This window comes from Aulonocara sp. 'chitande type north' Nkhata Bay, linkage group LG1 (assembly GCF_057382095.1).
Source record: "Aulonocara sp. 'chitande type north' Nkhata Bay isolate Kocher_YH1m ecotype deep benthic linkage group LG1, A_spYH_male_GT1.1, whole genome shotgun sequence".
Taxonomy (NCBI): domain Eukaryota; kingdom Metazoa; phylum Chordata; class Actinopteri; order Cichliformes; family Cichlidae; genus Aulonocara; species Aulonocara sp. 'chitande type north' Nkhata Bay.
Window position 1 is genome coordinate 9,893,179 of NC_141344.1, and position 121,896 is coordinate 10,015,074.

At 39.4% G+C, this 121,896-nt stretch overlaps 3 protein-coding genes and 2 long non-coding RNA genes across 15 annotated transcripts; 1 reads left to right on the top strand and 4 right to left on the bottom strand.

The window, feature by feature from the left end:
- Positions 1-18,317: 18,317 nt before the first annotated feature.
- LOC147338680 (uncharacterized) lies at positions 18,318-19,204 on the bottom strand. Its single transcript, XR_015130193.1, has 3 exons — positions 18,637-19,204; positions 18,509-18,546; positions 18,318-18,429 (listed from the first exon to the last, which is right to left on the bottom strand). It is a non-coding gene; the product is annotated as an uncharacterized LOC147338680 (long non-coding RNA).
- A 1,278-nt stretch (positions 19,205-20,482) lies between these two features.
- On the bottom strand, positions 20,483-29,431 carry LOC147338681 (retinoblastoma-like protein 2). 4 transcript variants are annotated; one of them, XM_086262906.1, is made up of 16 exons: positions 29,234-29,431; positions 28,476-28,644; positions 26,985-27,284; positions 26,316-26,443; positions 25,744-25,850; positions 25,469-25,572; positions 25,145-25,297; positions 24,883-25,047; positions 24,686-24,743; positions 24,476-24,585; positions 24,220-24,396; positions 23,563-23,634; positions 23,190-23,250; positions 22,547-22,707; positions 22,271-22,435; positions 20,483-22,098 (listed from the first exon to the last, which is right to left on the bottom strand). In XM_086262906.1, the coding sequence occupies exons 4-16, from the start codon at positions 26,387-26,389 to the stop codon at positions 21,898-21,900; spliced, it is 1,608 nt and encodes a 535-aa protein (XP_086119032.1). In that variant the 5' UTR covers positions 26,390-26,443; positions 26,985-27,284; positions 28,476-28,644; positions 29,234-29,431; the 3' UTR covers positions 20,483-21,897. The 4 variants fall into 4 exon arrangements, with proteins under 4 accessions (XP_086119032.1, XP_086118961.1, XP_086119070.1 ...); XM_086262835.1 differs by having other exon boundaries at positions 27,077-27,284; positions 29,234-29,430; XM_086262944.1 differs by having other exon boundaries at positions 24,476-24,582; positions 27,077-27,284; positions 29,234-29,427.
- LOC147338682 (uncharacterized) lies at positions 27,072-29,642 on the top strand. Its single transcript, XR_015124942.1, has 3 exons — positions 27,072-27,292; positions 28,459-28,527; positions 29,318-29,642. It is a non-coding gene; the product is annotated as an uncharacterized LOC147338682 (long non-coding RNA).
- A 487-nt stretch (positions 29,643-30,129) lies between these two features.
- chd9 (chromodomain helicase DNA binding protein 9) lies at positions 30,130-102,669 on the bottom strand. 5 transcript variants are annotated; one of them, XM_086263371.1, is made up of 39 exons: positions 102,426-102,669; positions 97,961-99,608; positions 72,861-73,273; positions 63,519-63,624; positions 60,114-60,260; positions 58,840-58,908; positions 58,572-58,627; positions 57,852-57,969; positions 57,418-57,504; positions 57,041-57,178; positions 55,978-56,099; positions 53,524-53,767; positions 51,562-51,738; positions 51,308-51,451; positions 49,683-49,938; positions 49,207-49,417; positions 47,998-48,193; positions 47,491-47,673; positions 46,363-46,548; positions 46,049-46,159; positions 45,718-45,917; positions 45,207-45,406; positions 44,950-45,109; positions 42,290-42,379; positions 41,174-41,277; positions 40,740-40,857; positions 40,545-40,602; positions 40,265-40,313; positions 39,874-40,123; positions 39,258-39,463; positions 37,963-38,835; positions 37,641-37,810; positions 37,323-37,502; positions 36,167-36,341; positions 35,438-35,586; positions 34,989-35,219; positions 34,641-34,790; positions 34,396-34,500; positions 30,130-34,029 (listed from the first exon to the last, which is right to left on the bottom strand). In XM_086263371.1, the coding sequence occupies exons 2-39, from the start codon at positions 99,497-99,499 to the stop codon at positions 33,028-33,030; spliced, it is 8,973 nt and encodes a 2,990-aa protein (XP_086119497.1). In that variant the 5' UTR covers positions 99,500-99,608; positions 102,426-102,669; the 3' UTR covers positions 30,130-33,027. The 5 variants fall into 5 exon arrangements, with proteins under 5 accessions (XP_086119497.1, XP_086119333.1, XP_086119417.1 ...); XM_086263207.1 differs by having other exon boundaries at positions 37,272-37,502; XM_086263291.1 differs by lacking the exon at positions 102,426-102,669 and adding an exon at positions 101,648-101,789 and having other exon boundaries at positions 37,272-37,502.
- Positions 102,670-103,084: 415 nt separating this feature from the next.
- On the bottom strand, positions 103,085-109,703 carry aktip (akt interacting protein). 4 transcript variants are annotated; one of them, XM_086263884.1, is made up of 10 exons: positions 109,557-109,703; positions 108,703-108,828; positions 107,137-107,348; positions 106,886-106,950; positions 106,677-106,777; positions 106,388-106,476; positions 105,133-105,231; positions 104,782-104,889; positions 104,590-104,650; positions 103,085-104,476 (listed from the first exon to the last, which is right to left on the bottom strand). In XM_086263884.1, the coding sequence occupies exons 2-10, from the start codon at positions 108,748-108,750 to the stop codon at positions 104,369-104,371; spliced, it is 891 nt and encodes a 296-aa protein (XP_086120010.1). In that variant the 5' UTR covers positions 108,751-108,828; positions 109,557-109,703; the 3' UTR covers positions 103,085-104,368. The 4 variants fall into 4 exon arrangements, with proteins under 4 accessions (XP_086120010.1, XP_086119863.1, XP_086119940.1 ...); XM_086263737.1 differs by having other exon boundaries at positions 108,703-108,824; positions 109,460-109,655; XM_086263814.1 differs by having other exon boundaries at positions 109,359-109,655.
- Between the last annotated feature and the right edge of the window lie 12,193 nt (positions 109,704-121,896).

A 121,896-nucleotide genomic window follows, 5' to 3' on the forward strand; every position in this document is an offset into this window, starting at 1 on the left:
GGACAGCAGTTACATAAATTACATAACTCTTCCAGCAAAACCCTGGCATCCAGAGTTCTGTTTGTGGTTTGGTTTATTCAGCAGAAGCATTTTGTTGAGAACATGCAAAAACTGTGAAAATAAACAAGCTGGAGCTCACTGTGGATTATTTCCATTCATTTAAACCAGACCTTGATCGTTCCCCACCCCTTACAAGGAGTTTTACTTACAAAATGTAATAATTAGAGGGCAACAACACAGTTCATGACATATTTGCCTTATAGTTAATAGTTTTGGTAACACAAAGACAGTTATTTTTATATTAAGATAAGTTCCTTGCAGCCTCTCCACAGGATGCAATGTGAAACTTGAAGGTTAATAGTTTTGATTATCTGTTAAGACAAACAATATAAGCTGTTTATAGGCTATTTACAATATGGTGCAAAAGTCTTGAGGCACCTTATTTCTTAATAGTTTGCTTCCAATGAGCCAAATGTTCTATATACTTTTCAAAATGGTCTCAAAAATAGTAATAAAAGTCCAGTCCCTGTACCTGACACATAACACCATTTGAGAAACATAAAAAAGTATTTTTGCACCTGCTATTACCCTGAAATCTAGAATATATGGCGTATAATATGGAACCAGCTGTCTGTTTTATCTTTTCCTCTCCCAATATGCACCATGACCAATGTGACATTTGCAAATCCATTTCTGGACCTCCACTAGAGCCTATGTTTTTACCTAGTGTGGACTAGTTACATCCAAATTGCATTTGTCTAGAACGACGACCCAGAAAAACCAAGGTGCTGCTAAGGCATGCCATCAAGTACGGCAACCTTGTCTCAAATATCCCACTTTGTCTAAGTATCAGCCGGGCAGGAGGTTTAGCTGTGCACCTACTAAAGCTACGAAATCTAGCACATCTGGTGTGTAATATGCCCAATAAAAAGTGTAAAACAAAGGAAGTGGCAGAAGGGTAGGATAGAATAGTATCTGAAAGCCATTGTTTTACGAAATAGAAAAAATCCAGCAAAGACCTGACACAGGACATGAAAGGTGCATCGGACCCAATACTCACAGAAGGGTCTCAGTGTAAAGTTGCTGTCAAGAAGCCAGAGAAACAGTTAGAAAAGGCTGATGTATTATAGGTGCCAAATTACACAAAAACTGGACAAAAAATTAGTGGCAACATGTCTAATGTAGTGATGAATCCAATTTTGAGATTTTTGGTTCAGATCTTCATCAATACATACAAAGGAGGTCAGTAGAGAGGTACAACAGTAAGTGCTACAGTCATTTCTAAAATCTGGTGAAGGCTCTATGAAATAATGAACTATAAATTATAATATGAACACAGAAAACTGCTAACAGATTTTGACCCACCAAGGGAGATAAAAAAGAAGAGCTTTAGAATGTCCTTCAAGAAGCCTGGTGAGCTATTTCTGAACACTACTTAAAGAAATTACAAGAAAATTGGCCTAAAAGAGTTCAGGCTGTGTTAAAGAATAAAAGTGATCCAAATATACTGCATTTCCATGTCTGTCCACACATGTTCCAAAAAACGCTGCACCTGTTTTCCATTTTCCTACCAAAATATAAAGAAATGAGGGTTGGCTCAAGAATTTGTACACTAACATATACTAGATTCAGAATGTAGATGTACTGTACGTGTGATATTGATATTGTTTATGCTGTGTATATTCCTCTATTCCACTTTTATAGAAACAACTCCATAGGTTAATTCTTACTTTGTTGTCTGTCTTACTGTGGTTCTTTATATTACCACAGCTTCTTGGCTATGAAGGGAAATACTTGAGATGGGGGTTTTTTTTCAGTGTGGAGTGAACCCAAAGAGAAACCCTACAAATGACACAGCCGCAGCCTCAGCAGATCTCTGGCCAATGGATACAATCTGTGACGCGCAGAGCTTTTGCTGGTGTAATGTGCAAACATTACTGTTTGAGCTGATCTGGCTTTAGCCTGCACTAGTCTCTCTGCCTCTCCAAACTTGGAGAGCAGCACCCAAAGCTGTGTGCAGTTACACGTCTCTAATCCTGTAATTACTGGCCCATCAGCGCCTAGTAAAACCATAATTGGAACCAGCTGTCTATTTGTTTTGTCTTTTCCTCTCCCAGTATGCACCATGACCAATCTGACATTTGTAAATGCATCTCTGGACCTCCAGTAGAGCCTATGTTTTTACCAAGTGTGGACCAGTTAGGTCCAAATTGCATTTGTCTAGAACGACAAGCCAGAAAAAAGAAGGTGCTGCTAAGGCATGCCATCAAGTACAGCAACCTTGTCTCAAATATCCCACGATTCCACTAAGTACCACCAAGGCAGGAGGTTATATATATATATATATATTAGGGGTGCAACGATACACAAAATTCACGGTTCGGTTCGGTTCGATACTTTGGTGTCACGGTTCGATATTTTTTCGATACAAAAAATGTTCATGCATTTTTAATTTGTCATTTATTAAAATTATAAATATATATTTTAACTCAAAAGTACAGTTTTTAAATTTAACCCTAACCCTTGTGCGTGTTTTTTATTTTGACAGCGAATGCGCACCTGCGGACCACTTATGTGCAGCCCTGGTTATTTAGCTCGTCATATTGCAGCCACAGAAATTCTTTTGTCCATGAAACCATAAAGCTGCACTTTCTTTTTGCCTTATAGTCTGATTTGTCATAACTTCTCCGTTTTGTGGTAAGCTTTTCTTTGGCTGTCACTTCTTCACCCTGACCTGTCTTATTTGGCTCAGCAGAACTAAAATATATATCTGTCTGTGAAGGTTCTCAGTCATCCAGGTCATCGTAGTCAAATATAAACCTCTCACATGTTTAAGCTTGCTGCGGGAGATTTCACTTGTCATGTTTGCATAGTAAGCTAACGATTAATAAGACGATGTCAGAGGAATTGGTGCACAAATTATCATCACTCACAGATCAGTGCTGTCGCTCTCTATACACAGTTCGCACGATTGCAAAGTGAAAGCAAAAAAACAAGCGCAAATTCAAACGCGACTTCAATATGTCACATATTGACAGTGGCTCACCGATGCCAATGACATAATTACCCAGCTACATTTCTGAAAGAATGCAAAAGCATTGACATATATTTTTCCTACAATAGCCCGACGGGCAGGGCAGAGATAGATTTTGGTAGCCGGACTGAAAAAATCGCTAGCTCCGGGACGTCGGGCTAGCGATATTGCGAGCCCTGTATCTGATTGAGGAATCACTCATCTTTGGAAAAGAGAGTTTATTACAGAGAAATGGCTCTTTCCAAAATAAAAGCGATACTATCCGCTTCTTCTGGGCTATATTCTCAGCAGCATAAGGAGAATCATGTGCTAACAGCTGTCTAAATGACTCGGCTAAAGTTAGTAGCATGCTTGCTGTTTTTGTCTGCTTCCACTTGTCTTTGCACTAGGATGATGTCGGCGTAAATGTGCAGTCATATTCGTTGTGTTCCCACTAGTGCTTTCAGGTTAATCTCGTTGAAATGACCTTAACGCCACAACACGGCAAATCTCCGTTAACGAGCTACCGCCGATTGCTCCGTGCATGGGGCTAGACGGCCAACACGTTAACGAGCTAACTGCGCTAGCACACTAGTTCACACCAATGTAACTGAGCATTGCATGGCACATCCAACATACTGTTTTACTTTAGTCCATGACTCGCTTACCTTCAGGGTCATACTTCACATGAAAACCAAAATAATTCCAAACGCCAGAACTGAATGAGGGTGGGGGAGGTGCCCTGCGCTCTTCCTTCTGACTATGCTGTCTGTGTTGAGCGCTCAGTGGATCTCCGCTGGACAGTGCAGCCTAGGCGGTGTAGTCGAACACAGATTCACTGAGCGCTCAACACAGACAGCATCGTCAGAAGGAAAATTGATAAAATAAATTACAAATGTTGTATTGTTCGATACATATGCGTACCGAACCGAAAGCACTGTATCGAACGGTTCAATATCGATACGAATATCGTTGCACCCCTAATATATATATATATATATATATATATATATATATATATATATATATATATATATATATATATATATATACATAAATAAAAAGGATACTCAAACATAAACTGACAGGCAACCAGAAGATAAGGCCGAATGAGACAGTTGTATTTATGTAAGCATTTCCCAGAAGCAGCTGTGTCCTTGAAAAAAATAAACACCTTGGTTCAAGAAATGTTTTCTGCTTTCATAATAGGTTATTTCAACCCTGTTGACCTACAGAAGCAAAAATCTAAATAACTCTGTAAAATAACTCTGTACTGACAATAAAAACATAACTGTGAAAACACGGACAAATCTTCATAGTTTCATCAGTTGACACGTTAGCTACGTAGACTGACACCACCCAGTTATATGCACATGCATATGGTTACTATTGCTAGAATGCACTATAATAATTTGAGTACAAGTGAGGCAATAAGAACTTGGGCATTTCCTCTAATCTGTCATTCATTTGATAACTGCTGCTGCATATGCCCTTAGTTTTATTTGCTTGGCTAATATTTAAAGGCGCTCTGTGGTGTTTCCTTGTACTGTAAAAGTACAAAAGTTAAAGTGCAAAGCATTGCAGAAGGAACACCTCCAACTCTGAAAATTGGAGAATGGCAAAAGCAGACTCTTTTATAAACCTCTGCTGCTGTTGTGTGTGTCAAGCACAGAAAAAAAGAAAAAAAGAAAAAACATTTCTATCTGCAAACATTATTCATTGGGTGAATAAAAACAAACTGATACAAGTTTATTTTCTCACAAATAGTAAGCCTTATACACAAGTTTTAAAAAAAAATCAAAGCACATACTTGATATTTTGGTGCTCATTCCCTGTGCATAGATAAGTGTTTACTACTCCAGAGAAGATGTTCCTCACAGCTATTCTAACCTTCATTTTCATTCAATTTTCCTGGTGAAGGTCATTGTTTGCTTTCCCCCCCTCTGTATACATTACATTTCACAGTCTATTGCTTCATTCTCATCTAATGACTTGCAGGCTCCACTGTCTGATTTGCCAAAAATGAAAGTAGTCATGACAGACTAAATGACTTCAATTCTACTCGGGAGTAGAACTACATACCCTCAATGAAAACCACGCACTTGATAAATAGTGAATAGAGAAGCAGACAGAGCTATCAAGAAGTACAGTCATGATGCAATAAAGCTGAACCACAAAAAAGACACGATTAAAGTTGTTTATGCAATACAAAAAAGGAAATGGTTATTTTATTTTGAATTGTGCTTTTAAAAAATTGCATTTCGTCAGACTCTGCGTGATTATAAAAGCCGCCTGTGCGATGTTGTCTTTTAATAGTGCAACTGTTTTGTATTTGTGAATTTCATTTGGAACAAACATAAGGCACGAAACAATTCAGCTTGGACATATTTATTAGAGTTTATTCCTGATGATTAGAAGGATAAGAGGATAACCTGCTATCTAAAATAAATGAATGAACCAAACTGTATTCCAAAGAGTTTGGATGACCTTAGCAATTATTGACACCACTTGATATGCTGTGTAACACTGATGTCTGATAATAGTACTGCTTATCTATGTTATCTCAAATTAGATAATAACCTTAGCATATAGAGTTTACAGATTTTGTTCATAGTGTTCAATAGAGTACCTTAAGCCAGCATCGCCTTTGGGCTCAAATTTAAAATGCTACAAATGCTGTAACAACACAGGATAATTTAATAGGTTTCTGACTGCCAGTCCCCAGGAGCCAACACGAGACAGGAGGGGAAAAAGCAGCTATTCTAATATGCGCTTGGCTCTCTCTTCCTTGCAACTAGCTCTGATAGGAATGATGGTTTTTATATGTATCTCTTTCTGAGTGGAGGCAGATGTTCCGCATTCTCCAGCAGTGCTCCGTTCCAGGGGGAAATCAGGGAAAACTACGCACTATAAAATTAAACCACTGACACTTCACCGGCCCTGAAACCAAACAGGGCCTGCAGCATCGGCAAGCTGGAGCGAATCCATCATTTCTCATTTTTAGAGGGTTCCATCTGCGCTTACTTTCATTAACACTAGCTATATCTGCAGTGAGTTGCTTTATAAAAGATAAACACTGCGATACTTATTCGTCAGGTCCCATTGTGTCCTGCATGAAAAAATTTAGGAACACCACATATAAACAGGTACAAAAGCTAACATTATCTGATTTTATTATGTGCAAAACATCAGTAATTATTTACATCATTGTGTGCCACAGTGAGATTGACTCTGTCCTAACAAAGAGACAGCCTGTTCAAAATATGTGTTTCAGTCTGAATAAGATATTTTTGGCTCAGGATGGTACAGATGGTAGGGCTGATTTCCTGGATGAGTCATTAGAGCTTTATTGTTAAGTCCATTTTCCAGAAATGATTTGTTGCTTTTTCAAACTAGGAACTAAAAATCTACTAGTTAGCAAATGCACTTGAATACTGCACACACACTGGTGTGCAAATGTTTTTGCCCATAAATGTAAATTGGGGATGCTTTTAAAAATGATGGCGTGAATTGTTTTTAATCAGGATTGATTCAGTATAAAGCGGTAAACAAGGGACAAAAGTCTCACGCGTGCGGTTTTTTAAAGTAGCTGGCAGGTAGATTGTTGTAAACACCTAACATCTGCTTTACAGAAAAGAAATAGAAGTCAAAAAGCTGACATGGTAAAACAGTTTTGGTGGACGCAAATTTGTGAGTTCTTTGATTATTGGAGGGGCTACAGTTAGAAATTCACTGATATTAAGAGATTTCCTTTCTATAGAAATGACTACAACCTCCCATAAATAATGTTGTGTTAAATATGGTTCTCCAGACTGTGGGCTGGTTCTCATAAATATAGTAAAGGGGAACTGTTCTGTTGATTGAGGCTGTTTCAGATACTTGTGCCTCTTTATCTAAACTTAGTCTGATTTGATAATGTTGATAACAGATAATAGATCATGACCACATTATCGGAGAACTCCATGTTCTTCTTGTGGCTAAACTGTCTAGTACAAAATGACTCACAGTATGTTTTTGGTCATTACCATGCTGCAGAAGAAATCTTACACATGCAGTTTTTCATGTATATTTGTTACTGTTGCTCTGTTTAGTAAAATGTTTATTCATACTGCATGAGAATAAAAATAATAATAAAATGAAAGTGAAAGCAAAATGTAATTGGAAAGAAAGGATAAACATTGGATGCTTAGAACAAAATCAAAAGATGCTGTAGCCTGTAGCTTGATGCACTCTACAGTATCTCTGCATGTTCCATTTGAAGTCAAGAGTTCAGAGAATTTTCAACTTGTAGCAGCTTCACAAACCCTGATTTAACAGTCCAAGAGGGCGCCAGCATGCACAAAGATTAGTAAAACTGCACTGCTACTTTTATGTATTTGTGATTTGCTCCACTGGCCAGACTCTGTATATGAATGTGTTGCAGCAGTGTTATAAAGTGCAAGAAAACAAGCACTGAGCTGCATTGGTAGTGATGCGTGAATGGCTCTACCTCCTAAGGAGCAAAACAAATGCTGTTTTTCTTTGTTTTTTCCACTTTATGACAAAAACACAACTCAACTCACAAGTGACATCACTCCCAGCTCCAACATCCCACTTCTGCAGTATGGAATTCAGCACCTGACCAGTTTGATCTCCCTAAGCTTAATTGATGGCGTTAATAAAATGTATAAAATCAGTGTATTTACTTTCCAACACAGATTTAGTATAAGATCCTCATACAGCCCATTTTAATTATAGTAACTCTATTAATTTCTTTCTATTTTTTTGAGTGAGTCCATTGTAACTATTTAGCCTTTAAAGTTGCCTCCACTAGTAGCCAATGACACCCAGTTGAACCTGGATAAGAGGATTAGGCCTCAAGCATTATGGAAATGGTAAAGATCAAAAGAGAACCAGCAATGGTCAGGCTGTTCATGCAGGTAGACTGGTGGAACAAAGCCTTTTTAATTACCCTTTTAATTGCCCCTTTAACAGCATGAATTAGCATTTTAATGATGGGTGTGTAATTAGGGTGGAAAAGGCTACAAGAGCTGCAGGCTGCTAATAATGCCTCTCAGCTCAGAGATCACAGCAACAGGAGACAAGAGCAGCTGCACCTGAGTGCCAACACACACTGCATCACACAGCAAACAATGAACAGATGCTACATACAAACACCCACACACACACACACATATTAGAGCTTTCTGCACACACAGATATATGGATTCATATATACAAAAGTTTAGCAGTCACTGGGGTGAACAATTAATGGACATCCAGAAATGAAGAGAACTCAGTAACAAACATTTTCTCACACACGACTGCTTGCCAACTCTACAAACGCCTGATTAAATCATTAAAATAATTACACATCATCAGTCACTACCCCAAACCTGGCAGTTTCTTGTTTGTGTTACATTGTAGTTCTATATTGGGAGCAATGATCATGTTATCTACAACATACAATAACAGACGCACTTGCAAACAGACCACTTAAATACACAGACTCATACGCGCACATTTCGAGCACGTAGCCTATCAGTGCACGACTTACAGAGGATAGCTTTGAGGACCTTGGCAATTACACTATTAACTACAACCTCCCGAGCTTCCCCACTCTCATGTTGAGATGGAAACGATGGTAAAGGATGAGAGTAGTTTTGCTAAAGGCTTTCCAGCTAATTAAAAGACTAACGTTGCTTCCAAATGACCATTAGGATGCATTTGGCTTGTATGCAAAAAAGGCAGAGATGTACATCTCATCGTAACATCGAAACGCAAGTTGAAAGCAGGCACCATCAAACTTGCCAGTGTGTGTATGCGTGTGTGTGTGTGTGTGTGTGTGTGTGTGTGTATTATTTGTTTCAACAGAAACCTTTACCTGTGTTTACACGCAATGCAAATTGTTCAGCAATCTAATTTATTTACATATGAACAATAACTTAAATCTGCCTGTAGGAGACACAATGCAGGCAGTAATTATGTGACATAATGACGATGTTTGAAAAACAACAGCAGCCACATATCTGATTATACTCTAGGAAGAATATCTGCAGTGCAATAATGGAGGTAGCTACCTAGAAGCTCATTGTAAATTCAAAGTATTCTTTTTCTTTTCCACATAATGAAATATAAATGTGCTCCCTCTCATTGACCCTAGATTTGTATTTTATGAGAATCTTTGCTGCTAGTATTTACATTTAGACACTAATGCCATGTTTGTTTGCTTGCAGCTTTTTATTATGTGAAACTTGTAATCAGCCGCAGTCTGAAACCTGCCATTCTTTTCACTTGTCTTATTTGATTGCAGCATCTTTTTACAAGCAAGTAAGTTTTATTTAGCACTGCAATAGGATTATTTAACCAGCACTTTGGTCTATCATGACCATCTTTGTGTAGTTTTGTTTCTGAGGAAGAGAGAAGGGGTTATTATGCTCTGGACGTTTGTCCTAATTATTTTTCCCACAGATGAGGTTGCATTCCTCATGACCCAATCACGGAGAGGGGATAGCTTGTTATTAACGATCTGAAGACAAACAAACATGCTGACTAAATGGCATCCATTCAAAATAACCTTTTTCTTTTTTTTTCTTTTTTATTTGGCTGTCCTCGCAATGATAAAATTCAAACAAACAAATGTAGAAACACAGCGAGCAAAACAAATAAGAGAATAATCTTAATATTTTTAGCATGAGACTTTCAGCTTTGGAACAATGGAACAGATTTTTCTCTTTTCCCTTGAGGCATGCAGGACTGTGGCATGATGACACAGCGGGCAATAATGCCATTAGCAGACTATTACTGTTATTTGATGTGCATGAAGCAGCCCTTCTACAGATGGTTTAGTAATGTTCAGGGTATTAGGCCTGTTGTCATGGTGAACACAAAGGCTCCAGCAAACTGTCGGGGAAAATTATTGAGATAATAAGCCTTTCTTGTCCTAATGGATTTGTTTCCAGTGATGTTAAATGTTGAACACACATAAGTGTGACAAGCCAAAAACACAAGCCAAACAGACAAATACAAACATTCAGTTGTATTTGCTTTATTATCCTTTTGATATATGGCATACATTAAATATGTAGGATTTCTCAAGTATCCCCATTCCTTTTCTCCCCTTTTGTGGTGCTTGGAAGTCAGTTGCAACGTTAGAACGAGGCCCATTCTGTTAGAAGTCATGTATACTCCACAGACATGTCAGATGATAATGAACATGAGAGCTTGTGAGTGGGGGTCTGTAGTTAAAGACTCAATAGCGGATGGAGTGTTGGATGAATATATTGGCTGTGATATCTGTTTGGTTTTTTTCACAGATATTTGTGGTCAACTTCCTTCAGCTCTGTAAATAACTATCTTGTATGTAAAAGCATATGCTAATGGAAAATGTAGTATGATTTAAATTGTCTTAACCAGCCCATCAAATACTGCTATTAAAGCTGCTGGATTCAGAGATACAAACAAGATGTCCTTTGGTGTCCCTTTATGCAGCGGCTCATGGTCTCACTCCCAACCTTTTACATGTAGCCACTCATTGTTTTCAATTTTAATACATTTGATACTATTAATCGGAACTTTTATATTTTTGATCCAAATCGTGATTTTTTTTTTTAAGTAATTTTGTTAAAATGTGGAATGAGTATCCAGCATACATCTTTAGTGACTTTAAAAAACAAGAATTGGGTGCACAAGTTTGAATTTATTTTGAATTTTCTCTAATTCACACAGGATCAAAATGATTGATGTGGGCTGAAATATACAAGCATATATGTATTTTTAAAAAGGTTCCCCACTTTCCCTGCGGGTGGTCTTCAGACCAATTTGTCTTATACTAACTAAGGGGAACTACCAGTTGTAGGTAAATGATTTTGGCCTCGTCAAGCTAAAAGATGTTGCAGAGCCTTTGGCACCAGTTAATAAAAGATTTAGTGAGTATATGTGTTTATTTGAGCCTAAATCTAAACTTTTGATTCTGTGTCGATTAGAGAAAATTCAAAATAAATTCAAACTTGCACCCAATTCTTGTTTCATTGAAGTCATTGTAGATGTATGCTGTACAATCAATCCAGTCTGAGTGAGAAACACATTAAAAACACCAAAATACCATGACATTACTCATGGGCAGGCATTCACACCTCTGATGAGTCATCATACTCTAGATCCTTTTGGGTTCCTGGATGAGTACAATTACAAATCAATGAATTTTTTTTGTCTTGTCTTTTTTTTTTTCTCAGTGATTGAGGGTGGCTAACAGCATCGTCAGCATGACCTTGGTTTGTTAAGAAAGGAAAGGCAGTTAGAAAGGCAGTTAAAGTAAACTGGCCTTGTTATCTGAGCTTCTGCAGGCCCCGCTACCATCCTTGCAGTTTACTTTTTGGTACTTTGATTACAAACTCTTTCTGTTTAAGCTAAAATATCCAACCCATAAAAATGAAACAGAATCAATATAGTATGCGGTTAATATTTACATTCATGAACAACACAAAGCAATAACATGTACAGAATAATCACCAGTGGTATTAAAATCTGTTTAGACAACTCACAAAGCCTATATAGTGACACGCGTTTGCTTTTACACACTTTTTCTTATCAAATTTGATATTTCAGAGAGCTCACTTGTCCACAGTCACAATAGGAAGAGCTGATTCTGCTGAAGGTCACCCTGACATCAGAGCTGAATGAATGACATTTAGAGTACAATTTCCTATTTTTCACCATTTTCTTTGAAAGGAGTTATGCTACGTGAACAGACCATGCATGCGTCCACAGAGCCATACTCGCACACAACCATACAGAAGCCTTTCAGCTGCCGCTAAGCTATTGTATTCTACTACAGTGAGTTACATTAATGACTTGTCCTGTCCCCCGGCCACTTCCTTCCCATCAGATCCCATCAGAATTAAAATATAGACTGATGATTCAAAATGTATTTAAAATTTGAAAATGAATTGATGGTCAAACACTGAAATAGAATATACTCAAAATAAAGTTCTTAGGGAAACACTCTAAAATATTTCTTAAGAGCCTTTGGTTCTCTTCTTAATCCCCAGAAGAATCAAGAAGTACATTAGACATTATTTCAAAAGATTATGTATTATATAAACATTCTCTTTTTGCTTATATAAATTTCCAGAATTATAGCTGGTACTTTTGCTTCTGTTATTAGAAGCTGGTATTTACTTTCTAACCCTGTTGCAAAAGGACATGTCTCTTTGTGCTCCTTTCCAGGATAATCAAGTCATCCTTGTTCACATGCCTCCCTATATCTTTCCCCCAGCACCTTGACCTTTATCTTCAGCTAAATCTTATTTGCCTTCAAGACTTTATAGGGTTTCCCAGTCATTCATAATCTATTTGCAGTGTCCTACAGACTTTTCATTGCTATGACATTTGACAAAAAACTTAATGGTAAGATATTTCAGTCCCTGTATTTGTTCACCGTTGACTTTTAGTGATTTATTTTGGAAACATTGAGTGCATATGTTGTGAGATGCTTTCCTCGGGTTATGTTTTCCACAGTTTAAGGAAATTTTAGATATATATTTCATCAATCATTTATATTTATGAAGGCAGAGGAAGAAATAAGAAAAAATATTTTTTTAATATGTTACTGTTTACTGTCAAGTTTCAACAGAATGCAACGCACTACATAAAAAAACTGTAGAATTACAATTATTAAGTGTCACAAAATATCGAATATAGTTTATGTACAAAGTATATTTATAATCATGTAAATAATATATAAAAATCTTGGACCTTGAAATTTCTTTCTACACATTTTTTAGGATATTTAGATGCTCATATTTCCAAACTGAAAGTACCCTGGGGAATACCAACACGACTCTGATTTGCTGTCAAATCCACAGAAATAGCTGAATTCTTACCATAAACAGCTTCTAATAAGATCTGGACAATATTATCGACAGCATTTGGAACTGCTAAATGATATGTGCATTCTAAAGTTTAGTACCATGGATACTGTTTGGTGGTATTATGCACAGTTTCCATTGACAAGAAAAGAAGAGCATAGAGCAGCAGGAATAGGAGAAAAATAGTTCCCAAATAGACATTTCACAGAACTGCAAACAGTGCACACAATGATTCAATGGCTTGTAGAATGACCTTTAACAGCGTTAACTTGAAGTTGATGCTTTCTGTATAAATTTATCAATTTCTTACACTGTTGTGGGTGAATTCAATTGAGGTTTGCAGGGATTTATTTAGGCACAGCTCTGTTGAGGTCAAATACAGCATTTAGTCATTCTGTTGTCGATTTGCTACTGTGCTTGGAATCTCTGTCCTGTTGCATGACCCAAAGTTGACCAATCTTTAGCCGTTGGACAGATGGCCTGACATTTGACTCTACAGTGCTCTGGTGTACAGAAGAGTTCATGGTCGACTCAATGACTGCAAGGTGCCCAGGTCCTTGCAGTCATTGCAGCAAAATAAGCTCAAATCATTACCCTCTCCACCACTGTGCTTGAGAGTTGGTATGAAGGCTTTGTGTTGATATGGTATGTTTGGATTTCACCAAATATTTCCACTTTGGTCTCGTCTGTCCAAAGGCTGTTGTTTTAAAGGTCTTAAGTTTTGTTCAGATGCAATCATTTTATTTTTTTCTCCTGGCAACCATTCTAAACAGGCCATACTTGTTCAGTCTTTTTCTAATTATACTATCATTAACAGTGATATTTAACATACTAGCATGCTAGGTTTTTGTAGTTTCTTTGACCATTGCAACCTTGGGTTAAATTCACTGGGAAGTCCACTCCTGGGAAGATTGGCTGTGCCGAATGGTTTCCGCTCGTGAATAATCTTTCGCACAGTAAAATAATGAACTTTAAATAGTTTGGAAATGGCCTTACAACACTTCCCAGATTGGTGGGGAGCAACAGTTGCTTTTTAAAGATCATTACTGATGTCCGTCCTCCTTGGCATTGTGTTAAAACCCCCCTGACTGCTCCAGACCTACAAACTGCCAAAACGTCTGATATAGAGGTGGTCACACTTACTGATGATCAGTTAATTACGTGCATTTGAGTAACAGCACCTGGCTCCTCTTAATTCCTGTGAAAGAAAATTAGCAAAATGGATGAAGACTGACCTCCAAGATCATGACATAATACTTTACCAGGTTTTGCATCATTTGTCACATAAAGTAGATTTAATGAAAGAAGACAGAAGGAGAGCCCAAATTCAAAGTCTAGTTGCTCTTGCAGGACCCAAAACCTGCAGCGAAAAGAAAACAAAAATGGATGAGAAGAAAATGTTGGACTTTTCTGAAGCTGTTTGTTGTGGAATTCCAATTTAGTTCCACTTTGTTTCTAAATAGTGTGCTCTTCGCTGAGCAGAAGGGTGCCATGGAATTTGAGACAACCATATCTTAGTATTTAAAAAAAAAAAAACAACTGCAGAAAATGTTGTAAATGAACTGTTAATTTAATGTGTCAGCTCTTCAAATATACTCATTTCCCCATTAAAAAACAACAAAAATGTTTTTAAAAATATAAGGTGATGGAAGCAAGTCCATATCCAAATGGAGCTGTTACAGGAATTAAAATTTGCAGGTGTGATAATGTTTGTGTTGTGAGACAATGGCATGTTTGACAGCCCACTTTTGCATCCTTTAAACAAGCACCACCAACTCATGAGTGTCAGATGACATACATGCGATTTTGTGTGCATTTATGTACCTTGAAATATTTACTTGCATCCTTGGTGTGCATTTGCCACAAAAGGTTTGAAAACCGATAGAATGGGGGTTTGCTACCAAACATTTGGGTTTAAAACCACATTATTTCTCTATAAAATAACATGTTTCTCAACAACTCTTCTTTTGTCCTTTAGAGCCGATGGACTCAGGACCTCATTTATGATCTGCTTCTAATACCTGCAATCGGTAGCTATGGTGCAAGCTTCCTTGATATCTTCCTTAATGTGGTTTCTCACGTTGTCTTTAACGCCGACTTTTGCAACTTCTGTTAGGCTGGTCTTTTGCACCACGGGAGCTTGGGATCACGGGTATCGGCCCGTGATCCCAAGTACTTAAATTTGTGAACCTGAGCCTTGAGATGATGGTTGTTGTGATTTGACACTGCATAAATAAAACTGAATAGAATAGAAGTGAATTGGACTTTAGCCTGTATGAGTATGCATGAGTTCATAGTGATTCCAAAAGAGGTGTCTGTGTCTGTGAATATTGAACTATCACCAGCAAACATCAAATGAGTTAGGAAGCCATCTTCCCCAAAATTGGACTCCAGTGTTCAATTTTTCTCCTTTATAAGAGGTTTGGAGAATAGTTTATGAGTCACCTTTACTAGTTTAAACATATTTGAGAGAAAATAGTTTTTGGTTTTTTTGTATTTAAGTGGAAGTGTAATAGTAATATTTGCCTCATCTGTAAGAGATGTCATAGTTTGATATAACCAACACAGTGATATATTGGCTAAAGAACCTGAGAGGACTTGTGCTTTGATATGATAATATGCACTACCTCGTTTAGATGTGTTGAACCAAAGATTCAAGCACAGTAAAAAACAAAAACAAACAACAAAAGCACTTCTTTAAGATTCCTGATTTAAACATCCTTGTTTACGTCTGGTATCACATAATGAGGCACTCTGACATCCTAAATGTATAAATTCATCTACCGCCACGTTTAATGCCTTGAAATGCAGTTGATTGATTCAAAAACTATGTTGGCATTATTTCTGAGCGTTTTCCCAACTTTAGTTTTAGTTCCCAAACTTTTACAATTCATGGTTGCAGCTTTTTCTCTTCACACTTGTTTCTGTGGGCATTATCAAGCGGAGCAATTTGGGACACACGAACAGATAGATGTCAGACCCGGAGACTTCTAGCTTTATTATACTTGGAGAAAAATTATTGTTTTGGTTTTTTTGTGTATGCCAAATGTACCAGTGTTGGGGGTCTATATTACGTCTTCAAATATAGATTAAACCAAAAACGTGTTATATTTCTGATATGAAGTCAAAGTGGGTTGCTCATTGAGAAAGTCTTAGCTATTTTTATACAATCAGCTGTTTACGAACCAGCACTCCAAAGGCCTCTGGGATCAGATGGTAGTGACAAGTTCTTAACAATGTTTTTTTCTCTTTTTTTTTGAAAACACAAAATAAAGAAAGCCATAGCCCTCTAAACAACCAGAAACATGTTCTTGCACCACACTGTGAATAGGATGGTCTCTGTAGCCTGCAGTTGTGAGGGTGGAGGAGGAGGAGGAGGAGGGTGCAGGCTGGTTGGAATCAGTGACATTCTTCAAGGCCAGTGTAAGATTAAAGACCAGGGCTGTCGTGCCTCTGATCATATATTCACAAAAGATACCCTGTGAAGAACACATCTTTAAAGAGAGGCTGGCTGAAAATAACACCACTACTTGTGAATATTTGTGGCAGGGTATTATACATATCATATAAATGGTCTATTACTGAGTAAGGCGCTTACAAACCAAATACTTTTTGTAACTTGCCCTTCTCATTTTTTCGCCCTCTCGTTTGGCACAGTTGTGTGAGCAGCTGCCTCCAGTGGCATGAGTTTGTCCTCTGTGATTTTTTTATGTGTGTAAAAATCACAGATCCTAGATTTGGATTTAACTGAAAGACTTTGCAGTCTCTCTAGCTCTATTTTTTCTGATCGCAATACCTCCAACATCCTAGCATTGTGGCATTGAGCTTAAAGAGCACTGATTAAAAAAAGCTAACAGCCTTGGGCACAGTGTGCAACCACAAGCATTTATGCAGAAATGAAAAATGTCAATAGTGCTTCCTTCCATAATATTGCCTATTTCTCCAGCACATAACACTGGCCTGTGACTCATGAACATAAATTCAGTGCACATAGTATACTAAACCGAGTAATGATTAATATAACTTTCATCTTGGGTTTGCTTCACTTGGTGTGGCCTTGAGCTTTTTTACAGTCATGGCATAGTGGAAAAATGTAATGGCTTGCTATTCTGCATGTCCTTCAAATAAAATATTTCCATAATGGATTCTCATTGGTAGATATATATACATAGACTGCACCATAAGCTTTGCCCTCTTTGTATCTTTCACAAGAGAGTTAATCAAAAACTCTGCTTGATCTCACAGCCCCTGGAAAGCAACAGCAAATGGCTGTTGAGAAGTATTAATATAATAATCAAGCGTTTCAGGTTGCTCTTAATTCAATTGTCTCTCTTAACATTTCCCAGCTATGTCAATCAATGTGCCTGCCTTGTCTTTAAAGCAACAGAGGAGTTATCCATTCCGGCACCATTAAAACATCAATGTCTCATTTCTGCTAAATGGCAGAGGAAAGATAATTGGCATGTGTGCATGCATATTAATTAACTGATAATGAGACGATAAGGCCCCCTCTTTATCTGCAGGTGTGGAGCCACTAATCAATTGGCAGTGAAATGGGGTAAAAATGCGCTTCTTTTATCCCACTACTGAAATTAAAAACCTATTTAGTACCACGTTTTCCAACAAAGTGCTTTTCATTTATCTTCTCCGGCGCATTATTCAATCACACTTTCCATTTGTATAATGGTAATATTTTCATGTAATTTCCCACTGCCTCTGAGATGGGTATTTTTGATATGGCTTTGTAAAATGGCTATTCCATTCCAGCTCCATTCACTGGTAATAAACTTACAACCTATATTTCAGATTAAATGTCTTCAGCAAATGGAACCAGCCTCAGACGTCTCACAGCAGCGGGGGAAGATCGCTCCTGCTCCCTGGTGGCGGCAAAGGGAACTGTTTCCCCTGTCTCTATGCCCCCTGGTGGCAAGGAACATAAAGTTCTGGAAGGTCTTCTCAATCCAGCTCTTGGCAGCAGTTTGTTATTTGTTGTATAAAGACTGTCCAAATGAACACCGGTAGCAGCCCTCTCATATGCAGAGCATCCCATCTAGCTGAGAGCTGCAAGGTACACAGAGCTAGCACATAAGTCGACTGTCTTAAAGAGTTGCTGCTTTAGCCTACAGCAGTATTGGAAGCATTTAAAAGAGAGTGTTGTAACTATCAGCTCTGACCAGAGGTGTGTGAGTGCAAGTAAAGAGGAGAAGAGAATGAAAATAAATGATTGTGAAAAAACAAAGCAAGGTACGCCGCAGGAAACGACGCCTAAAAAAGAACATAAAGGCAACAGAGGTTCAAGACAACACAATGTAATACTCCAAACGATATATTTATCACAAAATAGTTTCTAGACTTTGACAATAGGAGTCGGATTTCTAGAGAAGTGTGCGTATTTGATTATGTGTGCCTGGCCCAGATGACAGACGTTGATGGACAGTAGTGCAGCGTCGCCTCATCCTGCTTACAGGTCCTCCTTCACCCTCGGACAGGCCAATCTGTGCACACACCAACACAGACACCACAGAACGCTTCTCAGTCACCATGCAGCCCATTTGTCACGTCAAACTGCTTCAGAAAGACACGGCGGTCAAGTTACAGAGGTAATTGTATCAAAGTGACCCCTATGCAATGGTCATAGATTGCTTACTTTACAGAGAGGTGCTGTATCCTTGTTCATTGATAGAACTAAAAGGAGAATGAAAGGACATAGTCAGGTAATAACTAAAAATCTTAAAGGCAGATTATGAATAACATTTAAAGAAAAAATGTTCTTACAAGAAGAAGAGTTAGGTTCGGTGTAAAGGTGGCGCTCAGCTGGAACTCTTCGTTTTTTCATCTTTTTCTTTTGTTCCATTCGTTTCCTCTGCAGGCGCCTGCTTGGTGGAAGTGGCAGTTTTCGGCCTGTCCTCTGGCTTTTCAGAAGGGTCAACCACTGTGGCCCCCCTACTTGTGTTGCAGCCCATGATTTTTCAAAATTTGAGAGTGTGCAGCGTGTCGTTCAGCTGATGGTTGTCCACAGGAGTATGAAGTGTCAAAATCCTGGTCGTCACCTTAAAACTTGTGTGTTGTGGGCTCAGGTGCATTTGTTCTCCATGGCAACTATATGACTTCCTGTTGTGTTAACTTTGTTGGTTTATTTTACAGTCCTTTGTCTGTTGTATCACATTGCCTTTTTGCAAATACATCCCTAAGCGACAGTGGTTGAGAATTAACTCTGAAGCAAAACATGGTTACTGATAAACACTGAAGTGGGCTGTGTGTCAATCACACAGTAGCTATGGTTACTGACTTTTCCACAGTGGAAAATTTGTGTTTTGATTCCCTTGGAGGAGTTTTAGCCATCGTCATTTCACAAAATCCAATTTACATCAAACTTTATAGAGCAGAAAGAAACAGGTGTAAAAGTCAACAACTTGTGATCAGAAACGTTAGAATTTAAAAAAAATCTTCTTTTTTTTTTTAGATATTGGATCTATACATGACATGTTTCTGAATTATCTTTTTGTGAAGTGTCTTTCAAACTCTTTGAAAATTGGTTTAATTTACAGGTTAAAGTGGTTAATTTGCATTGTTGTAAAGTTTACAGTATTGTGATATGCTGGATGGTGCAGAGCAGGCTGTGGTGTGCACGGTCACTGGGAAGTTAAGAATGTCAAGGGTGGCCGACATTAAATTAAATTTAAGGGGATGATGCTGTTTAGATTCATTCACTAAATTTGACCTTATATACTAGCTTTATTGTGTCTAGGGGTTTGCTCATATCTTTCTATATTTAACTGCCTAAATCCACAAAGACCAGTAAGCAACTGGTCCTATTCTGGACACAGTAAACTCTACTGGAGCTAACCACAGGAATTCTTACGTTACGTATTTCTAAGTTATTCCGTCGCTGAAGTGCTACAGCTGAGGGTTACCCCACCTTTGAAATCGCACGTTAACTCTCGATGTAACACAACATAACAAAAAGGAAAGAGGCAGTATATTGTGGTGCTATTCAGGAATAGCACAAATTAGTTACCAATTAAATTTTTCAAGGACGCAGATTAAATTAGCAAAATAAAAATCTCCACAAACAGAACTGCGGCTGAACTGAAATTTGAAAAATTCTATAGAAATAGAAAGGCATCTGTTCCATTGCCAAACCCTAGTTTTTTACATGATGTTGCACTGGTTGGCAGTGTTTCTTGGAGGTTTCTGGTCCTCACTGGGTGAAATTGGTTGCAAAGAAGGCGCTGCACTGAACTGGTTGGGAAATAGACATTTTTCCTAGCAACAGGTAGTTGACAGGATGTCACTGACTAATCTGTAGGCCTGCATGACTGGGATATTAGCAATCATTTTCCCAGCGACTGCCACTAACCTCCAACCATTTGCAATCAACTGAGGACTGCTCATTTCCCCCCTTCATGATGGGTTGTTTGCTGAGGGGTTCACTTGATCCCACATTATTAATTGTCATCAAGTTAAAATCTTGTGGTTAGTGGTCACGTGTCTTCAAAAGCTCGGTAATACCTACTTATTGTTAAACTCAGATTTAAAGAAACTTTGTTGCATCAGCAGATGATAATAAAGCCAACTTCTGTCAACTGACACATGTATCATTCTGCGCAATAAATCTCAAAAGCAAAACACTTTTCTGTTTGGAAAAGAGCTTTAATAAAATCACCATGCAGTTTTTGATTGATGTCCTGTTGAATCAGCTGTGATACTCAGTCTGTAATAAACGGTGGCTAAAACTGCTGACTGGATTTTTAAAGATTTATTGAGACTGAATTTGTTTTAGCTTCTACATTTATGTTGACCAGTGCAAGTTTCTGCTACTGTAACAGCACTTTTCATTTATTATTTTTGCAAAAGTCTTACTTTAGTTTATCCTCAATAGTTTTGCGATAAGTTGAATGTAAAAACAACTTTAAATTAATTTAGAGTGGTATGCATCAAACCCCTAGTATCACCAATATGCAGTCAGAATCAAATCACTTCAAACTTCAGTATTCATGCAAGTCATAGACTGGAGTTAATGTTAGTATGTACACTCAAAATTCCAAAAGTAAGTCAAACATAAAAAACAGATCAGTCTAGTGAGAACAAATGAGTACATCCTCAAATTAATCACACAGGGCCTTCAAATATGGTGTCAGTTATTAGACTCTTCTTAGAGAGTAATAAGTCTTATTTTAACCTCAGACATCCAGGGTTTGGTGTTCCCCAGTTAATTTAAATCAATAATTCTGCAAATCATCTAAAAAAAATCTTGTAGCTAAATTTAGCTAAATTTAAAAAAATAAATAGCTGCCAAATTGTCCATCTTTCAACAGGACAGTGATGAGCATGCTGGAAAATCCACCAAAAATTGAGTTTAAAATGTTCATTGAAACATTTAAAATAAATAAAACATTTTGCATACATGTAAAGGTACCATGTTATTATTATTATGTGAGATTTAAGTCATTAAGATAACGAACTATAATTATATAAATGTTCTAATTATGCAAAAATGACTAAATCAAAATTTTGTTTTGTTATATTAGCTTCAGAGGCCTAAGTTACACTTTTTTTAACAGAATTGTTAAATTTGTGCAGAAAAAAAACTTTTTGCCCAAATGTCTATTGGATGCATTTGTGGATACATTTATGTTTTCATATTACTGTAAATATTAATTCCTGTGGATGCAGACAAACACTAACTAATCTGCCTTTTAGTTGCTAAAGTCCTGTCTCAGTCCTTTTTTTTATCTAAGAAAAACTCACTGGGCACTTTGCAGCCTTGTCTTTCTTTAAATTCATACAATATCATGAAGGACACTTCCATCAGGCAGCAACCCAGGATGACCAGTCTTCTATTACTGTGCTGGGGATAAAGTGGCTTATTCACAGACCTTCACACATGACTTATGGTATCAGAAAAAAATGGTTCCAAACAAAAGAGCCAAGCAACGGAAATTTAGTCCTTTGAGCTGACAGAGAATTTGTCAAGAAGTAAATGTGTGCTTTACTTCCATCGGAGTGGAGGTTAGGCCTGTTAGCTGGAATAAGCTAGACCTGGTCCTGGTTCATTCTTGTAATGCGATCATTGAACACATTTCTCAGTCGTCTCTGCCAGGCTGACTGCCCATCCAAACGAAGCCTCTTGGCTGAGGATCCATCTCCTTCCTCATCTCTATCCAGTGATACCGCGTAGCATCGCATGTTTGGTGACCTGCCCGTTTTGATCATGTTGTTGATCTCACGCAGAAGCTGTGAACAAAAGGAAAATAATATTCTACTGTGTGCGAGCAAAGTCAACCATTTTTATTCACTAAATCATTTCCAAAATAGGAATGTAAAATGTATTCAGCCTAGATTGTACCCCAACACACAAAATTTTTTAAGACGATCATGTGAAAACAAAAACACTATATCCACACACCTCTGGAGGACTTGAGTTGAAGTAGTAGCAGAGCCCAGTTCTGTGAGGGGAAGGGGTTTCTGTGTTGTATGGTGAAATGGAGATGGACGGGCTGTTGGACAGCTGATAACAGCGAGGAGATGCTTTCCACTGTCGAGGGTATGGAGACAAAGGAGGGGTGTCTCGCTGGACAAGAAATGAAGTGTAAGCATTACATGGAAAATAAACATTTCCCATTTTTACTGAGTTCTTAGTTTTGTGACGTCAGCTCAGAAAAAAGAAAAAATGTTCACTTACTAATGAGGTTTGAGCAAACTGTTTGGCAAAATGCTGCATCTTTGTCGTGTAGACCTGGTTGTAAAAATGGATGAGATTGCCCCGTTCCTCCTGCCCAGGTCTTGGATAATGTGTTGATGGTGTGTTGGGGGTTAGGATAGTGCTGCTGTGCTTTCCGGTATCTATAATCAACAATATAATAAAAAGTTACTTATCACTGTGGAATTACTCTGGGATAATGGATATAATGCAGGTAAAATGTTGTAAGTGAATCATTTGGTAACTTGATGGGTGTCATTTTTCTTGTGCAATGAGGCATTGCTATGAGTTCTACCTCTGTATAGTACTTTATTTGGATCTAACACAACACATGCTGCATTCGTTTTCTTTAACCACCACCAGTGCCACTGTTTCCGAGCCACATAGCCAGCTAACAATACATGCGCATTTCTTTGCCCACAGTGGATTGCAAGCATGTGAGCATGCATTACACATATAAAGCTACGATGGCAGTGAGGGCAATGTGTAGTCCCATTTTCAATACTTATTGGGACGCATTATGTACATTACTGTAATTACAAGGCTATTTTGTAAGTGTGTTTTTTAAAACAGGTGTTCCATAATATTTAAAATATATGACTTTTTTATTTAAAAGCTTTCTTACTGATTTTTTTAATGGTAGAATTTTCCTCCATCCTTTCTGAAATCAGCACGTTTTTGCAGACCTGCAGATAGAAACGGTAAATGCTGAAACAAGTGCTTTGAGTTGTTACTGTCAACCTGCTAACCTCCTTGCAAGACTGAAATGCTCATGTAAAGCAGGTATAATGATATTGTCACAGTTATTTAAAAAATGTACCTGTTAACATTAAAACATTTGATGATAAACACAAAACAGAATGTCGCTAAAACTGATGGAATCTTGGAATAAGTGGGCCCAGCTGATACACGTTTCAACCTGTATCGCTATATTTTGTTAATTCACAGCTGTATACTAAAGACAGCAAAAAATAAAAACCAAAATAAAAGAAACTTACACTTTTGTTGGCACGTGGCTGTGACTTGTAGCATTTCATTATCTGTTTGAAGGGTATCTCCATCTTGGTAATCTGTAAAGGCAAATGCCACCACTTAACTGCTGAGTATGTGTTTTCCAATGAAGTCCATGCATTACCAACATGGATTCTTTTTAGGATTACAAATACAGTTTTCCTTTAATTTCATGTCAGTGAAAAGCGATAAAAACTTTTTCAGCTGTCAAGTGCCCTCACAACAGTCTTTAATTTTATTTAAACACCAAGTAGTTCTTTTCCATAAAACTGTAAATCTGTAAACCTCCCTGAAGGTTTTACTTCTCCGTGGTCAGGGTGGACTCAATTTGGGGCAGGTGTCCAACATCAGAGGTCTAAGAAGTCTGGCCATTCTGATTTACTGTGGCTTTGATTTACTGCACCGTCTCTCTGTTTGCTGTTCTCCCTACCTACATCTTGCTGGTACTGCATTAGTCATCATCTGCAAAATGCTGGTATATCTTAGCCCACCCTGAACATTTAAATGTATTCCTCACTCCCTAAGAATTGTTTAAAGTTTATTATTCATCTTCTCTGAGACAACCACTTGCATTTTCCAGTTGCATTGTCTTGCATTATTTTAGCAGATTCTGGTGGGTTTTAATAGTATCTTTTAAAACCCACCTTTGCTATGATGTAGATAGCACACATGAGCAGTTGGTCCAGGTGACGGTCTTCCATTAGACAAGAGCAGTGGACCAAGGAATACTCAAAGCAGGTCCAGATCTTTAATCGCAGCTCATCAGATATTTCCAGCGTGGAACACAGCTCCCTCAGACGCTTGGCCATCAAGCTGTAAACCTGAGATAAAGACAGACATGACCACACTAAACATGCCATATAACAACAATGGCAACTGGATGCATGATATAGAACTGACCTTCCGAGCAAACAGATGGAGGGAGCTGCATCTCTCTTGTCTGTTTATAGCTGATGGGGAACACTGCTGCTCTGTCCTGGCTGAGTGGTTCATCCCCAAACTGACATCTACTGGCAAAAATAGTTTACCACTCAATCTATAGTAATAGTGTAAACAGTTTGCAGGGAATGGTTTTATTTAAAATGAGTCTTTAGTGCACTGTGTTAATACCTCTCGGCACACCTGGATCCGTTTGCATTGGACCTTCAAGCCTATTTGGATGCATTACCTACATTTGACACAAGGCAAAACTCTCATTAAAACCCGAACTGCTCAAAGAAAAATTTAATTGCTTTGGATATGTTATAAAATTTCCAAATATTGATCATTTATGATGTCAGGCAAAGAGTATTTGTGTTATTCCAAACCTGCTGGCAGGTGGGCATATGGCCCTCGTTGGGTGTGATTTCATCCCACAGTGGTGAGTCGCTGATCCAAGCCAAGTTCTCCAAAACCTTTTCTTCCACTTGGATGAGGTGTGTGACCACATAGTGAGGCAAGCCTGACCCAACCCGCCAAACAGGCTCAATCACCTGTGAGAACAAAGAAAAACAAAAGAGGGAGCATTCATATCACAGACTAAATGTTACTGTATCACTAAGTGTACAGTATATGGCAAAAACAAAGTACCTTCCAAAAGTGGTATGGTTCCAGTTTGAGGATCTGAAGGAGCAGCGGGAAGTCACATGGTAAGCTGTTTGAGGTTACAGCGATCTCCAAGCAACAGGCCACCAGACAGCGCTGGAAAAGATCATGCTCCAAGATGCCCTGCATCAAACACACCTGTTTTACATGCATTACAAGCACCAGCTGCTTTACTTCAAAGATGACTCAAAATAAATAAAATACATAAGTTATGAGATCACAGGTGCTGTGAGACATTTATCTGTGACTGCTCAGTTAATATGGTCAAAGCTCAGTTCCATCTTTGGCCACCAGATGGCGTGCACTTACTGAGATGTCACTGAAGCCCAGCCTTTTCCTCTCTTGACTGATCAGGCTCTCCAAGATTCTGTGATACCAAACCCCTGCCTCGTAGCAGCACTTTGCTGCCAACTCTGTGAACAATATTAGATAGATTATTTTTTGGCACGTATCAACAACACGGGCTTTATTCCAGAATTTCACACCTGCTATCAAAAGACAGCCTGCTCTCTAATCATAAGAATTTCGGCTATCAACCAGATACACGCTGAAGGCCACATTCCACTGTAAAATCATCACTGTACCTTTGGTCTTCTCATTTCCCTCGTCATCCCTGTAATGCTGTAGAAACATTTGCAGCATGCATTTCAGTCTTGTTTCAATCGCCTCAGTCGAATCTCTGGAGCAAGCCCTGAATCCAAGGCATCGTCACAGAAATTTGAGCAGCACAAAAGGAAATGGAAAATGTAATTCAACAATATTCTGCCATTGGCATAAAGTGGAGGTGTAAGTTCTAAACTGTAAATGAAATGCCACACGTGTGTTTTTTAAAGCTCTTGCTTACAACAGTAGAAACTATATTAAAGAATTCCCAGTACAGAAACTTTATCAGCTCTGTGTGCTTACACATTATTGATCTTGACCACACCCTCAGTGCCTTTTAGCAAAACACCAGATGTTAACTACACTATGTAGCTGTTAAATTGATCTAGCCACATTTGTACAGTGTGTGAGGCAGACTGATGAAAGATCTGAGGCGCGTTGTGCTTTATTGCAGCTATTAGTGCTGCGAGTATCAGTATCAGGTTGACATACACACAGCCTACACAGATAAACACTGTGTGAGTCAGTAATGCTTTGTAACTGCAGGGCTAACCTCAACATTGCGATCAGACAGTCACTAGGGCCAAACCTTGGCTTTCCCACAATCCCCTGTGGCACAGTTGCCATGGTGACCTCCTCACTCACACAGGATGAGAGTCAGAGCAGGAATCAAATGGACACCTAAACATGGAGTGAAAAAAATACACATTTTGTTTACAAACTAGAGGTAACTTTGCATGAATCATAATTGAAAATATTAGCTTGTACGAGGACCTGAGGCATAGGCAGACTAAGCAGCTGCTTATCACACACCAGATAACTGCATCATCATCAGTGTCAACTAATCATTTTCATTCTAAATGGCTCAACGTGGTTCTCTATTGGACGGTGTGCTGGCAGACCATAGCGAGCTGCAGTGAGTGTGTTTTGCCACAGGGAGGCAGTGTCCAACATTTGTGGTACAATCAATGTGTGTGCGACTCTTGCTTGCGCTGTTGTTGGTCTGTGCAAGTCACGATGTTACAACATACAAAGTACTGAAGGAAAACCAAGTGTTAGAAATATTCAAAAGCGTCCACTGCAGACCCTTGTCTGCTTCAATTCTGTATTTTTGAGCTTTGATGAATTTTGGCACTTTTACTGTTCCACTTTCACCCCCATTCTTTTCCAGTTGGCTTGTCCACCAATCAGCAATCACCTTACATCCAGTTGAGCTACTTACTATTTTAGAGGATCATGTTTGCATAGGTTAAAAACCCCTCACTGTAGGCAAATAACTAGAAAAATACACGCAACCTTTTGACAACGACTAACCTAAAAGCAACTGAACGGGGCTGTGGCTCAGGTGGTAGAGTGGGTCCGCTACTAATTGGAATTCCAGGGAGGGATGTCCGGTGTTGTGCGCATGCGCAGAAACAACGGGTAGGATGGTTTGCCAGGTAGGATGGATTCCCAGAACACCGGCTCCTCCTGGTCATGTGTCGAAGTATCCTTGAGAAAGATACTGAATCCCAACTTTCATCTGTTGGAGTGAGTTTGTGAGAATGTTAGATAAAAGTACGTAGGAACACATAAAAGCACTGCATGCTTTTGTGTGACTGGATGAATTAGACTTTTAGTAGAAAGTGTTTTGAATGTTCAAATTAGTAAACGGTACTAAATAAGTACCAGTCCACTTACAGCTACACTGCTATAAAGCTAGCTGTTTGTTAATGGACTGCAACAATTGTGTCTCAAAAAAAATAAAATAAAACCACACTTTTAAGCCTGTTAATGGAATATATAGTTAATACTGACTGGTGATGGATTTTACTGGGAAGGGTGCCCAAAAGCCAGCTTATTTACAGAAACGTCAAACTATGGTCTTACACCTGGAGTTTTATATTTGCTGCTGCCTTTCTTGTTATGGATGCATTAGATGGCCTGGTGGTCTTGTTGACAGCACCACTTTCCCACTCTGTTCATTTGCCTTTAGTGACTCACTCATGTGTACTTCCTGCTCTGAGGCAGCTGTGAATAGTCACTTTTGTTCCTGTGCACCTCACATACTGAAAACCTAAGAAAAACATCTGAAACTCAGTTTCCCTGTGCAGGGCAACTGTCAATTTGGCAAGTCGTGTAACAACAAGAATATTTTAGATGCCAGAGAAGACTCATGAGGAAATAATAAGTTAAATACTGAACCATCCTTGGGTCACGTGAATAATAATGGTGGATAATGTTGACTGTTAATCTCTAAAAAGTGTGTTTCAAAGCATGGTTCGATCTGCTGAGAATTGAATACTCCGTCCCCTCGCGGTAAAGTCCCCTCTTCTTTTTACAGTCTCTTTGTGTGCTACCACCAGCCTGAACGAGACTCTGTTCCTCTAACCATTCTCACATGTGCTGTTTATTACTGCCTGTGCTGAGTCAGTCTACAATGACTGCGGATGACACTGTAGGTGGATAAGAAGCAGTTTTGCTCAAAAATGTGCCATAAGGTTTTCAGAGTAGAGCACGTCACACTCAACATTACTATTGTGATTTCCTAATATTTCCTTTCATGTGGCTATACTTTCCCCCCACTAACAAGACAAAATCAGAACCAGAATTAGTTTAATTCTGACCTTTTGCTTAATCTCCAACATAAGGACATTTCTATATACTTTTGTGATCATTGCAGCTTAATGGATGCCTTTTGATTCTCTGTGTTCCAGATTTGCTCACAACTTACTGTTCGTGTTGGTTGAAGCAGCAGCTGTCTGATGCGTTTTCCATGTGGTGAGGTAAAATGGCAAGAAAAACTCTCATCGTGCACTCCAAATTTTAGTCCAAATGCTGATATCAGTCCAATGGCATCTTAAAACATCAAGTTGTGTCTCATTCTGACGGACTTCCAGCTGCTGCATCTCAGAAGAGACAAACAGGAAGTTGGAAGCATCAATATGCATGCAGCTTCTCATAAATATGAATCACACCCTATCTTGTTATCTTTAGCAGGAAGATCCTGGAAGCACGGTGTCGATTTAAAAACACCACAGATGTGTTTTCTGCATGTTTGTTTGCTGTTTTAATTTTGCTAAAAGCTGGCACAATATCTAAATCACACCCATTTCCTGTTTCCTCTGGACTGGACTCCACTCAAGTCAACTCACATGCAACTCATGCTAAGTGAAAATAGGCCTACTTTCACTTTCTAACATGTGCTAGTCCCTTAAAGAGAATTAAACTAAACATTGCCTTTATCTTGGTTTATAATCAGACTTTGTTATTCAGTGCATTAAAGCCTGCTGAAAAATAGCTATATAGATGGTTAATGTGTGCAGAGGATTCTTTTATTCTGCAGCTTTTAGGAACACTGAAGCAGATCGTGTAACTGTTGCATTTTACTCCAAATAGTCAGCTGACTTCCAGTGCAGTTTATTATCTCTGTGGAACTTTCAACGTAGCTCAAGAAAACAAAACTCATAAACCAGGATCAAAGTCACTCACCAGTGTCAGTGGCTCTTCTGGGATGGTGTTAGGTCAAACTGACAGACTTCTGCTCTTAAAAATCTCTCCTGTGTGTTTGTCTAGTAGCAGCAGAGCAATGCAGCATGATTCAGTGCAGCCAACCTGCTGCTCTGCAGGGTGAGGAAGTTCAGCCCATTGGCCTCTCACATTAGACAAGCCTCAACTTGTCATCTGGTCTGGTTGCTAAGATAAGTGCCAAACAGCAGTAGAAGCAGTTAAACAGGTCACTGAGCACCACCCTGAGGAGAAAAGAAGGACTTGCAGTGAAGAAAGGCCCTCTGCTGCAAGAGTTTGGTATGTAGCCTTGTTCATTTCCAACATTGCTGGAACAATATGGGCACTAGAGTTCTGTGTCTACTAACGTTTATGCAGTGTTTATGTGCAAATGGATCCATTAAATAAGCAGTAAATTGAATATTTTAAAAAAAAAAAAATCACAAGGAAATATGTAATTGTTTTTTTAAGAAAATACTTGGGAGTGAAATAAATTATCAAGCCTCATCTAGAATATTAACAACAAAACTATGTTTTTCCTACTGCATTATTTCAGTCACACATACTTACCTGTTGTGTCTTTGCTCTACGGCCTAACAGTTTGGGTGCTCACTGCTTCATCATTGTGTGTTACTGTGAGCTAGTGCCCTGCTGCAGTATGTGTGTAACTAAACTAATGTTGAGGCTACACAAATATATACACACACACACACACACACACACACACACACACATGTATTTTTGCATGTGTTGTGATGCTGAACAAAAATTTGATATATACCTGTACAATTTTTTTAAAGGATTCAAGACAAAGCGGTCAACTCCTTGATATAACTGAATTCTTCAAAAAGTCCCTGGGACAAAGTAAAAGGCACACTTAATTGATAGTCAGAAGAATATGTTTAATAAAAATAATTAAACCTCAATTTCCTCTATAGAACTTCATAGAAAGTAATCCAATAAATTACAAATGACTTTTAAGACGTGTTTTCCTGCACTACATTAAGAATTATTTTGACTACACAGACCACAACTTGCAAATATATCAACTGTCCAATGAGAAAGAAAGAAAAAAAAAAGAAAAGAAAGAAAAAGACACAAACTGACCAGGGTGACATTTAGGATACTATCAAGCTTGAAATAAAAATACAAACCCCATGATGGTAGTTTTGTCATCTCAGTGATTACATGTATGAAAACCTCCCTGTACAGCAGTAGTGTGTTTTGTCGTTCCTCTTGCATATTGGTCATTGTTTTCTTGTGTCTGTGTTTAATGCAGATTCAGCACAGCCTCTTTAGCAGCAAGCAGTGCTTTCAAGGTCTGTATACAATATAACCTCTACAAAAAGAAGGAAAAAAAGGAAGGAAAGCAATGAAAGCGAGAAGTCCCATCTTGTGTCTACATTTATCTCTTAACGAGGATTAACACAGTCATCAATCCATCGCTGCGGGGCAACAAAAAGTAGCAAAAGTCATCAGTCAGTCACCTACAGCAGATGTAGCAGTGGCTGGGTGTTTGCATAAGGGCACTACAAGTTTAAAGAGCGTAGAGGTGCAGATATACAAAATGACAGTGGCATGTTTAAGTTCATTGCTCAGACATAGAAAAATACCGTACTGTTAGTAATAATAATTAAAAAAGAAAAAATGCAATTGCATTGCAAGCAAACCCATGACGAGGTCTATATATAACAGGCATACAAGAAAACCACATTAAAGCAACATTAGAAATCAGGCATGTCTTCAGTCTTTGTTCATGTCTGAACCCACGGAGAAAAATGCTACAGCTACACTTAAGAACTAAACAGGTTTTTCAGCGGGCTGTCACCCTCAGCCCAAACAGAAACCTCACCTCGGAAATAATTTGTGTATCTAACAGTCCACTGTGTAACAGCAGTCCTAGAGCAAGCACTGTTGTGCTGAGAGAGACTTACAAAAAGGTACTTCGGTTCGAGTGAACTCCAGTGTTTGTGTGTATATCCTGGTTACAGGTTTAAAATGGACATGTGCACGGATGCTGAGCAAAACACACAAGCATGGATAGTGAGCGTAGATGTGAGCGGTGAATGAAAGAGAGTGAGGTACAGGATAAGGGCACTTCTACATCTATCTGAAGCTCTGTTCGTCAGAAAACAGAGTTGAGGGTGAAGTGAAATAAATCAAGACAGCGCTGAAAACTCCCAGCAACAAAAGCTATTATTGAGCCCTTCCTGAAGCTAACCCGTGTGGCACTGCGTAAAATTTAATACTTAGACAATGACAGTGATACTACAATCTTAGCCAGGAACTGAACTAACTTGTGCTTGTGCCCCATGGGCTTTGTAGGAACACAGGTTGCCATGCAATGCGTATCATCAAGCACTTGAATCCTCCAAATTTCCAAAGAGAAATTTTTGACGGTATTAAAAAAACAAAACGACAAAAAAACCAAAAAAAACAACAGCAATGCGGTTTTTTACGTCTCATAGCCTGTCAGCCCCCACACCACCACCTAACATACAGCCTGGTGAGTTATGGATGCGGCGAGAGGAGCAGCTCAGGAAGCAAAACACAGAGGAAGGTTTCATTTAAAATAAAATCAAAAAAGGCCTCTGACACACATTCCAGCAGAGATGAGAACATTGTGTACATTGACAGATCACACACACACCCATGCACATGTACATTTGCACAGTGAAGCCAATCCATTTAGCAAAGTTGAGGTAAGATTCAGTCAAATACATCGGGGTTGTAGAAATAATATCCATCAACACTACAAAGACCAAACAACTCCGTCAAGACCGCCAAGGGTCAAAGGGCAGTTTTTTGGCACACAGTAGAAGGTTTTTCTCTGTTACCGCAGCTCAAGGAGCTTTTAGTTATAATTAAGAGATGTGCAGGTGAATGTGAATGCCTACTGTTGGTGGCTAAAGTGCGCCTTGAACATGCTGTGGCATGTTTGTAAGGTGATGGTGAATATTAAAATGTAAAGTCAGACAGTAGAGAAATGAATTATGTTTAACTTCTTCTTTTTTTTTGAAAGACAGATTTAAGCTTGTGTACGTCTGGAAAAATAATAATTTTACCATTTTTCCAAGTCCTTACTAAGGAAGGAATCATTTCCTACCTGGACAAGGAGAAGTGATAAATAACCTCTTCAAGATGATATGAAGGTATTTGACAGGTTTGTGAGAGTTGTGCACTCGGGTGGAACATGGCAGACAGAGAATCTACAGCTTCAGTGACATTCATTAGCTGCCCAAGTTATTGCTGACATATCCAACGTATGATCTGCAAAGCATAAGTGTCAACGAACCTGTAAAAGTACTATTTACAAGAGAACCCAAAGTGTTTGTCAAGTGTCATTCCCCACACCCCTGACAATCAAAATATATTAATAGTACAGCTCAAAGAGCGTGTTGATGTAGTTTTACTTCTTTTAATAAAATTAATCCTGACATAATTACAATAATGCCTTTTTTGTTGCAATAATTGCATGGTACAAGTTCAGAGTTCAGAAATCTACTAAAGTCTGACATGCAAAATGTCTCAAAACAAGACTGTACCTTGTGAACAAACATTGACATTTTATTTCAGTTTCTTTAGGTCAGTTTTTCCTATTTTTTTATTTCTTTTTTAAAGGTTTTTGTAGTCTTTATTACAGAACATTGTAGTTAGTTCTTGTATTTACATGTAAAGAAATCACAACAGAAGTGCTGGAAAATCCATATATATATGTGAATATATGTATACATTTCTAGGCAATACATAAATAAATTTATATTTATATATTTGTAGGATCAGTCCTCATCACTTGAGTCTGAATCGTCTGAGGATGAGGAAGAGCTCCCAGACTCTGATGAAGAAGACTCTGCTTTCCCTGAACCTTCAGGACCACTGTTATCCTTTTGTTCTATGGATTCATCCTCTTCCTCCTCCTCCCCCTCATCCAAAGCGTCTTCCAAAAGCTCGTCTTCCTCCTCTCCATCCTTGTCTCCCTCTGGCTGCTCTGTCTCCTGATGTGATGACTGGGAAACTGAAGGTAGAGGAGGAGCAGTTGGAAGGGTGGGGTCACTGTTTGAGCTCTGTGGCTGTGTGGTGGACACAGGAAGGTTAAGGCCTGGAGTGAGAAGCGTCCCTGGGTAAAGCATACTGGAGAGTAACAAGGGGTTAAGAGACAGTGGCTGACTGGAGGCTGCAGAGGCAGCTGAAGCACTTTGTGTGGCGGAGGAAGAGGAAGCAGAGCTGGAAGTGGAGGAAGGAGTCGTGTTTGAGCCCTCTGTCCTTTCTCCTTTGGTGTCTGAGGTGTGAGAGGGGGCTTTAGAGGCAGTTGGCTCTCCTGTCCCACCGCTGGTTATTCCCTTTGTTTTCTCTTCAGAGCCTCCTGCAGCTTCCTGAGCAGGCTTCCCAAGCAAGCTGCCCATACTGAGGAGGTTTGGCAGTCCAGCCATACCAGACAGCATCATGGGAAACATGGCAGCCAAGTTACTTGCAGCCAGGTTACTAGCATCAGACGGCAGCCCCATCAGGCCTGCAGTGAGCTGCAGGGACTGTAAATTCTGGAGGTTTTGCTGGAAGGCCTGCAGACTCGTGAGGTCCATTCCAGAGAGGAGGCCGTTTGCCAGCAGTGGGTTCAAACCTAGTGCCGAGGCTGCCGGGTTAGGTGGTGCTCCTGCCGCTGCAGCTGCAGCTGCCGCTGCCTTGGCCAAAGGATTCTTAGGTCGCCGTCCACGCCGACTTACCTCCTCTGGAACAATGGGTCCAGTCAGGATCCTGTCAAACATGCTCTCTGGGAGGTAACCCTGGAAAAGATGGAATGATGTTGGTAGGGTTCCCCAATACAAGCAAATAGTCAGGTAGTGACAGTGACAACAGTTCACTGTTACTTAATTAGGCTCATTGAGATAAAACTAATGTTGTCCTAAGAGAAGAAGAACAGCACATATTTGAACATATGCATTAAGGTTAGTCAGGCCAGTTTTACTACTATCTGCACTCAATAACATGAATGGGGTGAATTTAAAAACCATTTCGATGGCACCAAACTGCCGTCTCTAAAATGATCAGAAACAGGTTAAAACCTTCATGACAGTAGAACTTACGCCTGTTTAAATTTTATAAGGTATAAATTTTATAATATGTGAGGGAAGTGTTACTCTGTAACTTACCGACTGTTTAACAACATCGGCCCATTCAGGCGGGACTCCATACTCTGGGTTTTCCTGAAGGAATCGGCATAGGTCCTTCAGCGGAGGAGCAAAGGCTCCACCAATCTTCAAGAAAGAATACAGACAACATAAACCCAAGTGCACATCACTGTTATAATGTACACACTGTCAAAATGATTATTAACAAATTAAAAGCCATCTTTGTATTTGTATGGCTGGTTATGACTTAAACACCACCAACACACCTTGCGTGCGTTTCTCCTGTTGATGATCTGGACCCTTTCTTCTCCCGTCAAGCTGTTCACATCAATCTTGTTGGGGTTTCTACAGCGGTGCCTTTTCTGCTTTGGCCGGCCATCCTGGAAGTGGAACTGCATTTGCATCTTATTTACCCCCTAAACATGAAATGTAACGACAGTTAGTTACATAGAATGTCTAACTACAAGAAGTTTTCTGCTCATACTGGTTCCTCTGTTTTTTTAATTAAATATGTACTAAATAAAATAATGTTTCTAAATATCTATTATTTTAGTTAATCAGGAATTGTCTCTTTTCAACAGACAAGAAGAATTTGAAGCCCTTGGAACACTTACACAGATAAAAGCTCCTGTGTCTGCCACAAAGCCAGGGTTTTCTTTTAGCCACTGCTCCAGTTCTTTCCTCCTGGGGGCATCATCCCCAGCCAGCCGGGTGCCATCTTTCAGGTTGATAACCGGGACCCTGCTCTCAGTGTCTGCAGGGACCTGACTGGGGTTCTGACTGTAGCTTGATGCAGGGCCTGGAGTCATGCCCACCTGGCCAATACCCCCCCACCCTGGAGGTACCTGAAAGCATATGAGCATGTCATTATATACTGTATACTTTGCAGAACAGCCATTAAAAAAAAAAAAAAAAAAAAATCAGAAGAGCACTTTTAACAAATATAATTGGTTCCAAAAATAAAATAAAAAAAATCAGGAAACTGCCATTTGTGATTGTTTTCTGATTTCTAGCATAACATACTTACTAAGAAGTATGCTCAGCTAACAGAACAACTGCTTACCTGATCGGGAACTGTTGGGACTCTACTCTTGTTCATGAAGAGCAGGTCCATTCCCTCAACGTTCTTCCTCCTCCCTCTCCTCCTTTTAACCACTGGCTGGCCATCTATTACTCCATTTGGCCTCATCTGACCAGTAAGACCTGTAGGAACTGGAGGAGAAACAGCCTGTTAGCAGTGAACTACTGTGTCAGAAAAAGGGCTAACTCTAAATCTTTTCTTAAATTGGAGCCACATTCATATTTTGGTGTCAGGACTTTGACTTTTTCTTACATTTAAGAATATTATGAACAGACCAGATGATTTTCTTACAGAATTAAGATATTTAATAAAGAAAATGTCTGTATTGAGTACGCAAAGCCAATGCAACAGTCCAGACTGTTTTTCTCTGATCCTTTGCTACCATCTTGTGGTGCTAAAGAAAAACAGCATTGTCCATTTCAGCACACTGTGCACGAACAGATGCTCAGATCTTTGCTCTATTTACATTCAGATATATTTTAGACAGCACACATCATCAGGCAATACATTTCTATAGTGCAATGTATTCCCTTTTTGGATAACACCAACTGTTTAACTGCACACAACTAAAGCCTACTCAAATATGAATGGTCAACACTACTTGGACTACAAACAGAGAACTTCTGCTGCCTAAAGTCTTTCCTGTTGCCTAGAGATTTGCGTATTCATACGCCAAATCTGTTGAGGAAGATTATTTTTAAAGAAACATACCCGTCTGGAAGCTGGACTGAGGTTTGGTGATGTCAGCAAGTCCTGTATCTGAGGCACTCTGGAGCTCATGAAGCCGAGCCAGGTACTGCTGCTGGGCCTGGGGACCTTCCTCAGACTCCAGGGCCCTCTTCAGAGGTAGACCCTGTTTCTGGAAGGTCAACTTCAGACCTCCCTCCTGTTATACAGACAACAGTGTAAGACAAGTCTAGGAAAATGACTGTCGGGGAAATGTACAGATTTATAAACAAAGAAAAGCTTTAGACTTTATTTGTTGAGTCTGTCTGAGACTTTCCTGAATGATCACATTCTTTTTGTCTTGTGATTTAAGGATGACTAGGACTGCTGTTCTCATTGCTCTCTCTTAATGGAAATGCTTACTTGAGATCTTTGTTAATTCATCTTGTAAAAAGTTTCTCACAAAATAAAAACAAATCTTGTTCAGATATTTTCTGGTTAGTAATACTGGGACACATGGACACACAGTGGGTAGTGCTTAGCAAAGCAGTGGGTAAAGCTTTTTCAGACTGGAGTTGAAAGCCATGCCAAAGCAATAGCTGCTGTCAGCATATAATATCTTAATATTGAAGGTAACAAGCTTCTGGTGTTTAATGATCTGTGATGGTAAAAACCATAAATTTGGAAAATGATCCCCATCAAAAAACAGCATAAAAGGAAAGATGAATACAAGCAAATCTGAAGCCTGCCATGTTAATGGCCACATTGCTTAGGAGCATATCAGAGAACACCCACAGCAGAGGTCTCCATTTCAATCTGATTATTAGCAAGACCCCCTTCAGTCTAGAGAGGCTTCAGACTGAACCTTATTATATTCTCATGACTGACTGATTTGTGCTCATGTAATCACAGCCCAAGAGCCCAATTCAAATTGAGTGTGTGGGAAAAGAGAGGAAGGCTGCTATTAAATTAATCTCTCCTCCTGCCAGGCAGTCAAAACCACTAATCATACCCAAAGGAAAGCAGGAAGAAAACCAGAGAAACATGCTGAACACGGCAACTAACACCGGTCATGGCAGCAGGAAGTGGTAGGGTCCTAGGATTAGGGCGAAGCAGAGGGAGGAGGGGAGGAAGGGAGAAATCAACATACATCGTTGAGTTTTACTGAGAACTCCTTGTTTTCTGCAACATGCTTGGTCACCTTTGACCCCTGTGGTGAAGCAGAGGGGTCCTCGCACATGCTGTTGGCATTGTCCAGCAGCTTGGTGGTGTAGAAGGAGGCCACAGCGCCTCCAGGCTCATAGACCCGACGTGTTCCCGGCCATTTGCCTTTAAGCACTGCCTGGCAAATGCTGTCCAGGCGGTTAATAATCACGCGATCCTTAAAAAGCAAGAGCCACAGAATTTTAGTGCGATTTCCCCACAGCACCTGACCACACTGTAAGTGGACATATTAATGTGTTTTCAGCATTACATCATCAGCAAATTATGCAAACCGCACATATGCATAGTTAATCACCTTTGGCCAGTATGATGCAGCCAGCATGTACCCTCCACCCTGGAAAGGGTGTGAAGAGTTGTTGGAGATGCCATTCTCAGCTACATGGGTGTCTTGTGTTTCATCCTGCGTAGCGCTGAGAGATGCCACACTGTCCTCATCAAATCCCTTTACACTTGTAACAGTGGGGACTGAGAAAAATCGGCAAAAAGACATTTGAGATCCACAAAGAATGAAACAGAGAAAATGCATTTATTTGAACCTAGAAAAGCTCACTGTCAGCACTCCTAACAAAACATTACTTGCTTTAAGTTTTCTGGAACTTGCATAAGAAAGTACTCACCCTTCTTTTTTCCTTCCTCTCCCTCACTTTCACTGTCATCAGAAGAAGATGAGGAGGAGGATGATGATGATGAAGAGCCAGAAGAGCAAGATGAAGAAGAAGAGGAGGAGCTGGACCCTGAATGTGATGAGGAAGATGAGGATGACGATGAAGAGGAAGAAGAGCGTGACGTCGAACTTGAGGAGGAGCCATCTGAGTCGGACTCTGTGCCATGCCTGGCGTCCTTGCGGCCCCTCTTGGTCTTCTTCGGTTTCCTCTCTGAGGAGTTGGGTGTGAGGGGTTTCGTTCGTGCTGCCACCATCTGCCTTTCATTGTCCCTGGTTACTGAAACAGGCTTCTCTTCCAGACCTGTGGGAGTAGCTGGTGCTTGAGTCGGGGTCCAACTTGCTCCCTGTCTTTCCTTGCTCTCCTCACCCTCTGAAATTGGTTCCACTTTGGGCGTGACCCCACATAGGTCTGCGTCTCTTTGAGTGGGTGGAGGCAGTGGAGAGCCTGTCAACACTGAAGTGGTAGCTTGGTACTGAGGGTGTAAGAGCGGTGTGGATGTACGTGATTGCTGCTGTGCAGCTTTTGTTTGACTGTAGTTGCGTTGGGCAGCCATGAAGCTGAGTTCAGGGTCTCTCAGAATGTGGTAATCAGTGCGACTTACACCATGCTTTGCAGCACCAATTAGCAGGTCACGGTCATGACTACCAGCCTCCCACCAAACAGGTAAGTCAGAGCTCATCTGACACAGTGGCAGACGCTCGTACAATAATTGATGTCGAAGGACTTGTTCCCTCACCTGCCGAAGCAGCTCTATTCTGTACAGGGTACGAGATGCTCGCTCTTCTGTAATGGGCTGGATGTTTAGAGAAGGGTCCACTGCAGAGTCTGGAACAAAATGAACAAGCAGGTTTGAGAAAAAAAAAAATTCTCAACAGGAAACTCTCAGACTTGTTTTTGTCTGGAGCTTCAATGTCACAGTGTTTATCTTTCCACAAATGATTAACCTTATCAGTCAGTCGTCTACCTCAGAACTGCTGAGCCAGCTTGTTTACTAAGGTGTTACAGACCATCCTCCAAAACAGAACCTTGGAGTCAGGATTGAGTGAGCCACATACTACATGAAGCACTGTTTTCACGTTAAGTTATCCAACTAAATGGATTTTCTTGATGAGATCAAATGGCTTAGAGACACTAACTGTTGAAAATAATCTGAAGGATCTTCCCTTCAGATATAGGTGTGACTGGACCATAATATATGACATTGTGATCTGCATACATGTCTGCAAATAAGAAAATGAGCATCTGACCTCCCTCTTTAGGTGGCAGGCGACACACACGTCGGCACATGGCAGTAAAAGCACAAAGGTATTTCTGCAGGCTCTCATCAGTCTTCTTGTGCAGCCGAGCCATAGCCCTGAACTTGGTCCAATCAAACCGCCCGAGGTTTGGGTCAAAAACGACACCAAAAGTAGAGACAACGCGATAAAAGTCAGCCTCTTCTCGTCTGGTCCATCTGTTGAAAGTGGAAAATAAATTTAAATTCTATTAGTTAAACATACGCTCTCTCTTAAAAAAAAAAAAAAAGATTTCTGATGTCTGGTTGGCATACTATTGACCAGTCATGTTTGAAACTGCGATACTAAGAATAGAATTTGAAAAAGTGCATCAGAAGACTGATGGCTATCGTTAACAATCTTGATTTGTATTTACTATTTTTACTATTTGTAAAACTGAAAATGAATATCCATTGGCCCATTTGAAATCCTAGAAAATTGCCTGTTGCTCTGGGAGGCTATGTCAGCAGATTGGGTAATGGGTTCCCACACTGCCCAACCCCGACACATAATATTCTGCTTTTACGAGAGCATATGAATATTGAATTGCTTCTTTTTCAGCCATCACTGATATAATCTGTGTTCTAACCTTTGTTGCCGTTCAATCTTGGCAGCCATCTTGGGGTTGAGGGTGTCGTTGAGAGTGGGGGGTAGCGGGCAAAGTGGAGCAGACAGCACCATAGTCTGCTGGGAGGACTGAGACTGAGTCTGGTGGATGTGTAGGATCTGGCGGCTCTTGGTGTAGCGCTGAGAAGCTGTTATCAGACGTCTCAGCCTGGCTGTCAGCACTGAGGGGGAGGGCCAGTAGGCACTTTCACTTTCTGTCACTGGAACAGGATCTGAATTAAATAAACAGCAAAAAGAGTGGCATTATTTCTAATATTTTTATTGAATTTACCACTTGAAATCTCTAGATTTCTCCTGCCCGTGGGAGGCCTGTGCTTGTAATCATGATAATTTGCTGTGAATCTAATACTTACCTCCAGCACTGTCAGTGATAACCAAGTCTCCAGGAGAAGAGGCGTCGTCCTGAATGAGAAGAATATATGTTTAAAGAAGATTACTGGAGAACTGACAACCCCAACAAGTCAAATTAAGTATCAAATATCTTGATGCATGCTCAATCATCCAGGTAAGGAAATCCTAAAAAGTTGATTCTGTTCAGCTGAACAGAAAAACGCTACATCCACATGAACAGAATAACATTTTGGGGAATAAATATCAAATAGCAACATTCACCTTTGAGTCTTGTGACCTTACCTCCATGTCGTCCTTTAACAGTGCTGGAGCAGGCTTGTATTCTGGATCATCCACATCCCTATCCACATAGAGAAAGTTTGTGTCTTGTTGGGTTTTTTTTGCAGATGACAGATTAAAAGATATCTGGACCAGCCTAATCAAATTAAAGTAAAAGACAAAGTATTTTAACAGTTCAGGTGGGTGTCGTGTACTCACCCATCCATGAAATCATTGTTTCTCTGTTCAGCAGCGATGGCCTTCTCATCTGGTTTTCCCACACGCTCTAGGAAACACAGGGTAGGGTCTCCACGAATAGTGTTGTACTTCTCATAACCTGGGAAAGCACAGGAGGATAAGTAAACACCAAAATTAGTTAAGGATAATGCATGGAAACAGATATGAAGTAGACAAGCTGGTTCATTTCCCACCAACGAAAAATATTTTAGCAGGTTTCCACTGATGGTACTTTAAATAACAAATGCTGACTTTTCCTTTTCACCAAACTCACCACTATCATCACGGAAAAAGCTTAACTTAAAAGCTAACTTTTAGTTGGAACTTAAAATCCAGAATTACATTTTTTGTACTGAAGTTTTAAAACAAACAAACAAACAAACAAGCAAGTCACATTAGTAGAAAAACTGTGTTACCATGCTTAAAGACACCCAGCAGAAGACACTTGTCAGAGATTGCATCCCACCACAGTGCTGGAAGCTCTGAATTGTCAGGCTCTGGAACCCAGATCTTTACTTCACTGTAGAGGACAAGAAGACGCACAGCTTTAGACGGGTATTATGGGGAGTGATGTTTATACATTTCAATATACTTGCTGATAGTTGTGACCGTTTTTCAAAAGATACTTCTTGATGCATTTTTAAAAAGCAGCTGGATTTGATTAAACAACTTTTTTTTTTTTTTGGTCGTTAAGAGCTTTATTTGATATAATGATTTTCTGCTCAGAAATACAAATGTACTGTTTGAAATAAACAATTTAGCATAAAAATATATATATATTTTTTTTGATTAAACAACTTAAAAAAAACAAAAAACAAAACCCTTATACATCTATTTGCTTCAATACAAACGTCTTTTATTGTTAATCCATACAAAGCTATTTGTAAAATGTAAATAGTCATTTCATGTTCATGGCAGTTGGCATGTTTTTGAAAAGATCACAATGTGGCATTATACCTTAAATACAAATAAGGTTGCTATAGTGAATTTAGTGTTGAATCTGGCCACGTCAAAGATGCAAAAGCACTGTAGTTGAACCATCTTGTTCTTGAGCAGAAAATAAATAAGTCCCGTCTTTCACCAGCAGGTGGAGCTCTGCAACCTTCTAATGAATTTGGCTGATCATTTGTTCCCTCAACAGGTTGATACCATAGGCTAATGACACCACTCCAGGAGAGAAGTCTGTGGCAACGCCTTTAACCCTTTAACCAGAGTTGTCATTTAACATCTCTATCAAGGCATTTACTGTTGTATTAAGGCAGAGGAAGCATTGGTCTTTTCTGTACAGTGAGATTGCGAGTAGTGTACAATTATAAAAATGCTGCATAAAGGTTTAAAAGCTGTCTACTGCTAAGTATAAACAGATGAGTTATGTCCTAAGAAGAGTATAGTATAGTCCTTGCCAAAAATAAATTCTAATGGAGACCCAAGCAATAAGAGTTGCAGGAAAAACTCATCTTAGTGATAAACGGTTTTAATTCTCAGTGCAAACAACCCAAGTTGACATCAGACTAGGTAAAAGTCAAGCTCACCTGGAGTCCACGCCATCTAGCACCTTCTGGGCCTGGCTTCCTATCACCTCTTGTTTCAGGTAGTAGAGCATTCTGACCCTGAGCAGCACCCTGCACAGAGAAAACCCACTGGTCAGAACAAAGCCCTGACCACTCAGCCCTGCTGAGCAAGCAGAAGTAATACACAATACACAGACATACGCACACAGACTCACCAATTTGTTGGGCAGAATGCAATTAACTGTGTGGTCAGACTACAGACTGTATTGTATACTCATTTCATTTTCACTTATACATTTAGTCACATTCATCAATTTATGCCTATAATCTCTCATCTTTAAGTGTACTAAGAGCAAAGTACAGCTATAAATACTCCACTGTACTGGCCTTTGACGGAGCAGGAGACTCTACCCAACTCTTCTGAAGAGACCGGCATATGTGCCAACCCTGATCAATTAACTATGAATTATTGTATCACTTAGAGTGACATTATTGTATAGACGTCACAAGGGAGTCATGAGCACATCCACAGCTCGGCTCTGAGGACTGAATGAACAGACAAGCGTCTCTCTCCAGTTGTCATGTGGTTGTACTGGCAGTAGATGAAGGCTGGGAAGTCGAGGCTGACAAGGTAGAGAGGAGGCTGACTCACAGGGGAGACATTAGCTCTGTGATGCATGATCGCACATTACAGGCAGCAGGCTTTGAGCGCAGACAGTGAAGTGCTGGGAACCGATGTGCTGGTGTACCAGAGCTGTAGCGTCTAGCAAGCCTTGAGATTTTCTTGGTGACGAAGACCTACGGTCTAGTCATTCTGTAAGAACACATCATGATGCCTGTTGGCCAATTTTGGCTCTCAGGTTTCAAGGACAAAAATAAATAAATAAATGAATGAATTTTGAAAAATCCTAAAATGATTTTTTTAGGTCACATCTCTGTTAGTACCATTGTTGGCAGGCTAGTCTGCTTCCTTGTATTTGTGACCACTTTTTCTCATCACTTATACCACTATATTCATACATCATCATATGGATCCATTGCTTCTCCTGCCAAGGCTTCTTTTCAGCACAGCTTTTCTATCAAGAGCACTGAAAAAACTGTGGGCTGCTGCTCACAAATACATCATGTCAGGCATTCCATCTTTCTTCTGGTATAACTAGGCTAAATATTGTTATAAATGAGCCCAAAATCCTTCTTTCATTTACTGACACGACCATGAACAACCGGAGGGCTCCAGAGTCTGTCCATCTGTAGGAGTGATGGATGTCTGTGTTGACCGGCCTGGACTTGTGGCTCTGGTAAATTAGAGCTGAACGTCCTCCTCCCTCCGTCCTCACCCTCCATATTCCTGTGTGACTGGACCCGCCCAGGAGCAGCTGCTGCTTCCTCTGCCTGTCAGCACCCCTTTTCCAAGCCTCTGTTAGTTGCATTTGTGTTTGTGTGTGAGAGATGTGGTTCACTCAGAGAGGCTGCAGAGGATCTCAGCACAGTCAAACACAGTCTTTCAAAAACAAATAACCCAAGTATGTCTGACATGAGTGGCATGCAAAAAATCTCCAATGGGCTGTACATAGAAAACACCATCAGCGTAACAGAGAGATTCTTCATCATAGATAATATTCTCATCCAAAACACGCAATGACCATAAAATGCCTTCTTAAACCTGCATAGTATAAGTATATTTTCATAATTATATTATTCAGCATGCAGTAAAAAGGGGAAAAAAAATCTACTGCATTTTATTCAGTAAGGTCCAAGATGTTCACATCGTTATCACCCACTATGATCCAGTTTCATAACCTGTTGATGCTTTAAACTTTTCAAGTCTTTTAGCAAACAGTCTACAGTAATTTACCCCTTCTTCCTATAGCAACCATTGCTGTGCAAGAGCTGTGTCCTACATTTGTGGGTCTGTTAAGAAGCCAGTGCACACCCCCACCCCACCAGTCACATTCCAGGTCCTCAGAGGGAAAACGCACAAGTCAGCAAACCCTGCTAGCTGCATGTCCCCAATTGCCCGGTGTGTCACATATCAGACAATCCCTGGATTCAGCAATACTGGAAAAGGAAACAATGGAGAACTTTCTATGGAAGCTTCAGTGCTCTGCATCCAAAGCCCAATGGACACAAGCTCTGCGTTTTACAGCGCTATTCCCCCCTCTGTAAATAAGAGAGATCTATGACAGCCATTAGATGGGCTGAAGCCTCATGAAGATTCTTATCAGCTAGTGTCAACGTCAAGTCTGTTAATCAATCAGCGAACTGTCAGCTCCAATACATGTTTTAGTGCTTCCTAATTATTGTTGCTTGAAGATGCCGCGGTTAAAATTTGAGCCACGTGCAAACTGTATTTTCATACACTTAGGCTTCATTACACGAAAAATAACTTGAGATCATCTTTGTTAAAAGAGAATAATCACCACCTGCCAGTTTCTATAATAGCTTAAAGTTTTACATCAGCACTCACACACCTCTTTCTCATGCACGGGAGACTAAACAACACAGCAATAGACAATTAGTCCCCATCTCCACTATAAGCCAGTTAAATGCATACTCTCTTTTATCTTATAATGCTTTTGAAATAGCAATATAGAACCTCTATATTGTGGTCATTTGGAACATTATTTGTCTTAATTGATTAAACTCAAATTGGATGAAAAGTGCCATAAGTGAATACTTACTTGTTGCAGTGGTGTTTCAGGTGCTTCTTATAGCCATCGTCCTGAAGCATATGCTCAGGGTTGTGCTTCCTGAGCCACTCAGCCTTGTGGATGTCAAAAGAACTAGACTGGGTTTTCATCTTTTTACCCTTTCTCCCCCGAGGAACTGGGGCAGACAAGCCTAGCAAAATAAAAAAGTGTTGTGGTTCAAATTAATTCTTACTACTTACTGATTGTAATAAAGTCAGTAAATGTCGGCTTGAATTGCTGAGACTCACCTAAGTGATTCTGCAACTCCTTTGTGCGTCCATCCTCGGTAGGGGCTATGAGGTCCCACATGAAGCTTTTGATTTTGTCATCTCCACGATAATGGACCAGGCAGTAGGCCAACAAGGCCCTGCAGATGGACTCCACATCCCACTCAGTCAACTGCTTCTTAAAACGGCCATGGTTGAGGATATCCTTCCAACGACCCCATCTGGAAACAGAATGGGAATGCCACACTTAGGAATACTCATTTGAGTATGGAAGCAGACTCTATATACAGTTTGGATAATGTTTTTTAGTGTTAAAGCAAAAATGCATATTGCTGTAATTTATAATCCTGATGGTCTTGTTTGTTTGTATGTATATGGACAAATTCAAGTGGAGATAATAGGATGTTTAATTCAATCTATTACAAATTTTTCAGGAGCCTCTTTGTTGACAAAAATTCAGGTAAGTCCTTCCAAATACCAGCTATGTTATTTAATAGTTAGTATTAGGTTAAACTTATTAAATGTATCTTACCCATAGACAAGCAAGTTCTTCTCTACTCTGAAGCACTCTGTGCGGCCATAGCTGTTCAGGCGATCGTAGTTTCGTCTGAGCTTAGGTTTGGTCTCATCGCCGTCACTCTCGCCCTCTGAAAGCTCTGCTAGCTCATCCTTGGTGGCACTAAAGGGCCTTGTCTGCTTTCTGACACGAGGAGTGTCAATGACCAGGCTGTTCTGTAGAGGGGGAAAAAATTTCATGGACTTTATGTCTTTTATGCAGTTAAAAGGGAATAGATGTCCTGTGTATGTCACATTCCAATTATCCATTTCTGTGGATATTGTATCCATTTTAGTCTGGTACTCACTCTGCCATTGACCATATCCATATCAATGTCAGCCTTTTTGGCCCACTTGTCCCAGAAATTAGGGTCATCCAGGGAGATGTCTGTACGGTTTCCAGATGCTACAAAACTGGCCTGAAAGCAGACATCAGAATCACATTAAGTTATAATCATATTTGTTTTTCCCCGTATCCCTGAGTCAGGAATGGGCACAGGTTGAGAATTTTAAATAGCCAGCGATATGCAATCTCCACACTCATGTACACAAAAGGCGATAAAGCTGATGTTAAATCATTTGTACTTAACGAGTTCTATTTATCAGATTTCTTGTTTTTTACCTTGGCAAAAGTGGATCCTCGTCCCTCAGACTCAATGGTAATGGTCTTTGTCCTGCGCTGCAGGATCTGGTCAATGTCCTCCTCACAGAATTTGGCCCCTTCATCCTCCTCATCCATGATTGCCCCGTAGGCCCCACGTCGCAACAGATCTTCAATCGCCTTTTTGGACAGCTGCTGCTGCACAGCCTGTAAGGTAAAGAAAAAAAAATCACATTAAAGTCATGAAACTATAACACTGTTATAATTACATGATAATAGACCTGAAGTCTACAAAATAGACTTCAGGTGTGAAATGGAACCACAGGAGGAATGGCACTACATAATGCATGAGTTGATCAAATCTCCAGTTGACAGAAATAGCACACTAAATGCAGGCACACAGATAGAGCGACAAAAAGCGTGCCGAATTATTAAAATCACAAAATTAGCAGCTATATATCCAACCCCAGCATTTGTTTAGTATGCAGATATGTTCAGTCAAACCAGATGTAGAAAACTGCTAATACATCCTCCTTACTGTTCATATAACTCCCAGGGGACACAAACTGCAGCTAAGCATCCACCTACACACCTCACAGTGTTGACACACTCCCTCACAAACAGATTAGACTAACAGGATCGGTTACACTTCAAGTGGAAATTTTAAGAGTGACCTTCACGTTTTAGTTTTTAGTTTTTTGTTGGCTTGACAAGAAAAAATTGGCTTAGTGTCATTTCACATTTGCTACAGTGTCCTCCTAATGTAATTCAGTATCCCGGGTATGTATGTCAAAACTTTTATGTTACTGGAATGGCAGCTGAAAGAAATGCAGCATTGATCTCTTGTCTTTTATAAATGTAATAATTTTCAGGAGATCATTAACTTGTTTCATATCCAGCTTTTCAGAGTTTAAGATGGCAAAGCTGGAGAAGAGAGTGGACGGTGTACTGTTCGTTAACAATAAACAGAACACTTCGATCAAAAAACAAAAAACATGTTATTATAATTTATTTGCATCTCCCCATATGAGGCATTAGTCATTGGCGCTGGGGCTCGTGTAATTCTGCAAGATGGTTTCTAATTTACAAGATTTCAAGATTTAACTACTCATTTCTATTCCAGACCGTATGGACAATTCTCAAACTTACCCCTCCCCCAGTGCCTCCTCCCAGGCTGTTATCTCGGCCACTCATGCTCTGCAACACTGCTTTATCCAAACCCAACTTGAGGCTGGCGCGATCAAACATTTCTCGCTCATATGAGTTCCTGGTGATCAAACGGTACACCTTCACTGCCTTGTTCTGACCGATGCGATGGCAGCGAGCCTGGGCCTGTAAAGTATACAAAAACTGAGGAAACTGCACCGAGCATATAATTTGTTTTAATATCTACACATTGGTTTGACAGACTGCTCTTCTTAAATGACTCATTAAAATGAGATTCAACAAATAACATGTAAGTTGTTTGTGGAATGACTGAGCATTCACAACATGTACTTTTTACTAGACACAGTGTAATGCACTTCCCATGGTGGCTAGTTTTGCTGCCTATTAATTGCACGAGCAGATCTCAGATAACTGTTAGTATGCCACTTTCTCGAAACAGCAATAAAACAAAGTCTACAGCATTTCGCTGAACCCACTGCTGAGTCCTACCTGCAGGTCGTTTTGTGGGTTCCAGTCAGAGTCGAAGATGATGCAGGTGTCTGCTGCTGTGAGGTTGATTCCCAGCCCACCAGCTCTTGTACACAGAAGGAAAACAAAGCGATCTGAGTCAGGCTTACTGAAGCGGTCGATGGCAGCCTGTCGCAGATTTCCACGAACCCGTCCATCAATACGCTCGTACAGATACCTGCAACATAAATGAAATAAATATGATGAATGTTTGTACAATACCTTTTTAAATAGTTTATTCTGAGTTCTTGTACATGGGATCCAGGTATAGTGCTTATCTAATCAAACACCAAAATGTGGGCGTTATTCTTTGACAGCCATATTAATTTATCCATACTCAAAACAAGACCACAGTACTTATGGTCTTCACACTATCAAGTATTCTTGTTTTGTTTTGTATTCCCTTTTTCTTAACCCGAGAAATATAAAACTATTTCTACAAGAGGTGAGTATGCTCTTTCATCCTCGAGTCCACAATCATCCCCTCCTACAATCCTACCCCTTGCTCTTCCTGGGGTTATCCACTTCCACTCAAGAGAAACCTCAGAATCTCCCACTTGTCTAATGTGATGGAGCCCTGAGGGCTTTTGTAACCTACTGCTGAACCCTGTCTGAGGTCTGTGTTGCACAGCACCTCACATGTTTACAATAGCTTGAGGTTTGTTCTAGCTTCTGGTGGGCAGCCAGCAGAAAGAAAGAAGAGAAAGAGAAAGGAAGAGCTAGAACAGGACAGTGAAGGGCTTTAGCTGGAACTTAGTTTGTACACATTAGCTTTATATCTTTGATGAAAGAGAAAAAAAAATAATTCACGTATACTGATTGAAATAGCTCCGTGTATTGCACTCTGAAATTTAAACCTAAAACCCTGTGATGGAACTGAGACATTATCAAGTTACAAATGCTAAAGAGAAGATTAAAATAGCAGGCTGTCGTGTAAAGTGCCTGGCAGTTTGGTGTGATAATTTGACATCTCTTTGAACATAAAGGAAATTAGAAATTTAAACAATGCAGGTAGAAAGGAACATTTAAAACTACTACTAAGTGTACAACTAAAACCTTGTTTGGTTGTGTACAACAGATATGGTGCTTCCTTACTATCAGACTGGATAGAACGAGGTCAAAGGTAAGCGAGTAAGGGTGATATCACATTTGAACTGCAGGACTACAGTTTGTCTAGTTACATCCTGTTACCTTCTCTGAATGAGGTAGTCTTCCAAGATGTCCAGACAGCGGACCATTTGGGAGAAGATGAGCACCTTGTGCCCTCCTGCCTTCATTTTAGGCAGCAATTTGTCAATGAGGACGAGCTTCCCAGCAGACTGCACCATAGCCTGCAGGTGAAAGTCTAGGGCAGTAGGGCTGTGCACTTCCCTGAAGTCTTCTAGGATCTTTTCCTCTGCTCCTGTCATAGCAAAGACATGGGCGCATTAAAAAAAAGTATTGTCAAAATTAATTATTTTATTTAAAGCCGGATTTCGATTCAATGACTGATATTTAAGAGCATAATTATATGAGAAACAATGGTACTTGTGTACCATAAAAAAGCAGATTACAGAAAGAAAGTAAATTGGCTAAATTTGGCTGTTAGCTCTAGAAGGTGAGAACAAAAGCTGTTAGTTTGCAGTTATTACAGAACTTCTTTATTTAAGCTTTCAGCGCTGTCCTACCTTTGATTAGGTAGGGGTGGTTGCAACACTTTCTTAGCTCCATCATAGTGTTGACCAGGTTGGGCATATTTGCCGGGCCAGCTCCTTTAGCCAGGAAAGAAAAATTCTTCTCTAGGATGGCACGGTAGTATTTCTTCTGAATGTTGGTGAGCTCAACTTCAATGATGGTTTCCTCTTTCGGAGCCAACTTCTTCTCCACATCTTCTTTCAAACGACGCAGCATCATAGGCTTCAGGATACCCTGAAGCTTTTGCACCTGTGGGTCACAGAGACAGTTTGAACTCACCTTTGGCAGCTGCTTCTATGCTGCACTTGTTTGGGGTCTAAAAATTGTATGTTTGAAAAGGATACAACTGTAGCTGTGTTGGGTTATAACGAACAGTATTATCCAAGTCATCAAATTTCCATTTTCAAATTTAGATTTATTGCATTTAATAAGTGTATTTTAAAAGTTACAGAGCAGCAAAAAATGAAGAAATTCAATTTCTGTTCCATATCATAGACAGACACGTATCATTACACATGGAAATGTGTATTTCACAAGTATAGCGGGTGATGCAAAGAACCACTAAAAGTAGATAACATACATTATGTAAATAATCACTGGCTAGAAGTGTAACTCGGTGTTAGCTCAGCAGTTGACTGCAAAATTATTTTCATTTCCAGCTACTGTTAAGAAATGCCACAGTGGGGAAACTATTTGCATCATTTGGTGTTAAGCGCAACCATAGTAACACATACAATTTCATTCTTAAAGCAGAAGTCGCTGAAGAGTAAAGCTGATCCAAGCACAGTATTTTATATTACAGAGTCACCTTCTACATATTATCATTATTATTGTAGCTTGCCAAAGAGGTATAATCTAGGCCATCTCATATGTATGTCTAGTAATTTTTCCTTCATCTTATGAAGACCTACATCTCACAAATCATGAATTTGTGCTGTAGTGCAGCATCACGGTGTAGATACTATTAGACTCCAAGGACTGGGCCAGCTTTACAAAGTGCTTTTTTTATTACACACCCTGTGCAGGACTTCATTTAATATCAGTTATGCTGTGTGGAGAAAATAAGTCTCCTAACAGCACCAGCAGCTTTTACTATGAAAAGAATTACACATTTCTAAATTTAGTTCCATGTGTTGAACACTGGCTGCTCCACACTTCCACACTCCTGACATTGAGATGTTTTCAGCAGCCTTCCATTGAACACCTCTTTGGTAACACTGACTAAAAATGAAATGCCAAACAGCTGTATGTAGTAGGAAATGCGAAACTGTCACATAGTCCAGCACTGAGCAGTGCAATACCTGTTATCAATTGTTATTATTCATCATGTGTTGGATGTGTGCGTTTTATGACTGTGCCCTAGTTAGAATAGGCTCCAGTTCAACAGTATCTTCACTGATGAGCAGTGTGTTTGAAATTTGGCTGCCCATTCATAAAAAAATACTGAAACCAACACTGAAAAGAAAGATCTCTTTTAGATTCTGCAAATATTAAGGTGCTGTGTGGAGCCATAAAAGCACAACAACACAACACACATTGATGCAGTTTTTCTCTAAGGTGTATTTTTGTCATGGAGAATAAAACTCTTGAGACAGAATGTGCACATATCTAAGCTCACCTGCTCTTCAGTCTTAAGGTCTCCAAACTCCTGCATGAAGGTGTTTTCAGAAGGGAAGCGTGCCGGCTCCAGAAAGTGAAGCAGGCTGAAGAGCTCTTCCACTGTATTCTGGAGAGGAGTACCTGTCAGCAGGACCTTGTGTTCCTTGAAGAGGACAAGAGTTTAAATGTAAAGTGAAAATTGCTTCAATTGGTATTTCTGAATAAAATTCGGACAATGTGTAATAATTTTCTCTAAGCTCATGATTTATCTACCAGGTTCATGAGCTTGAATCCCTCTAGCAGCTTGCAGTTCTTGTTCTTGAGACGATGGGCCTCATCAATAATAACGCAGCGCCACTCTATGGCATTGAGTTCGGGACAGCCTCCAAGAATCATCTCAAATGTGGTAATAACAGCCTGAAACCTGTAGGCACCACGTATGATACGACCCTGAAGACAAAAAGGGGAGAAGTGTACATATTTCATCTGTTTAGTTAAAATATCGTATTTTATTAGCTGAAGTATGCTCAATGTGTTATGTGATTAAAACAATGTTGTTTTCTATTTACACAAGCACTGAATCTGAAAAAAAATGTACTGGAAAAAGTGCTATAAACAGATGCACATGAAAGGTACATAGTTCTTCTGACAAAGCTTGTCCTTTTCTGTGTTGACATTAGAAACCTACATATTTGCAACCTTTTTAGCTGTTGACAGCAAACACAGGGTTTCCTTTATTTAGACTTCTCAAACATCAAAAAACATACATTATGGTTAGGAGGCTATCTACAGCATATCCAGTACACAAGCACCTGCCAGTGAGTATTTATTATTTGTTTATTTGTTTGTTTGTCTGGGGAAGCGTTGCTTTCCCCCGCCCCTCCATTTGTATCCATTGCCTTGACAACAGTCCTCAAGGGATACTCAGTTATCCAGTAACCCCCTCCCACAGCCAGCCAGCCAGCCAACAGGCTGCTGTTGAGGAGTCAGCCACTCTGATATGCCTGAGCAGCGATGACAGAGATCTCCCCGTGGGGGCTGCTATGACATCACAGGCTGCCTGGGAGACAGGCTGGTGGCGGCTCCACTCTGTTCTCCTCTCGCCTTAGATTCCTCCTACGTTTCGTCAGAATACTAAAAGGTCCTAACTGCCTGCTGTGACACATCACATGGCCTGCCAACCACATAAAGCTTCTGTTCAAGGCTCACTAACTACCTAGCAGCCTACATATTGTCAGGCACGGGCCCTATTTGGATTCTTGCTATATGCATATCTTAGTATTATAAACCAGATATTTGTTGAAACGCTATCTCTCTCTGAGCAAACCCAAGCTGTTTATAGATTTATATTTTATACAGGCTGACAAAAATCAATACAGCTACAAAGTGATACCTTTTCAAGCGATTCTGAACACAGCCTTGACACAAACCTTACAAACAACTTGCACCAAGCACAGAAATCCACTGTGCTTGAACTGTTGTTTGTTCCTGTCTTACAGCAGATGAGTTTTCCTTGAAAAACATGGTGTTAAATGAGGTTGCTGCACTAGCTATAGGACTGTAAAGGGTAACTGGCGTTTGTGTTGCACACACAATCACGGTTTTCCTGGCTTTTCAATATCCGACTCCTATTGTTATAAGAAGGCCTCCTGCTTTGAAACCTATCATTACACTACTCATAGGATTTCATGTTACTGACACAGTGCTGCTGTTTTTTAAAAAGCACTGTGATTACTTTAATCTAAGTGAATCACAGCCTTTCACTCTTAAAAGGTAAGCACAGCAGAATTGAGTTCTGCTTGCCTGTTTTTAAAAAGGAAAAATTAGGTATATATATTAAAATGAACTAAAAGACCTCCAAATCCTTACATTTCTCTATGTGGTTGGTAAGAGAAACAAGCTGGGAGTACCCCTGTGCATCCAGAGCTGATTCCTTTATAGGTCCTTAAGTCTTCTCATAGCCAAAAACAGCCAGCGTGGTGATATACAATCATATTACGGTACCTACTACACATTGGCCAAAACTATATGAAAGGATGCAAGTAATACATAGCACATTTCAGCTTCTTAAAGGGCTCCTTTCTATATTATTCTCTTGATTGTGTGACAGAATAACACTGGTACTTGTAAAATAAGAACTACTGTACTCAAGAGCAATAATTGTGAATTCTTGTGTTGAATCTGCTGTACTCATTTTAAAATGTATTATTTTCTGCACTTGATATATTCATTTACCTGTGCATCCCTGAAATACATCTCATACTGCTGGAGCATCTGCCTGCTGACCATGCTTCCATGGTAAACGATGACATTGAGGTGGGTCCAGGTACGGAACTCCCGCTCCCAGTTGGTGATGGTGGAGAGTGGGGCAATTATGAGAAAGGGCGCTTGGATTCCAACGCGATGGATTTCTTCTAGGAAAGTGATGGACTGTATTGTTTTCCCTAGGCCCATCTCATCTGCCAGGATGCAGTTCCGTCTTAGAAAAGAAAACACAGTGGATTTAGGACAAAAAGAAAGCAGGAGAAAATAAATTCCTTGCTTTGTACAAAAAGTAAAGTAGGTGTGTGGGGGGGTGCAAATGTTTTGAATCTAAGTACTGTATGCAATTTTATCACAAACACAGCGTGGTGTATATTATGAGAAATTCTTCTCTTCTAACAATATACAAAATGTGTACAGATGGCCAGGGGAATAGGTGAAAAGAGGAAGAGCAAGAAAATGAAAGGAAAATGCAGAACTCCGGTGACAATAAAAAACAAACAAAAAAAACAAACAAAAAACAGTGAAAACAAGATAATCAGCAGTAATAATAGTCCCAAGATATCATACAGCACACAATGGTAAATGCAACTGCCTCTGCTGCGTGGTGTACTCCAGCTAACCATTTATTCAGCTGTCCAGTGGGTGGGGGTATTATGTCTTGATGCTAATTGCAACGTGCAGATATTCCCACTGGCCTCTTAAGCAGCTCTCTACTTTTGATGAATCTCTCTGCGTAGGCATACACAAACTCCTGCATGCTCACACATAACAAAACCAATTCCCAGGGTTAATGCAAGCGCACTGACACTGTGTTCAGCAGATGTACTGTGCAGCACATCTTTTGAGATTGTAGGCGAAGAAAAGCAAATGTCGCAACAGTATGCACCTTGACAGGAAATTTGACTACCCTCACAGGCCTAAACAAATAATGTGAATACAGAAAAACACAAGATGGTCCCACACACGCAGGATTCAAAGCAAGATAAATCATTCATTATTTATTATCTGCAATGCCAATACACCCAAAAGACCTCTTCTTGAAACACAAAATGTATGTAAAATAAATCAAAATATACTACAGTATCCTGAACTGATGGACGTTTCTGTTATTAATCCAATTTGCACTGATACAAATAGAGCAAAGAAAACAACAAACAAACCTCTTTGTACAACGCTAAACAGATTAGCAACACTACATATTATCCCCAAAAGAGACCACAGAATTGGATAAGCACATCTCTGAAGTATAAAAAACAAAATATTATTACCTTTATGAAATTAGGGCACATTACATAACCACTGCAATTTGTGATGTGTATGAAATTATATGCCTTTATTTTTATAAAACAATGGTTCCATAATTAAATTTGATCTCACTTAAATTAAAAAGAAGCGTGTGTGGGGGGGCTCTGTGCAACGCGTCATACAGTTGACTGCTTTTGGTTTGAATCATATCTATGAAATAGACTCCAATTTGTTCATGTAAATGGAGAGTCCTCTTCAAACACCATAGGTTAATTATGGAGTTCCACAGAGTCACGTGCTAGGGTCAATTCCTTTTACATTATATATGCTTCCCTTAGGCAATATCATGTATCATAGCATACATTTTTATTGCTTTGCAGGTAATACCCAACATTATCCATTAAGCAAGATAGCACACACCAATTAGTTAAACTGCAGGAATGCCTTAAAGACTTAAAGACCTGGATGATTTTCAAATTTTCTGCTTCTAAATTCAGATAAAACTGAGGTTATTGTACTCGCCCCAAAAATCTTAGAAACGTGTTATCTAACCAAATGCTTACTCTGGATGTCATTACCTTGGCCTCCAGTAACACTGTGAAGAATCTTGGAGCCATTTTTGACCATTTAATGTGCATAACAAACAATACGTAGGAGTACTTTATTATATTTGTGCACTCTCTCTAAAATTGGAAATACCCTGTTTCAGAGTGATGCTGAAAAACTAGTTCATGCATTTATTACTTCTAGACTGGACTATTGTAATTCAGTATTAGTAGGCCCTCCTAAAACTCCTTGAAAAGCCTTCAGCTGATCCAAAATGCTACAGCAAGAATATTAACAGGGACTTGGAAAAGAGAGCATATTTCGCTCATGTTGGCTTGGATCTTGTTAAATCATGTCAAATCTTATCAAACAGGTTTCTTTAACACGGCAATGACTTCAATGGAATGAAATGCTCTCCAGGTTTTCTATTGGGCTGTGATATTGCAACCCAATAGAGCATCTCTGGGGTGTGGCTGAGTGGGAGATTAACATCATGGATATCCAGCTGACAACTACAAAAACTACATGATGGCATAATTTCTGTACTGTGATACCAGTTAAAAGCTATTTGGGTTTTTCACAATAGCTGCAGATTTTTTACAGGTATGCATACTCACAGTGCTTAAAACTAACCTGTTGTACCAGTTGAAAAGAAGCCAGTTGACTCCTTCTAGCTGGTAGTCCCTGAGGCTGTTGCCATTCCTGTATTGCCTCGATTGTTCCCTCTTCTTCCACAGATTGGCAGGAGGACGCTCCTAAGTGACATATATGGCAGATTGGAAGTTAACTTTACATTTTTGATGAACACTTTTCCATAGAACGTAAATATTACAAATGCATGACACAATTTCTTATACATAATGTTAGCATTATGACCGTACAATTGACTGGCACCCCATCCAGGGTGTACTATAGCCGAGATAGGCTAAAGGATCTGTAACTTATACAATAGTAAATTGGATGTGGAGCTAGCATTAGTGTTCATAAGCAAAATGTTGGTTATTCAAGCAAACTGGAGAATGACATTGGTTTAGAATATATAAAAAATAAGGAAATCCAGCAGTGTGACATACATGCAATATAAAAACAAAATCTCCAGCACGCCAACCTTTCTGCATCTGCAAACCTATATGGTAACATTGCACGCAAAAAGATATACACACAGGTGTAGAGGTGTAAAAACTGACCTATTGTTACAACCACAGGTATGCAAAGTGTGAACTATTGTAGTGGACAGGGAAATAAAAGACGAAAGATAACCTGAAACAAAAACTGTCAGCCTTCATAGTACAAGTTACACGACTGATCTCTGTGTAGTCTAGTTATAAATACAACAGTTTGTTTCTCAATAAAGGGGAACTATAGAGTATGATAAAAAACAAAAACAAAAAAACATTGTTCTCTTTGAAGATTCGTCTATTTCGTTTCTCCTAATTTTGACTTCCGTCTGTTCAGTACGTCTTGTGAATCTTCAATAGAAAATGTTTTCCTAGTTTTACCTTTCCAATAAAAACATCATTCACTGATGTTGAAGTGACTGACAGCAGGGGTTTGTCTTTCAAGCTCGCTCATACCCCTGTGTGAGTGTTGTCTTATTTAGATCACTGTAATATGTGTGTACACGCACACGCGCAAGAGTGATAAAGAAACATGGAAATACAGCGATAACTGAAGAAGGCTGGCAGGCACAACTTACCACCCTGCGTGAGTCTGGCTTGGCTGCCTGCAGCTGCTCAAACTCCTCAATCTTGCTCTGATCTACATCGTCCTTCAGCTCCCAGGTGCTGTCTTCATAAGGCAGAGAGCACCACTTCACCAGGTAGTACACCACTTCCTGTAACAAGCAGAGGAGGATTAGCACTGAAAAAGACTAGAGTGAGGCCAAGCTTTGCTTTTACAATATTAACAAAGGCTGCAAGGAAGCCCATTAGGATGGCCTTGGGCATTTCTGAGATACAAAGACATTGCTAGAGTGGAGAATCTTTTGAAAGGAACAAAACCAAGAAAACCGTTCAGGAACTTACACAAATACAGAACTCACGTATGTGATGAAATGAAAAAGGATTCGCTTACCTCTCTTGTATCTTTGTCCTCGCAATATGACACCTCCAGCACTCTATCTACTTCTACATAGTCAGGGTTAAATGGCTCCTCTTCCATCTGAGCGAGACAGAAGGAAAACACAAAAGGAAATGAAAAAGATTAAATAAAGGGAATAAACCAAAGTGCCCACTCACCATCTGGAAACTGAGATAAACATTATATTGTATCAAATGAGTGAGTAAAGAGACTCAAATATATGCACGCAGATGTGTACTGAACGTGCAGTTGCATCCTAAAAGACACACCAAATTGTGGAGACACGCACACCCACTTATAGAAATGTCCTCGACAAAAAGACCCCCCCCCCAAAAAATAAATAAAAATAAATAAATAATAACCAAATATTTGTGTCGACACAGGTAGTACAGTACGTCCCCAGACACAAACCAGTCGCACATCCTTACATCTGCAAAGAAGAGTGCCCTCTGTGCCTGTTTCATCTTGAAGCGTTTGATCTTCTGCTGAATCCTCTTGTCCTTCTCCAGCTGCTGTTCTGTGGCCCACTCACAGTGTAGGTAGGAGCTGACACACACACACACACACACACACACACACACACACACACACACACAAGATCAGTAAGGTAAGGGACTCTTGCAATCACCTAAACAGCATCTGGGGGAATTGCTGAGGCCAGCAGGTGTGATCACAGATTGCAGATGTGGTCACAGTATCCACTGGCATGCTGTTCTCAGTCATATTTGTTTAGAAATATTAAAGTGTTTTCACATTCATATTTCCATCCTCGTTATCATTTGGCTGTGAAATGATGGATGTGATCTGGCTGATGACAGATTATCTGCCACACACAAAAAAAAATTCTGGGAAGCTGAGTATGACACTTAAATCTTAATTTCCAAAACATTAAAACTGATAATTTGGTGTGTGAATACGCTAGAATTTGTATTCTTCTTTATTAACAGAAAAAACAGTCATCATAACATTGAGGACACGACAATACTAAAAGTTGTCCCATGCATGCCTGTGATGTACTGACATTTGAAATGTCAAAAGTTCTTAATTACATCCTCTAGCTTTCATGTTGCCTCTGTCTCTATAGATATATCTATAGACAAAAACATATTTGCCACTAACCACCCAGAAACTACATATGAATAACTTACTAGTTTTTGTATTTTACAAAAAACTCTTCCACCTCAATGACCACTCCTGGAGAGACCTAAAGAAAAAGAATGCAAAAACATAACAATGAGAAGCAATGCTTTCATTTAGTTTTAGTGCTATAATAAGGGGGGAAAAAAAACATAATACAACAATACAACTCAATACATAGTCCCAAAAATCTATTAAGCTAAAAATTTGCAAGAGAAGCTTTTATCACAACTGTGCAATGGTTAAAAAATAAGGCAAAACAACAAATTAAATATTTACCTCCTTCTTAGCAATACGAGAAGACATGATTTTGTCAACAACAGCAGCATCCTCTTCACTGGGATTCTCCTAGAGAGAACATGATATGGTTAATGTCAACTGATAAATTCATAACAGTCACCCCAGAGCATTAAGTTGCATAAATGTCTTCATAATATGATAACAAAAACAAACACCAGATGCTCTCTTACGCTTTACACATCATAAATTCCTTTGTCAAATTTGTGATTCTGCATTACATAAAAATATCCCAGAACTGAAAAAAACAGTTTTAGACAACAGAAATTAGAGGACAACTAATTTTATTTTTAAGCATTAAAATGTTTCTGTGGCCCTTTCTAACTTCTGTGCTGTTGCATCTAAATCATAAAAAAAGGACAGTGAATATTATCCTTCTTCTTTTTAAAAGCCTTACTGCAGGGGTCCTGGTTTGTACGTCACAGTGTGTTGTTGAAAAGAACAGGCTATTCAGCAGAGCAAGCAGTCCTATTGTTTTTTGTTTCGTTTTGTTTTTTTACTGAGTGTGTTTGTGTTCTTTTATGGTACAAAAATAAGATCTTCCCAACAATGTTTATGTGCATTATTTCCACAAACAATTCTATTTCTTTTCAAGTCAAAACTCTTAATACATGTGAAAAAGAGAGACAAGACCAAAGTGGAGAGGTTTGGTCATAGACCAAAGCACCATGGTTGACAAAAATCAAACAGCATATCAGCACAAACACCTCATACCAACTGTTAAGAGCAAGTTGGAGGGACAATTATTTGGGCTTGTTTTAAGGCCACAGGACATGAGCACCATGCAGTCACCAAGTCGACCACAAACTCCCCTGTATACCAAAGTATTCTAGAGCCAAATGTTAGACCATCTGCCCAACAGTTAAAATCTTGGTCTAAAATGGGTCATTGGACCATGATCCCAAACACATCAGCAACTTTACAATAGAGTAACTGGAAAAGAACCAAGTTCTTGCAGTTGCTCAGTACAGACTTTAACCCAATTCAAATACTGTGGCGGGACCTTAAGATAGCTGTGCATAAACAAATTCCCACAAACCTGATAAAACCATGCAGAAAATAAGTTACTTCAAGTTATTGCTGCTAAAGATGGTTCTACCAGCTAGTCAATCATAGGGTGTACTGTATCTTTTTCACAAATGCAACATCCACTGATTCCAGTTAATACACTGAAGCTCTATTTTCCCATTTATGTTATAACTGAAACAACTGAAATTAAACGTGTTTCCCACAGAGTTATATGCAGAATTACTTACTACAAATAGCTGAAGAGCGGGTTCCTTGGATGCTGCAGTATTGGTTTTCTTGGCTTTGACAATAACCTTGACTTCTTCATCTGACAACCTGGTCTCCAGCTCTTCAGCATACTTCTTCCTCTTCACCTGTCGATTAGACCGCCTCTTCTAAAAAATTATAAGATATAAGCCAAAAAAAGGAGTAAGAAGCACATTTACACAAAAGACAAAACAAAGTAATCTCAAATACTTCATTAATCAATTTTGAAACTGCAAAATAAAATTGGTAATTAATGACTGCTTCACATGAAAATTTCCCATATGGCTCTAAGACTGAAGATTTGATCAAGACTGAGCAGATGTTTTCTAACAGAATCTTGAGCATGGACTCATTTCATTCTTAACTAGTGTGCCTGTTACAAACCAAAGCAACAATGTAACTACATCACATAGGTCGCCAAAGCAAGGTAATAAACTTAGCTAAAGAAAACACAAAGAAAAAAAACGCTATATGATCAGGTTCATGATTGACGTATTATCAAGGCTCAGAGTGTCCTAGGGCTGTTCGGTGTATATATATCGGATGACGATATAAAAACGTCTATCGTTTCATTTTACGTTATCGTTTGTTTCGTGGTGTCGCAAAATAAGCTGTTTACGGCAATATTTTTTCATCGTTTTGATGGTCACTGTAGTGGCTATATTAATTACTTAAAGTTCTCTCTTTCTCTTATATTTTATATAACCACACTATGGACGGACAAGTGCCTGTTTTTATGCATTGTGGTTAGCAACAACAACGGTAACAGCATCGCCTGTCCGCTTGTTTATGTTCCACATAAACCTTTCACAATAAAGCTCAAGATCCTGTTGAGACTTTTCAAAATAAACTGAATCACGTGAAAGAGCAGATTATTTACGGATGAAAATTTAAAAAAGAGCCGCCAGGTGCTAAAAAATAAACCTTAGACTCAAACGTTAGAACGCCGTGTAATAAATACAAAGAAAACGGCGGCCTTTACAACTTATGTGTAAAAATGTATAGTTTCATGCATCGGTTAAAACACTCGACTCCAGCTACATGACGCGCAGCTGGAAACACTTCCTGCAAGACGAGCTGCCCGAGATTCACAGAAAATGTTAAATTTTTGTGATTTATATATCGTTATCAGGACGATAGATTTCTTATATCGGGATATGATATTTTGGTCATATCGTACAGCCCTAGAGTGTCCCACTGCTTAGTTAAGGCAAATTACACATGCATTTACGCTTAGTGTGATTTAAACAGACAGCAACAAAATCTACAAACTATTTTAAAGTTGTGACTAATGAGCATGCTTTTACTCATATAAATCCCTGCCAGTACTTCCAACATTTTATTATTAGAATTTAGAATAAGATTAGAAAAGCATTAGGCTAACAATCAGGTCTACTGTCAAATATATTTTCTTTAATATTCTATGATCACAGATGTTATCCTTCTTCTTGCTGGTTGAAAACACAAATGGCAAAAGCTAGGGCTGTGCGATATGACCAAAATCTCATATCCCGATATAAAACATCTATCGTCCTGATAACGACACAAATCACAAAAATTTAACATTTTCTGTAAACTCTGTGAATCTCGGGTAGCTGAAGTTTTTCCAGCTGGGTGTCGTGTACCTGGAGTCGAGTGTTTTAACTGATGCATGAAACTATACATTTTTAGACATAGGTTGTAACGGCCGCTGTTTTCTTTGTGAGTATTTATTACACAGCGTGCTGCGGGGGAAAGCCTGTTCTAATGTTTGAGTCTAAGGTTTATTTTTTAGCACCCGAAGGCTCTTTTTTGCTTCTCATCCATAAATACTCTGCATACTTTTTCATGTGATTCAGTTTATTTTGAAAAGTCTCAACAGGATCTTGAGCTTTATTGTGAAAGGTTTACCTGGAAAATAAACAAGCGGACACACGATGATTTTACCGTCGTTGTTGCCAATGACAGCACATAAAAACAGGCGCTTGTCCATCCGTAGTGTGGTTATATTAAATAAAAGAGAAAGAGAGAATTTTAAGAAATTAATATAGTCACTACAGTGACCATCAAAACGATGAAAAAATATTGCCATAAATAGTTTATTTTGCGACACCACGAAGCGTAAAATGAAACAATAGATGTTTTTATATCGTCATCCGATATACATCGTTATATCGAACAGCCCTAGCAAAAGCACTTAACATTTATACATTTCCCTGTTCAAAATGATAATATAGAGTTTTCCATTGTGCAGGCCATTGCCCAACATAACCTATTACTGGCCTTACGTTACTAAAACCAAGTCAAAGTCCAGAAAAATATCCTTAAAATCAGAAAAAAAAGTGCTCTAAAATCCGGCTTCTTTCTATTCCTTCCTGTCAAGCCTTTATAATTATCATATGCGTGGGCAGCTGCATCCTGCATCAATACACGAGCCCCTCCTAATGATAATATGTAGTTAATTAGGAATAAATGCCACTGAGCCACAGTTAATTAGGTGTGCAGCACAGTATTCCCGTGGAGATATACCCTCACATTCACAAACCCAAACTGACCAGAAGCTGGAGACTCAAACCTGCCGCATGCCACAACAATAGGAGCGAGCCCCTGAGGAGATCATGCTCCTGTTCCAGCCGGCGGCCAAGCTACTTCAACCTCTTCCACAAGATCATCATAAATGAGTCATCCACCGACTATTTTAATTAAGTCCTGGGGTGCCACTTAGCGGGCGTAATTATATCATACAACACACTGTAGTTAGTGGGGTGTCGTCCCCAGTCATTCATTCATGTCACTCATAACCTTTTGGATATCTGTCAGAACCTACTAGTGAGAAAAGCTCCACACAGACCAGAAGTGTGTTTTAAATGCTAAAGGGTAAACTCAGGTGACACCTAGTTCAATTTGCCATTCTATCATTGATGCTCTGACCTAGATAAAAACCTCTGCTGTCAGTTTTCTCAATCATCAACACAGATGAGAATGTGCACTTGAGATAGCCACCCACTGTATGACCTCCATATGAACCAGAGAGTGGAGCCTTCCAGAATCAGACTAAAGCTGTTAAGTCTTCTACAATGCTCAGCAGCAGTGTGAACAGCCAGGCCGAGGACACCACTTAAGTTTTATCAGAAAGCTAACAGAAAAAGAGTCTCGTATTTCTCGTCTGCTCTCAATAACACCTGCACAAAATCTGAATAAAGTGGGGAAATAACACAGTCAAATATAGCCAAGTTCCAACTTAAAATTCTAGTGTTGTCTCATATGTAAGGTTCATAGTTTGGTTTGATAAACGGCAATGAAATGCACTAATTTCTCCCAGTCTCATTAGAGCCCCTGTTCCTTGTTGGCTTGTACTGTGCATGTATGTCTGCATAAGTTTGTGTATACTTTATACTGGAACTCACAGAGTCATCATCCTTCAAAGTGTGTTGAGGGGGAGGGTCATCATCCGACTCCTCTGAAGACTCGGGCTTTCGCCTTTTCTTCTTTCCAATCTTGATGACAATTTTCCTAAGAGAGAGAAAAAGACCCCATGAAAACAATAAAAAACATGTACCAAATATACAATTTTTACTCTGCTTTAGGCATATTTTAGCTGGACAAATGCCCTAATGGTACAATCCAGAGGCTTCTGATTAGTGTTTTCTGCCTTTTCGTGCTTGATTCGACACTGTAAAATTAATCTACATTTATTTTCAAAACATTGTTAAAAATCTTGTTTATCTCACAAATGTGTCCATGTCTAGAGTTCTTAAATATGAAATGATAAAAAAAATATCTACCCAATAAACGTGTTCAAGTGTATGAAGTCCTGCTAAACATTCTACAAGCTGTTTATCAAGTATAAATATTCTACATGGGCAATTTGGCTTGTTCATTGTTTTTGACAATTCTGCACTTGCATAAACTTTAGGGAGTATATTAATGCAAAGTGAATGCATTTTTAAGAGCTCATCACAGAAAGCAAAAACACCTCAAAAGAACTGACATTTATTTCAGAAGAAACAGGGTTATTTTGAACTAAATCTAAAGTGAGACATTTTAACAGCTTTTAAGTGGGTGGATAAGGAACTACTTCTAACAAAAAGGCTATCATTAATGACTTCTAAGAGAAGGGTGGAAAGACAACCAAAACTATTGGGCCCCTTGCAAACATATACATTGAAAAAGAAAAGCATTTGCTGCACTGTACTCCAAAAGGAATAAATGCAGTTTAATGTCAAACTCCAACATACATATAACAGCAGTGGAACGATTGTAGAGAATGGCTGCACGTATTAACATGCTCACAATGGACGCTGCCTCAGTTTATACAGAGAGGAATTCGGTGCTTTACTAAAGCTCCTCCTTAAATGGAAGATTCACACCAACGTCATTCGATCCTAATTTGGTAAATATTTTTTTCCTCTTTAAAATAGTTTGTGGGTGATGAAACTCTTACCTTGGTCTAATATACATTTATAGTACCAGAGCTCCAGATATCTTCAGCATCTCAGCAAATATCACTAAACTGCAGAATGACTATATGCAAGCTTTTAATTTTTTGCCAGCATTTCATATTCTAATCTCCTCTCTTTCAGTCACATATCATTTCTGTGACCTTTCTCCATATATTCTCTAACCACATATGCAGACACTTCTCCACATGCATAATCTCTTGCTAGCCGCAAGTGGTAAATCTTTGGCTTGGTGTGATATTGATAGGAAATATATATCTTCTTCCCTATAAGCTTTCAAACCTGTTAAGAGTGTGAGAGGAAAAATATGTGCAACTAGGACAGCAAAGAAACAAACTGTCAAGATAGCAACTTCAATATGTAAAGCCACTAATTTTGTTGTTTCCGATTTATCATTTCATTCCGATTTAAGACTTCTTTAAAAGTCTTATCTTCGTATATATTTGTAAGTGTGCATAAATATCATTATAACCCAATTTTTTTCATAGTTAAAATAAAGTAAAAACAAACAAAATAAAATTCCTCGAAAACATATTTTTGACACTTTTTCACACATTTCACTTTTAATGTCAAAAAATTAATCATCTGAAGCTTATCTACATGGAAAAATACTTGAAGCAACATAGAATTAGTGGTCTGATAGACTAGATACATTTCAGGTGATACAAACACTCATCCACATACCCATTATAATATCTGACTGTGTAAGGTAGAAAATAACAGACTTCCAGCAACACTGAAGAGCTGTCCCCTCAGTTGGCATCCCTGTCCCTGTCCCTGCCCCTCCACCCCTCTCTGGATGATATTACATCTCACAAATCCTCTTGACAATGACACTTTATGGTTGCCATGCAACATGCCCTTGGGAGTGTATTTGGCTATGTGGGTGTTAAATCTTCCTCATGACATCACTTCCTGTGAAAACAACACCAGTACATGGTTACTAACGCTACGAATGGCTAAGATATATGCCAAGTCAGAGTGACACAGTGGAAGAAAAAAGAAAGTTTCCAGCTCTGACGCCAAGAAAAGAAGACAAAAACCAAAATGAAACAACACAAAAACAATACTGATAATAATGATAATAAAGTAGCTAAATGGGACTGAACACAATGTTTATCGTTGACTAAATAAAAGCTGGCTGTGATATGGGTCTTGCTGAATAGCAGTGTCACATCACCATTTAGCAGCTCGGCAACTAACAGCACATAACAGGGCTAAAGCATCTCTCTGACCCCCATATGGGAAAACTTGAACTGTGAAGCAAGATACTTGAGGACTGTAGAAACATCAATTGAGCCAGAAAGTGAAGACAGAAAATACGGATGCCGGTGTGATACATTTGTATCGACATCTGCTGCATGTGTGCATGGCATTTACGAGAGTCACGTGATTTACATAGATGCCATAGTAATGAAAAATAGATTCTACACTTGCACACACAAAAAACAAAACCCACATCTTAGTGATGGTAACATCCTGTTCCACCGCTTATGTGGCTGATACACAGGACCACCCAAAGATTTACTAACATCAATACTAATGCACATTCTCCCTTTGACTGGATAGCCTTCCCACAAGCTGAAATATGGTAACTCAAATGACAGGGAATAAACTCAGACTTTGAAGTCAACCCCTTACTGACAAAAAGTGGTACAAAAGCAGACTCTTCTGGGTAGTAGTTAGTTCTCCCTGATGCAAAGAACTTTAAAAGATCAGCATGAAAACCACTGAATTACAAAAATTCTATTCATTCTCCTAAGTATTCAAAATGCCTAACAGCCTGACCAGACAAAGAGACAGCTGTAAAAAGAGTTTTGTTTTTTTTTATATTGAAGGAAAATGCCAAATTTATGAGAAAGTGAACACAAGAAGAAACTGTCTGCAACAAAGTCTCTGTGGCATGTGTTAAACAAATAATTATCTTATAATACCAACAGTCAACTCTATATTGATGCAATTTCTCATGTTGAATTTTATCAATCGGGTCAAAACCATTTCAAATTATTAAATTTGTTCTCACTGATGTTTCCCAATCTTGAGCAAAACAAATGACCTTCAGACCAACCCTCCGAAACATTATTCGATGAATAGTTTGTCCATTAAAACTAACTGATATCAGAAGGTGACTTCATAACTTTGGCAACCATGTCATGTTTCTTGACATGTGATAACCACTATGGTTGCAGAGGACACCACTTCTACTCATTTTTGTTTCCTATATTTGTACTTTATGGTGCATTTCCGCCCAGAGTTGCTGGGTGGAAATGTTTGTTCCTGATAAAGATTCCAAATTTTACAAGGCCATGTTCAAGACATAATCCTACATCTTTAATTTGACTATAGTTGTCCCTGATCTGACATTACTCTGTATCACTGATGATAGGCTATCACAAGCTTTTTCCTGAGAGTAATAATCTAGTTGCTCGGCTTTCTTGGCTGCTTTTCCCCCATTGTGCCAAATAACCCCATCCCTTGTCCCCCAGTGTTGTCCTGTCCTACTTGGCATGCCGCCAGTGAGAGTGCATGAGTGAGGGTTTGATTTTAATAGAATCAAGATCTGATGGTGCTTTGCCAGCCAAAACTGCAATGAGGCATTTCAGCATGTCGGAGGAACAGTATTCACCTATTAGATAGCCTACCTCAGAAAATTATGATTTTGAGTGAACGAATTATACTCAAAAATGCCGTTAAGTATGCTGCGTGTTTGTGTGCGTTTCTTATCCTGAGGGGCTTATTGACACAGCAGTGCAGGTCGTTCTCAGGAAATCCCCCTTCTTATGAATGGAAGGCTATAATCTCAGTACCACATAGCAAACAACTGGAAACAGTAGCAGCAGCAGCAGCTCTATCAAGCACCCTCTAAAACACAAATACTATATCAGCGCAGAGCACATGGCCTCATGGGATTTCTGCTTTATACAGCAAACATATTTTTTTTTAAATTAAAAATGGGTAGTAGCCTCTCTCTCTTCCACACAGACAGACACACACGCGCGCACGCACGCACACACACACACACACACACACACACGCACACACATATAAGAACATCTGAGTTTGCATTAAGACATGCACAGACCCCCAGAATGTTTATATATCACATGCCTGCACATGTGAACACGCACAAAAATGCACCCTGCAAGGGATTAACTAGGAAAACAATAAAAAAAAAAAAAAAAAAAAACAGCTTTAGCTTTCCCTAATGAAAAAAGTGAGGGAGAAGAGATTAGACAGCTAGCAGGCAAGCATTGAAATATGAACAGCTATACGCTGCAGCACATACACTAGACTTAAACCTCCATTTTCTATCATGTAATTGATCTCACAAGCACCATTTTGTTTGATATTTTCCTACTACCCTGCTGCTTTGTAGTATCAGCATATTTATAACATGCCTGCTCACAGGAAGCATTGGATGCACAGCTTTGAGCATGCTGATTGAACCAAATTTATATTAGGAAAAAAAATGTAAAGAGGAGGGGGAGGGTGGAACAAAAAGAGCAGCACACTGCTTTCATCTGATAATTATTTGAGGGTATTTTTCAGCAGGTAGGCTGCACAGAAAAGCACATTCCAGCCTACAGAGAGCCGTGATCGGTCAAGCCTATCCAGTAAAATAACCACCTCCTCTCCTTAGAGTAGATAATGTTGGTTAATATTTAAATTTATAAAATTCTGGCTGAAAAGCGAAAAGAAAAATCTATCAGTGCCCTAGTCCTGTTTATTAAGATTAGGTGTATTTACACAATATTAAAAACAGGATATGCAGGTCCTATGGTGACCCTGAAAAAGGCATCCTGTCCACAACATCTTTTAGGGTCAGTCCATCATGTCACGCTGAAAGCAAGTAAAGCTTTTATAATTAAAACTGAACTATTTTACAATGATGGGTTAACTCACTAATCTGTTTTACTATTACGGTCTGTCATTTCCAAAGCATACCACAAGCAATTTTATGTATGATATTATGGTATGATATATCTTTGAGGCACAAATACGTGCTTAAGTAACGCCCTTTTGATTAAAACAAAAAACGCCACAAACGAGTGAATCTGAAGATTCAACATAAACACCTGTAGTACTAACAGTTGAAATGATTCCCCAGGGTTATCGCACCTTATAGCAGCAAAGCATAAGAGCTTCCATGATGATGTGTCTGATTTGCCTAAATGCTGTGGGATCTAATGGTCTATGTTTAAGCTTTGATAAATATTCAGCAGTCATAGTGATTAAAGTCAATTTAATTATTAAGACGGTTATAAACCAAGTTGAAAATTAGTCTCTAGAATTCCCCAATAGCTGATTTTAATGTACCACATCTTGTTTTCCCAAAGTAGGACATCAGTTAGGACATTAGTGTTGGGAAATTCTTGTTGGGCTATAGTTTCATTAAAAATCCCCAGATAAGAAGAGTCATTTGATACTGAAGCATATTAGCCAAGACAAAGATAACAAATATGTAACATTTGTTCTCCGGTTTGATTTTTCTTGGATATCTGTCATGTCCACCTGTCACAGCGGCTGTTGCACCCATATTTTAATCGGCTGCATTAATTTATTTATTCTCATCAGACAGGCAGATTTTCCATATGATTGTATGACCCCCCAATTTGCTTTCCAAGCATCTGGTGAGCAAACTATCCAAGTAATCCAGAGGACACTTATTAGGCATTAAACAGAATTGATTCTCCGAGAAACATAGGTAGTGATGACAGTATAGTGGTCTCAGAGAAACAGAGCCTTAAGTATACCGACAATTAGGGTAATGGTCTTATCGTGGGATCCAATTCCCTGCTTAAAGAACAGTCAGACGATGCGATGGAAGAGTGAGCACATACTCAAACAGCACCAAATACACACAACCTCCAGCTTTCAGAACACAGCCAAGCACACACCCTCAACAGAGCAGAGCCTGAATTAATGACTTTAGCGGAAGGTTAGTACCTCTGCAGTCGGTATACATTAATATTTTATGTGGAGATCCTTGGTGGTGCATGCATATAAACAGGACTCTCTCCACTATGAATACAGAAAAGACGCTTCGTGTTATAGTCTCAATCACCGCAGTCTTCATCACAAGTGCAACAGATCTACCCCTCCCTGTACATATATAAACATATTCCAACTGCATCTGTGTGGAGCAAAAATAGAAACTGAATCTTCTTCACAAAAAAAGAAAGAACTAGTAAACAGACTATGCATTATACAACATATCTATAATTAATTGTGTACTCTTGAATGTATGCAAATGTGTGTAGAATTGGGCTTTTATTGCCAGACCAAGAGTCAACCTGGGCAAGAGGCCAAGGCACAGTCAGAAATACAGCCATTCATAGCCTTAATGCAAGAACACTATTATGGATAGGCCCTGTGAAGTAGTTCTACAAGTCCATAGTCAAAATGTACAATGCAAAAATGAAAATAAACACTGTAACTGTTACAACAGTGCCAGTCACTTCAGTCTTTTATAGCTGGTATGTTTGTTTTGTTAGCCTGGAAAGTTTTCTCCTTTCTGTCTTTCATCAACAAGTAGTCACTCCCTGTGCATTTGCAATAATACATTTACTTCATTACTGTTTAGAAAAAAAAAGTGGGTGTTGAAAATGGTATTTATGACAAAATCAGGCCATCCAGTGCTCAGGACAATGGGTTTTAGTTTTTATGTTTATGATTAGAGTGCTGTGAGACTGTGGCGGATCATGTTTTGACTTCGTGATTCAAGGTCTACACCTGCCTGTCTCAGTTAAACTGGACTTGCTGGATTTAGGTGAATGCACATTCTATTCCTGTAAGTGTCTTTGTTTATATCAACATGGCCATCAAGAGTCACAGTTATTTTGGTTTTTGAGTCTTCAAACAGCATCATTAAGTGGAGCTCTTGAAAAAGATCCGCTCCAATTTGTCTGTTCTTTATTTGCTAATTAGCAAAGTAAAAGCTCCATTAGCCTCAAGATTTTCTTAGCTATGAATCTTCACACCTCAGAGGAAACATTCACACACTCCTACAAACCTCTTGTCATATACAGACAGCTATACGTCACTGCCGTGTTCGCACCAAAGTCTTTTGCATTTTAACAGCTTAACATATTTAAGAGCAATTTTAATAGCTTAAATAGCTTAAATCCCAAAATATGATTAATTAAGGCATAGTAATGTCATGTAATGTTTAGCAAAATATAAAGCAAAGCAGTCAAACTAATTTGAAATGTCGTGCACTTTATAAATTTCTCAGTATGGTCATTCTAGTCAGATGACCGGTCCATCATCTGACCTGAATACACTTCATTTTTCAAAATGGCTGGAATACATGAAGAAATGGGTGCTATAAAATGTGGTCTATATCACTGACTGTATTTTGGTCTGACTGTTTTTTTGTTTTTTAAAACAACATTTACCCCAGGTATGGTTGCTTGGGTTACTTAGCTCATTAGCTTATAACAACAATGACTGTTATCTGTGACACATTTAAATGACAGACTGTAAACACACGGTTAGCTGTCCTTTAAAGCCATCAAGTCTTAGACTGCACTTGATTACATACTGATGGTTTTAAGAATTGTCTCAACGGATGCAAGGTGGTTAGAAGAGTAAAAGATCTGGGTGTGCACTCTCTAACCAATATGAGTGAAGCTTCCTGATCTTAAAAGCCAAAGATAAATAACAAGTTCAAACAACGCTTTCATTTTAAGATCACACCTGAGCTTGTTCAAAAATTCAATCACATCCACAAACCTCATGGAGCTCATCATGGAGCTGAGACATGACTTAATGTGAACACCAACAGACACCTACCTCCAACTAAACCTGAAAGTGTAGGCAGACTGTATCACAATGACTGATGCCTCCATCATCTCACTGTTCTCCCAAACATTAGCACTTCCAAAACTTTGTCATTTTCACACACAGGACATGTGAAATTCATTATGTGCTACAGATTTTCTCCCTCAGCATACCTCATCTAATTATTAACCAAGGCCGCAGCCAACCAGATATTTAGTTTGACCATTTCCAGCCACTCTCACGCTAGGTTTCAAATGTGGGTGCTGCTTTAAAACCAATAGTGATTTTTTTTTTTCTAGCTGTACAATGTGATATATTTAAACATTCCCCCATTCCTTCAGTTCCCTGCCTTTGCATTCACATCTGCACCAGCTGATATCTTAACAGGCTGCGCTGGGTGTGGCTTAGAGCTACATACTGCTTATAGCAGTTAAAAACGGGGGGATGGGAGACAGATTAAGGTATCTTTACATCAGCACTACTCACAAAAACATACTAAGAAGCACTGTCCTGCATGTAAATGGAGTCTTTGTGTGCTCCTCCCATGTCTATGCTGATGACTGAGCCTGGTTTATTGTTATGGCGTGCAGTAAAGTCTGTTGAACTTTGAGCTTCCATCTTGGCAACCACAGGCAGAAAATAAATGTAGAAATGTACCAATAAAAATCAACCGATGCACAAGAACCTAAAATCAGTCAAATGCTGCTGCTTTATTGATGCAAATAGCAAGAAGGAATTACCTTAAGTCAGAAAAAGACAAAGTACATGTATAGTAACATTAATTCAAGTTTAAACTTACTGATCTGTGACTTGGGAACTTGAAAAAATTTTTTTTCCCCCTATTGAAAATTGCTCTTTTTAAACTGGCTCTTAAATCAAACATTTAGAACAATCATCATAAATATGTAATAGTTTCAAACTCTAAACCATCCCTTTAAATTCCTAAGCTTCAGTGGGAACTGTTAGAAAAGTGGATGTGGATGAAGTGAAGTGAAGAGCCTCAACATAAACGTGACTTTTACTGAACGCAAGCTATGTGTTTAACCATTTTCCAGTAGTGACAAAATAGTGATCAATAATGTTAACATGTTTTTCACTACATAATCTATAGAAAATACAATAGCTGACATAAGCTTTCCAATATGTAAGATTTGGTCCTGTAACTTTTCATTTTATATGAATCTCTGTCTCAATGTATTGTTTATCCTATTTACATATTAAAGTGGTGTATATTATTGCTATACAATTTTTTAAAAATCCTAATTTGAATTCTGAAACGCTGAAGCTACGATTTCTTTGTCTTTTGTATATTAAGTATAATGACAGATAGTTAATCAGTGGCACATGTTACTTGCGCATACGGGCTCATGAAATGCCGCTGTTACTAAAGCATGAGTTGAGTTAAAAGACATGAGATCAAAGCGATGCTTAGTGGATTATTTTTTGCCAAAGCAACAGCGCACTGCAGCAGTTTATAGCTGAGCATTAATGGTTGTGACTACATACCCGATCTTGGCCTTCTGCTTGGGCTTGGAGGAGGGTACAATACAAGCTTTTCTGCAGGCCTTCTCCTTGGACCGTGCCTTCCCATTTCCTTTGTGCTCATGATCACGGTGGGCTTTGTACTGCGAAGAAGAGCTGGGGAAGCTCTCTGGGCTCATAACCCTTGGGATGTTTTTCTCCCCTCTTTGCCGAGCCTTTGCAATAGCCTCTGATATTATCCTATTTGCCTTCTCCTGCTTGTCCTGTGGAGTTGAATCCATCTGATGATGCGTCCTCCGTGGAACCCTTTTCTCTGATGAGGAGCTGGATGAAGATGAAGAGGAAGATGAAGAGGATGATGACGAGGATGAGCTGCTCTTCATTGGGGGACTGAGGACCCGTATCTGGCTTCCGGGACCATTAGCGTTCTTTCGAGGCTATGGTCAAAGAGAAAAATAAACAGAAACATAGTGAGCATGGTACTGTAAAAGGTGTGTGATGTCATCGAGCCTTCGAAACAAAAAGCTGCACCTTAGAAAAATCTAGTGATGCAAAGATCTTTAAAAAGAAAAAGCTTAATAACAAAACAAATGTCCAAATACTAGCTTCAAAACACTGACTCACAAAAAATAAATAAAAAATGCAAAACAGGAAAAAAAACAAAAAAAAACAACAACATCAGCCTTAATTTACATAATGCATATAACAGATTACAAAGCCAATGAGGTACAATGTGGATGTACTGATACAGCCTGCAGCCATTTACAGGTTATGCATTTCTACTTATATAGGTGTGTTGTCACTAGGTTTGGTAACAAACAATTTAAAAAAAAAAAAAAAAAAAAAAGGAAAAAAAGATATTGTTCAAAACATCTTCCTGTTTTGTAACACCATAAGCATTTATTAAAAAAACAAAACAAAACCACTGCTTGTATTTATAGCTGCATTCAGCATGTGGATCCACTATAGTCACACAGCTCAGCTAACACAATCGAAATATTGTTTCCTTCATAGAATATCGTGGAAGCACAGTGCGATGCCATTTTACTGTACAGTAAGCAGCTGAATGTAATAAATATGAAACAAGGTCTAAAACAAGGAAGAAACTAAATGTTAAAATCCAGCCTTCTATGAATTCGCAACATACTAGGGTGCATTCGTGTGACGAATGAAAATATCACTCATTCAGAAAAACAGAACCTTCTCAAGGCTGTGTGAAGCACTCCGGCAGCAGAGCTTGTTGCTGTCCCCATCTCAAAAGCTGGGGGTGGGGGGTGGACCTGCCATGCTCTGCATGATGCTCACTTTAACTCTACTCTACTAGTAGACACTGAGCTTGATGAAAGGCCAATGTTTCCTCCAAGAATTCATTTAGATCAAGGGCAGACGACCCTCTGTCTGAACTCTGAAACCATGTGACATCAAAAGTCAACTGAAATTCTTTTGGCTCAAGTAAGCTTTTCAAACGGAGGGTTAAACACTGGTTCAATGTAGCAGGTCACAGTGAGCCTCGCAGACATAAATAATCTAGCCTGCCTGATACATGATAATATGTGCATAATAGATGGCGTGACTGCGGTTATGACTACACAAGCACCCTGTGGTGGGCTTTAAGCCCAGCAGAGAGGGAACCCATAAATGGATGACCTAATCTAAAAATGTGTTGCGTATGCCTACATGGCCCAGGCGCGGCTGGTTGCTTTTTTTCCACACTGCTAGCTAAATAAAGAGAATTAGCTTGAACCTCACTGACAAAGTGGGGGAGGGAACTGAATAACTAGCAATTCATTTGGAAGAAGTGGGGAGAAAAAAATACACACATACACACAAAAGCTGCATTATGATTTTCACGTGTGCCACGCCGCTGAGGCTATTAGGAGGAAATTTACCAGATCATGCTGGAATGTTCTCATTTAAGTTATTGGTGAAAAGAAAGAAAATAGAGAGAGAGAGAGAGAGAGAGAGAGACAGAGGGAGGAGTAGAAAGTAATGTTTAAGAGCGGAAGAACATGAACGCACATGAAAGAGGTAGGAAAGAGGAAGACTAAATATGAAAACAGGTTTCTATCAGAAAGGCAGCGCAAGGGAGAGAGAGAGAAAAGATAAAATGCACCAAAAGTGAGAGCACTGCAGCTGTGTAATACATCTATAAATAACTGAAATTACAGCCTGCCAGCACTGCAGTGATTTCAATCTCTCTAGCAGCACGCAGTCCCATGAAAACGGCAGGGACTATTACAGCTAATGAAAAGGTAGAGTAAGCTCCATTTGGGCCGGACACCTTTCCCTCGCTCCCACCCTCTCATTTCCACATGTAGTGAGGTCTCTGGTGACTGACAGGCTCAACTCATAGAGGGCACAAACACATGCGCGCACACGCACACACACACACACACACACCATACACTGTACATAAACTACAGAACAGGGCAGCAGAATTCAACTGAGAATGAAAAGTGATGTATGATTGGACAGTGGGGATGGGGAAAATACTGTACATCCAGTAAACCATGCTAAGGTCCAGCACAGCAAAGCAAATGAATATAGAGGGAAAGGGGAAAAAAGCAGCAATGAGTTCAAGATGGCGGCAGTGCAGCATGAGCCAGTAGCAGAGGAGGTTGTTCAGTTCCTGCCGGCCCCTCCTCCTCCCCCTTGTCCCTCCTCCCTCCCAGCTCTCAGCACAGCTCACTTACCCTTCCTCTTGGCCTCTTCACTGTAGACATGGTGTTTTTTTTCCCTTCCTCTTTCCTCCCCCTCTCCAACCGGCTAACAAAAGCCTTGCCCTTTCGCTGGGTTTCTTCTCTCTCCGTTGCTCACTCACACTTTCTGTTACAAACACACTCACTCTCTCCTTTTCGTTTGTCTCTCACTCTTCCTTGAGCCGTGTGTCCCCCCCTCCCCTCCCTCACTCCTCGTTTGCCTCCCCTCCTCCTTCCCGGTCAGCTCTTCTCCTCGGGCAGTGCAAGAGCGCCGGATCTGTTCGTCTCCTCCTCCCCCAGCAGGCAGGGCTCAAGAGGAGCGCATGGGAGCTCACTCTCTCTCCTCTCTCTCTCCCACTCGCTCTTTCTCTCTCACCCTCGCCTGTCTCTTCACAGGGTGATGGGGGAGCAGCGCTGTTGGCGGTAGAGGAGGTGCGTGGCAGTCCAGGAAGCTCTCATTCTGCTGCTGTGTGCTGCTTTACTGTCGTCCGGCTTCACCCAAGTCTCCCTCACTCACTCTGTGTGTGTGTGTGTGTGTCAGAGTTGCCTTCCTCTCTCCTCCCCTCTCATTGATTCCTCTTTTTGCCTGCCTTTCGTGAGTGCACTCAGTGCCTCTCTGAGCCTTCACCCTCTTGTTTCTTGTTCTTTCTTGCTCTTCCCGCTTAGTCGTTTCTCTTTTTGTGCCTCTCCTCGTCTTCTTCACCAGCTGGGATAAGGTAGGTTACTCCTTTTATTACACACAAAAGCCTTTTTTGTGTTATCTTGCTCGCTTGTTTGGCTGATTGTTTTTTCCTCCTTTCTCCCCCACTTATCTTTTTCCTTGTTCTCCCTCGCTGCCCTCCCCTCTCCTTGGCTCGGGCGTGTGTGGCGAGCTCGAGACTCTGGCAGGCAGAGCGACGGAAAATGAAAGCACAAAGCAGCAAAATGCATCAGCATGAATATTAGAGATGTCGTTAAAACCCAGACTCGTTTTTCTCTCCCTCTCTCTCTCTCTCTCTCTTACTCACTCTCTCTCTCTCTCTTTGTAAGGAAGTAGGCCAGCAGATGGTGCTAGCAGTTATTACATTAACTTTCACAACTTAACCCCCAAAGTACTGGATTTCTCCCACGCCACAGATTGTCAACATCGTAGCTTTTCACTTCCTCATATTGGATACTGATAGTGATATGTTGATTTATAAATAGAACAGCAGATTCCAAGAGAGACAGAAGAACAAACAGAAAAACAAATTTCCAAAGGCTAAAAATAAATTTCTCATACAAACAGAGTATAACAGATTTCAACTTCCTAATTAAATTGGCACACACAGCCTACACTGTCTCCAGCGGTGAATTCAAACACTTTTACCGGGTCAAAGCCAGGTCACCCTGCTACGAGTCTTGGGGGAGGGGTGACCAAGAGTGGAAGCTGGGATGTGTCCAAGACATGGAGCTCTTCCTGTGAACCACAAACTCTTTGAGCTAGAAGGCCTTTCAGGGAACTCCTGACAGCACAATGTAGGGTCCATGTGCACAGCCTGGCACATGGTATTGGGAATTATTTAGACACAGGCTGGCTTGACGCCAGGTACAATACCCCCCAACGACTGGGTTAGGCCTGAGCTACTGACGGACGCCATCAGCTGTTTTTAGTCTGTGTTTACTGTGCAAAACAAGGTAAACCAATATCCTTCCCACACAACACAAAGTCAATTTCAAATGCAGCTGCACACAACACAGTTTGTTGTCTGTCCAGTTCAATTCAAGGAAGGACACACTTTTCATGCCGTTTCTAAAAAAGAAGTTATTCTAATGGCCAAATCTAAGACACCAAGAAACTAAAGGACTAAATGGTTGCATTCATGGGATGAATAATTACCACAATTCAAAACACGAACAGCTTTTGAAACACATGCCATCTGACCGGTCAGGGTGACACAAGCTGCATGGCGGTTGTGAAGACATTAGTAAATAAAACGCAGAGTAAGACATTATCCTAGGAAGCAAGGAGTCAGACTTCCAGGCAGGAACACATCCCATATAGTGTTACTTTATATATAACTTATTATATTATTAAATGCCGATCCTCCTCACATGGGTTGTGAGTTTATGGTGTGAAATGTGTGGGGTAGTGTGTTGAGGTTACAATACAATATGGCTTTACACTCCATGTTGTACACATATTCTAACAGCCTTATTCAAAATCTGTATGTGTGTAAATGGGGGTGTTGTTATAGCAGTGGCTTTAGAAATTCTCACACCATCTCCCTCTGGTTTGCTCTTAAAGCTCTATATTGTCTTTTCTACAGAGATCACAGCCATGTGTGCACAGCAATATTCCTTTCTAAGTGTTTGCAGCAGCGTGCCTTGTATCAACCTGCCAAGTCAGGCCTTGGAGTTTGGACTTTAAAGCAGACCACATGCTTGCTGCGAGCAGAGCAACAGCATTATCTCCAAGCGAAACAAATCTATTGTCAGATAATGTCCACCAGGCTACACTCCCCAAGGATGACTCGACAACACACACACTCACACTCACATTGTAATGAGTTCACAGTCACATATTGCATAGTCATATATTCAATCCACCCTAGACAAACATAAACATAACTAAAAATACAGTCTCCTCACAGTCCTCATTAAACTGCAACAGTGAAAAAATAAAGAAACTTTGTCATTCATTACTTTAACTGCCACAGGTTTACACAAGTATGCAATTTTGTACATCCCACAATGGTTTATCTTCAGGAAAAAAAACATCAAGTATTTGAAGAATAAAATAACCTGGTACAAGCCTCCAGAGAGTCGGAATAATGCCTCATTTAAAACCAGATTCAGTAACTATGTTGCTTTTAATGAAACATTTTTGCTCCATGGTAAATGTTTTTTCTACCCGGACTAGATTTTAAAAAATGAAGGGGAAAAAAAAAAAGTATAGCAGTCAACAACGTACACATGCTTCAACGGTCACATGGCATGAAGCCACAGCTCCTTGGCAACTAGACAGTTAATATGCAAACAAGCCTGGCAGCTCTGTACAAGGGGAGTGGCTTCGTTTTAGGACAGATGAGGGAGGGGAAAGGAAGAGGGGAGGGAAGTAGAGAAGGGGAGGGGAGTAGCAGAGCTGGTAAAAGGAAGCGGGTGGGAAAAAAAAATGTGTGTGCGCATAGAGAAGCAGCGTGGCTGCAGAGGCACAGGTGTCTGTCGCTGAACACTCCATTACTTCCTCATCAAAGGGTCTGTATTAGTGCGCTACTGCTCTCATTTCTTGCCTGAACCACCATGAGAGTCTCCACCAACTCACCATTAAGAAAATGGAGAGCTCAGAGCTAGCAATGCACTGGCTGTAAATGACAAGATGGCTAGCACCCACGAGGCTCTAGAGCCAAAAGCCAGCTGTTACTCTCATATCCCAAAAATTAATTCCTTATCCAGCTCAAATGCAATGACACCAAGTGTCAGTGACAACACTGTGCGGGATGAAAAAAAGGCTGCACTGGAATAGACAATGCACACACTTCACATTTTTAAATGTTATTTAAGAATTAAATTTGAAAAGGTGATTGATAAAACACTACTTCTTTCATATAATGAGGTTTTCACTGGTGAATAAGTTTACTGCCATGTTCTCAAGCTAAAAATAAAATACACACAAAATCAAGGACAGCTATTCTGTAGCGGAGACTTAACTGTGTGATTTTGTTTTGTCTTCAGTGACCAATGCTAGATCCAATCTATCCTTGCCATGATTCTGAATTAGACATGCTATGATGAAAATGGATGGTGTCCTGTTTAACCATTTTTCTTTTTAGCCAAAAAAAGAAAGAAAGTTTAAACAGGCCTCAACAATATAATGATTTATGCATTTCTTGGAAAACAAAGCCAGCCTTCAAAATTTAATGAGAATCAATTCACAATATTCTATTATATCTATCTACTATTTTCATTTCATTTTGTAGCACAGAAGTAGATAGTCCACTTAAGTTGCAAGTGAATGAACACATAAAATCACCTGTAGTGAATTCACCAAATAGTTACCTGCCTTCTTGTGCTAAACGTATGGTCCTGTGATTTGTCCACGTACACTTGCAAACGTACACTTGTGCAGTCCTCCAAAATCCCAACTGCTCATTGCTGGATATGGATGACATGCATTGCATTTAACAGAACAAGTAAGGGAGTGATAGTGGCATTTAACCGGAATGGAAAAAGCACCCCCCAATAAAACTCCAAAGTTAAAGAAATAAAAGTATGAAAGTAGAAACCTAGTTGCAGTGGATTCATTTTGTTGCTTTAAAACACTGTTTCATTTCAGCTCGTTGTATGTTTATAACTTCGCTTTTCTCCGTGGCTGGCTGATGGACCAACAATAGCACAAGCAAGAGTAGCCCACAGACCGGTTTTACCACATACTTCTGATACTGCCCCTATCTAATGATTTCTACAGGTAGATGGGCAGTTTGTAGCTGCCCATAGACATCTAACACACTGCCAATGCACTACAATCCCATGTGCACAATGAAACATGACATGGACCTTTTAACTAGGGAGCTCACAGAGTAAAGACCACTTGATGACTGCTTGAGCTGAACCTGTTATTTGTGTTCTTACCTCCACCTCAGTCTGGAAAAATTCTGGATGACCATGACTGTTTAATTTCAGCCAGGTTGTATGTTTTGAAAGGAGATGGGCAGGTTATTCATTCACCTTCCAAACAGGTGTTCTAGTTTAGAATAACAGAAATTGTTTTGCAAATATTTAAACTTAAAAAACAAACAAAAACAAAACATTGATACCAATGAAAGAGGTTTTGGCTTTCTCCAAAAGAAAAAACAAAACAAACAAACACCAGAACTGCTATTTTTCACAAGGACTTTCTAAGCTGGGTTTAATATACTTAAGATCAAAATGTATTTTTCTTTTTCATATGGTGAAATTTAAGAGGGAAATTGAGAGACCTCACTTAAGTCGCTGCCTGAACTATGTGCCAGTTGTTCTTATATTCTGAGTCACTCCCTAAACATTTAAACCAGGAAGAAGCCAGCTTTGAATATTTTTAATAAACTTTAAATTAGACATAGCGTTTCTCTGTCTTCTGCAAGTGTGAAATGTGTTAAACCATCAAAATGCTTGTAATGTAGGTGTTTTTAAAAAGGTGATGCTGCAGCTAGAAATAACAATTGGTCACATGGGAGTTGTTCAGGCCACTTTCATCTTACTATTAGTTCAAAACATTTTGTATAATACAGATAATTATAATGCTGCATCCACGTTTTCTTTCCTCCATCCTTTAACAAACAAACATTCTCCAACAGACTGCATGATCTTTACATCAGGGTTATTTCAGTACAAATACAACACTAAATGTACTGGATACAGTTAACTAACTAATAGGTCCAGCAAATTGAAGGACAGGCTTTATAAATGTAATCATGCTACACTCCTTAGAAGCACAACAACAGATCCAACAGGCTTTCATAAAGAAAGACCATATATCCTTGTGTTTGTGCAATGCACTATTTGACTTCTTCCTTTATTTAAACAAGTTTAGCGCTGAAAGACATTCTTAATTCCAACAAAAAGCCTTTTGGGCGCAGATGGGATATAGGTATAGTATGCTGGACGTAATCATCTAGCTATGTCAGTTTTAAACACTAGGGGGTGACTGTGAGGAGACAAAGCAGGAATGTGAGGTATAGAGAAAAGATGTCTACAGCCACCTTATGTGATTCACATCCAAGTATGAGTCCAGAGTAAATGTCAGGCCTTTGTCTAAATTCCACTAATAAAGCAAAAGAGAAAAAAAAGAGGAAATTGATTTTACATTAAACAGTATTGTTTTTAACTCCTGAAGTACTATCACAAATGGGTAAATATTTGAAACTGTTTCTCTCTTTGACTTACTACCCACTTAACCAAATAAAACGGAAGCACTGTCTGCCCCGCAGCAGTGTTTCTAAAGTTACTAATTAAACTAAAGCCATGTGAATAGCAATAACGTCTTTCATTATGCTGATGACTAGATTTAAAATCATATTTTGTTAATTAACATACTGAGGAAAATAAACTCAAGCCTCTGTTTTGTGTTTGCTTTGCTTATGATGCTAATTTTCCCAGTGAGTGAACATTTTAAAAAAAATTAACAGCCATGACGTGGGTTTGGGACTTGGTCAGAATACATAGTATGGTCTAGTCTGGGCTCTTTGACAACCAGGGCCAATGACTGAGAAGAGAGAGAGAGCAATTCTAAGTAGGACATTTGCCCCTCTTGCATCTTTAAGTGTCAGCTCAGAGGGCAGACACTCAGTGAGATTTAAGATGATATTTCAAGGACTAGCACTGCTTGCATGCACGAATGAGTAGGAGTCAAAATGAAAGCAAGAGACCATCCATCCAGAGAGGGACAACTCTCACAATTAGTAGCTGACAAACACACTTTACATACCAGCAGTGCAACTAAGGAGCCTCACTTCTGAGTACTGGTTAATATAATTAGTATACTTTATTCTTGACATTCAAAACAAATCTGTGTATGTCTTATCGCACATAAACACCCCCACACACTCGGTCTTATCTTTGTGGAAGTGCTATCTATTTGTATATCACTTTCAAACAGAGGAGAGGACCCTATCCTAGACAGAATATAAAACACAAAGTCAATGTGACAACACCAGTTAGTGAAGTCCTGTCATGAAGGGTCAGTTTTGACTATTGCCATCTTGTTGCTTTGAAACTGGACTTTTCAAGCAAGAAGTGTAACTGACTAAGAAATTGACGGACGGTGCATCATAATTTATATGAACTTCCTCAGTCTTGCTACCCCCTATTTATACATCACAGTTTAAGTGTAGGGAGAGTTTGGAAACTCATCTATTCCCTACAAAAATTAGTTTTTATGTCGAATCAAAAAGCTATTTGAGCTACTTGTATTGTAATATTTTTGATTCACATGCATTCTCCCAAATATATTTCTGTAGAGGGTCTACTGTTAGTCTCAAATGCAAGTAAATTCTTATGCTGCCCAAGATAACTAGCATTGCCTCCCTTGCCTCCAATCCACATAAGCCTCTTTACTTCACTTTAATGTGGAAAAAAAAACCCTACTAACAAGGGATGACATTTTTCAAGGTAAACTCATAACTCTTATTGGTGGTAACTCCATCACTGATCACCACAGCTGGCCAATCAACACTTTTTTCCCCTTCAACTCTGATAAATCCTGAGCTCTGCACTCTTTAAAAACATCTGTAGCCATGGCATTGATTCATCATTGGAACAAAACTAGAGAATGCAGGAGGACCTCTTTGTCTGTTATCTTGATTTAAATTAAAGCTTAATGTAAAAGTCTGTTTGCAGAGATACTCAGTTATTTCCCCCCTACCTCACTGTAGGGGCCTGTTTGCAAATGAAAGACTCCATAGTGTGGTGCCTTTTAAAGAAGGGAGGAGAGACAGACAAGCTATTTAATACTCATAGCAACAGAATGAACGGAACAAGTTAGAACTTTAAGCATAAAGAAAAAGAAGAAGCAGCAGCAAATTCAATGACTTAAGAGTTTTAACTTTGTAGGTGATATCCACAAATGTACGCCCACTAATTACGGTAGGCTCGTTATGATCATTCAACACCATATATGCACAAATGTCTCCTGCTGGTATAGCCTTACATGTCAGGCTGGAATTAGAAAATAAATCCAATTGTGTCTCTTTATTTTGCTAGCAGTCGAGCTAGTTGGATAGCTTTGCTCTGTGTTTGAGCCACACAGTACACAAACATGGAGATTGGACAGTGCCACCTTTGCATGACTTGTCCCTGCACAAGTGGTTTCACTTACTGGCAATCTCACAGGAGGGCAACAAGACCAATTCAGAAGATTGCCCAACCCTACCATATTCATTCAGTGGAGACCTGTCAATCACAATGTAGGCCCACTCTAAAGGATACCCTGCGTTACTGTACTTTTTCACTATCAACTGAAATGATAAAGTAATAAACATAACAATCATAGATCAACTGAGCAGTAGGGTGGTTTCCATTTTCATTTGTAAACTCCTACTTCTACAAATGGACATCCAGATGAGTTACCTGGTCATGAGAAAGAATGCATGTTAAAGGGATCAGTGTGTCTGTACTTTATATTGATTGATTGATTGATCATACTTTATTCATCCCGAGGGAAATGGTAAATGGTTATGGAGTCCATGGTCCATTCCCAGGGCTATGTGCTCATTCTAAAGTCAAATTTCATGGGACTTTGTTCATGCTGGAAGACTCCACTAAGGCAGAAACAATTTAATATGGGGACCAATCTGAATTGCTCTCTTAAAAATTGTGAAATGGGACATTTGCCTTGGTGGAGGATGTGCTTTGAAAGTGCCCTTCTAGAGGTTTTTTGAGTTAGTGTGTGCTGTGGTTGTTCTGAGTAATGATGTGGTGCTCTCTGAATCAGAGATGGCACAGCAGGTCAGACACCAGGCAGTGAAGTGGAACTGAACTGTGCAAAACAAGCAAGCCGGATGATGCCATTCATTAATGGGAACATCGGTGCAAACTGAAGAGTGGAGCCGAGAGGAGGTCCCTTAGGATGCAACAGAGAGAGAGAGAGAGAGAGAGAGAGAGAGAGAGAGAGAGAGAGAGAGAGAGAGAGAGAGAGAGAGAGAGAGAGAGAGACAGAAGGAGAGGGAGGGAGGATGGGAGGGATGAGGTGGAAGAGAACTCAGCAAAGGGCTTACTGCCAGACCTTTACAGCTCCTTCATTATTGAAGCAGTGCAAAGGCAGAGCAGGGCCAGTGCCTGCGTAAGGAGGAACACACATAGAGGCAACCACATACATTCATGCACAAGAAGCACAGTGCAGGTGTGTAGTTAACCTACAGCCTTCAAGATTTGATGAAGTGAGGACTTTTTTTTCCCCCCCCAGCTTTGATTTCTACCTTCTCCTGTGCGCATGGCAGATATCTATGAAACGAAGAGAGCGAGAGTGCAGAGCAGAAGCGTTTTCCCCGCAAAAATGGAAAAAAAAAAGGAAAAGAATTACCTTAGTTGCATCTTAACTTTATATTAAGATAATGACATTTTAACAGTTAAATCCAAATTATAGATCATTTTAATGACATGTCTCATAAGCTGCAACATAAAACTGAGTTGTTGTTTTTTTTTTTCCAAACTAATATGCAATCTGAGCTAAAGGTAAAGAAGGTAAAAGAGCATGGTGAGGTCTAACAAGATCGGGTCGTCACCCCCAAGCCAACTGAGGCATAACGTAATTCACACCTCATCAGGGGTTCCCTGTTGACTAATTTACTAGTCAATTAAACATGAAAGAAAAAATACACTCAAATTGAGAACAATCAAAAAGGAGTGGAAACTGTATCCAAACAAATGTGGTTACACACTGCTCCTGTCGAGTTGCTACGTGCCAATTTACTCATTTTTTTGGTCAAACTACTGCAGTCATCTGCCTTACTTTACCCCTTACTAGTGGTAGGTGGGTGTGTTACATCTTTGAAATGAACCTTATGTGTAAGTTCAATAAGGAAGATGTGTAATCACACATCTGTGTACTACCCGAATGTTTGGAGGCTAGACAGTGCTTTTCATTACTTCCACTTTCCCAAGTTATCAAGCTCACTGCTGACATCACTGGTCTGGACCAATCATCTTTCGGCCCACCATCTTCAAGCCAATCGGCCTCCACTTTGTGCACTTTCACTCAGTGCTCATCAGGCATTCTCCCTCAAATTCAAATTTTATTTGTGTCACACACACACACACACACACACACACACACACACACACACACACACACACACACACACACACACACACACACAACCATACACAGTATGACATGAGGTGAAATGCTTATAGCTGTGCAATGCCCGACCATTAAATGACAGTAGGTTTACAGTAAGATATACAATGAAATAGGGCTGCACGATTAATCGTTAGAAAATCGCGATCTCGATTCATACTTATGTGCGATCTCATTTCCAAATGACAACGATTTAAAAAAAAAAAAAAAAAAAAAAAAAAAAAAAAGACGACGACGACGACTGTACCGCATTTTGATCCGGGACATACTCTGCATGAAAACAAGCGCTCACTCTTCCTGCTCAACAAATGACAAGGGCGGAGCCTTATACCACGTGATACAGAAGCTGTGCCGTGTGATGCTAAAATTAGCAGGGAAAAAACAACGGAGAGCACATCAGGGATGACGAGAAAGTGACAGGAGAAAATCCGTTCCGGTCAACCACCCAAACCTCAATAACGGGAACCTTATACAGCGCTTCCCTATACACGGCGAACTCCCGCAGGCACAAAGAAATTACGGAGGCTATCACTTATCACCTGACCAAAGATATGGCTCCCATCAACACTGTGCAAAACGAGGGATTTAGGAAAATGATCAACACCCTAGACAAACGCTACACAGTGCCGTCCCGCAACTATTTTTCTATTGTTGCACTACCTGCTCTATACACGCAGCGTCGAGCAATGGTGGAGACGGAATTTCAAGTAGTACAACATTTTGCGGCAACAACAAAACGTGAGACATTTGTTGTTTTTATGTTTATTTATTGTTTTTATGTTCAGTCTCAACTGTTACGAAGTTGATGTGCAGTTAATAAGTGCAATAAATATTTATACTGGAAAAGAAAATCGTGAGAGAATCGTGATCTCAATTCTAAGCCAAAAAATCGTGATTCTCATTTTATGCAAAATCGTGCAGCCCTACAATGAAATATACAAATTTACAGGTTACCTTCGTGTAAACCACCAGCTCCTCATCTCTGCCTCTCTCACATTACCAAGATCTTCATCCAAGCCTCCGTCTTCATCACCACCACCAGCATCTAGACTCCAGGGGGTCTTGCCTAAGTCATCACTAGGAATCTGTACAGCTGTGATGGGCCATTAAACTCTAGTTGCCAAATAGCTTAATTCAATCATGACTCGTGTTCAATCCACCCTAATGATCTTTTCTTATTAAACTTAAAGCTAACTGAAGTGAAATCAACAATATATGATTAGTTTAACCAACTAGCATTTCTGGTGCCAACATTTCATCAGTTAGTCAACTAGTCACACATTTCACTAGTCCCTTGTGGGGACTATATTCCTGGCTTTACTTAAATTGACAAATTTGTCCATCTTTTGTACTAGTATGAAATCACCTTAAGTCAAAGACAGACAGCTGTCAGCCACAAATGTCTAGCGGCAGGGACGAGTTATGGCCAGAGAAGAAGCAGCTTCCCTGCTGATACTGTTACAGCTGAACCCCAAAATAAACACAGAAATGCAGGGTTTAAAACACACTTCATTTCATAGTTATTCAGTTTCAAACAGACTGTCAAATTTTCATCAGTAAAGAACAACATTATGAAATGTTTGGCCACAAAATATAAACTAAGGCTCTTCAGGTTTGTTTTCCTGATGCATTATTGAACAAAGTACATGAAACGATAGTTATTTTTGATAAAATTTGTAATTTTAAGACTATTTTTATTTTTTTTATTTTTTTTATTTTTAAATCACAAAATAAAATACAAAAGAGTCCAAAATATTTATAACTGAGTCAGAAATACTAAAATGAAGTATAAATATATTAAAACTATAGTTAGGTAAATTACTTGACCAAATATACTGGTACCATCCATGCTCTTATTCAATGGCAACGAAACAAGTTGTATGAATCATATCAACAGTATTTGTACTATATTTTATTTTTACGTTTTTATTCTTTTCCACTATGATCTCAAAATTGTAATGCAGATTTATGGTGTGTGAAAAACTCTGAAGTTATTTTATGCTATTTGCATTTCTTCTACAAATATTCCACATTTAAATGACAAAAAAATAATTTAGCAGTTTTTAAAGGGAGCAAGTTAAAGCAAGTCTTCAATTATGCTTCTGATTTCAGCTTTATTTAAAAAAATAATCTTGGCTATGGTTGAGTTTAATGTTTTCAGAATGTACTTTACAAAAATGTAAATGTATTTTTTAACATACAATATATGTATTAATTTTACTGGTGTGATCAAACTGGGCTATAGACACTACAGTACAGAATAACCCCCTTACCTCACTCTAAGACTGCAGACTTACTTTCCTAATGTACTTAAAAGTAAAGTGGGAGGTACAGCTTCAGCTTCCAGACCCCTCTTCTGTTGAACCAGTTCCCAGGTTGGATTCAGGAGAGAGAGACACCTACTCTACTTTTAAAATTAGGCTTAAAACGTTCCTTTTTGATAAAAGTTAGGGCTGGATCAAATTACTCTCGATCCTCCCTTAGTTACGCTGCAGTAGGTCTAGGCTACTGGGGACTCCAACTGATGCATTGTTTCTTTTTCACTCACTATGTATTTATACACCACTCTGTATTTAATCATTAGTTATTATTAATCTCTGGCTCTCTTTCACAGTGTGTCTCGTCTTGTCTTCCTCCCCTCATCCCAACCAGCCGCAGCATATGGTCGCCCCTGCCTAAGTTCTGCCGGAGGTTTCTTGCTGTTAAAAGGGAGTTTTTCCCTTCCCATTCTCTCCAAAGTGATTGCTTTAAGGGGGTCAAACAATTGTTGGGGTTTTTTGTTTTCTTTGTGTCTAAGGGAATGGGGTTTTGGGGGCTAACAGGAAGAGAGAAACTGCATAGAGCATGCAAGACTACAGCTCTGCTCGGTCCCAACTCTACATAGTTATGCATCACACAAACAGCAGGTGCTGCTCTCTCAAACCCATCATTTTCAGTGGCTTTCACAGTACAACAAAGAATGACTGGACCTTGTGGTAACTTAAAATGGGCCTTGGGGTGTTGATGAAGCAGCTAAGTATGATTAACTCAGTTGCATCCGCACTTTATATAGCGATATAGCATTGTCCACATAACTGTTTGCATTTGTTAAAACAGGCCCAAGAAAAAAATCCTTGTGCCAAAAAAGTCCACCAGAGGATTAAATGACTACAGGCCTGTCGTGCTAACATCTGTGGCTGTGAAGTCCTTTGAAAGACTTGTGTTAAGCCACCAGAAGGACATTGCACTGGAAGTTCACCTAGCTTCCACCTGTCAGTGGATCACCAGACCATTAGCACCAGCCTCATCCAGAGATGTGTTCTCTCCGCTGCTCTTCTCTCTCTAGACAAATGAGTGCACCTCAGGAGAACCATATGTGAAACTCCTATAGTTTATCAAGGACACCACTGTCATTGGTCTGATCCAGAAATATGATGTGTCAGCATACAGACAGGAAGTGGATCCCCGCAATCTGAAGTGGTCCTCACATATAAACTCTGTCTGAAAGAAGGCCCAGCAGATGTTGTACTTCCTGCAGCTACTCAGGAAGTTCAACTTGCCACTGAAGCTGCTGGTCATGTTCTACACTATCATCATCCAATCTGTCCTATGCATGTCAATCACTGTCTGGTTCAGCTCAGCCACAAAGCAGGACAGGGCCAGACTGGAAAGGACAATCATGTCTGCAGAGAGGATCATTGGTGCTGATGTTCCCTCCATCCAGGACCTGTACAGGTCCAGGGCTAGGAGATGGGCAGAAAACAGCGCTACAGGATGTCATTTACTAAAACATTTGCTTTGACCACAGTTTAGGTAAAAAAAAGATTACACCCCCCCCAAAAAAACAAAAAAACATCTGCAAACGTACAAATAGCAGCTGTTGATATAGCCGGTGTGAAACACCTCCAAACGGCTGGTGTTTGCTAGTTTTGCTGAACAAAAGAGAACAGCTATGATTGAACTGATGGATTGTGTCATTGTCACCAATATGCGATCCACTTTTTAAAATCAGTATCAGATCAGTATTTGGTTCAAATACTTGACTGGCACATGGCTAATATGGTTAAGTGTGGGGTAAATTACTTAACAGATCTCTGTGCATTTTCCTGTTGTTTCTGGATATTTAAAAAACAAAAATTAAATTGAAGCTTGATGAAATGAAATTTTAATGGCTGTTTTTTGTTTTGTTTTCCTTTGGAAGGCCAGCACCTCTTTGATGGTGACCAACATTTTTTGTCATATGCAAGAAAAACCCTGGCTCCATGTGGATTACATTTTGTAGGTTTGCTACAGCATGATCAATATAAAAAAAATATACCCAAAAAGACACAAATAAAAGTCAGATTTTCACATTAAAGGCCCAAAATTAAGGTGACTAAAATACTCTTGTCATTTTTTTAACCTTTGCAAAGCCTGTCTGACAACACTGTAGCCTGACTCACAAAACGGGGAGCAATGATTGATTATGACATACTGGTTTCAACAGTCAACCCTCTTCTGCTAAGGTAAACAGTCAACTGAGTAAGTCAAATGTTGTTAAAAAAATGAAAAACAAAAAACACACACACAAGCATAACACACAATAAAAGTCTCCACTTACAACGTCCATGGCAACTATTTAATGACTTCCTACTGACACAAACCTGTTTGCTGAAGTTACAAATCACTAAGCCAACTGCCGTCTCTCGGGACAATACAATTGACATTTAGTGTGTCAAAGTCAAGCTGTGGTGCAAAAACCACAGACTGGAACAGAATGACAGACTTATGCACTTATTCCAGTCTTATTCACTTTAGATAACTTTCCTTAAGTTTTTAGTCATATTAAGGGTTTGCTTTTATCCTCTCAATTTTCTCACTCATTGTATAGGTGTAAACACAAGGACAAAGGGGTCATTACTCCTCTGCGTCTTTTCTTATTTCATCTGTTGCACCCTATACTGAAATAATTTACAAGTGATTTTTAAGATGTCCCCCTTGAACTGAATCTTTTCATACTCAAGAGACACTGTGGTAGTCCAACCGCCCTTTCTGCCAGTCAAAGGTTAGCGTGAGTTCAAGAAGGTTGCGTCACAACCAAAAAGACATTCCAGTCACATACACACACAAAAAAAAACCTTCACATTTTGACCGCTGGGCAAACACTCACCCACCCATCACCCCCAAAAATATTCAAAGCCATTTAATCCCTGGAGAAGGAGGCAAAAGAGAGTAGAAAGGAAAGAAAAGCAGCATAAAAGGGCATACTTTAAATTCAGACCTACTGTGCAGTTGAGGCTGGCAGCGTTCCCACATGCTCCTGACACACTCAATCCAAGTACAACTCCCTCCTCCCTCTCAGTTCTCAGCCCCTCCTCCCACTGAACCCTCCCCTTCCGCTCACAGCAAAGGCCGCCTGACTTCCTGTCTACCTCTGACCCTCAGTTATCCCCCGCCCTCATCTGGCAGGCCTCCAAACAGACAAGACAATCAGAGCGGATGAAGCAGACAGAATGCTTCGTAGAGTGAGCAACCAAGACAGAAAGTGAAAGACAGACAGAAGAAGAAATGCACACATACAAAGCTCTGCGTGTCACACTGGAGCAGGTTATTAGACAAAGTGGAAAGTGTGTGAATAAGACAGGCTATCACCATGTGGGCACAGGTTTCTCCAAGTACAAGTGTGTGTGTGTGTGGCACATGTCGGTTGTGGGGTGACAAACGGGGTGACGCATGGTGTCATGTTTCAGTACTGATTATGGCATTGCTTGCCCAGTTTGGGTGGCTAGAAGTTACATAAACCCCAGAGAGGTCAGGAAGTACTCAAGCTAGCCTGTCACAGAAACAGCAATCCTTTTTACAAGCATGCATATTCAAAGTTGATGACTGGAAATACAACTCAGAGGAAAAGGCTGGGCAGAGAGGGGAAAGCAGCAATACACCAGCGATATAGAAAGCCAGCGGGGATGTACCTGCTCAGTATCACTGCTGGGGGGCCCCCCAAATGACTACAGCCACCCAGGCAATCAGTGTTCATCAGTCTCACTTCTCTTTTCTATTCAGCATGAAAGCCGTAGCCTCTAGTGTTATGAAAATTACAAACAGTAGAGTGTAGTAGCATGCCAAAGAAAAAATGACAAAGCCATTCATTAACACAACAAAGCTAGCACTCCACACATCCAGGTGCCAAAACAATGACAAATAGGGCCTTATATTTGCCACAACAGAATAAAATGAACTGAAGCTGAAATAACATCACATGGTAAAAACATGACTCCATAAGAAAGAGAGGCTTAATGGCAAAAGTAGTTGTCTTATTTCTTTTTTTATAAACTTGCAGCATCAAAATCCCAGTCCCAATCAAATGTGTAAGACCAAAATATGCAATGTAATGTCATATCGGCCTTATGGACTGTCAGTGAGCTGAGTGCCCAGAAATATTTTGGTTTTGAATGGAAATGGGTCCTCAACACCAAAAGGCAATACATTCAGTATTCAGCCTTTTGTTTGGCAAATATCTGTTTGGCAAATATCTTTCAGTTTGAGTACACTAGGAACAGAAGTTTCAAATAAATGAATTTTCGTTTTTTCCACCCAAATTTAAGCCAGCACACTGGACTGCTCTGAGACGTCTGAAATTAGTCAAGTACAACATTCAACCACTAAAACAATTTCTTCTTTTTGGGTATGCAAGTGAATAACAGTAATTTGGCATCTTAATAAAAAAATAATACTGTGCTTCACTTTTTCCTGCTTTTATATAAAACAGTCCATTTTAAAATAGTGGATAGCAACAATATGTATTAAAACATTTAATTTTGATAAATAGCATTTTGTTAAAAGAGCTTGCACACATACTGGTGAATTAACCACTACAGAAACATAGAAATTTCGTATTTAAGGAATTTGTCAATCTTCTCAGAAGTGGATGCCCAAGTCTCAATGTTTTATCCAGTTTTCTTTCTGATTTAAAATCAGAAAGAAATACTTTTTTTCAATTACTAGTTACTTTTTAGTTTTACTAACTAAAGCACACAAGGTTCACATATTCACATAGTGCTTTTAATACAAACATTTCCTATTACACATATTTACTCCTATGTCTGCATCAAATATGCTGCTTGCAGCCTGTATTACATATATTTACCTTCTTAATATTTTTCTAATATCACAGAATCATCATATCTTCCTTTATAAAATTGGCCGCTCTGCTAATATACACTTATAATGTAGAGCTGTCCTTGTTTGGGACTGGTCATATGCTGCCAACTCTACACCTTTCATGTGAACGTGTTTGTAGTTACATTTGGAAACCTTAGGTTGACTTTTCAAGTTGATAACCACCTTCTTAAGGCCAGATAATGGAAAGATATCCTGGGTAGGCTGAACTTGTTTTGTAGTATAAGCCTTGGCTGACCAACACACACAATGAAGCATTTTCAAGTAAAGCTAAAAAGCTCTAGCTGAGCTTGCTAACTAGTTTAGTCGATAGCCGATTTAAAAACAGGGCTAGACAACATATTGATATTCTTAAAAGAAGAAAAAAAGGGGGGGGGGGGTGAAGATAATCATATAACTTATATATCTAAGGAGATATCAATGTTGAGATTTTAAAATCATCTGTCCTTCACAACTAGAATCTCAAAATTCTGAGGACACAGCTGCCCTGTTTCTTTGTACAGTGATAAATAAAGTTAGAAGAAAAAAAAAGCAAAAACAAGAGCATGTCCTCGGGGTTGGAAAGGCCACAGTGAATTCAAACCCAGGACCTTCTTGCTGTGAGATGACACGCACCATTGCACCACCTATATAACCAACAATTAATTTTCAATTTGTAGCTCTAAAGGATTACCATACCCTTAAGTCTTTCCTGCAAAAAAGCCTAAGTCAATATGACTTGCAAAAAATAAACAAAGTGATATGTGTGTGTATTTAGCAGACTTTCATTTTGCTTTACTGGGTACACTGCCAACATAGACACCAAACATTCAACAACCTATGACACTGGATAAATGTCATTATTTCAAACATGCCTTTATCAAATCAATTCAAATTTCAGTGGCCAGTGTGACTGCATGGTGGATGAATATAAAATGAGTATTCATTGCAGTCTTCTCTTTGTATTACTCAATACAATTTCCTGACAGCACTAGGGATGTCAGAAGACCGATCCTTACAACACAATTTAATATCAAAATCCTGAAAACGTGATGGTACTTGGTTTTTTTTTGGCATTGTAAGCAGTGTACTGACTGAGGTGGCTACTCTTCCAGAACTGCAGGGGGAGGCACATGGCTACAAGTATTCTAGTCTAGCCTTACCTATTGAAGAAGAAAGAAGCAAAGGCAAAACTAGAAATGGCACAACATATGAAAAATAGTGAGTAGTGTAGTGGTCACAATAGCTCTGTTCTGAATCACTGATGACAAGGGAAGATTCAGCTATAGAAGCACTTTGTGTTTAGAGTAGGGTGGGTTGAGTTGGTGGACCAAGACATTGATTTAATTGATTCACAAAAGCCAATATCCAAACGATGCTCTTTCAGTTTTTGAACAAAGGGACGAAATACTTCCAATTTAGTGAAGACAAGCCTCCAGATTTCTTCAAAGTTTCAATTCACGGTAACGACATCCACAGTATTACCTCTCTAATTTTATCCTGAAATGCTTGTTACTATTTTGTTTAAGACAGCTGAGACTGATATTCTGAAACCAGCTTTACTCCAGATACTAAAATACTTTTCAATGGCTAAAATTAAATGCCTATGCTAACATAATATAACTAACAGTAGTAGGCCAGAACAGCACAGTAAGGTAGTGGTTAGTAGGGCTGGGTATCGTCACTGATTTCTAGAATCGATTCGATTCCGGTTCACAAGGTCCCGAATCGATTCGATCCACGATTCGATCCAATTCGATTCGATTTGAATCTGGGAAATTTTGCCTCAGACGTTCAGAAATATCATAATTCAGATCAGTACATTTACATATTTTTGTATCTATAAAAAGGAAGCTGACACTCGCAAGACTTTATCAAAGGTGTAAGCATCACAGCAGATGCCTTTGTGTCAAAGTAACTGAGGATAAAACACAGAAAAACACCAAGGTGATTTTCCTGGCCTGGGATTTTATAAAATTATTCTGCAGTCGATCAAAAACGAAAGAAAACCATTAATCAACATATGAACATTACCTCTGAAGTTACAGAGGTTTTATTAGAGACATGACTAAGCGTTTTATTGTAGTGAAAGCAAAACAGCAAAAGTCTGAGTGAATTCAAGACAATGTTTATGTGAAGTGTAGTTTGGATCGTCTTTTGTTGCTGGTTTGGTCAATATTGTTTGGAGAGAGATAAAGTTTCAGAATCAGCACAAAAAGGGCATAAGCACAAAGCGTGGACCCGCTGAAACATCAGAATCAGTGAGCTGTTGGCTTTCAGCCCCGACCGTGTCCGTGCCGTCGGGTGAGAAAGGCGACATCTCACTGCTTCTGATCCGTCGGCGGATCTACGCTTTGTGTTTACATCTTTGTGCAGAATCCGTGTACCTGCTCTCATTTACTGTTTTAGCTGTTTGGTGGTTGTTGAAATTTTATGAGGTTTAACCTGAAATTCTGGCTTTTCGGGCGAAATAAATTTATATTACAAAATCGATTCAGGATTTTAATGAATCGATATCACGTTATCCAAGCCAGAATCTATTTTAATCGATAAATCGATTATCAAAACCCACCCCTAGTGGTTAGCACTGCTGCCTCACAGCGTAAAGGACCACACAGTTTGCATGTTCTCCCCTGTGCTTGTGTGGGTTCTCTCAGGGTTCCTCTCACAGTCCAAGAAATGCAATTAGTTGGGTTAAGTTAATTGCAGATAGGTCTGACTATGAGTGTGAATGGTTCTCTGTTTCTCTGTGTACAACCTGACCAGGGTGTACTCTGCCTCTCGCCCTATGGTAGCTGAGATAGGCTCCAGCCACCCCCAAGCAAACAAAGGACTTTGTGTTTAAGTACAACTGAATTTGGCATTGTGAATCTTTTAGTTCTATTGGTATTGGTACCAACTACTAAATTTCTAGTACTGTAAAATCCCCAGTCATCACTAGCTCTAGTTTCATTATTGCTTTTACTACTGGATCAAGATGCTGAGAATTAGAGATGAACCCTCAGAATTTTCCCACGCCTAAAAAAATAAATAATAATGTAGTATGATCTAATTGATTATTTACTCAAATTTGCAACTTAGTGTAGAGATGAAATGACCAGAAGAAAGGTAATTTTTAGTTTACCCATGTTTAAGGAACAAACTAAACAATTACCAAATGACCAAAGAAATGCGAATCATGAGAATCAGCCCACTAGCATGGAATACATGTTGCCAAATTGATTCATGGAAATAAAGCAAGAGTTCTACACATATCTAGTAGTAGCTGAAATACTGCTGTGGTATAATTTTCTGTCACTGTGACAAAATGTGGTACTATTGCTTCTGGAATAGCAGGAACTATTCCAATGTTGTCTTGAGTACATCTGGCAACCGTTTATGTTTGAGGACTGATTTTTGTCAACACTACAGTCGTTCAAAACCAAGTCCAGAAACGTAACAGGTATGTAGCAAAAACCAAAATGGGTGTGGTTCAACCTTTGCTTATGTAATAATGCAGAAATTGCTACCAGGTAGGGTGTACCCAGCCTCTTGCCCTATGACAGCTGGGATCATGGGCTGCCCTTCCACTAAGCGAAAGAGGATAACCAAAGCTATCTCACTGATTTAATGTCAGTATGCTGACAGACATGATATTTGATTTGGTTCCATTGCAAGAAGGTCTGTTGTTTATTTTTAAATTTATTTCAACCGAACTTTGACATTTTCTAAATATTTAATTATGTAAAAGTACAGAATATTGAAACCTGTGATAAGTCTTAAATCTTAACCCTGGCGAGTCATTACATCTGTAGCTGACCATTACAAACATTGGAAATCCTAATTAGCCACATTCACTGTGGGGGAGTGAAGAGTGGGCCGCTATCCCCTGATGCCTTGCCTGTTCAGCAAACACACTATCAGCAGGCTCTTCACACATCAGTGCACATGAATAGCACAGTCAGCCTGTAAGCATCAACACAGGGCTGGATGTTGACACAGACAGGGAGAGGCTTGTTCATATGGCTGTGGTTCATGGCCCCATTTCAATCAAGGACCTTTGCAGATGAGCAAATGGCCTGTGTGGATGAGCTCTGGTTTAGGCGCAGCACCAGTTTTGTTATCACCTGCTGAATGCTGGGGTATAGATGAGCTACTCAAAACACAAGTTTTGTTTTGGCTCTGGGGCATATATTTGCTTTTAAAATTGGGGAGACATAATGGACCTGCTGCTAGTAAGAGGTCCCTGTTTACAGAGATTTAAATGAGTCACTCAAACACATACTATAAAATTGTAGTAATATAAGTGTTTACTACACTAGGGTAAGTGCAGATACAGACAAAGGTGAGGTTGGTACAATATTGCCAAACAACACTTCTGTACGGTTAGTGGTTATGAGATGTTTTGTCAGTAGAGGGCCATAGGAAACACAAGTGCTTTTATGGTTTTAAAAAAGTGCCTATATATAAAGCGTGCCTTAAAAAAATAATTTTCATTGTTTTAGTAACAAAAATTCTGAAATCTAACACAAATGTTCTCAAAAGAAAACACAAAAATATGTTTCTATCTACATATGCACATAAAGTGTGCAGAGCATGATGAAAGGTCTGTGACTTTAGCTGGTGGTCATGTGTCACTCATGGGCGATGGTAGTGCATGGATGCTGCTAAGTTACAAGCCATCTGAGGTCCAGGAACCGCCTGAAGCCTGTTACAGCCAGCTAATGCATTCACCCAACCTCCCCCTCCGCTTCTCTTCTCTCTGTCATGCTCTTCCTCTCTGTCTCTTTCCCTCCCTTTCTTTCCTAAGCTCTCCTTTTTCCATGAGCTGCTGCCCTCTCCATCTCTCAAACCCCCTCCCCCGCTCTGAAGTGCTAACCACTCTCCTTCACCGTGCTCTTTTCCTACCGCTCACTCTCTCACACGTGCACACGCACTCACGCACAGACACACACAGAAACTGTGGCAGCTACCACAACAGCGTGCAACCTCCCCCACACTCCAGCGAGGCAGTGTGCAAGTGCTTCTGGCTTGCCCTGACCCACATCTTGATATAGCCCTAAGTATGCTTACAGCTAAGTCCTGAAGACTCTCCTGCCACTCTTAGCCTAATCAGGCCTGAGCTGCTGTCAGTGCACTGCCCAGACAGACAGGCCAGGTTGGACTGACCATTATCATTTTCAGATAGCTTTCAGACTGCCCAAGATACACCTTCCCCTTTCCACTGCTGATTGCAGGTTTTCTACTAGGCAAGCACATGTTCTACCTGAGATAGCTAAGCATTATATGAGTGGCCGAATTCTGTGCCATAATATGGAAAGAAGAAAATATTTCTCCATTATTAAAGAAAAAAAATATTTAAAATTGTGAAATTCAACACATCACTGTTTCATTTCATTCAGCTTATTCATTTTCATTCTTGTCACTGACTATAACTTAGAAATGGGTGTTAAGTATGAGGTGTATGGTTATATATAAAGATCAGTGCAGTGCCTTTAAACAAATGCTTTAGGAACAAAAAGGATGAAATGTGTTACCTTATCTTCACTGTACTCAATGGGTGATGGTTTCCTGTACTCAATTCCAATCTCCTGAGTAGTATCAGTCCAGCCACAGTTAGATTTGTCCTCTTGCTTAAAAACATGCTCAAGCTGGGGCAGTAGGTCAGGCAGGAGGTCAGGAGGCTCCAGGCCATCCAAGTCTTCATCATGAGCTGCTGATGGTAAAAGGCTGTCTCCCAAAGCTTGGTATCCATTAGTGTTGATAACCCTACAACTCTGAGGCTGCTCAGAAGGCAGGTGGGTGGTGATGTTGGGGTAGGGTCGCATAGATTCACCAAACAGCTCAGATGACTTGCAGTTTCCTTGGGTTTCTCTGGAGCAACGTATAGCACGGAAAGGACATTCCTCTGCCTGGCTAATTGGGGTCCTAGTGTGCTGCTGACTCAAATGTGCAGTGGATGAAAACTGGCATGGTGTCCCTGTAAGTTCGGGTATTGTAGAAGTGAGTGGTGCAGTGGTGTTGCTGGGCCTAGACACCGAGGCTGAGGACAAAGATTGCTCATTGAGACTGGGTAATTCTGGCTCCCCAGGATAAGTAGGGTACTGAGTTGGTTGATAAGCTCTGGCAGAACTGACAGAGCATATGGGCAGGGAATGAACCATAGATGATGAGTGCATGGGAAAGGACAGGTTAGATTCTTCCAGTCCTGTTCCAGGGAAAGCTTGACATTCCCTGACCAACTGGTAGTTACCTTGCTGTGGCTGTGTTTGCAAGCAAGTTGCAGTCATAGAAGCATTCTGACTTTCCAAATAATGCTTACTTGGAAGAGCTCTTGAGTGGAACTGCTGCTCTCTCACAGTTAGTTGGCGCTGAACCTGCTGCTGAGTGTGGTGAATTTGCTGTTGGCTGCTGGACTGGCCTCCCTGGTGAAACGGGAAATTGTGATGCTGCTGCTGCAGGGACACAGTCTGTGTGTTAATTTGTTGGTGCTGGTTTAACAGCTGTTGCTGATGACTTTGCTGTTGTTGCAGCTGCTGCTGTCGCATTCTGTGCTGCTGCTCCTCTTGCTGATAACAGGGATGGTGCTGTGTTTGATGTCTGCCATGAAGTTGCTGGCTTTGTAGTTGTTGCTGTTGATGACAAAGCTGCTGTTGAGGTAAGGCCTGGTACATGTTCCCATTTTGGTCTTGGTTACCCCACATCGGACTGCCACTGTTACAGAAGAGCCCATTGGATTGAGGAACTTGACTCATGGGAGCATTATGGTATGAGCCATGTTGCTCTGTAATCATGCCTTCACTTATGCCCTGAGAACCAGAAAATGCCTGAGCCACATTGGCCTTAATGTCAATGTAATGACCCATTGACTGGCTGTAACTAGGCATAGCTTGTTGGGTAGAAGCTGGTGGCATCATGTCTTGATGCTTCCCAGGGCCAAGAGGCTCCACTTGGAGCGGTTCAAAGTCAGCAGTAAGATTTAGCTCATCCACGAGTGATGGTGCTGAAGCGAAGCCATCGTCATCCAGCCCTTCCAAACCTCCACCAAAGAGGCTAGGGTCATTAAAGAAGTCCATGGTGGAGGCTGGAGGATGACTGGAACCTCTGGAACACCAATGGATCCAAACTGGTCCCCAAATGCCTCTCTTTAGAGCTACAGCATGCCGACTATATAGTTTTCATGCCCTAAAATGAAGAGAAAAAAATATAAATTATAATACTTATATCAGATGATAAAGTTTCAGCTGGTAATCTATGGCCTACATCAGATTTCATTTGGTAAAAAAAAAAAAACTTATTAGCATAATCAACCTTTAAACACATGCACAAATAATTTCCAGTTAAAAGATGACACAACAGTTTATCAAGTATATTTTTGTCCACCATATTGAACTTTGTCATCCACTTCATCATCAATGATGCATTCTTTGAGAGCAGTAAAACTGCATGACTCTATCAATCTGACATATAAAAGCACTTATCCAAGTGAAGGCTATGTCATGGTTCTGGAGAAACTTGGTACTGTCAGTTATCTGTCAGCATTGCCTTTCATGTGTGCAGCAAAGCAGCTGGTGCAAACCAACCGCCAGCCACCAGCAGGTGCCTCTTCCTGTACCCCCACCCTTTTCAAATACACACATACGCACAAATGCGCCTCAACCCCCTACCTTCACAACCAATGAAGCTGCCTGCCCTGCTACTGCAGAATGTGTGGGAGGTGCAGACAGCTGATAGAATTTCAACAGCTAAGGACAGAGGCAAAGGAGGCCCTTTAAGCATGCGCATGTGCGTGTTCTGCAACCACAGACCAGCGGAAGATGACAGAAGCCTACCGAGGTCAGTTATTATGCTGACTTAACATGCACACAGGCACACAAATGAACACAGACATTTGTCCCATATTTTTGTCTGGCATCTTTTTCTTTATCACAGCATATATTTAAAATAATAGCCATGCTAGTAAATGGTTTAACATAACATTCTACCAGCATAAAAAAAATTATGGTGCTCTCAACTACTGACTGTGTGATTTGTTATCAGAGACACCAGCCTAATATGGATAATATTATGCAAAAAACAACAACAACAGAGCAATGTGCACAAGCTAATAAACTAAAAAATGATTCCTAAAAAAGATAAAGTCATAAGTTTGATTTTTCTTGTTTAACTGGCAGTTATCCAGCTGCTGCTGCAGTTTTGTGATGGCTATAAGAAAAGCCCACCTAAAAAATCCTTTTGACTAAGTGATTCTAACAGCCAACTTCTCTGTATGCAAGTTAAGTTCACCTTAAGGTGAACCAGCATAGGTGGCCTGCTTGGCCCATAGCAACAGAAATGTCTACATGAACTCTCAGAGTTAAACAGTTCCACTTGCTACATTACGAGTTTTATAGTGACTTTATAACGTTACTAACATCAAACCTGAGAAATGTGTAATCTCATATATTAACAAACAATTCATAACATTCTCACCACCTCATGCCACTGCTTTGCATTTTGAAAGCAATATTTAAATCTTAAATTAAACATACAGAGAAAGGAAATCTACTTTACTGTACTATCACTACATTTCCTTTTAAGACTCATTGTCATGCACATTACCACTCTCCCCACTAACCACCAGGTCCCTGCAAAAGTCAATTCACACAGGCATGAAGCAATTCCTGTTTTCACATTGGGCTGTTCTTCAAGCTCAAGACTCTCTCCAGTGCTTTCTCTAGTGATCATTATGTTTATTGGGAAATCATGTGACTGCCATGTAATTACTTGTCAGTTTTAAGTTTCTGTAGATCCCTATCTATATGCAGGTTCCCTATAGCTAAACCAAGCAACTGCTAACCTTCAAACGCCACCCATCTGGCTCCGAGGCATAGACCAGTCCCCTCTCCCCTCTGATGCTTTCCAGCTGTTTCCTTCATAATTGTGACGTTGTGAGCACCATCCAGGCACGTGCAACTCATGCCTAATATCAACATGAACTGTGTTTATAAACTGCTCCTGAAATTTGGGGAGATGTCCGTGTAAAACTAACAAAATTGAAACAATATCAATTTAACTGAAAGTTGAAGCAAAAGCTAAGCGCGTATACGAACGCTTTTCAGTCCACTTTTAGGAAACTTCCAAGGTTGTTATTGGTAAAGTGTCTCAGTTGGCGACATGGCTATACCTCTGTGGTGTTTTCAAAGCCCTTAAGCGACCATGTTTAAGCAAGACACCGAGCTCACCTCTTGAGTTAATATCATCCTCTTCATCTTCCCTCAGAAATGGCTACAGCCTCTGCGAGCGCGGTGGTTGATAAGCCGACGAGGCGGCAATGTGTTGCGCTACTTTAAGCGCAACTGCTCGGCGAGCGGAAAGAAAATGAACGCACGTGGAACATTTGAGTTTTAGATATAAAACTGTTTGTCGAGGTGCGCACGTGCACTCGAACCGTATAACCTAAGGATTCAAAAGGTGTCGTGACGCTGCTCACAGAAGAAGATAGGGAGGGGGAGGGGGCCGGAGATGGATGGAGAGGTCGTCAATGATTGTGACCGTGATAACAGCCAACTACTTTATCCTCGCCTGACTTTCGTTTTCATTTCAAATAACCTGTCGAAGTATTGGCACTGTTAAGTACATCGGCGTCCACATTCAAGTGCCATGCTGCTTTGAGCCCGGCTGGTCGCTGTCAGTTCAGGACCACCATGACCAAGAAGAACCCACCAAGGAGTACTTTGGAGACACGCGCATTTACATGTAGGCGTCAAACTCTGAAAAAGTACGATGATATTTGCTGCTTTCGATGCGAATTCAAAGAAAACAAACAAGTTTTTGGCTCCTGAACACCCTTGCTTCTACAGGGAAGATACACAGCCAGCTAGGCGGTGTGTCATCAGACAGCTGAGGCGACCCTCATTGACTCACTGTCCGAAATTTGACAGCTACTTGACTGTATGAAACAGAAGCCCACAAGTCCAAACGCGTCTCAGAAAAGTCAACGTAATTAGCGCAGTTTCTTACCTGAAAGAACCACAAAGCGCAGCTCCAGACGCCAATGAAGACAGAGTGGTATTAGCGAAGTTGTTACTGTGTTGTTAGTTGTACTCCTGCTGGCGACCACGGCACAGCGGCTCTGCTGCTGCTGCTGACGTGACTGTGATAACGCCGCATTTGCATATTAGTAACCCTCTCTGTGATTGGACCGCTGACAATTTGCCAAAATCACTAATTTCCATGTTAAATTAAAAACCGGTTCACCAACTGTGACTACTTTGAGGACGGTGGCGCCAGGGCGTTGCTGATTAAATCATGTCATCGTTTGTAAAGTTGCTGTGTTGACAGAGTGCATAAGATGGCCGCGTCTAAACCGGAGCCAATCCGGAGAGGTTTTATATTCGCACATGTACCCTAGTCTGTCCTCAGTGCGAACGTGACAGGAGCCGGAGATGCTTTCAGCTGTGGGTACATAACGCCATCTGTTGCCAGAGGGAAATACTTCGCTAAAATAAGTAACTTCAAATTTGAACGTAGTTTTCTTTGATAGAATCATTTCTAGTATAACAGAAATCGCCACTTTGTATCAGTAACTGTATCGAGTAATTATGTTTGAAATACGTTTCTTGTAATCAGGTTTTCATTAGTTCAAAACAAACACTTGAAAAAAAATACATAAACATACATAGCTTTTAAAAATCCTTTTATTGATTTCAAAGAATACCGTTTCAATTTCAAACCTAAGCAGTCAAGAACAAATGGTTCACGCATCAACACATCTGAACTTCTGAAGAGCCCAAATGGCATCATGTAAATTACAATTATTGTTACAACTTTCCCTCTTACAGCAGCTCAAACAACTTTGGCCAACATACCTGCTGTGCTCATTTCTTTATTGAATTTATACTGATTTTAAATCTATTTTCCTACAGTATTTCCAAATACAGCAATCAAGCCAAATTCCTCTGCTTGAAGACTTCAAGTTTGAACTGACACTGGCCTGTAACTAAAGAATATGAAGCACCCCAGTTTATTACCATCCTATTTTGCTGTTCAGAGTGTCCTAAATAACTAAACTTTATCAAAATAAAGGCGTTTGTCTTCCAGACTTCTGTAATTCTAGAGTAACGTCATTTATTTGGGAGTAATTTACAATTATCTACAAAAAAAAAGAAAAAAAAAAAAAGACATTCTCTTACAGAGCACCAATGCAGATTTCTCTTAAACCTCAGCATAGAATCCATTATTTACACATCAAACCTTTAATAACCAATGATATATATATAAAACATTCAAAATTATTTCAAATCTGGCAAAATACATAAGCTTACTTACTTAGAATCTTATTTAAAACCATATTTGCCAACTCTGCTGCAAAGTAAGACAAGCGTTTACACAGTGGAAATAAAAAAATAACTCATTGTCCAATAAAACACAAATATAAAGCAAATGTCAACCTAACTTGGTAATAGAGGAGGATGTGACAGGGGGTTTTTTTCCCCACCAACACAGCTGTGATTAAACATTCCGAGTCTTACAAATAAACAGTCCTGAGCCAAATTGAACAAGTGGTATTGATATGCAATCCACTGTACTTACAATAAGAATGAAAATAATTTCACTCACATCGTCCACAGCCTTTTGCAGCTGTATGTCATAACGTAACTAAATATGTGAATGGATAAGAAAATGAAAATGAGAATGTACTTTGATTGCATCTTACCCTAAAGGATGTTGACGCATCCATTTGTCATTGTTGATTTAAATATGATACAAACTTGGTTTCCTTTTTCTAAAACTCTTTGAGGCCTAAAAAAAAGCTTTTAAAGCCAAGCAATAAATGTGAAGAGCTAATATAAAGTTGCCAACTACCAAGGTTCTACTTTCACACAGATGGCTGATGCAAGCCTGTGGCATGGAATCTGATGCTTCTGACTCCCTCTAGTGGCCACTATCTTGACATTGCAGATTCAGCTCTGGGGAGGATTGTCTTCTTTGCTGAAGGGCTGTGTCGAGCCAGGCTTTACCCAAGACAAACCCGATGCCTGAGATGCCTTGTGGTGATCCTCAGGTCGTCTCTAGGGCAACAACAACAAATTAAAAGCTGCATAATAAGAATCACCAGATAAAATATGCAGATTAAACTCTCTCCTGCTTCGAAAGTGCAAAGTTTTAATTTAGCAAAACTTACCTTGTATGTGAACATCCTGTCTTTTGCTTCTTCATGTACAGCTGGGTTCCATGGGGAAAAACTGAAACCAATGGATCAAAGTGGAGAACCGAACACAAGATAATTTTTTCCCTCTTTAGAGTTTTAACAAACACACACACTTTTTTCCTTATTGTGGTCAGCACTAGAATGTGAAATGGACAGTTGACCAACCTTATTGCGTAGGGATCATCGATCTTTGGCTGATCAAAAAGATGACTGTTGCATAGTTTCACACTATCTACCACTTTGCTTTTGAACAACTGCACATCCTTCTCGTAGCTGGGGAAAAAGAAAGAAAAAAAAAAAAAGCAAGTGTCAAACTTATTTAGCTAGAAACATCACTTTGCACCGAGTGCTAAAAGACCAGTTTCTTAGTCGAGATTTTAATTATGTTTTTCTATAAATGACTAACAAGATTTTTTTTTTTTTAACATTTTCAGAGGAAAAATAAAATATACACACACAACAAGTTCCATTAAGGGGAAAAAAAAAAAAGGCAAAAACCAAGAATGTTAAACTCACAGTACAGCAGCCTCTGGGTTGAGTGGGTCTGTGGTGTTAATCTTGTAAAAAACTGTACGTGCATACATCAGGACTTGCCAGATGTGGTTGTGATTCCGTCTACACACACACAGGTGGATGAAGTCAGTAAATGTTTGATTTATTTTAATTCAGTTACATATCGTATATAGAGAGCCAAAAAAATAAAAAATAAAATAAAAAATTACTGTCGCCCCAAGGTGCTTTATATTGCAGCATAAAGCACATATAATATTACTTTATGAATTAGTTGGTGTCACTAAGATGATTCCAGTGCAGCAGAGAGAAATACTAAGTTTGTTGAAGAAAACTTGCTAGCAAGCAGGTAATTTGTAAGTTAACTCTGCTTCAGGAACAGATGAGTTTTCCTCTGTTAACAAACAGAGCTGTTAGCTACATCTGCATCATGGAGGAGTGCCAAGATGCCTTTAAATGCAAAACTTGTACTACAGTCCATGCCACTGTCAGTCCTTGCTGAATAGCATAATAAACTTGTTTTTACTGCCTTGTGCGTAGTTCAGTTTTTGATAACGTCGAGAAGCACAGCTAGTCATGGCATACAGTTTTTGGATTTGTGTTACTTTTCAGAATCACGTTTCCTGGTGCATATCTCTCTCTCTCTCATATTTTACACCTGTTCAACTGTATGTTACAGCAAATATCTCAGGCAATCGCATGACAGTAAATCAGTCAGGCATGTAAACCTGGTGACGTGCTGAATTTCAAACCAAACATAAGAATGGGAAAGAAAAGTGATTTAAATGACTTGCTGATGTTTTCTATTTTTAGACTGTGTTTTAAACCCAGTAGATCAGCATTTTCTTAAACAAACAGACTAGTTTGTCTGGTGCCCACACCCATGCTACCACCCAGTCATTCAGTTTGTTTAAGAAAATGCTGATCTACTGGGTTTAAAACACAGTCTAAAAATAGAAAACATCAGCAAGTGGCAGTTCTCTGCTGAAAATGCCTTGTAGGCACCAGAAGCCAGCGGCGGCCAGTTTCCTTCCAGGTGATAGAAAAGTAAGTTACTCAAATAAGCATTTGTTACAACCAAGGTATGCAAAAGAGCACCTCTGTTGAACCTTGAAGCCTACAGCAGCAGCCCACACTGAGCTTGGTGATTCATTTAGTTGCTCAAGTTTTTCCAACCTCCCCCCCAATTCCTTCCACTTCAAAATATAATTCGAGAAAAGTAACAAAGCAAAGTACATAAGCAGAAAAATGATAAACCTACCTCCATTTGGTAAAAGCTCTTCTGACATCAAGCTCTCCAGACACAGGGTCAACAAGTGGATGGAAGACTGGTATGTCAAATACTAATTTCTGAAACAAATTGTTTGCACCATTTTTTCTTAAACCATATTTTATGACAGTTTATGTATACATCATTTATGCTGCTACTTCTTATTTATAATGACATACATCTTGCATTTTCCAATGTTTACTCTTTTTAGCTAAATCATGCAATCTCACTTTTTGGTAAGGGGCAAAATATCAAACAAGAACATTTTTTTCATACTTACAGGACACTCCCCATCTGGATAATTGTCTGGAATATACACAGTGAACTTGAAGACACCATCCTGGTACAAGCCATGTCTGATGAATATGACACCAAACCACACTAGACAGTGAGAGATGCCATTTTAGAATCACTTATCACTTTTTTTGTCTTTCCCCTGATATATAAAAAGTGATTAATTGCATGAACTTTTAAAAGTGGAATCCTTACTTAGTGCAGACTTGTAGGATGGCTGGACATAAATTCCAGGGAGCTTCTGCTTTATCACTAATGTGCTGCAGGTCACAAGAAAAATCAGAAGGGAAACCAAATAAAAACAATTTAAATGATACTGTGAAACTAGTTTAATACAAAATGTATACAGTGGGTATTTTAAAAACAAGGGCTACCAGCATATTGGAGCATGCCAAGAAATTAACAACAAACTGAAATTTAAATTCTGATACTGGACCAATACGTACAACTCAGCCAGCAGAGAGTACTCCAAGTAAAAAGGGCCATAAGAGGCATGCGTGCCATTGGCAGACTGGATTGGGGTACCCATTGGGGAAGGCTTGGTAATAGGGGCTGCATTCTTAGGAATCGGCGGAAGCTGCTTTCTGCCGAAGGGCATCCGGGCTGGACTGGCCCTCTGCTCCCCATGCCCGCTTTGTTCCTCGTTGTCAGATCTCGGCTGTTCAGGATTGAAAACATGACAGGGATCTTAACACATCAAACATTAAAGCCCATGCTATGTGGGAGGGGAAAAAAAATCAGAAGGAACCCCCTCAGTCAAATTTAGATAGTGTATATAAATGCTCAAACGGTAGACCTAAGGAGTAATCCGATGGCACAGGGTAGTGACCATGTGCTGTGAGTGACCTCTCAAGTTACACTGCCCATCTGGTTTGTAGCTCGTCAGGGAGCCATGTCTAGACAAGAGCAAGCGTTTTCATGCCTAGCTGTAACGCCATCTTACTGATGACGCAAGGATGATAGGAGGAGTTGCGGTAAAGTGTCACAGTGCACTCTGAACACAAAACAGAAGAATGCTGTTTTGAATGGCAGGATACATCAGGAAGCCATAAGAAACAGTGCAAGAAATGCTTGCAATAAATATTGCACTTAAAAAAAATCACTTTAAAAAAAAAAAAAAAAAAAAAAACCCCAACAACAACAACAAAAAAACAACCCTTGACTGTAGAATGTGTTAAAATGTACCTTCAATGAGACAAACAAGGTCACTCACACCGTTTTCGTCCCTCCTAAATCCCCTCCCCACCACTGTGGGTGCTGGTGGAAATTTAGTCAAGCAGTAGCAAACTTCACCAAACACCACAACACAGAAAGAGTGGAGACTTTGTTATAATGTAGTTTTAAATCATATGGTTATAGTTAAACTTCACACAATATAAGCATATTTCCCCCAAAATGAGTGGAAAAACCACACCCTTAGGTCGAGTATGAAAGTTTTCCAGTTTAACAAGATTTGTTAACAAGCTTAACAATATGAATCCAAGTGGGAACAGGTGCGGGAATCAAGGCTGAGAAAAGACAAAGCTATACATTTTCTCAGTTTGATGTTTGTCCCCTCAAATGTTAAATTATTAGGACTATCGAAATCAAGTTTTGGCAGACAAGTACAGGTTTTATTTATTTATTTATTTTAATCTTAGGAAGTGCAATCAGCAGAAATACAACCTTTGTAACCCATAGTAAGCTCTACTATACTCCAGGTTTAATAGGCAGTCAAAACATTTTATATGTGAAGATTTTAGTTAAAACAAACAAAACTTACTGCACTGTTAAGTCATCAAAAATCTCCTTTGCAAAGCTCATGACTATCATGTGCAGCACATTTTAGAGAGAGGTTTCCACAGGCTTGTACATATCTGAAAGGCACCTAAGGGCAAGCTTCTGGACACTAAAGTGTTGTATCAATATCAAGTTTGCCATTTTTTCCACAAAAAATACCGAATGGGAATGGCAATGTTTACAGTATGTTTACAGCTTAAAACAAACAAACAAAAAACCTCCACAACGTTTACCTTACGACTTGTATTGGTAGACATGCTCCAGAAGGGGTTTAAGTTCATCACTCGTTCAGAGGTTCAGACTGATGTCCCTCTTTTTATGAAGGTCCCACGACAAGTAGTCTCCGGGCCATTCGCTGCCTTGGTGGAAACAGGAAATAAATGCTATAGTTGAAGTCAAACACACACAACCTAAACACGCATCTCGAAAAAAAATAAATAATAATAATAATAACAACAATAATACTAATCAAGCATCCCATGCAAATTTAGCTAGCATAGCTACTTGCCACCACAAAGTTAACACTAGGACGGGTTGTTTCGGCTAGCTTAGCTTCGTGCTAACCTAGCTGTTTCATTGAAGAAGTTTTAAAGCTTGTGTGTCTAACGTTGTTTGTCGGAGCCGTAACAAATTTTAAACTAATGTTCTGATTTTAACCAAATGTATTGTTAAAGTCTCGTTATTTCTAGTACAAGCATGAGCGATAGTGTCATTCACCACAATCTGAGATTACAGTGCTACGTTAGCAAATGTTATGGACCAGGGTGTTGCAGCTGAACGTAACATATTTCTACTTGACAGCTGGAATTTTGGCAACATAAGCGGTCAAAGCATACGACGAGTTAATTTTACCAGATTTACACAGTCTCATTTGTTTTACTTGACTTACCTAACGTCAGCTTCAGGTTTAAGGTTACATTTGACGTTGCTAACAAAACCAGTCTTTAACTGTGGATCTTGCACTTAAGAGAGCTTATTAATTAAACTCACCGTATTTGCTTGAACTGTATAAACGCCCCTTTAAATATTAATAAATGTTAAGGCGTGTTCCACCTTAATTTTCGAAGGAAAGTGCACAGCTGCTCACCATTCCTTTGGTTACCATTCCAGCTAGCTGGCTAACGTAGGTTAGCTAAATAATTTGACAAACAGAGAAACCGGAGATCAATCTAACAAATGAAGGGCGTTTTGCTGCTGTACAACGCGTCCTTATTGGTTCATAAGGAAACAAATCTTAGCAGGTGATTTGCTGGTGACTTCGTCACGTGATAGACAGCGTGCCCTTTAACACACAGGCCTCGAATTCAATGGGGACTTGGATGTTTGAAATAATAATAATAATAAATAAATCCACAAATAAATAAATCTAAAAAAATAAAAAATCTAGAGAATAATGACATCCGAAAAACCCCAGAAGAGAGCAGTTCCACCAGCACAAATATTACAGTCTTCTATTTATGGTGACTTGAATTCAAAAAAGACAAATACTGCAATGTGAAGAAAATGTTTGATGTTTAATGTTTAAAGTTTAATTTAAACATTTGCGAATAATACACCTTAAAAGTCATTGTCTGTAATGTGGATGATAATTTATGTGATAATTTCTGTACTCTAAGTAAAAAAATAAAATAATAATCATTCATATATAGATAGATAGATAGATAGATAGATAGATAGATAGATAGATAGATAGATAGATAGATAGATAGATAGATAGATAGATAGATAGATAGATAGATAGATAGATAGATATGTTTTATTTAGGAAAAAAAGCATGTAAAACAGGCACTTTTATGATGGAGAGACATTGTAATTTATTTTGTGAATAACTCGGTGGATGAAAACATTTGTTTTCCAACCCGTCTTCTCGTCATTTTTGGTAAGTGTCATATAAATAAGGTAAAATGGACCAATTGGATTGGAAGCCAAACTCTGTTATATTTTCAACTGACATCAATGAGTTTTCTCATTCAGTTGAAAAATAAGAAGCAGCAAATAGCCTAACATTATCTAATACATATACAATTACTGACTAATGTCAACCTCTATCACCCCATGTTTCAATTTATCTTTTTCTTCAGTGTTATGTTTTACATATTCCGCCCACATTTTACCTTTTTACTGTAAGTCTGTTCATATACTGTTAATATTATTGTTATGTGAGAAAAAGTAGATGCTGATGGAATCAGGTTATTAGACGTTAAACACTTTTTGAATCATATACAGTGGAAACAGTAAAGCAGTGATTATTCAGGGGTTACATGTTGCAGAATTTTGAAATGATTTACCTTTTTTTTAATATGAATTTGTCCTGCAATAAACTATGTATGATTATTTTTCTTTTATTATTTAAGAGTATATGTTCCAACTCCCATTTTAAAATTTTAAGAACAAATCCCCAAGATTTTTACTTTATATATAATTTTCCATATTAAAGAGGTTAAATGAACCTCTGATAGAGTTTCAGCTCTTTTAAAAAACATGTTTGTGTGTGCGCCTAATAGCCTAATGACTATTTTCTCCCTACCTATTTGTTTTTTGTGTATGATATTTAAAGTTTTAACATATTTTTCACTTTGAATAAGCTAACTTTTAGATTAAATAAATATTAGTGGATCCATGGATCTAGCATTTTAAATAAACATCAAAATACACACTGCGCTGTTGCATTACTTTAACCTTTCGGTGTACTGCATAACAAATTCCCCTGGAGGCAAGATGGATCCAAGCCATGTGTCACACATTTTTTAAACTTTTGACCATGCTTCATTGACAGTTTACTCTCTTGATTGATTGATTTCTTAATAATTACCGCTAATTATTTTTCTGGGTGAGAGGGGGGAAAAAACTAATTTAATGCATGGGTGATTGCACTAATTGGAAGAAATGACATTGTCCAAGTTTCAGAGTAAATACAAATTATTGACTCTGTTATTGTTATCTGATTGTATATTGTCCCAAGTACACGTCACTGTCAAAAGTAATTAGTGTACTGCTTTTTTATGGGGCAGCCAACAAGGCAAGGTCACAATCACTACTTTGGCATGTACAAATCAAAGACCACCTCAAAACAAATAAGTTTATGCCTGCTTTGCCTTCTTTGACATTGGGATAAACTGTGTGACCCCAACAAGGGTGCAAATATCCACACCACTGCTCCTGTAATGAGTTTTTTGTCTTTGCCATTGATTCTTTATCTAATCAATTATTGTGACCTTGTTTGGTCAAACAAATATACTAATGAATGTAATTAAAACGAGGAGATTGGATTACCTAATTAAATATGTGACCTGTTGGAGCTGGATTTGCTTTTATATTGAAATTTTTTGTTTAGCTGAAATGGCCAGAGTCAAATAGCATACCCTCAGCAGCATTCACCTTTTTTCCTTAAGATCTATTTGAGCAGGCGCTTAAACAGATTCTAAGTTTGCCAGGAGATATACAGCAAATCTGGAGTGTGCATTTGAATAGGAAGCATCATATTGGCATCAGATCCCTTTATATACATTTGCCAAGTAGATCAGTGATGTAATGGGATATTTCTCTGTCTGATTGTTCCTGTCTAAAAGATTTATATAGTATATAGTGGTTTCAGCAGAATTTTCCAGCTGTGCACTTTTAGATGGAGCCAGAATTTAAATTTAAGATGAAATATGTTCCCTTCTGTCAGTCCATATCTTTAGAGAATTTTAGGCCCGCTGATTCAGATCTACAATTTAGTTTAAATGACAGTTAAAAATTACAATTGGCAGTCCCTGGTGAAACCTGACTTGACAGCACATAGATAAAAAAAAGTGAAAACAGATGACTCCACATCCAGATAATATGTAATAACAATGTTAGTTTGAATAAAGAAAGCCAAATCTAGATTCAAATGTAATATTCATTTTAGAAATATGAACGACTGGGGAGTAAAGGTTAAAAAAAGAAAAAAAAAGACAACATCAACCAAATCCTTCATATAGCAATAGTCTTTCCTTATCCCTGAGGCTATGGCCTGGCTAAAACCTCAATGCAGCAATTATTTGCTGTAATGACTGCAGTTGAAATAAGCCTGGAGATTTTATTAAACCAAATGAGAGAATCATCTGTGTATTATCACCTTGTGATTGACAGTGACAAGTGTTGGGCAGGCTCGGATGTGAGCATGATGAAGAAGCTCTCGGCAAAGCTCTTGATAATGTTACCCCTGATAAAGTTGCCTGGAAGACCTCAGCCAACATACGGGGAGGGAAAGCTCCACGCATATTAATTCCAATTGTCAGATCCCTCCAGTATGTGCGGGGGGGTTCTAGTCTGGCTGGCAGCCCTGGCTGCCCCTCTATTCACTGACTGGCATTTTACACAACTAATGAAAAGGAAATCCATTGTGCTGATCATATGCATAGATTTCATTCTATAATAATGATGAAATAGAAATATTCATAATAAAAGTAAAGGTCACTCACTGCTGTGGCTAAGCTTCCTAAGCTGCAACCTTTGCAAGAGCAGTTGTTAGGTTCCAGTGATAAAATAGGAAAGAAAATGGAGAGACGTCAAGTTTTAACCATACAGAAGCCAATATGTGAAACCCTGTGACCAATCCAATCTGCTGCGAACTGTACCACTACTGTACCATGTGTTTATCTCTCTCTCCAAAACAACACTGTTGATGTCTTCGGATTGAACTAACAGGCCTGTTTCTTCAGTGTCCAGTGGCAAGGTTAAAAGTCAGATGCACAGTTCTGATTTACATTGTTCTCTCTCTGGAGTGAAGTTTGACAGCTAGTGTATACACACTGCGGATTTGTCTGTCTAGTTAATAAAACACAGGGAAATATTAACAGCCACCTTTCCTCTCTGCAGCACACTCATCCTCCATATGTAGGTCATCTGAGCTCCTACAGGTATATGAGCAGTGGAGCACAGGGGTGGAAGACAAGCATGTCTCTCCTGTGAAGGACATTCACAAGATTATTATCACCCGCTACCACTTCCTCGCTGAGCCTGTCTTCATATGCATCATACATTGGCATTTATTAGTGCCATGCTCTAAGTACAGGCCATGTTATTGAATTTGAATATCAGCTCCTAGCCACATTCACAGGCCTTGGAAATATATTATATTAAGATGAAGCAATCTCATTTAATAACACACAACTAATAAAAGGAGAACAGATTGGAAATTAAATTTATGAATATTGCTTGGCAGCAGGAGAGATAAAAAAAAAAAGCCAAGTTGGTCTGTCATATGCAGATATTTCTTTAGCTGTAAGCACAGGTATTGGAAATTTTCTGAGACCCCCCTCCCCACAACCCATGAGTAACATGTTGAGAAGCCAGCAGCCATTGTATATGAACATGTTTTCTGTTCTTCAGTTTTTGTCTTTGTTTAAAAGTAGAACTACAGGCTACCTTGACCTAACTGGATGGAAGAAGTTTGGACAAATTTTGCAGGATGGTGTGTTACACGTGATCTTGTGTAGCATTAAGTCTCCTAAGTTTTGGTTATCATTATTTTTACCCTTGTTAAATTGTGTGAGCATCTTATGGTTAAAGAGGATTCTTTTAAGCCAGTGACAAAATGTATAAAAAAAGGACATGGCCAGCAAGTACAAAAGCCTTTTTCCCTTTTTTCTCTAAAATGTTGAAAAACTGTCTTTCTTCCAAGAGCAGTCATATCAGTCTGTGCCAGAGCCTGGTAGCTCAAATTATAAAATGTCAGTTCTTCACTTTAAAGACTGCGCTTCAAATGAGCCCATAATTTTTCCCTCTTCTGTCATTTATGGGCAACATTCTGTTGGTCAGTGTTTTAGTGCTGCGTATGTGTGCACGTGCATATATCCCGCAGCGTTTTGCCAAGACATCCGACAAGGCCGGCCCATCTGTGTGTAAATGTTGACTCCCAGCGGAGCTGTGACTGTCACTTTTGTCAGCCTAGTGCCAGGCATTGATCGCTACATATATCTTGCTCTGTAGGCTACTTCCAAAACTTCATCAACAGATGCAGCTGCAGAATTGATTAGCAGCGAGTCAATGACCAAATCTCTTAGAAAACATTTTTATTTATGTGTGTGTTTATGTGGATAGCTTAGAGGGCCATTAGTGGGATTACCTTTGAGGCTTGGCTGAACAACAGATGTTCAAGGATAACTCAATCAATTTGACTTACAAGAGGCCGCAGTTGCCGGAAACAAGTGATAGGATTTTGTATGTGTGTGTGTGTTGGGGGGAACTTGGGGTGAGCAAAAACAGTTCACTGCGGTAATGAGCAGGTGCAGTACGCCCATTTTTGAGAGTGAGATCATTGACAGGTTTTCTAAGATTACAGCACAAACTTACCAAAATGAATACCTCGCTAAAAATCTTACAAAAGGTTATTTCTTAAACGAGTTCTGTCTTCTTTGACTGCATGCTGTTATTTATAGATATAGGTAAACACAAATAAATATAAATTCCTAATTTCTATTAAAGTAAGTAAATGTTTAAGACAATAATGTGTTTGGCTTTATGCTAAAAAACCTTATTATTGCTGTCATTTATTATAAGAAATATGTAAAGTACAAAATATATGTATTAATTAAATATGAGCCCAAACAAAACTATAAATAAGTAAAACATTTTCAATATAAGGAGCACCAGCCTCCAGGAAGTTTTAATTTGTGTGGAATATTGCATATAATTATACGAGCATCTATACCGAATTCAAATGAATGTTTGATATGGATATTTCTTATTATATTTAAATAATCTCAGTTCGGCACAAAATTGATTATTTCTCAGAGAAGATCGCGTTCTTTCATTCTTTTCAATTTTCCCGTTTCCTCTCATGAATCAAATGGTGAATAAATGTGTTGCAGAGACTCACGATCTGCCTTTCAAGTCCATGCTTATGCTTCCTTATCTGCAAACTTATTAAAATTAAGTCGGAACACAAAATGGTATTTAAAAAGTTTAAGTGAAACAATTTGCATTGGGAGTGTGTGAAAATGCTAATGCATTCTTTCACTAAGCCTCACAATCACTGTCATCCACTTTGAGCTCTGATTGTTTTCCACATGGATGGCTTCATTCATTATTGCAAAATTATAAACATAAAGAATATCTCTGTATTAATATTTCTGCTTTTTGTAAAAGCTCAATCAACCATAATGTCCTAATTTTTTCTCTGTGAACCTCATTTTATATTATCTCACTACTCAAGGAATGGATGTCCCAAAAGGGATTTATTTCATTTATCAGGATTATTGAATTAAATTAAACGAGACACTTACCCCAAGCCAAACAGTGGTACCTTATCCACTTAAAAGGTAGGCCTGCTCTTCACTGCTATTTAGGCAAACACATTAGGCAGCAAATACCTTTTGTTGGCTTAGCTTATGTTACTGCATAATTCATTTGTTCATTAAGCAAAAGTGTTGAAAGTGCTTGAGGTAAGTGGAAATGGTCTAGTATTGAATGGATCTTTAATTAAGGTACTCTACAATGACAGCTACACAACGGACGACATATGCATCATACTTGTTTACAAGCAGAATTAGTAGGGAAACAGACAATAACTTTAAAACAATGGAAAAGAGTTAGATGGGCTGAATAGGTAAATACACGTTTACTTTAAAAGAGTATTGCTCTGTGCATATGGACAGTATAAGGTGCATGTGCGTCTAAATCAATTTCACAAGCTATCGTTTAATTTTTTAAAAGCTTTTTTGTGTGCAAAAATGTCATTTTTATTACCTCAGAAAGGCAAATATCTAAAAGCTGAAGAGTCTGGAGAGGCGTTCAAGAAGCCTCCTGTCATACTTGTGTTCAGCAGCAGATGGCAGGCTGTTTCCACTGATGGACTAGATCCTGACGCGAGCACATGCTGAACTTGTGTACCCCGCTGTTGGTTTCCCAGACCTCACTGCTCTTGCCTGTGAAATGCATTCCCATTAAAAAGGCATTTCTAAAGCCAACGCCAGTGCTATAACAATCATCTCCCCAAAGCCAAGCCTCCACACCCGGGAGCACGGCACTGCCACACAGGCAGACATGTGGCGGCTGCCACAAACAAAGGCCCTTGCTCTCCTCCCTATTCCTCTTCCCTAAGTCTCCACATGGTTACAGGCCGGCCTGCCAGGGCCAATTACACCCACAGCCCAGTGTGTGAGGTCTCACAGAGACCCCAATCACCACTAACAAGATCAAGGCTAACTCTCTATCACATCACATACACTGCAAACACATACACCTGCACATGTGTGTGCAAACACTCTGACGCCTTCGCCTAACCCAGCCTCTCCCTCATTCTCTTCCTCTCTCTTTGGCATGGTCTGAAATTATAACACATTTTGAGTGGCTGTGGAAAGTATATAGCTTTTTTTTAAGAGCAACAGAAATAACAGGGTGACAATCACTGTGTCAGACGTGGCTGTCTCATTTTACTGTATGTCACCAAGTTCAAGACTTTGTCTTGGTGTCAGTGTAGCATAAATACATCGACATGCTCCACTACACATATCCAGTGCATGAAACATTTGCAATATATTAAGACTCAAATGGTTAACTAAAACCAGAAATAGTCAACCAAAGTCATGTATACACAGTAGACCTTAATTTTAGATATGTTTGCTCCCGTAGAAGTTTTCGTTTGTCTTTTTTGGTTTTTTAAATGCACCACATTTCTCCTTTGTACTATTTCTGTTGGGTCTGTGTCACATTTTCCTCAAACAGGACTGATATCTGATATTGTTTTGTCACTGTTGATTACAAGGGCATACATTTACCCTTCTTATCAGACCTGGCGGATGTGGACAGGGTGGATGGGTGACAGAGAGAGAAACTGTGGCCCTGTACCCTGATACAGCCATCAATACCCATGAGGCCGTGTGTCATGCAGCAAGCTGCCTGAACAAAGGTTCACATACCTCCTATGATAGGCTATCTTAGTGAGAGCCCATGCTTTGTGTCCTCACACCAAGCACTGATGTGGCAGCTTGCTAAATAATTTGTGCTTCTTTACCGGGGTCATTGGATAGAGAATCTGGCTCTTGAATAATTAATTGAGACATAGTCTAAGCAGCCGACTTCTGTTTCTTCCTAGTTTCAGCCAGATTGTCTGCCACTGTCTCTGCATTCGTACTGACTTGCTGTCTAATTCATCTGGATCGAAACCTCCATCATAATCATGCTGTAGGCAGACTGGTGTCAGGAGTATCTTGTCCTGAGCATGACCCATTCTTGAAAAAGAAAGCCACACACAGCCGCAGAATCTATTTTAATTTTGTGGATAAAAATAAAACAACAGCCTATTACCACCACAGCTTTGTTTAGCTGCATAATTGCTTTTCATTATTGAATGCACAATTGATACCCACAGCGTAGGTTGAAAGAGGCACAGTTGTTGGAGTAAGGCTGGAAATTAGATCTTTTATTGATACCGCTGTGTCTCAGATCTGATTCTTACAAATGCTGAGTGATAAAACTGGAGCCTGATTGTCTGTCTGTCTTTGTGAATACTAATGACACTCTTCGGGCAGACTGATAGTAGCCTAGAGGGTGGTGAAGCTGGCGTGTTACTGGACAGCTCTCATTCAAGTGAGATGTCATAAAGGGTAAACTGCTACAGAAATGATAGCTCTCATTTTAAGGGAGGTTTTAACATTTTGGGGAAATAAGCTTTGCTTTTCTGCAAAAAAAATTATGACTCATGTCTGTAAGAAAATATAAGATGACTGCAGCAGCCATTTAATTAAGATTAACACAAGGACTGGAAACACAAGGGGAATGAGTTGAACTGGCTCTGTGAAGTAGTTGCTGGCGCCTGTAACTCATAGTTTTTAACTCATAAATGTAAAGTGCCAAAGATAAAAAAATACATACAAAAGGAAGAAAACCATAACAAATGTATTTGCAGCATAAAAGTGAAAGCACTCCATATATACAAACAAAATACTCTGTAATTATTCGATTTTTTAGTAGAATTACTAAATTTAATAAGTTCACAAAATACCTCCGTTTTCAAATTTTCACACATTTTAGTAAGGCACACACAACAGAATAATGAACGAATAAATAAATAACTTTTGCCACCACGGAAGTTTCCTCAAAAAAGGAATTAATGTTTGCAGATAACAGTTTTTCTTTGAATAAATAATGCAGTGTGACTAAAAAAAAATAATTAGACAGCTTTTTAAAAAATGCTCCAAAATGCCCCGAGGGTATCAGCATTGAGCGTGCCTGACCCCAGCGAGAATCTCACTTCGAAATCAGAAATTTCATTCGGACACTGGGAGTGTCATTATTGGGAAATCAGACACCAATGAGGCATAGCATCACTATTTTGACCTCCAGAACCAAGAGTCTTGTGCATGCATTCCTGAAATACTTTCCCATCACGGCAAATGACACTTAGCTACACTATCTGTTACTGTGCTCATCACTAATAGTGTCCCACTTACATATACATATATATATATATATATATGTATATATATATATATATATATGTATATATATATATATATATATGTATATATATATATATATATATATGTATATATATATATATATATATATGTATATATATATATATATATATATATATATATATATATATATATATATATATATATATATATATATATATATATGTATATATATATATATATATATATATATATATATATATATACTTATAAATTCTCTTTGATTTACTTTCATATATTGTCCTTTTTCTGTTGTTTTGTGGTGTATGACCAAGGCTTGTACCTCGGGATAATTCCACAACACGGCTGTCATGGTGTGTGTCCTTCCAGAGCAAGCATGAGAGATAGGGCTATAAGTCTGAGGTGTACGGTAAAAAGGACAGTAAGAGATAGAGCTCTTTAGAAAAATACACCAAGACAGGAAGAATGACACTTAGCCCTTAATCATCTCTGTGTCTGCAGGGATTCCCTGTACTTTTGTGTCTATTGCAGATAATGGTCTTTCCTTACTTGACAGCATGTCTTTGCCGAGCTGGAGCTCTGTAACCAATGCTTAAGTGTATCAGGGTGACAAAGCGTTGCTAGATTCGGTGGTGTCACAGCTCATCATGTAGTGACATTGCTGACAGCTGTGGTGTTAAGACAGGGAGGCTGTTGAATGGAGTTAGAATAGATTCTAGTGTACTAGACCCAACTTCCATAACAATGCCTTCCCCAAGGATCATGCTGCAATATGCAGTCCAACAACACCAGCTGGAACCACTGGAAGACAGGGAGGGGAAGTAATGGAAATCTGGGAGTGCAAACCGAAATGCTGCTTCAGTTATTGGAACACATGGGTGCTTGTGTTTCAGGATAAAAACCAGAGGCAAAAAGAGTACAAGAATGACAATGTTTTTTGTGGGATTGAGCTCTCACGCGCTAGAGTGGCTAGAGGGCTGTCCAAATATACTGGCTCCTTCCTCCGAAAAACTAAGGAAATGGTCTGAGCCTTCAGATATAACCACACCATCTTGAACGTGTCCAATCCCATCAGTTCTTTTCTATGAGACTGTCAGAGAAGACAAGTCCTTGCCAGGTTCTCTGCTAGTTTTAAGCAACTTCCTGTTTGCTGAAAACGGTACCGACAAATTGTATAATGACAAATGGTGGCCCAAACGTCGTGGGAGCATGTCGTCTCGGGACCTCAAACTCAGTTGCAACTAATTTTGCCTCAACCCCAAAACAAGCAGAACAACATGACAATGATCAGGCTTTGTCTGTTTCTATGCAAAAATGGTCTGTGAGGTTTGGCTTGAAGTGAAGAGAGCTATACTTAGACTTATCCGCTTTCAGCTGGACTGTGAAAAGTTTTTTGAATAAGTGTGTTCAACATTACACACGAAAAAGTGCATTTTCTTCTGTCTTTTTACATGTAGCTCATTTTACCCAAGTTGGAGGACGAGTGTTCAGTTTAGTACCACGATGCGCTTGAGAGACTTTCCTTCTAACTGGATTTCAGTGTTTAGGCTGCTGATCGAGACCCTGGATTAGATTACTGTCATCCTCTATCAGATGTTAAAACTGAAAGAATCCAAATGTTATAGAGTCATGTTGTGAGTCATCTTTACGTCCACACTTATTAAACTATATAGTCCCGCCTGTGATTTAGGATATGCTGGTGTCTTTCACCTCCTTGTGTCTGGTTATCCTGCCTCTTAAAAATGTAAGAATGGGGGAAATGAAGCTCTAGTAAGTGTTGGGGAAAAGCTTTACAAAAGGTATCTTTATGCAATAATCACCTGATCTTATTTCATGCACAAAGTAGAACTAAAACTCTGGTTATGTTGCTGAGATACAAAGAGTTAATGCCTCCTGCTTCCAACTTAATTAGCGTTGGGTTTTAATGTATCACTTTGTAACTTTTCACAGTAATAACTGATAACCTTTTCACTTAAGTGCTGTCTTGCTAGGTTGTTGAGTATTGAGATTGAGTATTGAGTCTTGTTTCCCTGTTTTTAGAGGACATTGTCATTAATTGTTAACTAATCAGAGTGAAGATGATTTTCAGATTGATCATATGTTGTATTTTGTCTTGCTTGCTGGCTTGTTAACAATGATGCACACTCAATAATCATCTTGTTTTGTAGAAGAGAACTTTAGTGCTACTCCTTATACCACCTCATCACATATGAGAGGTAGTATTACCTCATCAACAGCCCTTTTCATTTTTATCACTCTTTGTTGAATTACTTCCTTCATTCTTATATAGCAGCAATACAACACTATAAACATTTCCTTAGCTCACAGCACAAAGTCCTTCATATCACCAAATGGCCATCTTTAGAAGCTGCAATTGTTTAAATGAGGATCTGTAATGCTGACCGTGTGCTTATGTTTGGCTGCTCACAGTGTCACTGAACTGTAATAAATGTTGTGGTAATCTATTTCATCCCCTGACCATTAGCAGGCTGTGAACACTCTCTAATACCAGTCTAGGCCTCATTTTCCAGGCCTCTGATCGCACCAAGTAGTGGGCACTTAATTCCCTCAATGAAATGGGGCTAGTGATTACCCAGGCAGAGATTTACTATATCACAGAAAATTAGGTTGATTTTAATAAATTAACCATCCCACAGAATAGCAACATATGCTCCCAGCAGAGAGGTGGAGAGGTGAAGGGAGGGTGGCGGTTCTCTGGTGCCAGAGCCAGTTGTTTTAACAGTTAACATGTATTAAAGAATAGCAGAGGAGGAGATGGGTGGGTCAGCTATGGGGTGTCCCATACCTAAATAAGAGATGTTAGCACTTAGTTGCTTCATGACTTTGGAGTCCTTGTAAACAAGGCCAATTAAAGCTTCTGGTTTTATCTTCAGGCTTCTCATTGGACTCCGTCAACCTCCACATCTAAACGATCTATATTTATAGCTTCCTGGACCTCCCAAAAAGCCACTGGCCCTTCCATTGGCAAACAGCAACTTGTCACACAATGCCCGAGTA

What these genes read in the sequence shown, in the direction of transcription:
- LOC147338681 (XM_086262906.1), bottom strand. Translation starts at nt 26,389, where the DNA reads ATGGCAACTGTGCCACAGGGGATTGTGGGAAAGCCAAGGTTTGGCCCT. An exon ending in TCCATCTGTTTGCTCGGAAG is followed by an intron (nt 24,397 to 24,475) that starts GTCAGTTCTATA and finishes TCTTTATCTCAG; the next exon opens with GTTTACAGCTTGATGGCCAA. An exon ending in AGTTTGCTCAAACCTCATTA is followed by an intron (nt 22,436 to 22,546) that starts GTAAGTGAACAT and finishes TTTCTTGTCCAG; the next exon opens with CGAGACACCCCTCCTTTGTC.
- chd9 (XM_086263207.1), bottom strand. Translation starts at nt 99,499, where the DNA reads ATGGACTTCTTTAATGACCCTAGCCTCTTTGGTGGAGGTTTGGAAGGG. An exon ending in GAGGAGGCACTGGGGGAGGG is followed by an intron (nt 46,549 to 47,490) that starts GTAAGTTTGAGA and finishes TTTACCTTACAG; the next exon opens with GCTGTGCAGCAGCAGCTGTC. An exon ending in AAGAACTTGCTTGTCTATGG is followed by an intron (nt 45,407 to 45,717) that starts GTAAGATACATT and finishes TTCTGTTTCCAG; the next exon opens with ATGGGGTCGTTGGAAGGATA.
- aktip (XM_086263884.1), bottom strand. Translation starts at nt 108,750, where the DNA reads ATGAACTTAAACCCCTTCTGGAGCATGTCTACCAATACAAGTCGTAAG. An exon ending in CTACCAATACAAGTCGTAAG is followed by an intron (nt 107,349 to 108,702) that starts GTAAACGTTGTG and finishes AATCCTGAACAG; the next exon opens with CCGAGATCTGACAACGAGGA. An exon ending in TACTCTCTGCTGGCTGAGTT is followed by an intron (nt 106,951 to 107,136) that starts GTACGTATTGGT and finishes TGTGACCTGCAG; the next exon opens with CACATTAGTGATAAAGCAGA.